At 43.8% G+C, this 144,179-nt stretch overlaps 1 protein-coding gene across 4 annotated transcripts; it reads right to left on the bottom strand.

The window, feature by feature from the left end:
* Positions 1-28,381: 28,381 nt before the first annotated feature.
* On the bottom strand, positions 28,382-105,188 carry REST (RE1 silencing transcription factor). Of its 4 annotated transcripts, none has more exons than XM_073595170.1 (4): positions 105,113-105,188; positions 84,404-85,288; positions 58,422-58,505; positions 28,382-31,320 (listed from the first exon to the last, which is right to left on the bottom strand). In XM_073595170.1, the coding sequence occupies exons 2-4, from the start codon at positions 85,278-85,280 to the stop codon at positions 29,327-29,329; spliced, it is 2,955 nt and encodes a 984-aa protein (XP_073451271.1). In that variant the 5' UTR covers positions 85,281-85,288; positions 105,113-105,188; the 3' UTR covers positions 28,382-29,326. The 4 variants fall into 4 exon arrangements, with proteins under 4 accessions (XP_073451271.1, XP_073451252.1, XP_073451256.1 ...); XM_073595151.1 differs by having other exon boundaries at positions 105,010-105,165; XM_073595155.1 differs by having other exon boundaries at positions 105,006-105,165.
* Between the last annotated feature and the right edge of the window lie 38,991 nt (positions 105,189-144,179).

A 144,179-nucleotide genomic window follows, 5' to 3' on the forward strand; every position in this document is an offset into this window, starting at 1 on the left:
TATCCTATATGTTCCATTGTCATTAGTATTTTAAGTGCCAATATGCGCTTCCCCTGCATATGTGTATATTTTGTCTGATCTACCCACTGTAAGATATATTGAACATTGTATTATGTCAATTTGTATCCTGGATTTTACCCTGTACGATTCCAGTAAAGCACCTTTGTTTTGTAACTGTGTTCCCTAGGTGTGTTCTAACTGTAGGGGGGTGGGCTGCCTGGGCCATGATAGAGATCACTGTTCCTGATGACTGGGGACAGTAGATCTCTGTCATGTCATCTGTCAGAATGGGGATCCGCTTTGTTTACAAAAGGCAGATCCCCATTCTGCCTCTGTACTAGGCGATCGCTGGTGGACATTCAAGTCCACCTGACCCACGGGCATGCTCCCGCAGTGGGTGCAAGTGTGGGCCCGCAACTGCGCGAGCTGACGTACAATGGCGGCGTTTCGCCCAGGAGAGCCAACCTGCCGCAGTACAACTGCAGCGGCTCGTCATAAAGTGGTTAAAAGGTTAGTAAAGTCTCCGCCTACTAGTATATTATGAGAGACTTGCCACAAATGGAGCCCAGCGATGGGCTGTCATGACTCTCCCTGGTCCCCGGCGCTTCTATGTTAACTCGGCCTTCCTTCTGATTCTTTGGCCGCTTGAACAACCAGACTGCGTGTCATGGACATACTACTTCCAGACCTGCAACAGGGCTCAGGCGCATCCCCACCAACAGGTTCCCAGTAACGAACAGGCGTGCGCCAATGCGCATGTGCCGATCGCAGAGATCGCACGCACAGTGATTCGGCTTTGGCGCCCAGTGGCCTTTAAGAGGGGCTTCCACAATTCAGCACTTGCTGTTTGATCTGCAGCTTCACCTGTGACCTGTTCCTGTAATCAGCATCCGATCACCTGACCTGGCTCTCTGACCACGCTGCTGTCTCTAATCCTGAACCTTGGCTTTCCCTGACTCTGATTCTGTTTACCTGCCTGTCTGATCTCCTGTTACCAGAAACCAGCCCGAACTTGACTATTCCTTGCCTGCCGAATCTGTTGAACTGATCCACTGTGTATGACCCGGCTTGTCTGACCTTGCTTCTGCCTGCTGTGTGCACCCTGCGGACCTGCATCCAGCTTACCTGCATCCAGCTCACCTGCAGCCTGCTGACCTGCATCCAGCTCACCTGCAGCCTGCTGACCTGCATCCAGCTCACCTGCAGCCTGCTGACCTGCATCCAGCTCACCTGCATCCAGCTCACCTGCAGCCTGCATCCAGCTCACCTGCAGCCTGCTGACCTGCATCCAGCTGACCTGCATCCAGCTGACCTGCACCCTGCTGACCTGCACCCTGCTGACCTGCATCCGGCTTACCTGCTGACTTGTATCCAGCTTACCTGCACCCGGCACTCCAGTCAGTTCCAGTGTCTCCCAGTGGACATCATCTCCAGTTCCAGAGAATCCACCAGGCACTCATACCCCACTGTGCTCCTACGGTCACTGTCCTCAACTCCAGTGATCTGGGAACCAGGGCTGTACGAGAGGTCTCCCTCTGCACGTCAGGCTCACATACGAGGTACGTGTCACTGCGGTGACATCACTCCCACGTGTAGGAGTCACTTCGCCAACGTGGTCTGTGCTGCGCTTGTGCAGCTCAGATCACATCACCTGCTGACAGGCAGGGGGGACATTTATGACAGAAGAGACCTCCAGGGTCTCCTCTGTTATAAAAACCCCGCCTGTCAGTGGGTTTTTGCAGAAGAGAGTTTACTACCACTTTAACCTGTCAGTGATCATAAAGTTATGACTGATCGGTGTACATTACAAGAAAAAAAAGATTTACCCAGTCTCTTTTCTCCACCATCTACAAAAAGAACTGAAGCTTAAATTTAGGCAGGGTGGGTATGTTGTCTGAAATGTATCAGAATTCTTTCTGCAGAAATATTTTTTTCATAATCTCCTTTTGGAAAACCATGAATCAAATGGGTTTAGGTCCCTCTTTCCTTAAAGCGTTAACCCCCCAATAAGAAAAAAAACAGATTCTGTTTCCTTAAAGTGGAAGTAAACCCTCCTATCGTTTGGCCATCTTGGTCTCTGTTTAATCTACAACTGCCATGATGTTGCACACGTGATCAGTTATGACACCAGGAAAGGCACGTGTCGGAAAGGTAACTGTTTTATGGATGGGTTTACTTCTGCTTTAAAGCATATTATACAGCAGAGTGCTCGTGCTGTATCATTTGGCCCACTGTATACCCTAAAAAACCTGGCTGATCCTGCCCGGCTATACCCTCCCCTCTGCAAACTGACCATGATTATCATGGCTGCCCGGCTATACCCTCCCCTCTGCAAACTGACCATGATTATCATGGCTGCTGAGCCCTGAAACGTGGTCAGTTTTCATGATTCCGTCATCCGCAGCCTGCTCTCTTGCGTCTCCTCTATCCTCACAACAGCGCCCCCCTTCCTGCTACTCTCATATCTTCTAATAAATGGTCTTATCCCCTCTGTACGATTATATCATGTGTCCCTGTATAATATAAAAAATCCACCGATCTGTACCTGTATAAACACGGCTCCCAGCGCTCAGCTGATTGTCGGCGGACTCTCTCATCTCTCTCTCTCTCCTCCCCGTCTGACATCAGCGAGAGGGCTCAGCCCCACCCACTGCAGCTGTGAGGCGGAGAGAGGAATCAGTTGAGCGCCCAGAGCGGAGCTTATATCAGTACAGATCAGAGGATTTTTTTTGCATTACACGGACACAGGGACACATGCTAAAATGTTACAGAGGGGATAAGACAATTTATTAGAAGTGGGTTAACCACTTCAGCCCCGGAAGATTTTCCCCCTTTATGACTAAGCCATTTTTTTGCAATACGGCACTGTGTAGCTTTAACTCACAATTGCGCGGTCATGTGCACTGTATCCAAAGAAAATGTACATGTTGATTTCCCCACAGAGCTTTCTTTTGGTGGTATTTGATCACCTCTGCGATTTTTAGTTTTTTCACTATAACCAAAAAAAACCCAGACAATTTCGAAAAAAAATATTTTATACTTTTAGCTATAGTAAATATCCAAAATAAAATTTCTTCACCATTTTAGGTCTATATTCTTCTACATATTTTTGGTATAAAAATGCACCAATTACTGTGTAAATGTCACTGGCAGGGTAGGGGTTAACACTAGGGGTGATCAAGGGGTTAAATGTGTTCCCTCATTGGACTGACTAGATGAGAAAACATAACGTTGTTCCTAATTACTAGGGACAGACGATCAGTCTCTCTCCTGACAGAATGGGGATTTGTGGGTTTACACATACACACCCCCGTTCTGGCTCTCGTGCCCGCGATCGCACGTGGCCGGCGCCCATTATGTGCATCATGTCCCCCACCATGCAGCGGGCGCGCACCTGCTATAGATGTTTAAAAGGACCAACGCACAGCTATGGCGATTTGCAGGAATGAGCCGTGCTGCCGCAGTATGATAGCGGCTGCTCAGCAAGTGGTTAAAGGGATTGTAAAGTCAGAAGGTTTTTTTTTTTATCTTAATGCATTAAGATAAAAAGCCTTCTGTGTGCGCAGCAGCCCCCCTAATAGTTACCAGAACCCCATCTCTGTCCAGCAATATATATATACACACACACACACACATACACACGAGTGTCTCAGCTGTCCGGGACTCTCCCTCCTGATTGGCTTCCACTGCTATCAGGAGGGGGGGGGGGCTGCAGTTCCGTGTCTGAATGGACACACAGAGCTGCAGCTCGGGTTGGTTGCCCCTGTGGAGATAAGTAGACCTCTTTTTAAAAAAAAATAAATAAAAATAACAAACAAGACTTTACAATCACTTTAAATAATAAGTCCACCTTTGGGAACATGTTCCACCCGATTTTTGGGTGGAACATGTTCCCAAGACTGCAGCTGCCGTCCGCTGCCCCCTCTTCCTGTGGCAGCAGTGCAGAGAAGTTCCCTGTACTAGCTCTAACTGTTTGAAACCAGCGAGGCAGCTCTGTGTATGACTGAAGTACAAGCCCTGACATCCTTAGCGGCTGTTCGCTTGCAGTTCTCGATAAACTACCACAGTGCTGTGGTAGTTCATTGAGTCTTCCTGTCAGAGAGTATCCACTTACCCACACAGCAAGCAGACAAGCGATCTGCTGATAACTGGTGCAATGCTTTAACTGGTGCAATGCTTTACAGGCTCCTACTACAAAAAATAAATGCAAATTTTTTACCTGCAAAAAGATATGCATTTATTATTATTTGTAGAAAGGTAAACTTATCTTTTAACTACTTTCTATCCTTATGCCATTGTAAAACATCCTCGATTTCAAGTGGTTAAAACTAGCTCATGGCTGGTAGCATTTTTTCAGTCAGTGAACTGCTCTGTAAAAGCATTGGGACTACGACAAACTAGCCTAAGAATGGGAGCAGGAGGAGATTGAGGTATATCCATTCCTCGATTGCTCCTGCAAGTAATGGTTTCAGTTCATTCTCTGAATAATGTAGACCAGTATTTAAATAGAAAAAAAAGTGAAAAATGAAATTGTAGTTAAAAAAAAAAGTAAAGTAAAAAGCACCCCTATCCCACAAATACGCAAACATGCATGTATGGCCTGCACAAGTATGTAAAGTGACTGCACCACTCCGGGTATCTCTGAAGATGTCAGAGTGAGGGTAATATTTCAAGGACCATTACCCATGGTTCATTCTAAACTGATAACCTAAAAAAAAGGCATTTAAAGTGTCACCCGTAAAAAATTTTAGGTACTAATGTTTACCGTTTCACTGGCATGCACCATTGAGTCATCACGTTTGATATCTATTGAATGATAGCTGAACCACTTGCTTACTGGGTACATTATACCCCCTTCCTGCACAGGCCAATTTTCAGCACGGTCATGCTACACTGTACCCATATGAAATTTTGATCATTCATTTTCACACAGAGCTTTCTTTTGGTGGTATTTAATCAGAACTGGGTTCTTTATTCTTTGCTAAGCCAACAAAAAAAACGAAAATTTTGAAAAAAAAAAAGTTTAGTTGTTATAACTTTTGCAAACAGGTAATTTTTCTCCTACATTGATGTGTGCTGATGAAGCAGCACTGATAGACAGCATTGAAGGGCACTGGTAGGCGGCACTGGTGGTGACTGATGTCCCTTTTACAGAAGCCAGCAATCGGCTTTTTTTTTTTTTTTTTTTTTATATCCTCAAGCGGTCAGCATGAGGGGAAAAAAAACGATTACCAGCTTCTGTTCACATCATGTGATCAGCTGTCATTGGCTGACAGTTTATCACATGGTAAACGGCCGTGATCAGCCCTTTACTCCGATCTGTGATCAGTCGAATCCCAAGGACTCGGCAATCACAGAGCTCCCTGCGTTCATGTACTCCCCCCCCCCCCCCCCCCCCAGCAATTTAAGCCTGCACTGTAGCTGTCTTTCGGCATCAAGTGATAAGTGGATTTTTAAATACAGCTTACCTGTAAAATCCTTTTCTTGAAGTACATCACGGGACACAGAGCAGCATAATAATGACTAATTGGGTTATACGCTACCTTTCGGTGATTGGACACTGGCAACCAATAGTAAGATGGTTCCTCCCATATAACCCCTCCTATACAGGAAGTACCTCAGTTTTGTAGCAAGCAATGACGATCCCAGAAAAGAGGGGAGGGACCTCTGTGTCCCGTGATGTACTTCAAGAAAAGGATTTTACAGGTAAGCTGTATTTAAAAATCCATTTTTCTTTATCGTACATCACGGGACACAGAGCAGCATAATAATGACTAATTGGGATGTCCTAAAGCAATGCACCTGGGGGGGGGGGGGGGGGACGGGACACCACCATATCCCTAAGCCCAACGGGCCAGAGACTTATAAAGCTGCCTGCAACACACTGTGGCCAAAAACAGTATCCTTCTGAGATCTAACAGCCACCTGGTAAAACCTGGTGAACGTATGAACTGAAGACCAAGCGGCCGCTTTGCAAACCTGAGCCATAGACACCTGTTGGCGTACTGCCCATGATGCACTAACCCCTCTAGTGGAGTGTGCTTTTAAATCCGAAGGTGGAACCTTGCGCTTTAATCCATACGCCTGGATAATAGTCTGGCGAATCCACCTGGATATAGTTGAACTTGTTGCTGGCTGTCCTTTTCTGGGACCTTCCGGCAGGGCAAAAATGCAGTCAGTTTTCCCAAAAGAAGCTGACATCTTTAAGTAAGCCTTGATCGCCCTCACCACATCGAGCGAGTGAAGTGACCTTTCCTCCCTAGTTTTAGGGTTTGGAAAAAAGGAAGGTAGAATGATGTCCTGATTCAAATGAAATTTGGAAACTACTTCAGGTAAAAAATCTGGACGAGGGCGCATTACCACTCTGTCCTGATGAAGAATCAAAAAAGGTTCTTTGCAAGAAAGGGCGGCCAATTCTGACACCCTCCTAGCTGAAGTTATAGCCACCAAAAAGACCAATTTCCTGGTTAATAGGACAAACGGGATATGCCCAATAGGTTCAAACGGTTGACACTGTAAAGCCGACAGGACCAAATTCAGATCCCAGGGACATAAAGGCGGCTTAACCGGCGGCCTTAGGTGCATTAATCCCTTAACAAAAAGGTATGTACCAAAGAATGGGATGCAATTGGTCTTTGGAAAAAAAACGATAAGGCCAAAATCTGTCCTTTAATTGTCCCTAAAGCCAGCTTCAAGTCTACTCCTGCTTGAAGAAAGGCCAGAACTCTTCCAATCGTATACCTAGGAGGGTTCCATTTCCTTTCTTCACACCAAGAAATGTATGACTTCCAGACTCTATAATAGATAGATCTAGAAACTGACTTTTTAGCATTTATCAGAGTAGACAAGACTGAACCCATGACACCACGGTCCTTTAATATTCTGGTCTCAATAGCCATGCCATCAAATTTAGCAACCGTAAAGAAGGATGGAATATGGGTCCCTGAGACAACAGGTCTGGACGGCACGGAAGGACCAATGGGTCCCCCACTGCCAATTTCAATCTCCGAGTACCAGGATCTCCGAGGACACGCTGGGGCAACTAGGATCACAGGCTTTCGTTCTTCCTGTATTCTGCGTAGTAAGTGCAGCAGAATTTAGATCGGAGGGAAAGCATATATCAGAGAATACTGATCCCAAGGAACTATCCCGACAGCAAGCGGATCCCTGGTTCTTGATACAAACCTGTCCAGTTTGGCATTGAATCTGGATGCCAGCAGATCCACATCTGGGGTCCCCCAGTGTTGACAGATCTATAGAAAAACTTCAGGATGCAGGGACCATTCCCCTGGCAACAATTTCTGGCGACTTAAGAAGTCCGCCTGCCAATTGTCCACCCCCGGTATAAATACTGCCGAGAGAAACGGCACATGCTTTTCTGCCCAAGTCAATATGTAGTTTACCTCTCTTTGGGCTGCCCGACTCCTGGTACCTCCCTCGTGGTTGATATATGCCACAACCGTGGAGTCGTCAGACTGGACTCTAACACGGAGACCCCGTAACCTGGACGTCCAGAAACGCAGAGCCAGATGAGCTGCCCGAATCTCCAATAGATTGATGGGTAAAGTCCTTTCTGTCTGGGACCATATTCCTTGGACAGATGCCTCCTCCAGGACTGCTCCCCAACCCAGACGACTGGCGTCTGTAGTTACTACCCTCCAGACTGCTGGTGGAAAAGATTTCCCTTTTCTTAAATTGCTGGTTTTAACCACCAAGAGAGGCTCCATTGTACCTGTGGGGATAGAATCATAGGATGATCTAAGGTTCGAGCAGACCTGTCCCAGGCTCCCAGAATGCTGTTCTGGAACACCCTGGAGTGGAACTGTGCATATGAAATTGCATTGAAGGATGACACCATTTTGCCCAGCAACCTCATGCACAGCCAAATAGAAGGTCTTGGTTCTTTTTTCACCTTCTGGACGAGTTCCACTATGGAAGCGACTTTTAAGGGGGGTAAAAACAACCTTTCTAGGGCGGTGTCCAAGACCAGACCCAGATACACCAAGGTCTGGGTTGGGCAAAGGGATGACTTGTTCACATTTAGAATCAAACCCCGGCGTTGCAAAATCTGCACTGTTTTTGACACGTTTTTGGAACAGGATGGTGCAAGAGCAATCCTGCAATAGAAAATCGTCCAGATAACCTACCACGGAGATCTTCTGGGACCTTAGGAACGCCAATACCGGGGCCAGAATCTTTGTGAAAACCCTGGGGGCCGTGGCTAGACCAAACGGCAGTGCCACAAATTGAAAATGACAGCCCTCTACTGCGAAACGCAGAAACCTTTGATGTGGACCGAATATCGGTACATGAATGTATGCGTCCTTGATGTCTATGGACGCCAAATCTTCCTTTCTCAGAGATTTTATTACTGAACGAACCGACTCCATACGGAAGGATCGGACGTTTACAAAAAGGTTGAGAGCCTTGAGATCCAAAATGGGCCTTAGTTCCCCATTTGGTTTTGGCACAGTAAAAAGGTTTGAGTAAAACCCCCTGAATCTTTCTTCGTGCGGAACCTTGACGATTACCCCCTGCATCAGCAGATGCTGCAAGGCTAGGAATAGGCATTTCTTTCTCTCTGGATCTGACGGGACCCTTGCGTACAGAAAACGGCGGAGGGAGGGATCTCCAGAACTCTATTCTGTGACCCTGTGTTATGGTGGAAATAACCAGATCTTCCCATACATCCAGAAACAGCCGAAGCCTGCCCCCCACCCGTGAGAGCGGGGGCGTCCCTTCATAAGGTTGACTTGGAGTTGGACTTGGCTGGCTTCTGGTTCCAGGGCTTCCTCTGACTTTGAGGTTTCTTAAACCCTGACGGCTGAGGCCGTCAATACCGTTTGGGAGAAGCACTAGGACCTGGAGCACTGGGAATCTTATAAGAGGGTTGCTTACCTCTCCTCTTGGTAGGGAGGAGAGCACTTTATCCTCCAGAGATCTTTTGGATATATTTATCCAGATCTTCGCCAAACAAGCGTTCTCCATGAAATGGAAAGGCTGCAAGTAGCCTCTTGCATGGCGTCTCAGCAGACCAGTTCTTTAGCCACAGAACCCTGCGCATATGTACGGACAGTAACGCAAAACGTTACATCTGTTGAACTGAGTCTTTCAATGCGTCCACTGCAAAACATAAAGGCATGAGGAAGCTCCGACAATTCCGCGGAAGGTTCCTCCTGACAAGGCAGGTTTTTTAATAACCTTTTAACACGGTCCTTTAGGGATTGACAAATCCCAATGGCTGCAACTGCTGGTTGGACTGCTGCACCAGCCACCGCAAAGGAGGCTTTAAACAAGGATTGTAACTTTTTATCGGTCGGATAATTAAATACCTGGGCATTATCCACTGGACAGGTTAAATTCTTATTCACTGAAGAAATGGCGGCGTCCACCAAAGGTGTACCCCATCTCTTCCTGAACTTTTCCTCCATAGGATATAAAATAGAAAATCTTTTTGGAGGCAAGAATATCCTGTCAGGGTGATCCCAGTCTGCGTAGATCACCTGCTCCAATAAAGGATACAAGGGAAACGCCTGGGAACCTTGCTGAGGTCGCAAAGTAGAGCAGGAAAGTCAAGACTCCTGAACCGGAGGTAACTTAAATCCAACTCATACCATCTCAGTCAGAGATTGGATAAACAATTTCTGGGAATGGGAGGCTAACATTGGTTTTTCCGAACCTGAGTCCTCAGCTGAGGATTCATCAGCCTCTCCCTCTTCCCGGTCTTTCATGGCCACCTCCTCCAAATCCTCTGCCCACTCTGGATCCAGATCACCTGGACCCATTTGGCTATAAGAGTCCTGGTGCTCTAGTGATTCTCCACTTGGCCCAGGCTCAGGAGAGCTATTACGTTTCTTTCCTCCCTGTGTTACAGCAGCAATCATGCCAGCTATCTTGCCTTCAAGGCCTGCTAATGCCGATGCCAAATCATCCTTAGTAACATAAGCCGAGGCAGGAATATTGGTGGTGGCCACGATGCCTGACAAATGCAATGGCTCAGCCAAGCCAGATGCCGCAGGTCTTTCAGGGGAGACTGAGGCTGCATCAGCATGGGGCTGGTCTCCTGTTTTCAAGGAAGGTCCGCTTACCCTGCTCCCTGTACCACGTTTTCTGGAAGACATTGCTTACATACGTGGAAAAAAGTACTCCCCACAAGCTGAGACCAGTGTGAAACCTATTGCAACTGTGTCCAAAAACCTCCAGACTCACGTGCCCAGGTATTGCTCTGCGTTGTCCCAGCACATGCCAGGAGCACCTGCTCCTTAGAAAGCCTGCACTGAACTGATCGCATAGTACGCCGCACGGCGCCTCCGCTGTGCCCAGCCGCACACCGCAACAGTGCATGCGCACTACGGCGGCATGCACGGGCGCCATACCTGGTCCTCTGTAATCTGCAGACAGGCACAAAAGTCACACCAGAAACAGAGGGAATATAACTAATAGTACACATAGAAATTCCCAAAGGGAGTACTCACCATCCCAAGCAGCAGGGCTTGTTTATCAGGTCCAATCTTCTATCACGGTGGGTAGCGCCTCTGAGGACCTTCAAGGACCGGGTCCCCCATTTTTTGTAAAGCACCCTTCTGGTTTGCCTTGGGAAAGTTATGACCAGGAATACCAATTTAACAAGGGTCCAGTGCCATATAGGACACATTACAAGCAAAACCTCGCTCTTGAAACCGAGGCTCGGGTACCATCCACTTTAGCTTTCTTATGCCATCCGAATGGATCCGATTAGAACATCCTCACTGGGACATTATTTGAAGAATTTGAAGAGCTTCAACAGCCATGACCATCACCTTCAAGACACTGGTGAAAAAAAACTGAGGTACTTCCTGTATAGGAGGGGTTATATGGGAGGAACCGTCTTACTATTGGTTGCCAGTGTCCAATCACCTAAAAGGTAGTGTATAACCCAATTAGTCATTATTATGCTGCTCTGTGTTCCGTGATGTACGATAAAGAAAGATATCTTTATGTCACACTAAAAATTTTTGTAATAGATTCTGTTCGCGTATACTAAAAGAGGAATTTTCACTTTCCTGCAAATTCTACATCTTGGAGTGCAGTACAGGAGAAAGGCAAAGTATTCATAGACGCTGGCTTATAGTCTTGTACCTTCAGGAAACTGGACCCTGGCAGGGCTTTCAAGGATGTGCCTCTCCCATTACCCTACCCCAGTCCACGGGTTTGTAGCAATATACTTGTGCGAGTAGGTAAAAGGAGCACCCGGTATCAAATTAGAATTGAAATAAAGCTGAATATGTAGTTTTTCTTATTGAAAGTAGTAAAGCATGGTAAAACCAACACATTTTGGGGGGGATGACAAAGACACCCCCTTCTTCAGGGCTATTAGAGACAAAAATAAAAATGTACAGAGCCTTGAAAAAGTATTCATGCCCCTTTAAATTTTCCACATTTTGTCATGTTACAACCAAAAACATAAAAGTATTTTATTGGGATTTTGTGTGATAGACCAACACATCATTGAGAAGTGGAAGGAAAATGATAAACAATTTTCACATTTTTTTAACAAATAAATATGTTAAAAGTGTGGCGTGCATTTCTATTCAGCCCCTTTTATTCTGATACCCCTAACATCTAGTGGAACCAGTTGCCTTCAGAAGTCACCTAATTGGTAAATGGAGTCCACCTGTGTGTAATTTAATCTCAGTATAAATACAGCTGTTCTGTGAAGCCCTCAAAAAGGTTTGTTAGAGAACCTTAGTGGACAAACAGCATCATGAAGGCCAAGGAACACACCAGACAGGTCAGAGATAAAGTTGTGGAGAAGTTTAAAAAAAATATCCCAAGCTTTGAACATCTCAAGGAGCCCTGTTCAATCCATCATCCGAATAGGGAAAGAGTATGGTACAACTGCAAACCTACCAAGACGTGGCCGTCCACTTAAAATGACAGGGCGGGCAAGGAGAGCATTAATCAGAGAAGCAGCCAAGAGGCCCATGGGAACTCTGGAGGAGCTGCAGAGATCCACAGCTTGTGTGGGAAAACAGGACAACTATTAGTCGTGCACTCCATAATTCTGGCCTCTATGGAAGAGTGGTAAGAAGAAAGCCATAAGAAGTCCCATTTGCAGTTTGCGAGAAGCCATGTGGGGGACACAGCAAACAGGTGGAAGAAGGTGCTCTGGCCAGATGAAATCAAAATTGAACTTTTTGGCCTAAAAGCAAAATGCTACGTGTGGCAGAAAACTAACATTGCACATCACCCTGAACACACCAACTCCACCGTGAGAGAATAAAACCTGTTAAGAGTCTGCAAAAGACCTGAGACTGGAGCATAGGCTCACTTTCGAGCAGGAAAACGACCCTAAACATACAGCCAGAGCTACAATGGAATGGTTTAAGATCAAAGCATATCATGTGTTAGAAGGGCACAGTAAAAGTATAGACCAGGGATATGCAATTAGCAGACCTTCAGCTGTTGCAAAACTACAAGTCCCATCATGCCTCTGCCTCTGGGTGTCATGCTTGTGGCTGTCAGAGTCTTGCTATGCCTCATGGGATTTGGAGTTCTAGAACAGCTGCAGGTCCGCTAATTGCATATCCCTGGTCTAGACCTAAACCCAATTGAGAATCTGTGGTAAGACTTGAAAATTGCTGTTCACAGACACTATCCATCCAATCTGACAGAGCTGGAGCTATTTTGCAAAGAAAAAATTTCACTCGAGCTGTGCAAAGTTTGTACAGACATCCCCAAAAAGACTTGTAGCTGTAATTGCAGTGAAAGATGGTTCTACAAAGTATAGAATACAAATGCACACCACATATAATTTGTAAAAAAATCATTGATAACCATTTATCATTTTCCTTCCACGTCATAAGTATGTGCCACTTTGTGTTGGGCTATCACATAAAATCCAGGGGCTAGACACTTCAAATTAATACATCATCTGTAGTGGAAACATACACAGCACCACCAACAGTGAAGAGGCTTACCAGATTGAATGGACCCGCCAGGGCATACGCCGAGAGGGGTCAGATAGGCTTGGGTGGTGAGTGTCTGCAGACGGCCCGAAGGAGCGATGAGGTGCCTCTCACGTTGCTGTGTCAACCAAACCGATGCCAGAACCGAGGGATGTGGAACAACCGACACGTAGATTAGGTCCCTCAGAGCGGTGTTGAAAACCAAGTGGCGACAGTGGGGTCCTACCACTGTCGCCACTTTTATCACAGCGCTGTTTTTTATGGATCTGCATGTGAGTGTATACCCATTTTAATAAAATTTTCAGTTTTATAAGGATTTACACTATTTGGCCCTTCCTTTCTTTTTCTATTTGTCATCGTCACCATTTGGTTTTCAACACCGCTCTGAGGGACCTAATCTACGTGTCGGTTGTTCCACATCCCTCGGTTCTGGCATTGGTTTGGTTGACCGATCCCACTTTCTGGCTGCTAGACAAATGCCTTTTGAAACATCAGTCCACACAGCCTCAAGTGGGCAAAAGGTAATATGGGCATTTATGAACAAGCTTTGCATTACAGGTGAAGCAGAAGCCATCACTGGTGCCTGTGGTCAGCTGAGCTCAGTTTTCTCGACTCACATGCAAGTACAGAAAGTTGAGGTTTTAGTATACACTGGGATTGTACTGTGGGAGGTTCCAGACACAAAGTTTAGGAGTACTAGCATTGATTTACTTAAACTGGAGAGTGCAAAATCTGGTGCAGCTGTGTATAGTAGCCAAATTAGCTTCTAACTTCCTTGTTCACTTAATATTTTTTTTTTTTTTGTTAAAAGGCGATTGGTTTATATGCAAGGCTGCGCCAGATTTTGCACTCTCCAGTTTTAGTAAATCAACCCCACGGCAACTAAAATTCACTATAGCATGTCAGTGAGTGAAAAATTAAACCTGGATTTAAATGCACTTTTATATACACACACAGTATCTCACGAAAGTGAACACACCCCTCACATTTTTGTAAATATTTTATTAGATCTTTTCATGTGACAACACTGAAGAAATTACAAATGTAAAACAATTACGCTGCGCTAGAGTGTGTTGGACATGCTACTAAATTATAGCATGATAGAACAACTGCGTCTAAATAAATGCATGTGGATGAGGGAAACACAATACCTCTACAAGGTAAGCGGACCTAATAGATGGATACTAATAAATGTAAATACAAACATGAAATATGACAAATATAAACGCAATACAAAAGTCCACAATGGAACCAAAACGTATAGTTCACTATGAAGTAGGGCTGGGAGATTTTCTTAAAAAAAAAAATCTTCGATTCTCTTAAAAAAAACTCGATTCGAATCGAGTTTTTTTTTCTTTTTTGGAAATCACGCCGGTCCCGAGGCGCTGCGGGCATGAGCTTTTAGGCGAGGCCGCGGCTTCGGCCTAGTCCGCGGCGTCCGGCCTCGCGGACTAGGCCGAAGCCGCGGCCTCACCTAAAAACTCCTTGCCCGCAGTTCTTCAGGCCTGGCGCGGTGTCCGCGCCGGTCCGGAGGCGCTGCGGGCATGAGTTTTTAGGCGAGGCTGCCAGTTCGGCCTAGTCCGCGTCGTCCAGCCGTAGCAGCGGACCAGGCCGAAGCCGCGGCCTCGCCTAAAAACTCATGCCCACAGCGCCTCCGGACCGGCGCGGTGAAAAAAAAAAAATCTAAAAAAATCGATTTGCTTAAATTTTGAATCGATTTGACCTCTCAACTCGATTCAAGATTTAAATCGATTTTTTTCCCAGCCCTACTATGAAGTCCTGCAAAAGATATATATTTATTCATTGCACTTTTTAGTAATGCTGCGATTCAGTTATGCTTATTGGTACTTGTGCACTTTGATGCGTTTGTCATATTTCACGTTTGAATTAGCATTTATTACTTTGATGCGTTTATATTTGTCATATTTCATATTTGTATTTACATTATTAGTATCCATCTATTATTAGGTTACCTTGTAGAGGTATTCTGTTTCCCTCATCCACATGCGTTTATTTAGACGCAGTTGTTCTATCATGCTATAATTTAGTAGCATGTCCAACACACTCTAGCGCAGCGTAATCTTTTTTACATTTGTCATTTGCACGCGTATCAGATGTGTGTTTAACGCACACAGCTGAGTAGTGTTTTACTAAAGTGGAGGGCCACCCTGAAAAAAAAAAAAAAAAATTGCACCAAAAATCCTAAAACAAAAAAAACATTTGAAAAAAATTTTTTTTTAAACTTACCTGAACCCTTGTTGCTAGGCAGTCTTCCTAATCTGCCTCTTCCTATTCCGCAAGGTGTGTCGTGTTCCTCGGTGAGTGGCCCCGTTGCCTTCTGGGAACTGTGTGTGTGTTCCCAGAAAACCACGGGGCCATTCACAGAGCGCTCACGCGTGCGTGCGCAGTAGGAAACTGGCCGTGAAGCCGCAAGGCTCCACTGCCTGTTTCCCTTACTTAGGATGGCGGTGCTGGGACCCGAGAGCCGAGTGACGGGTCGGCCTCGGGCGGCTGACATCGCGTACACCCAGGACAGGTACGTCTACTAATTTAAAGTCAGCAGCTACAGTGTTTGTAGCTGCCGACTTTAAAAAAATTTTTTCGCTGGCCGGAATCCCACTTTACTAAGTTTTGTGTGGCTCGCAGGATCTTACCCATCACTGAATTACACTTTGCTACAAAGTAGTGAGGGTACAGTTTGTATAACAGTGTAAATTTGCTGTCCCTTCAAGATAATTCACACAGCCATTAATGTCTAAACCGCTGGCAACAAAAGTGAGTACACCCCTAAGTGAAAATGTCCAAATTGGGCCCCATTTTCCCTCCCAGAGTCATGTAACATGTTAGTGTTACAAGGTCTCAGGTGTGTACAGGGAGCAGATGTGTTAAATTTGATGTTACTGCTCTCACACTGGTCACTGGAAGTTTAACATGGCACCTCATGGCAAAGAACTCTGAGGATTTAAAAAAAAAAAAAAAAGGAATTGTTGCTCTACATAAAGATGGCCTAAGCCAGTGGTCATCAACCCTGTCCTCAGAGCCCACTAACAGGCCAGGTTTTATGTATTACCTTGGGGAGCTGCAGACTAGAATACTGCAATCACTGAGCAGCAAATTATATCACCTGTGATGTATTTCAGTTATCTTGCAAACCTGGCCTGTTAGTGGGCCTTGAGGACAGGGTTGATGACCACTGGCCTAAGCTATAAGAAGAATGCCAAGACCCTGAAACTGAGCTGCAGCACGCTGTCCAAGACCATACAGCGGTTTAACAGGACAGGTTCCACTCAGAACCGGCCTTGCCATGGTTGACCAAAGAGGTTGAGTGCACATGCTCAGCGTCATATCCAGAGGTGTCTTTGGGAAAAAGACGTATGAGTGCTGCCAGCATTGCTGCACAGGTTGAAGGGATGATGATTGGGGGGGGGGGGGGGGGGTTAGCCTGTCAGTGCTCAAACCATACGCCGCACACTACATAAAATTAGTCTCTCTAGCGGTTATCCTAGAAGGAAGCAATTTCTAAAGATGACGCACAAGAAAGCCTGCAGTTTGCTGAAGACAAGCAGACTAGGGACATGGATTACTGGAACCATGTCCTGTGGTCTGAGGAGACCAAGATAAACGTATTTGGTTCAGATGGTTTCAAGCATGTGGCAGCAACCAGGTGAGGAGTACAAAGACAAGCATCTCGCCTACAGTCAAGCATGGCGGTGGGAGGGTCATGGGCTGGAGCTGCTTGAGTGCTGCCGGAACTGGGGAGCTACAGTTCATTGAGGGAACCATGAATGCCAACATATACTGTGACATACTGAAGCAGAGCATGATCCCCTCCTTTCGGAGACTGGGCCACAGGGCAATATTCCAACATGATGCTAAAGAAGCTGAGTAAAGGCGATAGACTGGTCAAGCAGGTCTCCAGACCTAAACCCTATTGAGCATCTGTGGGACATCCTCAAAACGTAAGGTGGAGGAGAGTAAGGTCTCTAACATCCACCAGCTCTATGATGTCGTCACGAAGAAGTGGAAGATGACGCCAGTGGCAACCTGTAAAGCTCTGCTGAACTCCATGCCCAAGAGGGTTAAGGCAGTGCTGAAAAATGGTGACTACACAAAATATTAACATTTTGGGCCCAATTTGGACATTTTCACTTAGGGGTGTACTGACTTTTGTTGCCAGCAGTTTAGACATTAATGGCTGTGCGTTGAGTTATTCTGAGGGGACAGCAAATTTACACTGTTATACAAGCTGTACACTCACTACTTTACATTGTAGCAAAGTGTCATTTCTTTAGTGTTGTCACATAAAAAGATATAATAAAATATTTACAAAAAATGTGAGGGTGTGCTCACTTTTGTGAAATACCGTATATACTTTTAGTTCACAAAACCTGTTTCTACAATGTAAATGGATATACCTCTAGAGAAAGTACAATAAAGTTTAGCCATCACCTTATGTAAACTGCACATATAATAACCGGTCAATAAAGACAAATAATCCTGAAATCTTTATTAAACTTTCATTATCTATATAAAATGCACACAATTTTATGTAAGCATTTGTGCTACAAGAAAAAAAAGACTCTTAAATTTGGTAATAATAATGCTTAACTGGATTACACGAAACATCATTATAGCCTGCACTAGTGTTTATCAAAAATGTAATACATACCAACATTTTCCTTTGGTTTATATGTATATATAATATCACTCAGTATAATTTACAAAGCAAAGAAAAAAACATGCACATCTACATAAATATACAAGTGAGCATTTGCATGCATAAAATAAATATACTTACAAAACAACTTGATATGCATTTGTGTACTGAACACAGCCTATAAAAAGTTAAATTTTACTACAACATATACAGTTTATTGTGATAACTAGAATATAGTTTATTTCATTATGCAGTAGGCCTCCCGCAAAGAAAGGTGATCCTTTTAAAACTAACCAATGATCATTTCTTTTCAAAAAGCAGAGGCATGCTGAACTTTTTTTTGTACAACACAATAAGGATAGGATAGGATAGAAGAAAATATATATATATATATATATATATATATATATATATATATATATATATATATATATATATTTGTGTAAGACATGATAACATCTAACTGTCTAACTGTAGTATAGAATGTGTAAAGCAAGTAATCCATAATGAAAAATCTGTTCTGCCTTCTTTTTCAACTCTTATACGAAAGGCTGGTACATACAGCTAACAGTTCTTAACACTGCTCTGTGCCTGGACATGGCAGATGTTTATAATGGTCTGTATAATGTGTCTGTGTCAGTATAGAATTTCACTGCACTTATTCCACTCAGACTGCTGTTGATTTTTTTTTCTTTTTTTTTTGTGCAAGCACACTTCTCTTTGTGAGAAATTCCCTTTAATACAATTTTCTAATTGAAAGAAAAATATGTATACGTAAACCAACACAACTGAAGCATATTTTTCAAAGCCATTTAAAGAGCATCAAGGTACAAAGTACTGCAACTTCAATATTAAAATTGACAATGGCTCTATGGAAGATTCATTTTCAATGAGTTGTTTCGAAGTGCTGCACTTTGTCGCCTTCCTTACAACAAACAAAATATCCTTTTAGACACGTGGGATTTACATTATTGTACAAATTTCAGAAAAAAAAGTGGCAGGGCATGAGACATATTTGGCATTTGACCTTCATCACCTGTGTTTCCATTTGATCCCAGCACTCTGTAGTTCTCCCAGACTCACAAAAATATACAACAAAAGTAAATCGCTACCCCTAGGAGGTCAAACCAGTGTGTAAACCAGTTTCACAGGTTGACAAACGCAAGTAAAACCTATTCCTCACCTATCCTTCACTTATAACTAATTGAGTTAACATCCTATTTAAACGGCCAAAGATGGATCAAATCTTGGCCAGTCCCTGCTGAACCAAGATTCAATCCCTCTATGGACAGGCCGATTGTACTAAAGTCGATCCATTGATTGACTTCAGTACAACCAGTTTATCAGATTTTTTTTTTTTTCATGCAATCACTGCCGGTGGATATAGCAGCCAGCAATGATATTCTCCACAGAGCAAATCAGTAATAATGGTAAATCGGAACTACAGTATTTATAATTCTTGTCCATTTAAATATACAATTCTGATACTGTTGCTTAACAGTGACCTGAAATGTTAAAAAAAAAAAATAATGAAAACACCCTAGAAGTAAATATTGCGTTAATCATCTTGTTCAGTGGAGTATTTTGTGATACTCCAGTACAACACACTGGGGTTGATTTGCTAAAGGCAAATAGACTGTACCTTTTAAGTGCAGTTGCTCTGCTGCTTGAGGGGGTAAATGAGGGGAAGCGCTATTGACATCCATCATCCAATCATGTGAAAGCAAAAATGCTGTTTTTTTTCCCTTCCATGTTACTGGTTGTTTTGCAAAGTGTAGTTTAATCTCATTTACTAAGCTCTGGAGCAAATGTACAGTCCATTTGCCTTTAGTAATCAACCCCCACCATATTCATAAAAGATGCTACAAAATAGTAAAAAAGTGCCTATAAACCATCACCTTACCCAAAAGTGCCCAACATGTTGTTTCCAGGTTCAAAGTGCTCACAAAAAAACCTTTTTATTGAAGATGCTGAATTTAATCAGCGAGTGCTGCATTTAAAAGATTGTGCACACTACCTCAAAAGAAACAACGTTTGCCCATATGGACAATATAACCTAAAACTATTGTATACCAGCCAAGACATAACACCAAGATGGCTGCGAAGGCTTACCATGATTGTCTGAGCAAATCATTTGATTAGAACAGGTGGCAAGCAATGTTTGCCTTATTTTTATCATCTCGTTCATAATTGTTCCCTACATACAGTACTCGGCTCAAAACTAGACAGTTGGCAAGGCATTTTGGTGGACAAAAACTAATGCAAGCCAAAACCATGATTTATAGGTTTTCAGCATACCACATTTCAACAGTATACTGTATGTCATGAATGGTGCTGCTGACTTGCCCAACTTCAAGGCTCATCTATAACTAAAGCAAAAATAGAACATATTGCAGCTTTCAAATTCCTAGATGTGGTGGCTGTATGTGTTACCTTTTTTCAGGCTGTGAGCATTTACAGAAAACACCTGCTGATCTTGCAAAAAATGTACGACTCCTTGTCAGTTTCTAACAGTTGAGAAGAAAGCACAAACCTCCCACTAGTAGGCTGAAATATTTTTGTTTCAGGGTTTAGATAAACTTTAAGTACATTTAAACAAAAACCCAATATGGCAACAGAATTATAAAAACATACAAAAACAAACCTGGTAATATCTAAGAGTTTAACTCCAGCTAACATTTTAAGTTTACCTTTTGGATAAACAGGGGATCATTTGTCATGTTATTACTGATGCCCTTCTTGGAGATTTCCCCTTCATCTTTTATCCCAAATCACTATACTTACTGGTATCCCTACTGAAGATATTCCCATTTGCCTTTCATTTGACCAAAAATTAGGTCACTAAGACATTATGTGAGTGTGACTCTACCCTATGGGGACAGAGGTCAAGAGTCAGTCCTTAGAAAAAGAAATACGTATTAGGACAGATGCAAGTGGGTTGAGCTGACACTAACCAAAATTCTCATTCTCCAGATATAAATTAGGATACATACACTAAGAACCCTGTAATTATTTTTTTATGAAATTGTTTGTGTTTTTCGGCCTCCTTGTAACATCCTCTGAGTTCCCAAATCACTCCTTTTTCTCCTAACTTTGGTCCGCCAGGAGAAGACCATGATTATCGTTAGCGGCTATAATAGCTGCTAGCGATAGAGATTCCAGCAGGCTGGTTGTACCCAAAATTGACCAACTTGGTACATTCAGCCTGCCCATTAACAATTTGAACCGTGTATGGCCGGCTTAAGAAGCCCATGCCCAACTTAACTCACCAGGCTCTGCCTATAAAAAAAAAAAAAAAAGACTAATTTTGGGGGAACTGTCCCTTTAAACTTCCAACTACTCCAAATTTACATACTGGTCAACATAGAATTAAACAGTGCTCAAGAAACTGGATTTTTCATACGATAATGGAGATGGAGCCATGGTGTATTTCCACATTTGCAATCAAATTTGAGAAAACCCCCATTATATATGTTCCAATTCACACAGCATGCCAGAATTTTTTTTTTATTTTTTGTTATTTCTTACCTCGTAGCTGTTTCAAAAGAGAAGACCTCAAGGCTGACAAGGTTTTCTGAATGTCAGTGTGAGCCTTAAGGACATGCAGAGTTTCCTCTCAATAAAGAGGTCCAGCCCCCCATGAAAAATTAAAAAGTCAGCACCTACAAACATTGCAGCTGCTGACTTTAAATATATGGACACTTACCTGTCCAGGGAGGCTGCAATGTCGGCACTCCAGCTGATCTTCAGATTGGCTGTCTGGTGCAGCCACCATTCCTGGTAAGGGGACACAGCAGTGAAGTTGTTCCCTACTGCACATGTGCACTACGCTAATTGGTCTGGCAGTGGGGGTCTCCCGGAAGGAGTATCATTTGTCAAAAATAGGTACCCGTCCCACCCCGCCCTCCCTGGAAGGGGGGTGCGGATAACCGGAAGTTCCACTTTTGAATGGAACACTGCTTTAACCTATGATAAAAAATGCCTGGCTTCTAAACCTTCTGTAGTTTACAACTGACAATTAAAATCTGCCTGCACAGTACAACCAGGGTTAATTTTGGCAAACACAGCGGCTCAGACCCCTTAAACAAAAAGAGGACTAGTGGGATTTTACAGTCCTGTAATGTCTAGAACAGAACACTTAATTCAAGCTGCAATTTTTAAATGTATTAAAGTTATGCTATGTGAATGAGTACATGTACCAAATATAAAGCATGCGTTATCCCAATTTGGCTGCTAAAGTGTAAACACAATTTAAAAAGTTAGTAAGGACATGCACCTTCCCCACTCACTGCTTTTATCAACAGGAAATGTTTGATGACAGTCACGCTAAAAAACGACAACAGAAAAATAAGTTACTAACTTATTAAGTTACTAATTTATCTTACCAAACGACAGTGTAAAACATTTTAGTTTTTATCTAGCCCAAATAGAGAAACATTTTCAATTAAAATATAGTTATTATTCAGGACTACTAGTGCTGCATATTAGCAAATAATGTATTGCACCCCCACAAATTTACTCTGACTAGCGATCTGGAATACTGTTTTGGTCCTGACAGTAAGCAACACTGAATTAGAGAAGAAAAAGAGAAGGACAACCATTACATGTTCTTTGAAATGCTAAACTCTGACTCACATATACCTAGAACATATCTACTTACCAAAATCAAATCTTAATTGGATACAAAAAAAAAAACAAAAAAAATATTAGCTAGTAGAGGTCGACCGATATGGGTTTTTCTCTGGCCGATGCCGATGCCAATATTTTGAAATCGCGGTGGCTGATATGTGATGCCGATTTTTTTGGGCCGATATATTAGGCCGATTTTTTTTTTTTTCCCCTTCATCTCATAAAATCTAACAGTTAGACCCCTTTCACACTGGGGCGTTTTTCAGGTGCTTTTGGGCTAAAAATAGCGCCTGTAAAACGGCTCCCCTGCAGTCTCAGTGTGATATCCCGAGTGCTTTCACACTGAAGCGATGCGCTGGCAGGATGTTAAAAAAAAAAAGTCCTGCAAGCGGCATCTTTGGAGCGGTGTATACCGCTCCTCCACCACTCCTGCCCATTGAAATGAATGCGCACCGCTGCCGAAGCGCCTGCAAAGCGTTTCGGCAGGGGCGCATTTAACCCCTTCCTCGGCTGCTAGCTGGGTTATAAGCCCCTGCTAGCAGCCGAATAGCGCCGCTAAAATGACGGTAAAGCGCCGCTAAAACTAGCAGCGTTTTACCGTCAACGCATGCCTGCTCCAGTGTGAAAGCATGATACAGAAAATTTTTTACATTTAAACATTTATTAAACAAAACAAACCTCCAATCAGTTCACTTGTATGTAGAATTTAGATTAAAAAAAAACAAATTAAAAAAAAACTATATCTTAAATATTAAATACACAAAAACAGGTAATCAAAACTTTTGGATGAAAAAAAAAATGGGCTAACTTTACTGCTTAGTTTTTAAAAAAAATTTATTAGTGTATTTTTCCAAAAAATATTGCGTTTGAAAGACCGCTGCGCAAATACCGTGTGACATAAAATATTGCAACAACCGCAATTTTATTCCCTAGGGTCCCTGCTAAAAAAAAAATATATATATAATGTTTGGGGGTTCTAAGTGATTTTCTAGCAGAAAATACAGGATTTTTACTTGTAAGCAACAAGTGTCAGAAAAGATTTAGTCTTTAAATGGTTAAACTGAGAGCTTCTACACACAGCTCAGTTCATTCATAAGTGTAAACATTGTATCCTTCAGGTTCTTTTTATCAGATTTGGCAGGCTGCCCAGAGGAGGAGAGAAGTCTCTTCACAGAAGTTTTCAGGCAACTTGTATTGACTTCTATTACAGAAGTCATTTGCAAGTCCGCTGATATCGGCCTTTTTTATCAGCAAAATCGGCTGATGCTGATTAAGTAAAAAACACCAAATATCAGCCGATATATGGGTCGACCTCTATTAGCTAGCCAATACCATATAGGTCCATCACACAACAATGATCAGATGTGATTAAAGCAGGTCTTCGCATTCGAAAATACAATTAACCAAGACCTAATGATCAAAAAAGTTTAAATCATATCACATTTAAAATGGAATGAAAAAAAAAAAAAAATATATTATATTAGTTCCATCCAATATTAAAAGTACGTTCAACTAAAAACCTACTTTGTCTATTACTAGTAAATGGAAGAATGCATTTCAATATAGACAAATGGTTACAGGGAGCTAAAAATGAATTAACTTTGGCTTTATTCTGAAACAAACGAGAGAGAACGAGCGAGAAAACGAGCGAGAGAGCACGAGAGAGCGAGCGAGAGAGCACGAGAGAGCGAGCGAGAGAGCACGAGAGAGCGAGCGAGAGAGCACGAGAGAGCGAGCGAGAGAGCACGAGCGAGAGAGCACGAGCGAGAGAGCACGAGCGAGCGAGCACGAGAGAGAGAGAGAGAGCACGAGAGAGAGAGAGCACGAGAGAGAGAGAGAGAGCACGAGAGAGAGAGAAAGCACGAGAGAGAGCACGAGAGAGAGAGAAAGCACGAGAGAGAGCACGAGAGAGAGAGAGAGCACGAGAGAGAGAGAGAGAGCACGAGAGAGAGAGCACGAGAGAGAGAGAGAGAGCACGAGAGAGAGCACGAGAGAGAGAGAGAGAGAGAGAGAGAGAGAGAGATAGAGACATTTTGATACAGAAAATGAAGGTCCCACTAATATTAAATCAAACATAAACCTGTATAATGAATAAAAGTTCAGGTTTGGTTTGACGTGAATGTTAGCGTGGTACAAATCAGAAATCCTGTGAGGTTTTTATTGACCCGCTTTGTAGATCCCCTCTTCATGTTTGCCCTAGTGGTCAGTAAAACAAATCAAAAGTTTGCTAAAACAATCAGCTCCTGGACTACCAATACTTCTACAAATTGCTCCATAGGAGCATGCTAATGTAAACAATGCTTTTGCATTGTGATTACATTGGGAGTGTCACAGCACTTTGTCAGCGAGGCTCAGGCTGAGCTATTGTAGCTCTGTCCAGCCTTTCCCTGCAGCAAACAATAGATCTGTTAGAAGTGATCTGTTGCTGAACAGCTGAATATGGGTCTAGATCTGGCCTCCGCTGACCAGAGGCAGAACCTCTACATTTTTTACTATCAATGTATTCAAACCACTTTTTTTCCCCCTGTATACATCGGCCTGTAACATTAAAAGGGAATACCGCTCACCTAAAGTAAAATTCATATGTTCAATTTGAACTTTACAATTCCACTACAACACATAAAAGTTGCACTAACTGGATATCATTTTAATCAGCAGATATTGTTGATTATATTTGTGGTATCTATACAGGCATGCACTATTAATGTAAATATTGCACTTTGGAAACAGGAAAATTACTTTTTTTTTTAAAATACTATTTATTCCCAATAAACATGAATATATGTATCCAAAGTTGCTACAATTAAAGGTTTCTCAAAACTCTCCCCAAAAAATTATGTTTAATGCATAAGGGTAGACTACAAATGCTAAAACATATAATTTGTGAAACAATGACTTGCCAAATCAAAAAGTTCCTGGGATTCAAGAGGATTTAGGGAGAAAAAGGCTTGGGGACTTAAGTTGTTAAAGTCCAAGGTGACTAGTCCATAACTGCTCAAAAAAAAAAAAAAAAAAAAAAAAAATCGTTCTTTACAACAGTGGTTCGCTGTAATCCAAAAACAGGAAAATGCAGCTGAAGTGGGCAAGGCTTTTTTTTTTTTAAATCAAAAATCAGCATTACAAAATTAACAGATGACAAATCTCTATATTACTTACACTGCCATGTATAGAGAAATGTAAAAAAAAAAAAAAACACGCCACCTTACCTTCCTTATACTACCTCCAATCAGAATAATTTTTACCAGCATGCCTTTCATATATAAATCAGCCTCCCTTAACACCCACTATGAATGCAAACCAGTTTCTGATGAGGATTCCCTCTACCTGTACCACCCTTACCAGATTCAACTAGCCTGGAAAATTAATAGTTTGCAAGATGTTGGATTTTTTTTTTTGCAGCCAGAGTTTTGCAGGTATTCATTCACATTCTTTTTAACTTACAGGTAGGTGTTTGTGTTGACCTGTATTGCTAAAGCACAGGTTCACTTTAAAAACAGAATGTACAATGTATATACACCCCAAAATTTAAATTAGGAAAATAGATAATTGATGATGTTATGGAGGGCTCTGAAAACAATGTTTAACTTGGTAGCTATAATTTTCTGTATCCTTATAGTACACAAAATGCTCATGTGCATAAAGTACAGCTTAATCATAAAGCAAAATAACCTACTACTCCAACACATACACATATATACACACACAAAACTATATATACAGTGGGGATTGAAAGTATTCAGACCCCCTTAAATTTTTCACTCTTTGTTATATTGCAGCCATTTGCTAAAATCATTTAAGTTCATTTTTTTTCCTCATTAATGTACACACAGCACCCCATATTGACAGAAAATCAGAATTGTTGACACATGGTCCTAAGTATTTAGACCCTTTGCTGTGACACTCATATTTAACTCAGTTGCTGTCCATTTCTTCTGATGATCCCTGAGATGGTTTTATGCCTACATTTGAGTCCAGCTGTGTTTGATTATACTGATTGGACTTGCTTAGGAAAGCCACACGCCTGTCTATATAAGACCATACAGCTCACAGTGCATGTCAGAGCAAATAAGAATCATGAGGTCAAAAGGAACTGCCTAAAGAGCTCACAGACAGAATTGTGGCAAGGCACAGATCTGGCCAAGGTTACAAAAAATTTCTGCTGCACTTAAGGTTCCTAAGAGCACAGTGGCCTCCATAATCCTTAAATGGAAGACATTTGGGACGATCAGAACCCTTCCTAGAGCTGGCCGTCCGGCCAAAACTAAGCTATCGGGGGAGAAGAGCCTTGGTGAGAGAGTTAAAGAAGAACCCAAAGATCACTGTGGCTGAGCTCCAGAGATGCAGTCGGAAGATGGGAGAAAGTTGTAGAAAGTCAACCATCACTGCAGCCCTCCACCAGTCGGGGCTTTATGGAAGAGTGGCCCGACGGAAGCCTCTCAGTGCAAGACACATGAAAGCCCGAAGGTGAGAAATAAGATTCTCTCTCTGGTCTGATGAAATCAAGATAGAACTTTTAGGCCTTAATTCTAAGCGGTACGTGTGGAGAAAACCAGGCACTGCTCATCACCTGTCCAATACAGTCCCAACAGGGAAGCGTGAAGCGTGGTGGTGGCAGCATCATGCTGTGGGGGTGTTTTTCAGCTGCAGGGACAGGACGACTGGTTGCAATCAAGGGAAAGATGAATGCGGCCAAGTACAGGGATATCCTGGAAGAAAACCTTCTCCAGAGTGCTCAGGACCTCAGACTGGGCCAAAGGTTTACCTTCCAACAAGGCAATGACCCTAAGCACACAGCTAAAATAATGAAGGAGTGGCTTCACAACAACTCTGACTGTTCTTGAATGGCCTAGCCAGAGCCCTGACTTAAACCCAATTGAGCATCTCTGGAGAGACCTAAAAATGGCTGTCCACCAACGTTCACCATCCAACAGAACCGGAGAGGATCTGCAAGGAGGAATGGCAGAAGATCCCCAAACCCAGGTGTGAAAAACTTGTTGCATCTTTCCCAAAAAGACTCATGGCTGTATTAGATAAAAAGGGGTGTTTCTACGAAATACTGAGCAAAGGGTCTGAATACCATATATACTCAAGTATAAGCCGAGTTTTTCAGCACTTTTTTTGTGCTGAAAGTGCCCCCCTCGGCTTATACTTGAGTCGAGCACTTTTCTGGTGCAAAAAAATGACATTTTCCAAACAGACTTTGGGGCTCCATATCTTGGGGCTACTTGGTGCTAGGAACCCCAAATTTGGTATGCAAACCCAGTGGAAATACCACTACAACATATCCTGGGGTTCCCTAGCAGCACCAAGATACAGAGCCCCAAATTCAGTTTGGAAAATGTCAAGCACTTTTCTGCAGCAGAGAACGACATTTTCTGAACCGACTTTGGGGCTCCGTATCTCAGGGCCACTTGGTGCTAGAAACCCCAGATGGATATGTTGTAGTGCTAGTTCCACTGGGTTTGCACATCAAGTTTGGGGCTCCTACCGCTAAGTGGCCCGAGATACGTGGCCCCAAAGTCGGTCAACTGTGTCCATCTGCAGCAATGTCATTTCGGGACCCTTTTGGTCCAGAGACTCCAAATTTTGGCTGCAGCTAGGGGGCATCTAGGAAGCCTACTGAGTTTGAAGTTCAGGGGACCTATGGCTGCAAATGGGCACAGTGAGGCTGCAAATAGGCATTGTTGACCCTCTTTTCCACTTACAGTAGCTGCGCATTTCTCACCCTAGACTTATACTCGAGTCAATAAGTTTTCCCAGTTTTTTGTGGTAAAATTAGGTGCCTCGGCTTATATTCGGGTTGACTTATACTCGAGTATATACGGTACTTAGGACCATGTGATATTTCAGTTTTTCTTTTTTAATAAATCTGCAAAAATGTCAACAATTCTGTGTTTTTCTATCCATATGGGGTGCTGTGTGTACATTAATGAGGAAAAAAAATTTACTTAAATGATTTTAGCAAATGGCTGCAATATAACAGAGTGAAAACTTTAAAGGGGTCTGAATACTTTGTGTGTGTGTTATATATATAAAAAAAATTAAGTTACCTGCTATCCTTTGTCAGTATGCCACTTTAAGTCACAAAAAGTGGAATGTTACAAGCTTTAAAACCTGAAATGCTCTGTTGCAATACTCACATATTGTGAAGAAACAAAAAAAAAAAAAAAAAAAATTAAGTGTCAATGTCTATCTTTTTCAGATGTAAAACTTTTGTTAGTTGAGTTTTTAAGCAAATACAAAATATACGTGAGGTCCCCACTTTCTAGGAGGTACTGACCTGGCACATTAGATATATGTTTTTTTTCCTTTCTTGGGGCCGATTGTTGGACTATACACAATGCAAAAAGCCAGGGCTAATCCAGTTATTTATCAATACAAATCATAGAACATTGTTAAAATATTTTAAATAGGTAAAATCCAGTCAGCCAAGGACATCAGCTATGTGTAAGAAAAATATTTCCGTAAATTTATAGCCCTTACATAAGCAATTTTTTTTCTGCGCGTGTTTAAAAATTAGGTAGAATTTTTATTGGTCCTTGGTTAAGGGAGGAGAACATGGAAAGGGCTTCTGCTGTCTTGTTTGTAAAGGTGCAAGTGCCAGGATTGTCCCCTTCATCCTCGCTTCACTGCTAAATAAGGCACCGATTCAAAAAAAGCATGCATACCATTAGTGCTGACTTTACTGACTGCCGCAGCGTCAACTTTCATTTCTATACTAACTGGTACTTTAGTAAAATAAAAAAAAATCCTGACTGGAATGAGCTAGAAAACCTGTTCATTAGTGAACTGAATGGCAGGAAATACTGTATTGCAAGGTATTCCGTTTTAATATAGCAGTGCATTCAGAATAATTTTTATACCATTTTCTTTACCTTAAACAGCTATTCAATAAAAATAGCAATGCTAAAGAGGCTTCAGAACAAAACAAAAAAATCTGACCTTAGAATGTTAACATTTTGAAATTAAAGAGTTGAAGTAGCAAATAGGAGTGGGGTGGTTATCAAGCCATTAAAGTATACTGCAGAGTTGTGTACCATTATAAAGAATGCATGACCAAAGTTATAACTGTGTTTATGAAACTTGCTTCAGTTTACAATCTATCTTGGGCAGCTTTCTCAAGGTAATACACATTGACTAAGTGGCGTTTCAGGTGCTTTGTATATTCCTCTGTTTTCTTGAATGTACGATCACAAAAAATGCAGACAAAACTTTCAGCAGCAAGAGTTTTAGCAACAGGAGTCAATTCACATGAAGGTTTTGGTCCTAAAGTTTCTTGAGCATATTGTAAACCATTTAAACCAGAGTCATCACTTCTTTCTGAAACATTATCACTTATATCACTACCTTCATGACTGTGGATTCCTTCATCTTCCTCAACATCCAAGGATGCACTACTAATGAGGTCACATGGATTATGCTCACTACATTCTGTACGTAGATCAGCTGATGTATTTGACAGTGACTGAGGCAATTTTAAGTCATCTGATTTGCATTGTACTGAGTGTTCCATCTGTGAATTGCTTTCTATTTCTTTTATAGGGCAACACTGAAACTCTTCAGCTACTGCTGCAGATTGATCGGCTTGGGAATCATAGTCTGAAGTTTGCACGTCTAGTAAGGATTCTGTTTCGGTGTCCTTTTTTTCGGTGTTATGGGTCACTGGCGTATTCTCTATCTGAGCAATTTCTCTTTCACTCGAACTATTGTCTCTTTCTAAGGGCAGATCACTTGAAGTCTCCATTTTTTCATCAGTTGAAGTAAGAACATTACCAAAGGAAACTGCGTCATTTACAACAGCCGCTGCGTCATTTACAACAGTCTCTGTGCCATTTACAACAAAAACAGCCTCTGCGTCATTTACAACAGCCTCCCCGCCATTTACAACAGCCTCCCCGCCATTTACAACAGCCTCCCCGCCATTTACAACAGCCTCCCCGCCATTTACAACAGCCTCCCCGCCATTTACAACAGCCTCCCCGCCATTTACAACAGCCTCCCCGCCATTTACAACAGCCTCCCCGCCATTTACAACAGCCTCCCCGCCATTTACAACAGCCTCCCCGCCATTTACAACAGCCTCCCCGCCATTTACAACAGCCTCCCCGCCATTTACAACAGCCTCTTCTTCAGTACTATTTTCTCCTTCCTGTTGACTGTTTTCTACTGGTTTTTTAGCATCGGGCTGATCAACTACAATTTCGGCAGCAGATGAAGCTCCCAATGGTAGGTCAGGTGTGCTGGCCAAGTGCTGGTTCTGCAGGATATTCGCTTCAGCATCATAATCCACAGATGTTTTCTTAGATTTGCTTTTTGCGGTATCAGTGCTTTCCAACATAGTTTTTTTTTTATTAAGAGGTTTCTGTTGGCTACTCTTATTCATAAATAGCTTCCGCTTCTGAGACTTTCCAGCTCGTTTTCCTTTTTTAAGTACTTCACGCACTGGTTGGTTATTTTGACTCAATTTACTTTTCTTCATACTGTTATTTTGTGCATCATTAGTCTTCAATGGCTTATCAATTACCGAGCTAAATTTTCTTTTTGCACGTTTGGCTTTTAAAGTATTCTTATCACCACTTGTATCCTCAGTCTTGTGTGAAGAGATCTTGCAACTACGTTTGGTAACCTGGCCAATGGAAGCAGACTTAAAGGTTTCACATTTCTCTTTATTTGGTTTTATTTTCCCATCAGTTTTCTTTTCTACTGACTCAGATCTTACTTGTGAATTTTCTTTTTCTTCTTGCTTATTTACACTAAACTCTGAAACTGGCACTTCTTTTTTTGTCCGCAGTTTCACTTTGGAAACATCCATTGTGATGTCAGTGCAACCAGAATGTCTGGACTTGATGTGATACTGCAGGTTACACTTCTTAGATGCAGCATAATCACAAACAGGACACAAGAACTGACGTGGGTTGACGTGTAACTCCACATGCTTTTTGAAATTGCTACGGTCTGCCGTCTTGTAGTTACAGTGTGGGCATGTTAAAGGTTTAGGTCCATTATGGAGCTGCCGGGCATGCCGTGTCACTTCATGTTGATTTGACGCTACATAATTACACTGCTCGCATTTGAATGGCTTTTCACCTAAACAACACAATAAAATATTAATTCAATGCAGCAGAAATTGGAAACGTAATCACCACACTACTACAAAACAGAAAAAAACATGCAGAGTTCTGTAAAAATATTAAAATTCATACCCAGCTGCTCCTGTGAAGGCATTAACAAAAAAAAAAAAAAAACACATATTGGTAAAACAAAGCGCGTTTGAGGAAAGATTAATTCACACAAAATCTTGGTAAAAAGATAAAATCTATTGTTTGTTAATATACCGGTAGTTATTTTAAAAACTGTAGTTCATACACAATACAGAAGCATATAATTTCTAAGTAGAGCTAGGAGAACCAACTCAGAGGGTATAGATCTGTCCCAGTTTGTGTACCCATATCCAGCCATTCTTTGAAGTCCCCATTTCATTTATTTTCCTCTTTGAATTGTTCTGGATTTACCAGCCAACACACAAGCATAAAACCCCCTGCTACAGGACTATACCCAGGTATGACCTTCAGATACTGGAAGGTATTTCAAAGCAGGGGAACTAAGCTGCTAGAAATCAAAATGAGATGTGCAGATGGCAGCACTTTTGAACGATCCTCCAGATTATAAATAGACCATAAAATCCAAAGTAGAGATAGAGTGTATATAGTCCATTTACAATACAGGATCGTTCAATGGTGCGGCCATCCGGACCCCTTTTGATTTCTATGCAGCATGCGAGCTGTGTGAGGACCTTGCTGGAAAGGTGCGTGTGGGGTGCTGGTAGTACGGCCCCTACCAGGAGCAACGGTTTCCTATTGTTTGTTATACCGAACTAAGCTGCTACATCCAACTCCAGGAAAAGGTTTAACCACTTCAATACCAGGCACTTTTGCCGATTCCTGCCCAGGACATTTTTCAGTGCTGTCACACTTTGAATGACAATTGTGTGGTCGTGCAACACTGTCCCATACTAAATTTTTATAATTTTCTTGCCAGAAATAGAGCTTTCTTTTGGTGGTATTTGATCACCTCTGGGGTTTTTAATTTTTTGCTAAATTAAAAAAGATCCAAACTTTTGAAAAAAAAAAAAAAGTTTTTCTTTGTTTTTGTCATAAAATTTTGTTTTCCCAATTACCGACAGGCACTGATGAGGCAGGACTGATAGGTAGAATTGATGGGCACCGATTGGTAGTCCTGAGTGGCACTGACAGGCGGCACTGATGAGGTACTGACAGGTGTTATTGCTGGGGACTGTAATGGGCACTGACTGGCACTGTGGTGGGCTCCGATTGGCAACTGAGGGGGCAGCGCAGGACCCCCCCCCCAACAGGGAGAGCCGGCGATAGTCTCTCCCTGCCAGCTCAAACCGAGGAATGCCGTTTACCGGAACTTCCTGGTTCACGCGATGATCAGCTGTGATTGGTCAAAGATGATCACGTGGTAAGAAGCCTCTGACAAAGGCTCCTTATCGCGATCGGAGATGCAAAGCGTCAGACTGACATGCCGCGATCATCTGGGGGCACATGCCGGCATGATATCCATGATATCCTGCTACCTGTCACACGAAACTCCGGTGAGGATAACAGAATCACTTCAACCTGCTATAGACTGGGCAGGAAGTGGTTAAGGACGACACAATTGTTAAAATACTAAAAAGGGTGAGAACAATTTTTATTTAACGTGGTTAAATAATCCTTGAATAGATTAATACCAGAGATTTAAATATAGAATTTAGACCTTAAATAAGAAAAAAAAAACAAAACAAAAAAAAACACAACACAAGGGCGAGAATCCGGCTGTTCTGGAATGTTTTTGGAAATAGAGCATCCAGCAAGTCTAACTTAGGTTTTCTAAAGGCGTCTTCCAGGACAGCCCATGAGATGATTAGCAGGAACTTACTAGATTAGGGAGAGTCATCAAAAGCCCAAAGACCTTAACCACCCTGTGCGTGCATACACTAGGGCTGTTGAAATTAATCGTCGAATCGATGCATCGCGATTCGACCGTCCACGATGCGGCATCGATTCTATAGCTTTAAATAATCGATTGAGGATGACGTCATCCTCGCGCCGTGCCGCCGCGCCGTGACCTGCCTCCGAGTGAAGCCGAAAGCAGCCGAAGCTTTCGCGCCGTTTTCTCCCGCTGACGTCATCCTCCTGTGTCGCGGCTTAGAAAGAGGAGACACAGACAGCGGAGCAACACGTGTCCGACCTCCTCCAGCCTCCTCCGTGTCCCGGACTACCAGTCCCCCCAGAGCTTTCCTCCCAGTGGGCTCCCGCTGTGCAGTGTGTGCACTGCAGTGAGTGAACAACACAGCAGGCTGTCACAGGGGGAGAGGGAGAAGGTCCGTCAGTGCCGTCACCGTCACCCGACTCAGGGCACGGACGGAGAGACCCAAGCTAGGCCGCACTTGGTTGTCCTCAGACTCCAGTCCTCACCAGGCTGAGTGTCCTGTCAGTGTGTCCAATGAGTGCCCTCACTCCGAGTCCACTCCGAGTCCTCACAGGCAGCAGCAGGAGAGGAGACCCGCTCCAGACCAGCAGCAGCAGTGAGTGCCAGCCAGGCCAGCCAGTCATCTTGTCAATGCCAGCCAGCCACTCTACCACTGCAGTGCTCAGCTCAGTAGTACCACTACAACCACCACCATCATCTTAATCAGGTAGGTAACTGACTGTGTGTGTGTCACATCATCATGTTAGTGTCACCATATCACACAGACACACACACACACACACACACACACAGTATGAACGAAGAATTGACACTCAGTAAACTTGTCATTCTGTCCTGTCCTCAGACTCCAATCCTCACTCACAGGCAGGCAGCAGCAGGAGAGGAGGAGAGACCTGCTCCACCAGCAGTGCCAGTGAGTGGCTGAGTGCCAGTGCCACTGCCCAGCTCAGCTGTAACACGTCACCGACTCGTCATCATCACAGGTAGGTAACTCACTGTCTGTGTCACACACAGTAGTACTAGACAAATAGTAGAGGACGGTGTTACACTTAAACTAAGATAATATATTATAAATAAAATATCATATAATCTGTATCTCTGATGCATTATGGAAGGAGTGGACTGTGTCTGTCATTGCAAAATGCAAATGCCAAATGTATTATTGTAAATAATAAATATTAATAATGATGATGGTGCTTGCCATGCCATTCTGAATTCCTATTCCTAAACATTAACCCCTTTGCGCCGAGTGGACGCATTTGCGGCCTCGGCTTAGGGGGGTTATACCAGGATGATGCCCGCAGCTGCACTGCTGCAGGCATCATCCCGCCCGGTACCGTTTTTTACAGCGGGCACCGGGGTTGTTATCCCGGAGGAGCGGACTGGACATCCCCTGCCTACCGCCGCTCTAGCCTCTCAAATTAAAGACATAAAAAAAAAAAAAAAAATTATAAAAGCGGCCCGCAGCAAAGAAAACGCATATGGAAGTTGGCTCGGCAAGTCGCACCCGGCCCACATAGTTAGTTACAGTGTTCAAATCTCATGTAAGGTATCACCGGGATCGTCAGAGCGAGAGCAATAATTATAATTCTAGCACTAGACCTCCTCTGTAACTCTAACCTGTGGTATCCGTTATTTTTTTTGTCTCCTTTGGAGATTTTTAGGTACCGTAGTTTTGTCACCATTCTACGTGTGCGCAATTGTAAAGCATGACATGTTTGGTATTTACTCGGCGTAACACATCATATTTCATATTATACCAAAAAATTTAGGCTAAATAACTTTGCTGTTTCGATTTTTTAAAATTCATGAAAGTATTTTTTTTTTCCCCAAAAAGTTGCATTTAAAAGACCGCTGCACAATAAATTAAATACAATGAGACATAAAATATTGCAACAATCGCCATTTTATTCTCTAGGTTCTCTGCTAAAAAATATATATAATGTTTGGGGGTTTTCTAAGTAATGTTCTATCAAAAAAATATGGATTTTAACTTGTAAAAAACACCAAATGTCAATAGGCTTAGTCATGAAAGGGTTAAAGTGAGTTTAAGTGACCATGCCATTGCCATTTAATTAATTACGGTTTAGGTCAATCTAACTCTATTCTCTAATCTATTGAATGTCCAATGTTTGTCTTAGTGATTGATCACAACTTCATTGATACCTTTGTATGATTTATGGTTTTGCTCATCACTGCCCCACACATGCTGCTGCGGTGAGTGCAGTGCATGTGTGGGGCAGTGATGAGCAAAACCATAATAATATCATACACAAACAAGATAACTATGAAGTTGTGATGTGAATCAATCACTAAGACATTGACAATGACTACATAAAACTATAAACTATTTGTTTAACATATCATGACATACATACAATCATACTACACTTACACTAGTAGAGGAAACTTGTTACTTTTGTTTTCTGGTGATCTCGTGGCAGGCTTTAGGTTTAAACACTTAATTTTTTTTTTTCTTTTTTTTTTTTTTTTTAATACTGACAGAGTTTGTAGACGACAACATTGTCATCATCACCCCTGTCACAATTACATGGCATGCTACACTAATAAAAATGGCAGAAGGAGACCAAAAAGAACGAGAGATAAAAAATGCACCTAGCTTTTTAAAAGCAAACATCTGGGCACATTTTGGCTTTTATGAACATGAACAAAGTGGGAAGCATGAATTGGACAAGTCATACGCTGTGTGTAAAGCCTGTCACACAAAAATTAAATATCTAGGGAATACTACTAATATGAGAAACCACGCTAGCCGTTTTCACTCAGAGATGCTAACACCTGCCACCACCACCACCAGTGCCGCCAAGTCAATAGACCCAGCTCAGCCAAAAATTGATGCAATACTCTCAACTTTGCCGCCCAACTCTGAAAAGGGGAAGAGAATAACAAAAGCTGTGGCAGCTTTCATAGCTAAGGACCTGCGCCCTTACTCTGTTGTGGAGAACACTGGGTTTCGCTACCTGTTGAAGACGATAGAGCCGCGTTACCAGATCCCATCACAAAGTCACTTTACAGAAAACGTTATACCTGCACTCTACCACGAAACCAAAGCTCAGATAATTGCGTCAATGAGCCAAGCAAGTCGAGTCGTTATAACGTGTGATTCATGGACTTCAGTCACGACGGAGTCTTATGTTACAATAACAGCACATTACGTTAGTAAGGAGTGGCAGATCTTGTCGCATGTGCTGCAAACGAGAGCCATTTATGAGTCTCACACAGGTGCTCATCTGGCAGAGCTACTGTCTCATGTTGTGGAAGAATGGCAACTGTCCGATAAATCTGTAGTGCTTGTGACCGACAACGCATCAAACATGATAGTTGCAGCTCAAGTTGGGAAATTCCCCCATGTGAAATGCTTCGCCCATACACTGAACCTTGCATCCCAGCGAGCGCTGAAAGTGGCCACACTCTCCGGGCTTCTTGGCAGAGTGCGACAGATATCCACATGTCATGCTCTGGAGGAGTTGCGCATTTAGAGGGGCAATGAGAGAAACTGTTGGATTACGCTCTTCTGACATCAGCATGGTTGCATCCTTCATTGGCTTTAATGCACTCACAGCATCCTCTGCATTTTACACATCTGTTTCGTTGAGAGTGCAGAGAGACCGATCTCTGCACTCTCAACGAAACAGATGTGTCAAATGCAGAGGATGCTGTGAGTGCATTAAAGCCAATGAAGGATGCAACCATGCTGATGTCAGAAGAGCGTAATCCAACAGTTTCTCTCATTGCCCCTCTAAATGCACAACTCCTCCAGAGCATGACAGACACCATGGGAGACACACCCATGATCCATGAGATCAAGAACGCCATCAGAACAGATACAGCAGCGAGGCAGAGAAGAAGATCCTTCATACAGCCTCTGCACTGGATCCTCGCTTTAAGGGACTGCCTTTTATCCTCACAGAGGAGGAGAGATTGGAGATATACAATGGAGTGACTGAGGAGGCTGCATCCTTGGAGGTAATTCAACTAATTTGAATTTCATCATGTTTCTTGAAATGAACTGTAACTAGTAGCTAGCTACAGCTTGCTACATAGTGTAAGCCACGCTTCTGAATCTGATGAGGTGCAGGAACTGCACCATCCGTTTCCTGTGCTTTTTCATCACCCCATCGGAATCATAGGCAATTGACAATGTGTTTTATTTATTTTTTTCTATTCTTTTTCGTTCAAACACAGATTACATCTAAGAGGACACATGAGGAGGATCAAGTGCCTAGAAGAAAAGAAACTCTGGAAGAAGAAGAAAGTTCACCCCTCGAGGATAACCATTCTCCATCTCCTCCCAAAAGAAAGGCCAGATCGCTGCTCATGAGTTTGCTGGGACAGTCTTTCACCGACACTGAAGGTACAATAGAACCCAAGACCCCCTATGCCAAGGCTGAAGAGGAAATGGAAAAATATTGTAAAGCCCCACCTCTGCCTCTCTGTGAGGACCCTTTGAACTGGTGGTGTGAGCATGAGGTCATATTTCCCCTCCTTTCTCAGCTGTCAAAGCAATACTTGTGTATCCCAGGCACAAGCGTGTCTGCAGAGCGTGTTTTCTCCACTGCAGGAGATGTGGTAACTGCAAAAAGAAGCGCACTCAAACCAGAGCATGTGGATCAACTAGTGTTCTTACAGAAAAATCTACACATTCCCAAATCTTGAGCAGCATTGCTTGCGCCTTGCAGTGACCCATTTTTTTTATCCAGGAAGTGCTGATGTAGTGTTGTCGTGTCTGCCAGTACCACTGCCCCTGCCAAGTTGCCCAGCCCGCTGTTAGTCTGCCACACGACTGACCACACCAGTGTTGTTAATTTTATATATCTTGTTTATAGCACAGCACTGTCAGTGTCTGCCACTGAGATTTTGATTTTTGAAGATTGGCAAAAAAAAGATTTAAAAAAAAGTAGGGGTTACTTTAACCTTCAGCCAAATACTAAAAGTTCCAAACAACTGATGCCAATTGCCAACCAAGCCTCATCCCCTCTCCCCCCTCAGCCCAGTCTCTGTCTCCCCTTCCGTCTCCCCCTACCCTTCCCCTTAAGGCCCTCTTTCCTTCCTCCTTTTCTCTCCCTCCCCCCCTCTCCCTCTTTCCTTCCTTCTTTTCTCTCCCTCCCCCCCCCCCCCCTCTCCCTCTTTCCTTCCTTCTTTTCTCTCCCTCCCCCCCCTCTCCTTCTTTCCTTCCTTCTTTTCTCTCCCCCCCCCCCCTCCCTCTTTCCTTCCTTCTTTTCTCTCCCTCCCCCCCCCCCTCTCCCTCTTTGCTTCCTTCTTTTCTCTCCCTCCCCCCCCCTCTCTCCTTCCTTCTTTTCTCTCCCTCCCCCTCTCCCTCTTTCCTTCCTTCTTTTCTCTCCCTCCCCCTCCCTCCCCCCTCCCTCTTTCCTTCCTTCTTTTCTCTCCCTCCCCCTCTTTCCTTCCTTCTTTTCTCTCCCTCCCCCTCTCTCCCTCCCCCGCTTTCCTTCCTTCTTTTCTCCCCATCCCCTTTCCCTCCCCTACCAAATACCAATGCCATACCCCTCTCTTCCCCCACCCACCCCCCTTCTACAACCATCCCCATCCCCAGTCCCCACCATTCCCCTTCATCTCTACATCCCACTTTCTTTTTTTTCCCTCCCGAGTCCCTCCTATCTATTGTCTATGTCATTGTCAACAAGACCTTATAACGCCAGTTATGCCACTCTAGTCTAGCGTCAACTCAACGCAGTCACAATGTTTTTGACTGACTGATGGCAGCAGGCCTGCAGGTGGCCGTGGCACTGGCAATTGCAAACAATCAATGATCATCACAGTGAATTGAACCTGGAGTATATGTATGTCATATAAATATTATATTTGTTATAACTTTTCTAGCACTGAGGAGATGGAGAATGGTTTTCTATTGTTGTGTTCAACTGTCCATTTAGAATTTTTATACTAGTGTCGTCATGTGACTGTGGCGTGTTCAATGTCACAGTGTGTCTGTCATGCTCTGTGACTGCCTGTCTGTTTCTAGGGGTTTAACCTTCAACAAAATCAATTCTGTATTTAATTCCAGACAACTGACGCCCGTCAAGCCACCAGAGGAAGGCAAATCCTTGAAAGAATAAATTGAATCTTAAAACTTGGAGTAAATCTTTATTGGATCACACAAATATACACACACAAAAGAAAAATCACACACCGACCGGCGACCTGATGAGTGGCTGACTGTGCCACTTGCCTGCGTTGTTCACACAGTGGTCTGCCCTTTCTCATGATTCACAACTGACGTGACGTAACGTGTGTGTTTTTTGTTGGTATTGTGTGTGTATATTTCTGATCCCATAACGGTTTAACTCAAGGTTTTAAGCTTCAATTGATAATTTATTCTGTCAAGGATTTTTGGGCTTCCTCTAATGGTGACTTGGCTTGGCTTCAGTTACAGGTGTATCGTGGTAGAGTGCAGGTAACGTTTTCTGTAAAGTGACTGAGTGACGACTTGAGTGACAACAAGCTTTGCTAGCACTGGGGGGAGATGGAGAATGGTTTATTTTTGAAGATTGTGTCGGACACAATCTTCAAAAATGTGTCCATTGAATTTTCACACTTGATGTTATATTGTCAAATGTCATGTTTGGGGGGGGTCAACTTAACCCTCAGCCAAATAAAATTCTAAAATTGTATTTAATTCCAGACAACTGACGCCCGCCAAGCCACCAGAGGAAGGCAAATCTTTGAAAGAATAAATTAAATCCTAAAAACTTGAAGTAAATCTTTATTGGATCACACAAATACACACACACACACACAAACAAAAATACACACGTCACCGACCTGACCTCATGTCTGACTGTGACTGTGCCTGTGTGCCATTGCCCGGCGCCTGACCTATGGCCTGCCCTTTACCATTATGATTCAGTGATGTGTGTGTGTGTGTTTTTGGTATTGTGGTGTGTAACTGTATATTTGTGAACCCATAAAGATTTGTCCAAGGTTTTTAGATTTAGTTGACAATTTATTCTGTCAAGGATTTTCAGACTTCCTCTAATGGTGGCTTGGCTTGGCTTCAGTTACAGGTGTATTGTGGTAGAGTGCAGGTAACGTTTTCTGTAAAGTGACTGGGTGACACAACTCCGAGAGCTTATAACGCCGATCTAGCCATCCATCTGTGTTGACGGGGTGGTGGTGGTATTGGCAAACAATCATCACTGTGAACCAGGAAGTTCTGCAACACACTGTGATGTTTGCCAGTCAATAACTGTAAGTGCTCTGTTATAGATGTAGGTGTTACTGGTGTTTACAAGTTATAGTTTACTTTTTAATAAAAGAAAACATTAAAATGTAAACTTCTGCACCAGGCCAGCACTGTATGTATGTATTATACACAACAGTTTGATGTCACAGTACTCTTTTAAATAAATACTGTTGCAGGGAACTTGGTGTAATTTGTTTAAATAGCAGATACAAATAAATATTTAATATTTCTTCAATTTCTGACTGCTTGAATTAATTTTTTGAGGAAAAAAGTTGAAAACCATGGGTACTTAGCTATTAATCGTGATGCATCGCGGAATCGAATCGAATCGTGGATGGGATAATCGTAATCGAATCGAATCGTGAGGCGAGTGAAGATGCGCAGCCCTAGCATACACACACACACACACACACACACACACACACACACACCTTAACCACCCTCATATCATAGATATGGTGAACCCAGTCATCTTCTCAATAGAGAGAAAAACCAAGGTAGGGGACTTAGCTGCAGGGAAAATGCTAAGCCATATCAGGAAACAAGAGCTAAAGTTACACACAGGACAGTCTTAAAAAAAATAAATATCCGTAATAGAAGAACCAGCCCTAGTGAGGCCCTGGTAAACAAAGGACAGATGAATGTCCCTTAAAACCTGCGTTGCCAAAGAGACATGTCAATTGAAGAAAACTGTAGGCGAGGACTTGACAGCAAAGTGGAAAAAGCCCCAACAGACCCTACATGGAATGACTAGGTCTAAACTTTAAACTTGTGCCTTGAAACATACAGGATCATCCAGGGACCAATATTAAAATTCCACCAACTAGGAATAACCTACTATAAAAAAAAAAAAAAACAAGTTAGTTACCAGTAACTTGTTTTCCAGAAGTCTTTCAGGACAGCACCTGACACATAGTCACTCCTCCCACCGGACCATAGGAAACACCTTCTTCCTCCAGAACTTTAAAGGGAGGCACCTCCCTACTATACCTCAGTTGTAGAAGAGAACCTCCGATCTCGGCTGGAACACAAACACATATGTTAGTCATAGTATAGTATATCAAAACACAATAGGGCGGGATGTTGCTGTCCTGAAAGACTTCTGGAAAACAAGTTACCGGTAAGTCTAACTTGTTTTTTTCCAAGGCGTCTTTCAGGACAGCACTTGAGAGGATAACAGAGACTTACCCCCTTAGGGCGGGACAACAGCTTGCAGGACCTTTCTGCCAATTGCCTGAACGCTGGCAGATGTAAGGTCCAGCCTGTAATGTTTTACGAATGTGTGAAAACTTGACCATGTTGCCGCCTTGCAAATCTGTTCAGGGGTGGCACCAGCTCTCTCTGCCCAAGTGGCCGCCAGTGCTCTGGCTGAGTGTGCACAAACTCCTGCTGGTGGAGACACACCTGCATGCAAATAAGCTTCTGAAATTGATCATTTCAGCCACCTCGCTAAAGAAAGTTTAGAAGCCTGGCATCCTTTCTTGTTGCCCGAAAAAAGTACAAATAGTGAATCTGAATGTCTAAAGAGCATTGTCCTTTCCAAGTAACACAACAAAGTCCTCCTGGCATCCAACATGTGGAAAAAAAATCTCCTTCTCCGCTGCTGGGTTAGCACACAAGGTTGGAAGTACAATGTCTTGTGCCGATTCTGTTCTGAACCTACCTTTATTAAGAATTTTGGGTCTGTCCTTAGAATAACTATCTGGAAAAATAGACAAATAAGGTTCCATAATTGAAAAAGCGTTTAGTTTACTGATCTTACGCGCAGAGACAATGGCAATCAGAAACAGTCTTAAAAGTGAGATATCTGAGAGACGCTTCTTCCAAAAGGTTCAAATGGAATCTGTTAGAGACTGCAGGACTATCGACAGATCCCACTTAGTGGAAGCCCAAAGTGGCACTGGTCTAAATCTGGTAAGAGCTTTAAAGAATCTGATTACCAGTGGATCCAAGGCCACAGATCTTTCTAAGAATACTGCTAGCGCAGCAACCTGCACTTTCAGGGTACTAACCGCTAGCCCCTTGTCTGCTCAGCTTTGTAAAAATTCCATAACAGAGACAAGGTTCCCTGGGTCCTGGACAGAAGAACTACACCACGTATTATAAACCTTCCAGACCTTAGAATAAATGTCCCTTGTCACTTTTTTCCTATTTGACATTAGAGTTGCAATCAACCGGTTGGAAAAGCCCTTGCTTTAGGAGCTGCTCCTCAGATACCAGGCTGTGAGGGCCAGACTGGCCACCTCTGGATGATTTACCGGGCCTTGTACCAGTAGATCGTGCCTGAGGGGCAGATGCAAACAAGGTTTTAATCGCCATTCTCAGAACGGTTGAAAACCAGGCCCTTTTTGGCCAAAAGGGCGCGATTAGGATGATCAGTACCATTGACTTCTGAATTTTCCTTAATATGAAGGGAATTAACTGGAATCGGGGGAAGGCGTAGCAAAGATGGAATTTCAATGGATACGCCAAAGCATCTGTCCTTAGTGAGCCATCGCGATTGCTCAGAGAAAATAATTGAGGAACCAGAGCATTCTCTTTTGAGGCGAACAGGTCCACCTCTGGTTGCCCCCATTTTTCAGCAATCAGTGAAAACCTCTGGGTTCAGTGACCATTCTGCTTCTTGAATGGGGTTCCTGCTCAGGAAATCCACCACCCTGTTCAGGGTCCCTTTTAGGTGGACTTCCGATAGAGACAGCAAGTGTCCTTCTGCCCACTGAAGAATTTCCATGGCTAGTACCTGGAGTAATTTGCTCCTTGTATCCCCCTGCCTGTTTATATAAGCCACTGCCGTGGCATTGACTGTTAGTTTCTGAACATGCCGAGAGTGAAGATCCTGAGCAAATGCCTTTAGAGATAAGGCAATCGCCTTGAAGCTCTTCAGTTTGAAGACCTTGTTGCCTCTTTCTTGGTCCAGCTCCCTTGAGTGAAACTTCTTCCTAGATGGGCCCCCCAACCCTAGACTAAACCCTTCGATAGGGTATCCAGCCTCTTCCACCACCACAGTGACCTTTTCACCTGAGATGGACTTTTGACCTCTGTTTCTAAGGATCCCAATTTGTGATCCCATGATCTCAGAAGAAAGGCCTGTAGGCACCTGAAATGTAGCCTTGCCCACTGAACGGCCGACATTGATGAAGTCAGAACACCCAAAGCTGACATGACCTGTCTTACCGTCAGTTGCTGGTTGGCCTGCAGTACCGACACCGTATCGTGAATCCTGTCCTCCTTCTCCAAGGCAAGATCTTGATTCACAGAATTGATTAGAAATCCTAGAAACCAACCATTGCGGCTTAGACTGGGGCGAGACGTGACCGGAGACGAGTTGACAAACAGCGGATAAGTAACAGACGGCGAAGACCAGAGAGCGGGGTGAAGCAAAGACGCTGAAGCAGTGAGCAGCCCGAGAGGGATTAACCAGCCTCCCTGGACAACTGTTGGTCTCCCTAGGTCCTAACTCTCCCCCTCGTTTCTTACCCAGGACCAGGATCTTGGATTAACTCTGATGCAGCGTTACAGCTGAGAGACAGTACCAGAAGAGAAGGAGGGAGCGAGTAATACGCCGAGGTAGCGGGACTAACTCCTTAAAAGCTGGCCTCCTGTGGAAGTATGAGAGGGCGGTCTCAAAAAACAACAGAACCTAAAAATCCAAGAGAGAGCCTTAATACTAGTTCTATACAAAAATATCTCACAGAGCCAAACCTAAAGAGTCCAGGACAGGATATGAAACAGCCAGGAACAAAAGAGAAGAAAAAAGAACAGCAGAAACAGAAGGGGGGACAGGGGGATAGGCATAAGGAGGATCTAAGTCTGGAGGGAGTAGTGATGAATGACACCCCGGAAGAACAAAGAAACATGGATCGCGGCTTAAACAGAATAGAAATGCTGGAAATGTTTGCTAAACTTGAAGGAGTGATAAAATCGGAAATCATGAATGTCCGTTCAGACATGGGCCAATTACTGCATAGGGTGGAAGAGGTAGAAAAGGTATCAGCGAAGCAAGCAAAAATGATTTCTGACCTCCAAGAGCAAATTGGCAAGATGCAGAGTGAAAAATCGCATGTTATCATACAAAATGGAAGAGCAGGAAAACCAGAGTAGGCGACAAAATCTGCGTATCACATCCATCCCGGAACAACTGAATGAAGATCTTGGGGATAAACTGAGGAAAATATTCAACCCCATCCTGGGTAGAAGAGAGGAGGAGGTACTTAGGATCGACCGGGCCCATAGGGTGAGGAAACCCCCTAATCTCAATCAAGATATCCCTAGGGATGTCATTGTGAAGTTCCACTCGTACGAGGACAAAGAAAAAATATGGAGGAATCTTAGGGGTGCACCCCCAATTTGCTTTGAAAATAAAAATCTACAGATCTTCGCGGACATCTCGGCTGGGACTTTAGCACGGAGAAGGCAGATGAGACCCTTGCTAGATCAACTTCGAAGGGCCAACTTGAAGTACAGCTGGGGGTTTCCAACATCCTTGATAGTCGTTAAAGAAGGGAGAACACACAGGATGAGATTCCCAGAAGAGACACAGGATTTTTGCGCAAGAGTGGGGATCACGATGCCGGATGAACTGAGATAAGAGTTTCAATGAACTCTATTCCAAGCTGTTATTGAGTGTGGGATCAACTTTGTTTTTTTTTTTTGTTTTTTGTAACAAAGACGATGTGATTTTGGTCTCTGGTCACTTAAAAATGTAAATGAAGTGGTGGCTGTGTGGGGGGCGGGGGAGGGGGGGTATTGGAAGGGGCGCAGGCCTTATGTCCTCTTAGTTCCCCTCTGCGCTGGGGGGGGGGGGGGGAATTCTTTCTTCTCTCTCTCTCTGCTCTGCTCTTTTGCCTCCTTCCCCTTGTATGGCGGAGGGGAGGCATTGGGTGCCGGCATTCGTGCACCACCCCTTGAAGCGGTGCGCGCTGTATGGGATCGAGAACATCCTCTACAAGCGGGCTTAGGGCTGGGATGCAGCCGGGTGGCGGGGGGAGGGGTTGGGGGATTCTGGGGGAGGGGGGGGTGGGGAAGTACGTTCCTGCGAGGGGGATCTTAGGAGTGCAGAGAGAAGGGGTCAGGGCCCAGAACCTAAGAAATGCCTGACCTCAAGTTTCTGTCTTACAATGTAAAAGGTCTTAACTCTCCTGCAAAAAGACATAAAATCCTGAAGGAATTACAACACTATAGTGCGGACATAGTCTTTCTCCAGGAGACTCACCTGGTGCTGGAATCTAGGATCAGGCTTTTCTCTCCGGGTCTGCCGCAATGGTATTATAGCGATTCCCCCATTAGGAGAGCAAAGGGTGTGGCAATTGGTCTATCAAAGTCATCAAATTTCTCACTGTTAGACAGACTGTCTGACCCGGATGGCCGTTACATCTTTCTGAAGGGTAGCATTGGAAATAAAATATTTACCCTGGCAAACGTATATTGCCCAAATAAGAAACCAATTGCATTTTTTGGGCAGGTGTTGACAAAGTTGATGAGATTCAGAGAGGGAGAGGTGGTGCTGGCGGGGGATCTGAACCTCTGCTTGGACCAGAGTCTCGATAGTACGTCCCGGGCACAGGGGACAAGTAAGGCCTCCACCGGCGCAATCGGGCGGAGGCTTTTCAACTGCCGCCTGGTAGACGCATGGCGGCTGCAACACGCCAAGGATAGAGATTATACCTTCTTCTCCCCTGTGCACGGGACGTATTCGAGACTAGACCATATCTTTGTGGACCACAGTCTCTTGGATCAAGTGGAGGAAACTAAAATAGAGATTATTTCACTTTCAGACCACGCGCCGGTCACTTTGAGGATGAGGCTCCCTGATAGGGCCGAAAGGACTTATGCGTGGAAACTGAATGAATCCCTGCTTAAAGACCCAAGAGTATTGGAGAGGATACAGGAAGAGGCTGACTTTTACTTTAAAGTAAATGACACTGGAGAGGTCTCCTATTCCACTTTATGGGAAGCGCACAAGGCATACATTAGGGGGGTTCTTATCTCCATGGGAGCGGGAATCAAAAAAAAGAGAAGGGAAGAAAGGGAGAGGCTGATCTCTGAAATCTTAATTTTGGAGCAGAAACACAAGGAGAGGAGGGGACTGTGTCAGGAAATTTTTCACCAACTCGTTGGTAAAAGGGAGGAGTTGAAGGACGCTATGGAACAGGAAACCAAGAGAACTCTTAATAGGTTAACAAAAGAAAATTATCTGTGGGCAAATAAGTCAAGTAAACACCTGGCCAGAATGATAAGAAAGAAAAAAGATAGGAATTTTATAGGAAAAATACAGAATAAAAAAGGTGAACTAATCGGTTCCAGTAAAGGTATTGCAGAGGAGTTTAAAAAGTTCTATGAGGCGCTTTACTCCATAGGCCAAAATAGAATGGGCAATTTATCTTATCGGGAGAGGGCCGAGGAATTCCTGAGGGGGGCAGGAGTGGCGGAGCTCACAGAGGAAGAGAGATCGGTTCTAGATAGACCGATCGGAGAGGAAGAGATTTTGGCAGCCCTGAAATCCTCCCCGAAGGGCAAGAGCCCAGGCCCTGACGGCTTCACCACACTATATCTGGACAAGTTGAAGCATATTTTAGTGCCTAGACTGAGCCAATTTTGGAACGATCTGGGTACTAATTGTGAAATGGGGAGAGAGGCGTTGTTAGCCTCAACCACTTTAATATTAAAAGAGGGAAAAAATGATAAGCTATGCTCCAGTTATAGGCCCATCTCACTGTTGAACGCAGATGTGAAGCTTTATGCAAAGGTTCTGGCAAGTAGATTGAAGGAGAAAATGGCATCCCTAGTACATGCCGATCAGGCAGGTTTTATACCCGGGAGACAGTGCAGAGATAATGGCGTTCGAGCAGCACTTCTCCTGGAATTAGGGAAACGTAAGGGACCCCCAGTTCTATTCCTGTCAGTAGACGCGGAAAAAGCGTTTGACAGGGTAGACTGGGGGTTCATGATGATAACGTTGGAAGTCATGGGGGTGGGGCCGAGGTATATTTCTTGGGTTAAGTCCCTCTACAGCCACCCTACGGCTACAGTCAGGGTCAATGGGGCTCTTTCAGAACCTTTTGTAATGAAAAATGGGACTAGGCAGGGGTGCCCTCTGTCCCCTCTTTTGTTTGTTTTGTCCCTGGAGCCTCTCCTAGCTACCATCCGCAACAGCCCAGATTGTAACGGGATAGGAGCGGGAGGGGAGGAGCACAAACTCGCGGCCTTCGCCGACGATATATTGTTTTTTATTACCAATCCTAGAATCACCCTCCCGAACCTGCTCCGAATAATCAGAGATTATGGGGAACTATCAAATTTTAAAGTCAACTTGAAGAAGTCGGAGATCCTGAATATTAGTGTGGGCAAAGAAGAGGCAGACCACCTTTCTCAGGTATTCCCATTCCCTTGGAGAGAGGAAATCAAATACCTAGGTGTAAAACTTTCCAATTCTATTAATGAAATGTATCTTAAAAATTATATACCGTTGCTGGACGAGATTAGGCAGGAAACTAGAAGGTTGGCGTCGAGACCGCTTTCGTGGCTTGGGCGCGTGAATGCGGTTAAGATGATACTGACCTCAAAAATACTGTTTAAATTTCAAATGCTGCCTATTCCACTCCCTCTGTATTATTTTGGTGCCTTAAGGAGATTGGTGGCAAGATTTGTCTGGGGTGGGAAAAAAACACGCATTTCTTACGTGGTTTTGAGCAGGGGAAAAAAAAAGGGGGGGTTTGGCCCTACCGGATTTTTATAACTATTATTTAGCAATCACATTATCACGGGTTATTGAATGGTCAAAAAAGGATACCGAAAAGAGGTGGGTTAGTCTAGAACACTATATGAGTAACACTGATCTAGGTAGGAATATATGGAATCCACCAAAATACAGAGCTCTGGGCACTAACACAGCAGTTTTGACACAAAACACTTTGAAATGTTGGGATTTGGTACACTCTCAGAACAAGTGGACATATAACTCACCTTTAATTTATATGAAAGACAATTTTTTTTTTGAGCCAGGGAGGAGGGAGGTGGGAGGGAATTGGTTAAAAGATGAGGGAATTAAACTTAAAAATTTCCTAAATAATGGGAGATTACGCACATTTTCCGAGTTGGGGGCGGATCCGGGGGTTGGGACTTTGGACGCGTGGAGGTACCTTCAGCTCTCGCACTTCATTGAAAAATTACCGAAGCCACTAAGAGGTGAAGAGGATTATAGACCATTCGAGCAGCTCTGTGTGAGGGAGCAGCCGACTGGGACTATTTCACAAATTTATAGGATTCTAGGTAGGAGGTCGGAGCTGGAGGTGCCCCCGTATGTCAAAAAGTGGGAACGGGAATTAGGATCACAATGTAGTGATGTCACTTTGGAGAAGATCTTGAAACTGGTACATTTGGCAGCATTGGATGCCAGGAGAATGGAAAGTCACTACAAATGCTTGGCAAGATGGTATGTCACCCCAGACAGATTAGCCAAAATAGACAACACTAAATCCAATCTATGCTGGAGGGGATGTATTTCTGTGGGTACTATGGCCCACATGTGGTGGGAGTGTCCCGGTATAAAAATTTTCTGGGGAAAAATCATAAGTTTGATCAAGGATATAACAGGAGAGGCTATCCCGGCAGACCCATGGGTGTGTTTATTTCACGGCACGTCAAAGACGCTAAGGAGTTACCGTTCCTCCATGGTACCTATATTGCTAGATGCAGCTAAGAAGCAGATAGCAACAAAATGGCGAGACCCTGCTAGCCCAAACATTCGGGACTGGCTCCTCTGCGTCAATGAGGTGTACAACGTTGAAATCTTGGACAGCAGGGGAACTGATCCTGGGGAGGGTGAGGCACGGGAAGGTAAATGGGAAGGCTGGCAAAAGTATAAAAAGACTTGGAGTTATGCTGAGGAATTTATAAACAGTATTTAAGGGGTCGGCGATTTGGAAATGGCTAGGTGTCCATAAATGTTCTATTGGCCTCCTTTAGATCCCTCTGCAGGAACGGGGGAGGGGTGGGTATGGGGTTCCGGGGGGGTAGGATGACGGTTAGTAACATGATGCACTCTGTGAATGAACCTGTATTTTTTTGTATTTTGAGGGGATCGGTTTTGTATGGGAAAAATATTAAATAAAGTATTTAAAAAAAGAAATCCTAGAAACCAAATCTCCTGAGATAGGTCTAGGTAAAATTTTTGGAGAATTAAAATCCATCCCAGAGACGCTAAGTGGCTGCGTGCTCTGCCTAAATTGCTCTGCAATTGCTCTGCAATCCCACAAAGCTTGCTTTTTGATGCTGTGTCACCTGGCCAGGTCTTAAGCCATAGAGCTCTTCTTGCAGCATTTGTCAACGCTGCTGATCTAGCTGACACTTTAATTACTTCAGCCGAGCATCTGCAATATAAGTAGCAGAGATCAGGGTAGGAAAAGAACACTTGTTGTGGCCATTGCTGGCTTTAAATTGCTCATGATTAATTGCCATGATCTCTTGAGCAAAAGATCCATGCGTTTGTCCATTGGATCCTTCAGAACCCCCATGTTTTCAAGAGACAGGTTTGTGGCTCTTGAGACTTGGGAGAAGGCTGCATCCAACCTGGGAACCTTATTCCACACTGCAGAAGGGTCCTCCTCAAAAGGAAAAAGTCTCTTGTGGGCCTTGGTTAAAAAAAAAAAAAAAAAAGAAGGTTTTCTCTCCGGATCCTGACATTCTTTTTTAATGGCGTCAGAAATGATCGAATGAACCTGGAATGTTTAACCCTGCATACATGCGGTCATGGAGACATTAACTTCTTTTCTTCACTTAGGCCAAGTGTAACATGTATAGCTTTAAGGAGCCCATCCACCTCTTCTAGGGATAACTTAAATTTGGAGGGGGTCACTTCAGCCTCCTCAACCTCCTCTTCTTAGTCTTTAACGGAAGGGGCAGGGGACTGCTCTTCCCTATTTGAAGGGTCTTCAGATAGAGCTTCCAACACCAGGATAGGAAGAGAACCCTGGGAAGACTGATGTGGAAGGCTGGCTAGCAGCTGGATTAACTAATGAGTCACGAAACGTTAGAATTGTGGCATATAGTTCTTTCTTTACAGAGGCAACCAGTTCATCACAATTTGAAGCGGATTCCTCCTTAACTAAAGAAGTGATAGTAGCACTGCATAGGGCTTTTTTGCAATTTTCTCCCATTTTGGCCCTGCAAGAAGGACATCTTTTTTGGGTCAGAGCTTTTAGCCTGTGAGAAAAGACAAAAGGGGAAAAAAAAACAGGGGACCTTTTAGTGAGACCCAGTCTCCGCTTTCAAAAGCCCACCACCCAGGTGCACTAAGAAGAAACCAGTCAGCCTCAAGTGACCAGACAGGCCCCTTGTCACTAGGGGGTAAAAATGAAGGGAGACCAAAACCACAGGTAAGGAGAAAAAAAGGCAGACTTTAACCACTGATTCCTACATGAGTTTTGCTGGTTCCTGTGCCTGTCACCACTGCTGCACTCTTTCATGGCAGGTGTGCAGCTCCTCACTTGTGGCTTCACATGCCGCTGCTGGACTCTCATAGTGCCTCTGCACCAGACCGGAAGCATAAATAGGCACCGGTTCCTATCCTCCCTCCTCCCCCCTACGTCAACAACGGCAATGACGTTTATGCCGAGCTAGTGACCCGCTCTGTCACTTCCGGTGCGCGCGTGCCACTGCCATGAGACCGTGCGGGCCACCGAATCGTCGGCTCTCACCGAGCACCAGGAGGGGAAGAGAAGCCCGATTGCTACCGCTGCAGATGCCTAGGTAGGACAGCGGGTTTCTTTCGGAGGAAAAAGGGAAGGAAGCCCCATCTCTGGAGCACCTGAAAGATATTTACTCCCCTGCCAAAAGATATTCCCTCCGGGCCAGAGGAAACACAAAAACTGAGGTATAGTAGGGAGGTGCCTCCCTTTAAAGTTCTGGAGGAAGAAGGCGTTTCCTTAGGTCCAGTGGGAGGAGTCACTATCTCTAAGGTGCTGTCCTGAAAGGCGCCTTGGGAAACATCAAAATTTGTCAAAATGACGACAACGATAATACCTCAAGCTACTGTGCGCCTACTGCCACTGAAAAGACTAAGCGGTAGGGTGTTGGCCTTAAACCACCAGCCTCCAAATGCACCCTCTCTGTGGAAGAAGTAAAAGGTGCATCTTATAAAGTTAGAATATCAAAAAGAGAAAAAGAAAAAAGAGAATTTATTTCAGTAATTCAATTCAAAGAGTAAAACTCATATGGATTGAACACACACACACAAACAGTGATGTATTTCAAGCATTTCTTGCTTTTAAATTTTGAGGATTGTGGCTTACAGCTAGTGAAAACCCAAAATTCAGTATCTCAGAAAATTTGAATAATTGTGAAAAAGTTTAATATTGTAGACTCATGGTGTCACATTCTAATCAGCTAATTAACTCAAAACACCTGTAAACGGTTTGCTGAGCCTTTAAAAATGGTCTCTCAGTCTGGTTCAGTAGGTTACACAGTCATGGGGAAGACTGCTGACTTGATAGTTGTCCAGAAGACAGTCATTGACACCCTCCACAAGGAGGGTAAGTCACAAAAAGTCAATGCTAAAGAAGCTGGCTGTTCAGAGTGCTGTATCTAAGCATATTAATGGAAAGTGGAGTACAAGGAAAAAGTGTGGTAGAAAAAAGGTGCACAAGCAACAGGTATAACCACAGCCTTCAGAGAATTGTGAAGCAAATGCCATTCAAGAATTTGGGGGAGATTCACAAGGAATGGACTACGGCTGGTGTCAGTGCTTTAGGAGCCACCACACACAGACTTATCCAGGACATGGGCTACAACTGTCGCATTCCTTGTGTCAAGCCACTCCTGAACCAGAGGCGTGGTTCTGAGCTAAGAAGAAAAAGGACTGGACTACTGCTCAGTGGTCCAAAGTCCTCTTTTCGGACGAAAGTAAAATTTTGCATTTTAATTGGAAATCAAGGTCCCAGAGCCTGGAGGAAGAGTGGAGAGGCACAGAATCCAAGTTGCATGAGGTCCAGTGTGAGGTTTCCACAGTCAGTAATGATTTGGGGAGTGATGTCATCTGCTGGCGTTGGTCCACTGTGTTTTATTAAAGGCGTTGTAAAGGCCGTAGGTTTATCTTAATACATTCTATGCATTAAAGTGCATGTAAACACTCACATATACCCAGTGAAGTGAACAGCCTCAGATGATACACAGAGATGAAACAAATCTCCCTACATAATTTTTACATGTATAGCTGCTGTCTTCAGCTTTATATATTCTTTAGAAAGTTCAGATTGTGTTAGAAGATTTTCTCTTCCTGTTCAACACTGCAGTTAAGCCTGAGCATACAGGCAAGACAGCTGATTGGAGGAAAGGCACACACCCAGTCTCCTCATAAGTAAAGAATTTCAGATCTGTTCGTTGAAAATAGTTCAGGGCTCTACTAATCTATTTATAGCATCCTCCCCAACACAAAATTCAAGCTGCTTTTATCTCAGTTGACAGAGAACTTGTAAGAAGTTATCAGGCTGATAACAGAAGAACCAGCAGGAAACAGCTACCCATAGTGCTTTGAAGAGAGATAAGAAAACACTACAGATATATGTGCCCAGCTCAAATTTCATGAATCGGGTTTACATCCACTGTAAGATAAAAAAACTTCTGTGCATAGTGGCCTCCCCAGCATCCCCTAATTACTTACCTGAGCCCCATCTCTCTCCAGCAAGTGCCTTAGCTATCTGGGACTCTCCTCGAATTGGCTGAGACACAGCAGTTAGCCAATCAGGGGAGAGAGGGGGCGGGCCGGGGCTCAGTGTCTGAATAGACACAGAAGCTGTGACTCTGCTCGGGTGCCCCCATAGTAAGCTGCTTGCTGTGGGGGCACTCAACAAGAGGGAGGGGCCAGGAGCATCGAAGAGGGACTAGAGAAGAGGTGGATCCAGGCTACTCTGTGCAAAACCAACTGCACAGAGGAGATAAAAATAAATTAAAAAAGAACAAATGTTATACTTTAAAACAAGACTTTACAATCACTTTAAGTCCAAAGTCAGCGCAGCCCTCTACCAGGAAATTCTAGCGCTCTTCATGCTTCCCTCTGCTGACCAGCTTTATAGAGATTCTGATTTCATTTTCCAGCAGGACTTGGCCCCTGCCCACACTGCCAAAAGTCCCAATACCTGGTTTAATGATCATATCACTGTGCTTGATTGGCCAGCAAACTCACCTGACTTAAACCCCATAGAGAATCTGTGAGGTATTGTCAAGAGGAAGATGAGACACCAGACCCAACAATGCAGATAAGCTGAAAGCCGCTATCAAAGCAACCTGTGCTTCCATAACACCCCAGCAGTGCCGCAGGCTGATCGCCTCCATGGCGCGCTGCATTGATGCAGGAATTCAAGCAAAAAAAAAAAAGGACCCCGATCAAATACCGAGTGTATAATATACTGTACATGGACATACTTTTCAGTAAGTCAACATTTGTGTATTAAAAATCCTTTTTTTAATTGGACTTATTTAATATTCAAATTTTCTGAGATACTGAAATTTTGGGTTTTCACTAGCTGTAAGCCATAATCAAAACGAAAAGAAAAAAGCTTGAAATATATCACTCTGTGTGTAATGACTCTACGGTGCCTTGAAAAATGTATTCGTACCCCTTAAAAAAGTCCACATTTTGTCATGTTGCAACCAAAAATGTAACTTTATTTTATTCAGATTTTAGGTGAAAGACCAACAAAGTGACGTGGAAGGAAAATGATAAATGGTTTTCAATTTTTTTTTTTTTACAATTAAATGTGAAAAGTGTGGAAGAAGGTGCGCTGATCGGATGAGATCAAAAATTGAACTTTTTGGCCTATAAGCAGAACGCTATGAGGGCGGAAAACTAACACCGCACATCACCCTGAACACACCGTGAAACATGGTGGTGGCAGCATCAGGTTGCAGGGATGCTTTTCTTCAGCAGGGACAGGAAAGCTGGTCAAAGTTGATGGAGCCAGATACAGGGCAATCTTAGGAAGAAAACCTGCCTGCAAAAGACTTGAGACTGGGGCAGAGGTTCACCTTCCAGCAGGACAATGACCCCAAAACATACAGCCAAAGCTACAACAGAATGGTTTAGATCAAAGCATATTCATGTGTTAGAATGGCCCAAAGTCCAGACCTAAATCCAATTGAGAATCTGTGGCAAGACTTGAAAATTGCTTACTCTCCATCTAATCTGACAGAGCTTGAGCTATTTTGCAAAAAAGAAAAGGGCAAAAAATGTACTCTAAATGTGCAACGCTGGTAGAGACATACCCAGAAAGACTTGCAGCTGTAATTGCAGCGAAAGGTGGTTCTACAAAGTATTGACTCAGGAGGGCCGAATACAAATGCAAGCCACATTTTTCAGTAATTTAATTTGTAAAATATTTTGAAAACCATTTATCATTTTCCTTCCACTGCACAATTATGTGCCACTTTGTGTTGGTCTATCACATAAAACCCCAAAAAATACATTTATATTTCAGGTTGTAACATGACAAAATTTTAAAGGGGTGTGAATACTTTTTCAAGGATGTGTGTGTATAATAATATTAGCAATAAGACTAATCCCAACCTCAAAGCAATTGTGTGTGCAATAAGCAAGCCATCACTGACTGTTTAGCCGTTTGTAGTCACCATGGAGTAAACCAACCTCAAAATTTACAGCAGAAAGTGCATTCTGTTTCCTTTCACAGTGTTTTTTTTTTTACTGCTTTCACCTCCCACCAATGCTTACCAGACCTCTAATCTCTAAACAAACAAAAAGCAGATGTAATGGAAAAGCGAGGATGGGGAACAGGACTTTAATAACTTCACTGCTTCTTTTGTTACATTTACTTAATTGCTCCACAGTGTTGGCAGCTACAGATGTTAATGAAGGTTTGTCCTTAAACTTATTACTCCTTGTTAAGAACAAGTAAATATTTGAACATCCAAAATCTGGCCACAGTTCTACTTTAAAAGGGCTGGTTCACACTGCGTGATGCGAGATCGCATGTCATTCGCACTGCAGTGCAAATCACATGCTTTGTCCGTGCGATGCAAATTCAGCCATACAGATAGTATGGCTGAATTCGCATTACATACGGACCAAACTCGCACAGGACCCTTTTTTTGGTCTGCAGCAGAATCAGATTGCATGGGTGTTCACATCCATGCAATCAGATTCCTGTCCAAGTTTACAGATCACACTGCGATATGCAAAATGATTTGGGGGGGGTCATTAACTTTTGACACTCCCAGCAGTTAGCATAAGGCAGTGTGAACTGCCGCTGAGAGTAGAGTTGCCACCTCATCCCTTTAAACCCGAACACATATGAATTACACAGGTTCTGAGGCTAATTAAATGCGGATAAAGCACCAAGTGAGTTTAATTACTAACTTAATCAGCCACAGAACCTGTGTAATCAATATGTGTTCAGGTTTAAAGGGATGAGGTGACAACTCTAGCTGAGAGACATGCGATATGGGAACTCGCAGTGAATTCGCAGGGGTCCCACATTCGCAGCAGTGTGAACCGGCCCTAAAGCAGTAGTACCGTCCGGTACATTTTTTCTTTTTAGGAGCACCTTGTAGGTATATGCCATAATGTGCTAGGATGCACAGCATATTTAGCACATTATGGCAGAATTACCTGTCAAAGAAGACCTCCAGTGCTGCGGTCTGATCGATCCATCAGGTCCCGGGTGCTTCCATCTTCACCTGGTCTTCCTTCCAGGTTCTCTGTCTTCAGACAATTGAATGGCCGGACCGTGATGACTTAACTCCTACACTGAGCTTCACATGTGCGGCTCAGTGCACATGACCGCTGACAGACAGGAGGAAGCTTTTATGACAGAAGAGACCAAAATGGTCTCTTCCATCATAAATATCCTGCATGTAAGCAAATTTTCAAAACGTGGCTTTACTACCACTTTAAGGGTCTTGAAGTACAAGATGGATCAAATAGAACCATAAACCTTTGAGAACTGTGAAGGAGTTTGAGGAGAAGCCCAAAAAGCATTACAATGGGGATGGGTAGATTTGGGGTGGGCATGAGATTGGTGGACAGTGACTAAAACTCCTTGGGCCTCTAGATCCAGCACAACCTGCATATTAGCTGCTGCAGGTTGTAGAGAAAAAGGAATATTTGTGAAAATAAAAAAAAAAAAACAGCCACAAAAACAGAGCAGCGGAGAACATTTTGTAAAAAAGGGGAAACCTTTAGGCAAAAAGGAAGGCTTCTCTAAGAACACAGAAAAAATAGTGGGCCAGGGTTATCAAGTCACAGATGTGTTCTTTGACTTGAATGTATATCACCTAGGTCATTTTTACTCGATAACAGCAAAGCTTAAAAATTTCTGAAGAAATTTGCAAGCTACTTTAAGAGTCATGGAGAACAATAAACCTTTATTCTAACATTCTCTTAATTTCCACGCAGTTAGTAATTAGATGTGTGCGGATACACAAACACACAAGTTAGATAAAAAGGTGAAATGTATTTTCAGTAGGGTTGCACCAATATTTTTTTTTTTTTTCTTCTTACAGGCGAGTACAAGTAACAATACCTTTGTGGTGCAATTTGAGCCCATACAAAATGAATAGGCTCAAATCGCACTGCAAAAGAAACGCTCCTGTGTGAGCCCAGTATAGAAAGACAGGGAAGCTAAATGCAGCAATGGGCAGAGAGTTTATTAATTTTTTTTTTATAACAAGTACATAACTCGAATGTCGTACAACTCTGCACGGTTATAGCGTTCACATCCCGCGGGACCCAACAATGATGGAAAGCCACGGCAGCTTGCCATGCTCACAGGGCTGAAGGAGACATATAGGAGGTCCGCCCCTTGGCCAATATCACTTCCGCCCTATATCCACATGTGCACTCCTAGCTGGTTTACAGGGGTTTCCACCCGACAGTGTAGATTTGGATTTGACATGTAAGATATGTACTTTTAACATGTGAGTTGTTGTTACAAAAAAATAAAAAAAGTGGTTTGCCTATTGCTGCACTTGGCTTCCCGGTCTTTTACTGTGTTCACACAGATCCAGTAAAGCGATTCAGACAGGAATTACACCGCATTCCTGTTCAAATCACATGCGATACTTTGCAGTGCAATTTGAGCAGATTCATTTTGTATCGGCTCAAATCGCACCGCAAAAGGTTTTGGTTTTAGGTATTGGAGCATTTGCTCGAGTACTTGTGCAAATACTCTATCGGCACCGATACTGGTATCGGTGCAACCCTAATCAGTAATGCCAACCTGTGCTGTGTAGATCATATGCAGGTTTCCATATATAGTAGAGCTGCACGATTCTGGTCAAAATGAGAATCACGATTTTTTTGCTTAGAATAAAAATATCACGATTCTCACAACGTAAAATATTTCACATTATGCAAAAAAAAAAAAAAAAAAGGGCTAACTTTACTGGTTAGTTTTAAAGTAATTCTTTCCAAAAAAATTGCATTTGGAAGACCGCTGCACAAATGCAGCGTGACATAAAATACTGCAACAACCACCATTTTATTCTCTAGGGGTCTACTAAAAAAATATATATAATGTTTGGGGGTTCTAAGTAATTTTCTAGCAAAATTAAAAAAATAAAAATGATTTTACCTTGAAACCAACAAAATGACAGAAAAAAGGTTTAGTGTTGAAGTGGTTAAACTTTTTTCACTTACACACAGTCTATTCCATTGACAAATTGTTACAATGTTTACACTTAAGTTCAACTGATAAAGAATGTTTTGAATCTTGGCAGACTGCCCAGTTTTTCTCTTACTTTCTTTTAAAGGCTGTGGCTTCAGAAGAGCAGAGAGAATTCTTTGCATAGACAGAATTGTGAAACACTTTAGTCAAGATCGCGATAACGATTGACGATTAATTGTGCAGCTCTCATATATAGCCTTACATTTATCTCCACACAAGAAAATGCTTCTGCCCTCTAATATGTATGCTTTTTGGCTTTCCATCAAACATACCATATATGAGCCACATAAATCACTAACCTGAGTGAGTCCGCATATGTCGAGTCAAATGGGTTTTTTGTGAGCTGGAATATGGACACATTATACACTGATAAGGTCTTTCCCCTATTAAAAAATAAATAAATAAATGGTTATAAAACTGCAAACCGTGCCATAGAACTGTCATACAGTTAAACAGGAAAAAGCATAATCAAATTAGATATCTTCAATTAGCTGATTATGCTACAATTTGACAAGCAATTGGGTACAACATTATGTGACTATACATTCTGTCCCTTTTGTCTAACTGTATAGTATGTAAAAGCCAGTGTCACGGATACCACATCTAAGGATTGTTAAGTTTCATTATAGTACATTTTTGTTTTTAGGTTAGGATACACATGTTAAGACCAACTCCAACTCATAAATATCTCTGCACAAAACCTTAACATAGGACGTTTTTCACTTTTTTTTTTTTTTTAGCCAGCCTGCACACTTACAAAACCACAAGAAAAAAAAAAAAAAAACATTTGGATTTTAAATCTACTGCAAGTTACAAACACCAGCATTTACCAGGATGAATTAGGGCTCTTTCACACGGGGCGGATCAGTGATGATCTGCCCCGTGAACACCCGCTCCGCCGATCCCCGCTGAGCAGGAAAATGACAGGTCCTTCGCTGCACAGTGGACCTGTCAGAGCGCCGCTCTCCCCTATGGGGGATCGGATGATGACGGACCGTAGAGTCCATCGTCACCTGATCCGATCACGGATGGAAATGTAGGGTTTTCCTCCGTTACACTTTTCGGATCAGAGTGGGTCGGATGTCAGTGGACATGTCACCGCTGACATCCGACGCTCCATAGGGATACATGTATGTCCGTTTTTCATTGAAATACGGAAGGATGAAAAAACGGACATACGGATCCTCCATGTGAAAGAGCCCTAAGGAAAAGTTCAAATGCTCCTCAAGCCAACCAGTCAAAATACATCCAGCCTTACAAAAAGACAACATTATATTGCCTCCTCGCACCACTGCAAAATGATTGCTGGTTAAATCATTCTGCTTTGAGCTGTATACGAAGCAGCCAATGGCAGAGAGCACTGATCGGAGTGTTCTGGCAGGGTGTGCTGTCCCCCCCCCCCGTCAGGACACAACAGCTCAGCAGAGGAGATTGCTATACTAACGTTGCATAGTTAGTACAGCGGCTCCGACAGGAGCTGAGTTTTTTTTTTTTTTGTTCAACCACAAAAAACGCATAGTGTTTACCAGGCTTTAAGAAGAATAGAATCGGCTTTTTTTTTTTTTTTTTTCAAATAGAAGTTTCCCTCGCGCCTAGTCTTTGATTTACAAAATGGGTCAAATGGCGATTGTGCCATGAATCTGGAAATCAGTGTACACCAAAGTTTGAAAAAAGTCCTACGCAAAGATCAGTGCCCAAGTGTGATATTGCATGCAAATCCTATAGTCTGACAGAGCAAAGGAATACAGCTAAGGAAAAGCCAAAATTGTTTATGTTGGATGGCCTTGCATACCCAGTGATTCTGCAGATAATTGGTCACACAGAAGATGAGCTCTGCATCTGGTAATCGTCCTGAGGCCAACCAACAGTTTACAGAAGCCTGTAAAGTGCCACAACGCACAGCCCATTGATCAGAAAGTCACAGTACAGAAGTCTCTACAATTTACCAGTGCAGTAGGTATGGATAGGGTTTCCAATTCAAAACTAAGCCATAGGCTTCATGCGAAACGCCAGTGCAAACTCTGCTGAACGTTTTTAAAAGCTGAAACCAGCGTTTAGAAATGCCCGTTTTGCCGCATTTGCATGCCGCGTTTAGCGGCATTTTACCGCGTTTGCTTCTAGAAGCGTCTGCAGAGCAGAGAATTACAATTTGCGACCCGAATTTGGGGCCCCGTATCTCAGGGCCACTTGATGCTAGGAACCCCAAATTTGGTGTGCAAACACAGTGGAACTGGCAATTCAACATATCCAATGTCGGGTCACAAAATGTCAAGCACTTTTCTGCAGCAGAGAATGACATTTTGCGACCCGACTTTGGGACCCCATATCTCGGGGCCACTTGTTGCTAGGAACCCTAAACCTATTGCAGAGCAGGAAAGGATAATGTTTGTTACTTTAGTTAAAAAAAAAAAAAAAAAAAAAAAGTTTGCCTGATTTTTTTATAGTTTGGATGACAGCACAGCTGGTGGAGTGGTAGATCAGCCATTGCGGCCTGACACTGTCACTCCTCCCTAAACTGAAAGCTTCATGTTATTACCACGCTTCTAACAAAAGCTGTACCTCCTATCCCCGCTTCTGGCCCACACTAGATACTACATAATCCCTGCTGCTACATACACTTTAGAAAAGCATCCCCCTCTGCAGACCTCTCTCTCACAAATCACCTCTACCCAAGAAACTACAGTAAAACCTTGGATTGCGAGCAGAATTAGTTCCAGAAACATGCTTGTAATCCAAAGCATTTGTATATGAAAGCAAATTTCCCCATAAGAAATAATGGAAACTCAAAAGATTCATTCCACAACCATTTATCCAAAAGTCCTTCAGTTTATAGTTCATATAAAAATTTATAGCAATGTGACCAGATTGTGTAACCATAAAATGTCCATCCCCAAATGGAAGCCTCCACAAGGGGATTAGACGCAAAATCTAGCAGGAGCTACAGGGTATAAAAGAAGAGAAGCGCCTCTAAGTGTAGCAATATGTTGCTAAATGTTGTACCTTCATTAAATATATCAAGACATTACTTGTTTACCAAGTCTATATCTATCTATCTATCTATCTATCTATATCTATATATAAAAGTTTGCTTGTCTTGCAAAACGTTCTCAGGCCAAGTTACTCTCAATCCAAGGTTTTACTATACTTTAATCCGCCATCACATTTCTCAACCAACTACAGCTCAGCAGATAAAGAAGCTCACGTGACAGGCGGAGAAAACCGTTGTCAATTGTGAGGTAAAATTCTTAACATGGTCAGCCTGAAACAAAGTGCTGTTACTAGCAGGATTTCCAGATGAAGAAGAAGAAGAAAAAAAAAAACACATGCACAACTGACAGAGAGACATGATAGAAAGTGAAAGTGTAATACCGCGCTGTCCCTTTAAACAATGAACAGCAGCTAGCACAGCAAATAGAGAGTTGCAAAGATAACAGAAATAAAAGTGCAGCGCTAGAAACATATCACCAAGTAAACTGAGACAATGTTGTGAATCTCGCAATCAATATGGAAAATTGTGTGAAACCTTCATTAACGGCTTGCTGACCACCCACTGTCATTTTACTGCGGCAGGTCGGCACGATTTTGCGAACCATCATAGCGATACGTGGGTTTGCAGGATCAGGATAGGTGCGGGTGTGCCGATGCTCGTGGCCAACGGTCGTGATGACCGCTGGCCAAGAGTGATCGCGAGCACGAGAGACAGAACAGGAAAGAGTGTGTGTAAACACACACTTCCCTGTTCTGAGAGGAGTGACAGATCGTGTGTTCCTATTAGGTAGGAACCACGATCAATCACTTCATGTAGTCAGTCCCCTCCCCCTTCAGTTAGAAACACGTAGCAGGGAACACAGTTAACCCCTTGATTGCCCCCTAGTGTTAACCCCTTCCCTGCCAGTGACATTTTTACAGTAATCAGTTCATTTTTATAGCACTGATCGCTGTATAAATGCCAATGGTCCCAAAAATGTGTCAAAAGTGTCCGATGTGTTTGCCAAAATGTCGCAGTCCCGATAAAAATTGCAGATCACCGCCATTACTAGTATAAAAAAAAAAAAAACCCCAACAACAAAAATGATATAAATGTATCCCCTATTTTGTAGACGCTATAACTTTTGCACAAACCAATCAATATACGCTTATTGCAATTTTATTTTACCAAAAATATGTAGAAGAAGAATACATATCGGCCTAAACTGAGAAAAAATTAGCTTTTTTAAAAATAAATAAATATGGCGATATTTATTATAGCAAAAAGAACAAAATATTGTTTTTTCAAAATTGGCGCTCTTTTTTTGTTTATAGCGCAAAAAATAAAAACCACAGAGGTGATCAAATACCACCAAAAGAAAACTCTATTTGTGGGGAAAAAAGGACATCAATTTTGTTTGGGTGCAGCGTAGCACGACTTCGCAATTGTCAGTTAAAGCGACGCAGTGCCAATTCACAAAAAATGCCCCAGTCATTCAGCAGCCAAATCTTCCGGGGCTGAAGCAGTTAAACATTCATAGTGATACTACATCAATAATGAAAAAAAAAAAAAAATGGACAAATAAACCTGAAATCCGTGAGTAGTAGAAACCCAATGTGTAGGGAGTCCAAAAATTTAACGGATAACAAACAAGTGTTCATAACATCCTCTTGGCGTCAAAAGTGAAAACAACGCATGAAGAAAGTTTAAAAGTAGATAATCCACCACCAATTTAGATGAAGGATTACCAGAATGTTTGAACCAAAAAGGGCGTACACCCAGTGAGTCAAACAGGCTTGTCGTGGTGTACAGCAAAGATAAAGGCTTTAAATCTGGTGACCTTTGATAAATGAATCCATATATGTAGTAGGAGAGGAGAACAAAATGCCACATAGTGCGATTCCATAAAAATTGAGTATTTATTAAAGTTTATTTAAGTTAAACTCACATTTAAGAAGATACTCAGTTTTTATGGAATCACACTATGTGGCATTTTGTTCTCCTCTCCTGCTACATATATGAACACATGGGAGAATATATCCATCTTGCTCCATGAATACCTACCTTGGAGGTCACTACCCCTGAGAGCCATTTGAAGCTCTTGTGGGATTACCGGATTCATTTATAAAAGGTCACCAAATTTAAAAGCCTTCATCTTTGGTGTACACCACCACAAGCCTGTTTGAATCACTGGGCCTACGCCCTTTAGGGTTCAAACATTCTGGTAAGCCTTCATCTAAATTGGTGGTGGATTATCTACTTGTAAACTTTCTTCACGAGTGGTTTTCACTTTTGACGCCGAAAGGATGTTATGAACACTTGGTTGTAATCCATTTAATTTTGGGTTTCTACTACTCACAGATTTCATGTTTATTTGTCCATTTGTTTTTCAATATTGATGTAGTATGAATATGTTTAATTAAGGTTTCACACAAATTTTCAATATTGATTGTGAGATTCACAACGTTGTCTCGGTTTACTTTGCAACATGTTTCTAGAGCTGCACTTTTAATTCTAAGTGAGACATGATGGCAAACATACTGAAAAACAAGATCAGGTACCAGATTTTGACAGGTACCCGTCATCACGTGACCTTAAAAAAAGCGCACCACTAACGCCGTAAAAGCACCGTAAAAACGCCTGACGTTTTATGTGCAGTTTTTGAGCGTCTCAGTGTGAAAGGGGTCTTAAAGCGGGGTTCCGCTTAAAAAAAAAAAAAAATAAAATTACAATACTACTACAAATACTGCAGCTGACGACTTTTATTAAATCGGACACTTACCTGTCCCAGGGTCCAGCAATGTGGGGGATTGAAACCCTGCTCATCTCCCCCTCCATTCGGCGGCGCCGGCATTGTAACTGTGGGAGCCCGGGCACCCACTGCGCATGCGCGGGCGGTGATTGGCCACGCAGTCCTCTGGGACCTGCGACGTGTCCCAGGTGACTGCCTAGAGGGAGGGGGGGAGAGCTGATCTCCCTTCCTGCGCCGAGGGAAGTGACGTCAAGAGCCCAGGCACTGAAGGAGGCAGACCACGAGGGACCCCCTAGCAACAGGTATTTAGAGGGGAGTAAAACAAAAACATTTTCTCCAAATTTTATTTTTTTTTAATGTACAGTAATGATTTTTTTTTTTTTTTTTTTTGGGTGGAACTCCACTTTAGGATAAATTAGTTTAAAGTGCAGTAGTGGCAATTACACAGAGGCGGTCAGTAAGCATGTTCTTAAAGAAAAAAAAAAAAAGAAAAAACCTTTTTATACTCAAATGTCCCTTTTCCTATTCCTTGGATCTTCCCTCTCTTGCAGAGCTACGGCGTTCAGCAGAATCTTCACGTCAAACAGTTCTGGGTGGTTCAGATGCCTATTTCTTGTGTGCAGACTGTGGGTCCATCTGTCAACACAGAAGTGATGTAACAAAGGAAGAACCACAGTACATGACGGGGGAACACAGGCATTTGAAACACCCCAAAGTGTCTCAGATGTATAAAAGAAAAAAAAAAAAAAAAAAGAGGCAATAGCTCGAGAGAGAATGAAGATTAGAGGAATGGCAGTGATATAAAAGTTTGCAGGATCTCTTCAAACATTTATATTCTAGTGGCCATTTAAAAACATTGCTTCATAAGCATAAGTCTACCCCCAGGGCAAGTTTTAAAATGGCTCTTGGTGCACAAAGTGTCAGAGTCCAGCAGGTGTTAGCGCAGGAACCAGGAGTGGTCAGAGACCTCCAACACTGTTATATAAGAAATCTCGTGGCTTAATCTGTGACTTCACTGGTATCTGGGTGTTTCTTGGCAGACTTGGAGTAGAAAAAACCCAACCTTACTCTGCCATCCCCTGCAGTAACAGATAATTGCAGTAAGTTTAGGATAAAGTGACAAGTTCTAATTCTTCACAACCCTTTCCAAAACAAACTTTTACATTTACATAATTTAAGACTCCTAAAACCATATGTTTTCTGAAACAATAGAAGCTATATAAAAATAGTAAAACGCTGAATCACAGATTTTTTTTTTTTTTACCAGAAATATAGGGCTTGCGTCAATGTTAAAACAGATTTTAATAGTGACTAACATACAATGAAAACACAAAACATTTTGCCTTGATATACAGTAGATCTCCTTAAACAATTTTGTTGCAATGGGTGTAAAGTTTACCTAGAAGACTACTTCCAGTTGGCCAGGGCAGCACACCTTACATCCATGGAATTCCTCCTTCTGGTATAAGCTCATGGTTGCTTTAGCAACCATGAACTTATACCAGAAGTGTTAACCAGAATAATCTGAGTAAAAGAAAAGCTGTGATCAGCACTTGACAAGCTGCTATTCAGTTATTTATGCAAAAAGTAAAATAGAGAAACAACATGTGTGAGAGTACCCAGGGCTGCACAACCCAAAAAATTATTCTGTTTAGCTTAACCAACACACGGATTCTTTCACCATTACAGGCACTCAATGTACATTTTAAAACTTTAGAATTTTCATAATTAGGTAATATAGGTTTATTATCAACACTACATCTTGTTTTTCCACACTATTTCTTCAGCGACTTGCATCATACTCCCACACCCCTCTCATCACACGTTGCGCACACCTACTTTTACACTCCGACTAAATTGGGTATCAATACCCCATTTATTGTATTCCTATTTAATTTATCCTACTTATATTAATTATAACTATAAACTTATCTAACGAATGGTTAAATTATATATAGTAAAACCAATCAACATGAATCAAATATTTGATTTAGTACAGGCCAGTCTGTAGTCACAAAACTGTACTAGATACTCACAGAATACCTAAATACTAAAGGTTTTTCAATACCCTATTGCAGGTGCCCCCCCCGTCCTCCCCTCTAGGTCCAAGCATGTGGTCCCTTGTAAGTCCGATGGACTGTCGATCCGCCTGTAGAGCACGGAGGGAGCATGCGTGGTCATTGGGATCTTTGAACTCTTAATGTTTTTGACAATCTGGTTTGTGCGATGCAGCCTCACTTCATCTACTTCATGGTAAATATATCTCCATGTATATGGAGAGACATTTTTTTTGCACAATTTGAAATGTTGCAATGCTGTTCTATATATTGACAAAAGTCTTAAATTACATTTTATATTTTTTGATACATTTCCCTAGAATCTAAAATCACCCTGAAGAAGACCAGAATGGGTCGAAATGCATTGGGGTATTCATGTGGATATTAATGTTGTAAATGCAATTGGCAAATTATGTTCTCCTGGGGGTCTCTTTGCCATGAGTGATGTTTTATTATTTTTGTTGTTTGTTAACGTGAACCAGAATTTGTATTTTATAATTAACCTATTGCATATTTAAAATCTATCCTGAATTTCTGATCTACTTCATATATTTTATTCTTATATTAACATTTAAATGTTTTGCTGCCTAAAAAACCCCCTGGGGAAACTTTCCATTTTATGCAAAAAGTGACCCAAAATTAAAATGGCTAAAATTGAAAACAAAAAAAAAAAAAAAAAAACACTCATTCACGACCCCCATGCAACCTGTGTTTAAAGGGTAGGGATGAGCCTGAAGTTCGAGTCGAACGCAAGTTCAACTTAACCATTGGGTGTTTGTGGCAAATTCGAAAAGCCGCCGGAACACCGTTAAAGTCTATGGGACACTGACATGAAAAAACAAAAGTGCTAATTTTAAAGGATTATATGCAAGTTATGGTCATAAAAAGTGTTTGGCGACCTGGGTCCTGCCCCAGGGGACATGTATCAATGCAAAAAAATGTTTTTTAAAACGGCCGTTTTTTCGGGAGGAGTGATTTTTTTAATGCTTAAAGTGAAACAATAAAAATGAAATATCCCTTTAAATATCGTGCCTTGGGGGTGTCTATAGTATGCCTGCAAAGTGGTACATTTTTCCCGTGTTTAGAACAGTACCACAGAAAAATGACATTTCTAAAGGAAAAATTGTCATTTAAAACTGATCATGGCTGTAATGAATTGTCGGGTCTCGGCAATATAGGTAAAACTCATTGAAGAAAAAAGAAAACAGAAAAAAAAAAAAATAATAAAAAAAAAAAAGGGAGTATGGGATCCTCCTCCAGTCCATTACCAGGCCCTTTGGGTCTGGTATGAATATTAAAGGGGGAACCCCGAACCAAAATTAAAAATAAATAAAAAATTGCGTGGGAGTCCCCCTAAAATCCATATCAGGCCCTTCAGGTCTGATATGGATTTTAACCACTTACCGACCGGCTCCTCGCTTTGAAGATGGATATCTCGGTAACAGTAGCAGCTGCTGCCACAACCGAGGTATCCATCTTTTCAAGAGCCGGTTGTGTTTACAATAATGGTGGTCTTTGCGGCGGTTTTGCCGTGAGATCATCGTTATTGGCGGTGGGAGAGGTGCCACCCGCTTACCGGAGCCGTCTGTAGCGGCGGAGGCGATCGGGACCTGTCATGTCTGTGGTATGGAGACGAGTGAGGGGAAGATGACCCCCACCCGTCACTATACCATAGGAGGGCGGAAGCGATGTCATAATGTCAGCTCCACCCATACGTCTTAAAAGGGCCATTTTTTTAAAATGACTTTTTTTTTTTTGCATTTAAGTCCAAATATGAGATCTGAGGACTTTTTGACCCCAGATCTCATATTTAAGGAGGACCTGTCATGCTTTTTTCTATTACAAGGGATGTTTACATTCCTTGTAAAAGGAATAAAAGTGATCAAAATTTAAAAACACACAGTGAAAAAAATAAATAAAGTAAAAGAAATTTTTTTTAAAAAGCGCCCCGTCGAGCTCACGCACAGATTAAGCGAACGCATACGTGAGTAGCGCCCACATATGAAAACGGTGGTCAAACCATATGTGTGAGGTATCGCCGTGATGGGTAGAGCGAGAGCAATAATTATCTCTAACTCAAAACATGCAACCGGTAGAATTTTTTAAACGTCGCCTATGGAGATTTTTAAGGGTAAAAGTTTGACGCCATGCCACGAGCGGGCGCAATTTTGAAGCGTGACATGTTGGTATCAATTTACTTGGCGTAGCATTAACTTTCACAATATAAAGAAAAATTGTGCTAACATTATTGATGTCTTATTTTTTTTTATTCAAAAAAGTTAATTTTTTCCAAAAAAAAGTGCACTTGTAAGACCACTGCGCAAATACGGTGCAAAAAAAAAAAAAAAAAAAAAAAAAAAAAAAAAAACGGTGTAGTGCCCCCCCCCCAAATCCATACCAGACCCTTATCCGAGCACGCAACCTGGCAGGCCGCAGGGAAAGAGGGGGAGACGAGAGGGCCCCCCCCCCCTCCTGAACCATACCAGGCCACATGCCCTCAACATGGGGCACCTAGCCCCCTTGTTGATGGGGACAAGGGCCGCATCTCCACAACCCCTGCCCGGTAGTTGTGGGAGTATGCAGGCAGGGGGCTTATCAGAATCTGGAAGCCCCCTTTAACAAGGGGACCCCCAGATCCCGGCCTCCCCACCTGTGTGAATTGGTAATGGGGTAAAAAAGACAAGAGACAGCTCGGGACAAGTCTTTTTTTTTTTTTTTTTTTTTTAATATATAAAGTCCCACGATGCAAGTTCACGCCGCCCGACAAACCGGGGAAAAAAAAAAAAAAAAAAAAAAAAAAAAAAAAGCGCTACAACCAATCCACCCAGTTGACTGAAGCGGGGGCTTCCCCGTGGCGTCAGAGGGGGGGCGGGGGTCACCTTTATACGTCACCGGGTGGCCCTGCCCTCAGTTATACAAGAACTGTCAAAGAGAAGACACGTCAGTCGGCGGGAGCCTCCCATGGAGGCGGATCGGTTGCGGCTTTTTTTTTTTTTTTTTCAGTCCGTCGAGCAGCGTGACCTTACATCATGGGACATTTTTATTTTTTAATAAAGGACTTGTCCCAAGCTGTCTTGTCTTTTTTTTTTACCATTTTTGACACTTTTTGTGAAATGGTACCCCATTACCAATTCACACGGGGGGGGGTGGGGTCAGGCCAAGATCTGGGGGTCCCCTTGTTACAGGGGGCTTCCAGATTCCTATAAGCCCCCCACCCGCATACCCCCACAACCACCGGGGAAGGGTTGTGGGGATGAGGCCCTTGTCCCCATCAACATGGAGGCAAGGTGCTTTGGGGTTAGACCCCAAAGCACCCTCCCCATGTTGACCGCATGTGACCTGGTAAGGTTCAGGAGGGGGCGCTCTCGTCCCCCCTCTTTTCCTGCGGCCTGCCAGGTTGCGTGCTAGATAAGGGTCTGGTTTGGATTTTGAGGGGGACTCTTATGCCATTTTTTTTTTAATTTGGCACAGGGTTCCCCTTAATTTCCATATCAGACCTGAATGGCCTGGTATGGATTTTAGGGGGAGCCCCACACATTTTTTTTCTTTTTTATAATTTTGGTTCGGGGTTCCCCTTAATATTCATACAAGACCCAAAGGGCCTGGTAATGGACTGGGGGGGGGGCTGGGGAGATCCCATGCTCTTTTTTTCAATGAGTTTTATGTATATTGCCGAGACCCGACAATTCATTACAGCCGTGATCAGTTTTAAATGACAATTTTTCCTTTAGAAATGTCATTTTGCTGTGGTACTGTTCTGAACACGGGAAAAATGTACCACTTTGCAGGCATACTATAGACACCCCCCAGGCACAATATTTAAAGGAATTTAATTTTTATTGTTTCACTTTAAGCATAAAAAAAACAAAAAACACAGCTCCTGAAAAAACAGGCGTTTTTAAAAAAAACATTTTGCATTGACACATGTCCCCTGGGGCAGGACCCAGGTCCCCAAACACTTTTTATGACAATAACTTGCATATAAGCCTTTAAAATTAGCACTTTTGATTATTCATGTTCCATAGACTAACGGTGTTCGTGTGTTCTGACAAATTTTTTGCATGTTCTGCTGCGAACCGGCTATTCGGCTTATCCCTATTAAAAAGAGGAATTCTGCACAATCCGGCACTGACATTTTGGATGTGGGGTGCCAACTGTGACTTCCTGGTGCTTCACAGCCAGCTTTCCACTGCACATGCGCAAGTAGCACTGTATTTCTTAATGTACCCGCAACCTCCTGGGACTTGTGATGTAGCAGAGAAGGAGGTGAAGTTCCACTTTAGAGTGATTGGAAAGGCACAGTTTTTAATTTTTAAAAAAACATGTTATATTTGCCTGCTCAGTGCAATGGTTTACACAGAGCAGCCCTGTCCCTCTTTTTCTCTGGTCCCCTGCCCGCGCGCCTGGCCCCTCCCTCTTGCCAAGTGCCCCCATAGCAAGCCGCATGCTGTGGGGGCACTGGTACGTGCTCGTTCCTGAGCCGACTCGGTGTGTCCATAAAACACACAGCACAGCTAGGCCCCGCTCCCTGATCACTGGCTATGATTGACAGCAGCAGGAGCCAATAAGGAAAGAAAGAGACCCGAGAGCCTTTGCATTTATGCATATCGCTGTATAAGATTGGGCTTAAGTATTTGAGGGGGCAAATACCGTAAATTCTGCGCTTAGAACAACTTTAAGCAGTTTTGCAAAAAGGGATAGAAAAAAAAGAAAAAATGCAGTGTCCAGATATCCAAACCCATCCATCGTCAAAGCTGTAAATATTGCTAAAAATACATCCAAATACTGACAAAAGGGGTGTGTGACTTAGCAATTACTTTTTGGCTTAAATAGTTTTGAAAAAATCCATTTCACTTTGACATAAAATGATTTGTTAACCCAGGAAAAAAAAAAAAAAAAAAAAAAAACATAATTAATTGACCTAAGCTTTATATAATGTTACATTTAAGTACATCTGTGAAACAAGTCTGATCTGTCAACGTTTTAGTTCTTTAACCACTTGCCTACTGGGCACTTAAACCCCCCTCCTGCCCAGACCAATTTTCAGCTTTCAGTACTCTCACACTTTGAATGACAATTACTCAGTCATGTAATACTGTACCCAAATGAATTTTTTGTCTTTTTCATACAAATAGAGCTTTCTTTTGGTGGTATTTGATCACCTTTGGGTTTTTTATTTTTTGCGCTATAAATGAAAAAAGACCGAAAATTTTGAAAAAAAAAAAAACGCATTTTTCTTAGATTCTGTGATAAAATTTTGCAACTTATTAATTTTTCTTCATAAATTTTGGCCACAATTTACACTGCTACATATCTTTGGTAAAAATAACCCAAATTAGTGGATATTATTTGGTCCGTGTGAAAGTTAGAGAGTCTACAAGCTATGGTGCAAATCATAAAAAATTTATCACACCTGATGCACTGGTGGCCCATCTCATTTCTTGCGACCTGAACAAGCCAGGAAAGTAAATATACCCCCCAAATGACCCCTTTTTTGAAAGTAGACAATCCAAAGTATTTAGTAAGATGCATGGTGAGGTTTTTGATGTTGTAATTTTTTCCCACAATTCTTTGCAAAATTAAGATTTTTTTATTTTTTATCCCCACAAAATTGTCATTGTAATAGGTTATTTCTCTCACATGGCATGTATATACCACAAATAACACCCCAAAATACATTCTGCTACTCCTCCTGAGTATTACGATACCACATGTGTGGGACTTTCACAGCCTGGCCACATAGAAAGGCCCAACATGCAGGGAGTACCATCAGGTGTTCAAGGAGCATAAATTACACATCTAACTTGTTGACTACCTATTACACTTTTGAAGGCCCTGGAGCACCAGGACAATGACACGTGGCACTGATGACAGATGGCACTGATACGTAGCACCGATGACACTGATGTGGCACTGACAGATGGCACTAATGACACGTGACACTAATGACACGTCACACTGATACCAGATACCACTGATGACACATGACACGTGACACTGACAGGTGGCACTGATGACAGATGGCACTGATATGTGGCAGTGGGGACAGATGGCAGTGGCAGGTACTGTGTTCACTTTTTCTTTCGTTTTTTTTTTTTTTTTTTTCCTGACACTTAGGCTGCAGCGGTTCGCTCTCCCTCCTCACACGCTGTCTGTGTGAGGAGGGAGAGCCAGTGATGAAAGATGATCTCATATGTTTACATATGAGATCATCTCTCATTGGCACCGCCGATCGCACTGTAAATGGCCGCTGTGATTGGCCGTTTACGGCGATCTGTGACTGGCTGTGTCCAAGGGACACGGCCAGCACAGAACTTCCCCGATGCGCGCTCGCAGGAGCACACATCACGGAAGTAAACAGCAGGATGTCCAGGGATGACCACCCGGCAGTTAGCGTCCGCGCTGCAGCCGTCTTTCGGCTATAGCGCAGGCGCGAAGTGGTTAAAATGCTGCAAACAGAAAATTAGCTGTCAGACAGAAATGTAGTGTGCTCCTAACTTCCTGTTTGAGCTGAGAAATATGCCACTGCTGAGCTGAAATTCAAATCAGTGTTGTAAGCCCTGTCTAGTGCAGCCCTTTTCAACAGTGGTGCCTTCAGGTTTCTTTACAGGTGCCTTGGCAAAATGCCTAAAAGTTGTCCAAAAATTGTATACAAGCCTGCAGGGTAGATTAACCACTTCAATACCAGGCACTTTCGCCCCTTCCTGCCCAGGACAATACTGAGCTTTCAGTGCTCTCGCACTTTGAATGACAATTGCGCGGTCATACAACACTGTACCCAAACTAAATTTTTATTATTTTCTTCCACAAATAGAGCTTTCTTTTGGTGGTATTTGATCACCTCTGCGGTTTTTATTTTTTGCTAAACAAACTAAAAAAGGCAGACATTTTTGATATAAAAATAAAAGTTTCTTTGTTTCGGTTTTAAAATTTTGTTTCTCTTTCACTGACGGGCACTGATGAGTCGGCACTGATATGTAGAATTGATGGACACTGATAGGCGGCACTGATATGCAGCACTGATGGGCACCGACAGGTGGCACTGATGGACACTAATAGATGGCACTGATGGGCAGCACTGATTGGGCAAGTACTGACAGGTGTTAATGCTGGGCACTGGCAGGGGGTTATGATGGGTCACTGACTGGGCACCGATTGGCAGCTTATGGGTACATTTGATGGGGTCTGTGCTGATACTCAGTGTGCCGATTATTACAGGGCTCTCCCTGTCAGCGCAAACCGAGGAATGCAGTTTACCGGCACTTGCTGGTTCTTGCGATGATCAGCTGTGATTGGTCCCAGCTGATCACGTGGCAAGAAGCCTCTGTCAGAGGCTTCTTATCACAAATCGGAAATGTGGTGCGTCAGACTGACACGCCGTACTCACGATCGCCGTGCATGTTATCCCGCTGGACGTCATATAACGCCCAGTCAGGATAACAGAACCACTTCCCGGCCATCAATCTGTTATAGGCGGGGCGGGAAGTGGTTAAGCCTGCCTTTTAGTTACACAAAGCCACATGTATAGATTGTGCACCATTACAACCTTCTAGCCCCTGGAATCCTAACAATCAATGACACCATCAGTTGATTAGGAGGACATTGGGCACTTGCGCAGAATCCTTGTTTGGCCCCCCCCCCCCCCAGCTCCTCTCTGTTAGCACTGGGTCCAGTAACAGGACAGGTTCATCTAGCACCCAGGGCAAGCGGAACTGAGCCCCTTTCCATACTGTCAATGCGTGCTGTATAAAAAGTTTACTGCTCTGTGGCCATTCTCTGCCCCTTGCTCCACTGTGCCCAGGGTAGCTGCATGAGGGAGAGAAGCTGTGGGAGAAGAAAAACATTGGAGTACTAGTCAGTACCAGTGTGCAAAGGTATACTTCCTTTGGAAGAATAAATGACCTCCAATGATGGGTGTATAGTATGTGGATGGGGCTGTGTTTTGTAAAACTTTTAGTTTTGATTTTTCACATTTTAGTATGGGGTGCCTCAAGATTGTCCATAAGTTTAATGGGTGCTTTGACTGAGAAAAAAAAAAAAAAACGAAGTTACTTACTGGTAACGTTCTTTCCCGGAGTCTTTCAGGACAGCCACCTGAGAGCTTGGCTCCTCCCTTCTGTTTGGAAACACCTGCGCCAGCTTGTATAAATTTCCTCCTCCCCTGCTGGCTCCTCAGTTCTTTAAAGAGCACCTCCAGTCCGCTGGGGAGACACAAGAATATATGATAAACACAATTCATTATATCACATTTCCTGTAAGGAAATCTCTATGTCTTGATACACAATTGGGTGGGTACCCGGCTGTCCTGAAAGACTCCGGGAAAAAACGTTACCAGTAAGTAACTTCGTTTTTCCCCTAATCGTCTTTCAGGACAGCCACCTGAGAGGATAAACGAGCACTTACCCCTAGGGCGGGACCACGGCTTGTAAGACCTTGCGTCCAAAGGTCTGATCTTTAGCCGCCCAAAGATCCACTCTATAGTGTCTTACAAAGGTGGCAAAGCTGGACCAAGTTGCCGCTTTACAAATCTGTTCCGGCGTGGCTCCCGCTCTCTCTGCTTGCGACGCAGCCATTGCCCTGGTGGAGTGTGCCCTGATACCCTCTGGGACCTGCATACCTCCTAACCTATAGGCCTGTTCAATGGCTTCTTTTAGCCATCTGGCTATGGTACGTCTTGTGGCCTTTTGCCCTTTCCTTGCTCCAGAAATCAAAATAAATAAGGAGTCCGTCTTCCTAATATCTTTGGTTGCTTCTAAGTAATGCAAAACACATCTCCTTACATCTAAACTATGGAACTTTACTTCTTGTTCCTTAGAAGGATTTGGGCAAAATGATGGCAACACAATCTCCTGGCCTCTGTGGAATTTCGAGGCCACTTTAGGGAGAAATGCCGGATCCATTCTAAAAATTATGTGATCCGGAAAAATCTGAAAAAAGGGAGGCCTGATTGATAGGGCCTCCATCTCACAAACCCTTTTAGCCGTAGTAATTGCCACCAAAAAAACTGCTTTAAACGTCAGCATCTTCAGGTTGCAATCATCCAGTGGCTCAAAGGGGTGAGCTGTCATAGTTTGCAGCACTAATGACAGATCCCACTTTGGAAAAACTGTACCCTGTATCGGTCTTTGTCTGCTCAGTGATCTAAAGAGTCTGATTACCCACGGATCAGATGCTAATCTCTTCTCCAGGTAAACAGAAAGTGCTGACACTTGACTTTTAAGCGTGCTAAGACTTAGTCCCTTGTCTATCCCGTCCTGTAGGAACTCCAGGACTGCCACTGAGCCTCGTGTATTGAATTTTTTGTCTATACACCATCTGTTGAAACACCTCCATACTTTTTGGTAGATGTTCCTTGTCTCCATCTTCCTGCTTTTCAGCATTGTGTCTATTAGACGGCCTGAGAACCCTTTCGCTTCTAGCAACTGCTCCTCAGACACCATGCAGCCAAGTTCCATCTTTCCACTTGGGGGCAGTGTACTGGGCCCTGGGAGAGTAGATCTTCCTGGATCGGTAAAAACCAGGGGGGTTCTACCGCGAGTTCTCTGAGCATAGAGAACCACGGTCTCTTGGGCCAATAGGGCGCTATGAGAATTAGCGTTGTATTCTCCGTACGTAGTTTTCTTATTACCGCTGGTAGGAGAATAGGTGGGGGAAAGGCATAGCATTTTCTGAATGCCCATGCTTGTGCCAGCGCATCTACCCCGAGCGCTCCGTCCTCTCTTTCCAGGGAGAAGAATGCTCTGACTTTCCTGTTTTCCTTTGAGGCAAACAAGTCCACCTGAGGTGTTCCCCACTTGTGAGCTATCTGCTCGAATACCTCCTGGCTTAGCGCCCAATCGCCTTCTCTCACCTTTTTCCTGCTGAAGAAATCTGCCACTTTGTTTAAATCCCCTTTCAAGTGGATTGCTGACAAAGAGAGTAGGTTTCTTTCTCCCCACTTCAAGATTTCCTCTGCTAATGTCCACAGGGCTCCGCTCCTTGTTCCTCCCTGTTTGTTTATATAGGCGATCACTGACACATTGTCGGACCTGACCTGTAAATGTTGACCCTTGAACTCTGACTGGAAGGCTTGAAGTGCATACCATACTGCTCTTAATTCCTTCCAGTTGGATGATCTCCTCCTCTCTTCTTTTCCCCAAGTCCCTTGCGCTATCTGAGCGCTTAAATGCGCTCCCCACCCTACGCCACTTGCGTCTGTGGTTAGGATTCGGGAAATGGGTAGATTCCACAGCCGTCCCTTGTTTATGTTCTCTATTGTCCTCCACCACCATAAGGTTCCTTTCACCCTTGCTGATAAAAGAACCCTGGTGTCTAAGGACTCCTGCTTGTGATCCCACATTTTTAACAGGAACACCTGCAGTGGCCGAAAATGCAGGCCTGCCCATTGGACCGCTGGAATCGCAGATGTCAACAGTCCCAGTGTTGACATTATCTGCCTTATGGCACACGGTATATTGGCTTGTAATAAGCTTACTTCCTTCTGAATTTTCCCTATCTTTTCTTTGGGCAGAAACAGTCTTTGTTGCGCTGAATCTATGACATACCCCAAGTATACTATTTGCTGACTGGGTTGTAAATTGGATTTTTCCAAATTTACCAGCCAACCCAGACTTTCTAAGTACGTCTGTGTGTGGCTGAGGTTTCCTAGTAACTTCCGGGGCGACTCTGCAAATAGGAGAAGGTCGTCCAAATAAGCTATGACAGATATGCCTTTGACCCGTAATGGTGCCAGAGCTTCGGCCAGAATCTTGGTAAAAATTCTGGGCGATGAGGAGAGGCCGAAGGGTAGAGCCTGAAATTGAAGATGCCTGATTCCTCTTCCCGTCTCTATCGCAAACCTTAGAAATTTTTGACACTCCCGCTGTATCGGGATGTGCAGGTATGCGTCCTTTAGGTCTAGGGAGACCATATAACAGTTTGGGGGCAGAAGGGCCCTTACTGAATATATGGACTCCATTCTGAACCTTTTGTAGGTTATGGATAAATTTAGAGGCTTGAGGTTGAGGATGGGTCTGGTCTTTCCTGAAGTTTTCTGAACTCCGAATATGTGGGAGTAGAAACCCTGCCCTCTCTCTCCCCTTGGTACCTTGATTATCACCTTTTGTTGCTGGAGCTCCTCTAAGGATCTCATTAACCCTCTGGCCTTCTCCTTGTTTTTTGGAGGTTTGGTGATGTATAATCTGTTTGGGGGTGCTTTTGAGAACTCCAAACGATATCCCTCCTTTATTGTTCTCAAAATGAATTTGTTGGAAGATATCTCTTCCCATTGCGGAAGGAAGGCCCCCAGTCTTCCCCCTACTGCGACTATTGTGTCATTTCTTTTGGGTTTGCTCAGGAGGACGAAAAATCGCCCCCCCTTTGCTTTTCCCTCTCTGAACCCAAGGTTTCCTCTGGGTTTCCATTTTGGGAGCTGCAAATCGGGGTCTTGTATTCCCTCTTTGCCTTCTTTTATTTTGTTGTGGCTGTTTCCAATTTGCCTTACGTTTTAGTGGAAACGCCTTCTTTTTATCTGCCGTTCGATCCAGCACCTTCTCTAAGCCTGGTCCGAATAGCAGATCCCCTGTAAAAGGAATTCCACAGAGCTTGGCCTTGGACGCGCAGTCACCCTGCCATGTCTTAAGCCATAATGCTCTTCTAGTGGAATTGGCTAGGGCGGAGGACCTGGCTGCCATTCGCACCAATTCTGCGGATGCGTCTGCGATATAAGCAAGACCTCGCAGCAGTGTGGGAAATGAGTTTAGGATTTGCTCCTTTGCAGTACCTGCCTCAATGTGAGCCTGTAATTGGTTTAACCAGAACTCTACGTTCCTAGCTACCACCGTGACCGCCATTGCTGGCTTCAGGCTACCCACGGTTGAGTCCCATGACTTTTTTAACAGGGAGTCCATCCTTTTATCCATTGGCTCAGACAAAACCCCCATGTCCTCAAAGGCCAAGTCCGTGTGCCTCGACACTTGCGAGAAGGCCGCATCTAGTTTTGGAATCTTGTTCCATACTGATGCTGGGTCCTCCGAGAAGGGAAATCGCCTTTTTAAGGCCTTAGAAAAAAATGGCTTCCTTTCAGGTTCCTGCCATTCCTTCTTAATAGCCTCTATAAGGACCTCATGAACAGGAAAATTCTTCTTTTCCTGTTCCCCCAGGCCCTCATACATCTGATCATGCAGTGACAATGTCTTTTTCTCTGTTGGTATACCTAGTGTGGTATAGATGGCCCCTAATAGATGATCTACCTCATCTAAAGAGAGTTTATATCGGGATGGCTTCCTGGAATCCCCATCCAGGGCTTCCCCCTCAGACTCTTGGGAGCCAGATGTTGCACTGTCCGGCTCCTCCTCCACCTCCTCCCTAGGGGCTACTGAAGAGCCTGCACTCGTGGAGGGTATTGCCTGTGTTTTTGGTAATGGTGTTGTCAGAGGAGCAGTCAAAAGCTGTGGCATTTGGAAACCCTCAAAGAAGGTTTTGAAGGATTCGAAGGTATTAGACAATTCCTTAACTGACGCCGCTAGCTCACCCTGCTCTGAAGAGTGTTCTTGTACTAGTTTACTAATACACTCTTTGCATAATGCCTTTTCCCAGGTATCTTTAAGGGTAACTTTACAGGAAGGACACCTCTTTTTTGAAACATGAGAGACCCTGGTTTTTTCTGTTTTCTGAAAAGACATAAGACAAAAAAAACCCCATACCATTAATACACAGTACCCTTCCCCCGCACATTTGCAGGAGTGCAACACTTCATTCGGGCTTGCCTCACCAGGGGCCCTATGAAACCACCCTCTGACACATGAGGGTCCTTTAACCTACTCCCCCCTTTCCCTTAGCCCTAAATTGATGGGGGGGGCGGGGGGGGGGGGTGGTGGTACAGGCCAGGGGAGCTCCACCCTAGGTTCCCCTTACCTTCACATGGCTGGAGCTGGTCTCTGCTGGAGCAGTGCGGTCTAGGTCCTCTGCATCCGCCATCCTCGTGTCACATCCGGAGCCTGTGCTGTCTCTACAGCTTGTTGGCTCCTCTCCAGCCCATGCCTGGCTCCTTTTCAGCGTTCTTGGCCCGGAACCGGAAGCCGCGAACCCGGAAGTGCCCGCCCCCTTTCGGCCGGATATGACGTCACCCGCCACAGGCCGTGCAATCCCAATACCCGGCATGTTTGTTTTTTCACATGCTGCTGGGGGTATGAGACTGCAGGAGCTGCGCTCCGCTTCACTGCACTCAGCGTTTGAAAAGGCCGCCCCCCCGACCTCGACCTGCACTCAGGGATGCGGGGGTGGCAATCAGAAAAACGACTTTCCTGACCACGTTAGTGTAACTGCTGCTCACAGGGCTTTGCCTCACCAGGCTGCTCTGTACACCAACCTCTCTGGTCTGTCCTAGGAGTCCCCACTCCTCTTTCAGGACATGTTTGCCTGAGCCTCCTCTGGCTCTCCTGGCTGGTTCCTATGGTGTCTCCCCACTGGAGGAAACACAAATAACTGAGGAGCCAGCAGGGGAGGAGGAAATTTATACAAGCTGGCGCAGGTGTTTCCAAACAGAAGGGAGGAGCCAAGCTCTCAGGTGGCTGTCCTGAAAGACGATTAGGGGAAAAAAGTGCAGAAACACTGTCCTAGAAAACAGACCATCTCCACTTCTCCAGAACACATAAGAAAGGTGTTCTGACGTCTAGAAAGGAAAAGTTATAAGGGCTATTAACCGGTTCCCGACCGTCGCCTGTATATGTACGTCGACAGAATGGCACGGCTGCGCAAATGGGCGTACCTGTATGTCCCTTTAAATTTGTCGCTATGCCATCGCGTGCACCCACCACGAGCTCCGTGAGTAGAATCGCAGGTCCAGTGGACATACCTGCGATCGTCTCACGGAGAGGAAGAATGGGAAAATGCTAATGTAAACAAGCATTTCCTCGTTCTGCCTAGTGACACTGTCACTGATCACAGCTCCCTGTAATCGAGAGCGGTGATCAGCGATGTGTCATACGTAGCCCCTGCCCCCCACAGAATCACTCCCTAGGACACACTTAACCCCTTCACTGCCAGTCACATTTACACAGTAATCAATGCATTTTTAATCACGCTGATCGCTGTATAAATGTGAATGGCCCCAAAATGTGTCAAAATTGTCCCATGTGTCCGCCATAATGTCGCAGTCACGGGGAAAAAAAATAAATAAATAAAAAATGCCATAAAACTATCCCCTATTTTGTAGACGCTATAACTTTTGCACAAACCAATCAATAAACACTTATTGCGATTTTTTTTACCAAAAATATGTAGAAGGATACGTACCGGCCTAAACTGAGGAAAAAAAATGTTTTTTTTTTTTATATATTTTTTGGGGATATTATAGCAAAAAGTAAAAAATAATGCAATTTTTTTCAAAATTGGCGCTATTTTTTTGTTTATAGCACAAAAAAATAAATAAAAAACCAAAAACGCAGAAGTGATCAAATACCACCAAAAGAAAGCTCTATTTGTGGGGAAAAAATAGGGACGTCAGTTTTGTTTGGGAGCCACGTCGCGCAAATTGTCAGTTAAAGCGACGCAGTGCCGAATCACAAAAAGTGCTCTGGTCTGTGGCCAGCCAAATGGTCCGGGGCTGAAGTGGTTAATGGTGCTTGGGATTGCAATGCAGCAGGGGGCGTTGTCTAAAAGATGAATTGGATCCCTCTGGATTTATGGCAGGATATACAAGTACTTGTCTGTACTTTTAAAAAGAGACAAAACATTATGTCCCTCGATGGGCCTCTGATCTCAACCTCTTATCATTAGACCACAATCTGGCAATCAACAAAATCTTCTGCCATAAACAAAACGTGGTAGAGTAAGGATCGCTAAAATAAGTACAACTTCTACCCCAAAAAGCTGTGGTTGGCTACATTAGGGTCAGCTCATTAAAGTGAGTGTAAAAGGACTTTTTGTTTTGTTTAAGTAACAAACGTCTCTATAATTATCTGCTCAAAGCAATGGAACTGCACAGAGAGGCCCCGAACCTCCTCTTCTTGGCTCCTCCTCGCTGTCCAGTGACCCCATTGAAAGCACTTGTGCATGTTCACTCCCGAACCCTGTTACTGCATCATTTGACACAGAAAACTGGACTAGGCCCCGCCCCCTCATCACTGGCTTTGATTGAGAGCAGTGGGAGCCAATGGATCCTGATGCCTCAGCAAAGCCAGCAAGACACGGAAGTGAGGGGAGAGAAGAGCTGCAGACATGCAGAGTGCTGGATCGAATGAGTGCTCAAGCATAAGGGCGGTGAGGGGCCAAAACCGATGCCTAAACATTTGCCTCTTAATGCAAGTAAAAAAAATAACACGTCATACTTACCTGCCCTGTGCAATATTTGCACAGAGCAGCCCCGATTCTCTTCCCAGGTCCCCCGCCGGCGCTCCTGGCTTCAACCCCTTGACCAGTACGTACCCCCCCACAGCAAGCCGCTTGCTATGGGAGCACTGGTGCATGCTCGCCCGCGAGCCCTGCTCTATGCATCCATGAGACACAGAGCTGTAGCTTCAACCCACCCCCCGCTCTCTCTCCTCATTGGCTCACTGGGAGAGAGAGATCTGGGACAGCCAATGCACTATGCTGGATCGAGCGCAGGCTCAACGTGAGTGTTGGGGGGGCATAACGAAAAGGAAGTGAGGGGCTGGCCCGAGTCCCGCTGTGCAAGTCTATGGAGAGCATCTCCATAGACACACAGGTCAGGAGCGGGTAGACCGCGCTTTTCCCTTAGCAAACGGCTGGCTATGGTGGATGTAAGGAGGAGGAGCCAAGATCGCCACCGGGGACCCAAAAAGAGGAGGCTTGGGGCTTCTCTGTGCAATACCCCTGCCAGAGCAGGCAAGTACAACCTTTTTTTTCTTCTTTAATTAAAAATAACAATGACTAACACTTTCAACCCAAAAGCAAAACATATTACAGCTTACCAATTTTTAGATGTGATGGCTGCATTCATTTTCTTTTTTAAGCAATATTTTTACCTGGTGATCTGGCCAGTAAGTCTGTTTTTCGAAAGAACAAGTTCTGCATCAGAATGTATCAGATACAGAGATGAGACAAACCATTTAACGCTGAGAGAGGTGAAAAAGATGAAAAGGGCCCTGTCTGGTCTAACAAGTGGAAAATGTTGTGATTAACAATCAAATAAATAATGAACCAATGATTAATTGATCAAAAAAATAAATACATAAATAAATGGAAAAACTGCCTATGTAAAAAAATTATATATAAAATAGTGCACAATAATAAATTCATAAAAAAATGATAAAAAGTTCATATTTGTTGTGATTCCTCAATCCGAAATAAATTCTCCAACACCGTGATTCTATGAACTAACAGTGCTCAGTGATCCAAATTGAAAGTGCTCCACCCAAAATGGGAAATAGATTTCACTCACCAGATCAATTCGGCCAACAAATGACCATAAGGCATGGATATTTCAAGATAACAAATTCTTCAATTCATGGGTAAAATCGCCACCATATTCAACATCTATCACCTCTCTCCTCAAAGACACGACCAGCCAGTAATCGTAAAACGTGAGTATATGGGTATACCTCTATAGTCAGTAAGTATATCCTCCACAATATTTAACTCGCGTCTCCTTTCCCCATCAGAGAATCTGCAGACTTGGCTCCACCACCAAATGAGCCACAAAAAGCAGGTTTAGCGTAATACTGCTTTATTAATTAAAATGCTGCACTTACATAAAAATGGGGTAGGTGCTCAGCACATTAGCAGCTCTAGGGTCTGTGAGAACTGATCCCGTCCGCTGTATGACTAGCGATTCCGGTGTACTGCATGGGATTCAAAGCCCCAGTGGAAGTGAGGAGCTCCAGTGTATTTGCATGTCAAGCCTCTCTTCTATGCATTTCACGTTCTGCACACCATCAGGAAGAGGTGCTTACTACAAAAGGTCATTTATTTATTTAAAACCTTTATTCAAAAAGGAAAAAAAAAAAAACTGTTGAAACTGATTATAAAGTGTGAGCTGGAGTTTGGCTTCAATTTGTTAGTGTATTTAAATCCGCTGGTACATCTAACACTACCCTCCCCCCAGACTGACAATGCTGTTGTCCAAATGTGATCCCTGTGCTCCCACATCTAGATTGGGGGCACTCTAATACAGGTGTGTTACTGGCCAGATTACCACATGAAAACAGAGGGAAGAAAGGAAAACAGATGCAGCCACCACATCTAATGACTGGTATACTGAATATATTACCATTTTGGTTTAGGGGCTTTAAAACCTTGAGCAAAACAACTGAATGCTGATAAACCAAACGTTGCAGCAGCATACTGATGCTCACTCTTCTCCGTATTTTTCCCATCAGCACATATAGTATGCATACAACAAAACCAAGTATCTCCTAGTGGGCCAAACTGAACGTTGTTGTACAGGATTTCTAAACTAGTTACGTTGAAAGATAACAGGTTTATAAGAAGAATTTTAGAGCTGCACGATTCTGGATAAAATGAGAATCACAATTTTTTTGCTTAGAATAAAAGATTACGATTCTCACAATTCTGATACATCATTTGTAACATTCTACAAAAAAATTGGGCTAACTTTACGGTTTATTTTTTTTAATTAAAAGCGTATTTTTTCCCAAAAAAATTGCATTTGAAAGACTGCCGCGCAAATACAGTGTGGCATAAAATATTGCAAAGACCGCCATTTTATTCTCTAGAGGGTTCTAAGTTAACAAGAAATACGGATTTTTCACTTGTAAGCAACAAGTGTTAGAAAAAGGTCTGATCTTATAAGTGGTTAAGCTGACCTCATTTGCAGACCGAAATTTATCGAACATCAACAAACAGAAAAATAAGTTTCTTTTTATCTCTTTCAGCGCTGAGCAATGTTGTTAATAAACATTGCCAGCTGCCTTTTATTTTTGACAACTGTGAGCCAGGAACTGCTCTGCACTTGACACATAAATTGTGGAAATGCTGGATTAAGATCGCGTTGAATCGAGATCACGATATTTTAACGATTAATCGTGCAGCTCTAATCGATGTGTTTATACTCTAGTATTCCTAGGGACAAGAAAAAGCTAGTTTAGCCTAGTACACACGAGCCAAAATATCAGATGGCATTGGCCGGTTCAATAGAATCCGGCTGACTTTCGGCCCATGTGTACTGCAGCCGGTCCAACAGAAGCCAGCCGTATGGACAGCTTCTGTTAAAGGGGCATGACCAGAAAAGGTCTGCTGACCGGCTCCAGGTCATCGCTTTCAGCCAATGGCTGAGAGCGCTGGCCGGAGTGTTCTGGCAAGGGGCCATCCCCCATCAGAACAAAAAAAAAACAGCACAGTACTAATATCGTATTGTTAGAACAGCCCACTGGGTTGAACGAAAAAAAAAAAATTGTAGCATGTACTCGCTTTATAGTCATTGTAAGAACTAATTTCACACAGAATTAACATTATAGGATATAACCTTATAATCCCCATTTAGAAGTAAACTTACTTATGAAAGTATCAAAAGATTGCATTTTTTTTCTCCCAATTTAAAGTTACCTGTATGTGTTCTTATATGCTGAATGTAGTTGTTCTTACGATCTGAAAAATAAGAACACTGTGAGCATGTATAAACGATCCTTGGAAAGTGATTCCGGAGATGTTTCTTCCAGTGATATTCGCTGACTGTTGTGTATGTACATATGGTGCACTTGTAAACTCTTTCATTTTCAGCTGCTTTGTTGTGGTGCTTCAAGTGTGCCAAATAGTGATCAATTCTATTGGTGTTATAGCCACATCGGTCACATCTGATCGGTCCTTTAGAAGTGTCCACCTCTTCAGATGAGCAAGATCCTGATTCTTTTGTGTTTTTATTTGTGTCATGATCAATGAATCTCTTAGCACTGTGGTCCTTAATATGATGAACAAACTCTTCTTCCGATTCAGCCTTATACTGGCATGGCCGACACTGAAAAGGCTTGCTCTTGGTGCTCTTGTTTTTTTCTTCAGCCACTGTAGGAGCCTCCACATCTTTTTCTTGTTCAGTTACTACGGGATTATCAATAGTAGGGATTTGATTGTCACATCTATTTTCTTCCTGAACTTGAGGGGGTTGAATTTCCATTATCTCAAAGATGGGTGATTCACTCTCAATGGCTGATTCTTCCATGTCCATTCTTTCCCCTTCACTATCAGAAAAACTGTTTTCATAAACAGTGGTCAATTCAGCCATTTGCTTGTCCTCTTCCAAAGCATAATCAGAGCAGCCATTGTTAACTTCTCCAGTAAGAGCTACATTTGCTAGCATTATTAATCGAGGAGCTGCTATTTCTGCTTTAGAAAGATCATGTAAGCCATACATGTCACCAATGCCAAAGCTGCTGCTGTTGCAGAATAAGCTGCTACTGCTGGCTTGGCTCACCATTTGAGTAGCCATTGTGAGAGCTAGAGAGAAAAAAAAAAAAAAAAATGTCAAAAGAAACACACAACACCAACAATTCAGAAGCATATGGTAATAAGGTACATTTATAGCAGGAAAGCACTAAAGCACCATTTGATTAGTAAATTTAAACGTTAAAGCAACCAGATAAAAGTTAAAATAGTAAATTCTCTACAAACATTCAAGTTGGGAAATGTTCAAAGATGTGAAAGTGCGTACGCATGTCCAATCACACACGTTAGTTCACGTGTCTGGCATACAATTTCACCCTGTATGTCGGCTGTTGTAATGTACTTTTCAGGGCACTGTACTGTAATGCCGCGTACACACGATCGCACATTCCGACAACAAAATCCATGTTTTTTTTTTTCCCCACGGATGTTGGCTCAAACTTGTCTTGCATACACATGGTCACACAAATTTGGTCGGAAATTCTGAACGTCAAGAACGCGGTGACGTACAACACGTACGACGAGCTGAGAAAAATGAAGTTCAATAGCCAGTGCTGCTCTTCTGCTTGATTCCGAGCATGCGTGGCACTTGTGCGTCGGAATTGCGTACACACTGATTTTGTTGTCGGAAAATTCGAGGTCCAGATCTCAAATTTTGTGCAACGGAAATTCCGATGGAAAATGTCTGATGGAGCCTACACACGGTCGGAATTTCTGACAGAAAGCTCCCATCGAACATTTTACGTGGCATAAGATTACTTTTTTGTTTTTTTTGTTTTTTATATATAGTTTGTGTGAAAGGTATTATAAACCTGTTACAGTGCAATACTACAAAGCTGACTGTGTTAGTTGGGTACCTAGGCTAACTTTGTTGGACTTACGAAAGCTCTCTCTGACCAGAACTTGTTCTTAACTAGGAGTCTTTTTGTGCTCTGAAATGATTTCTCAAATACTGCATTAGTTACCAGACAAGTAACTGATCACATTTTACAACACCACAAGGTCCAGTGGACTGCATTTTTCATTTCCATACTGTATCTACTCTTGGAACCTTGGACTCTTAATACATTTTAAGTATAGCAATCCCTATTTAGAATTGACTCTTGCAACCATGGTAAAACCAGTGAATTAACCAGTTGCGGACCGCCCACAGTACAGGGCGCCTGCTCTACGCCAGATCACGTACCTAGTACATGATCCGCACTCCTGGGTAGGGAGCGAGATAGGATTTTGTAAGATAGGTAATTTTAGACAGTCCTGGCTGGCCTGTTTTGTTTTGAACCTGGGCTGGGAGTGGCTCAGGGTAGCAGCTGGTGATACAAAGGCAGCATCACCGAGAACTCCCTCTTCTTTCTAGGGTTTGCTGGAAAGAGAGGAAAGGTGAAGCTGCCTGGGGTGTTTTAGGGAGCCCCGACCAATCCCCAACCTGGATTGACAGGGAGCAGGCCTTCTTAACCACTTGCCGCCTGCCATATAGCAGAATGACGGCGGCAAAGTGGTTTCAAAATCCTGACTGGACGTCATATGACGTCCGCAGGATATTGAGCCGCTGCGCGCCCCCGGGGGTGCGCATCTCGGCGATCGTTGTTGCGGGGTGTCAGTCTGACACCCCGCAGCACCAATCTAGGTAAAGAGTCTCTGACGGAGACTTTACCACGTGATCAGCCGTGTCCAATCACGGCTGATCACGATGTAAATAGGAAGAGCCGGTGATTGGCTTTTCCTCACTCGCGTCTGACAGACGCGAGTAGAGGAGAGCCGATCGGCTGCTCTCCTGACAGGGGGGGTCTGTGCTGATTGTTTATCAGCACAGCCCCCCCTCGGATCCTAACCAGGACCGCCAGGGAAGCCGCCCAGGACCACCAGGGAAGCCGCCCAGGACCACCAGGGAAGCCAGTCACACTGGACCACCAGGTATGCCCCCTAGATCCCCAGGGACATACTAATCAGTGCAAAGGCAGCTGCCAATCAATGCCCAGGCAGCTGCCAATCAGTGCCCACTCCAATGCCTACCACCAGGGATGCCCATCAGTGCCGCCCATCAGTGCCCGCTCATTGGTGCCACCTCATCGCTGCCGCCTTATCAGTGCCACCTTATCAGTGCCCATCAATGAAAGAGAAAACTTACTTATTTACAAAATTTTTTAAACAGAAACAAAAGCAAAACTTTTCGGTCTTTTTTTATTTGTTTCGCAAAAAATAAAAACCGCAGAGGTGATCAAATACCACCAAAAGAAAGCTCTATTTGTGGGAACAAAATGATAAAAATTTAGTTTGGGTACTGCGTAGCAATTGTCATTCAAACTGCGACAACACTGAAAGCTGAAAATTGGTCTGGGCAGGAAGGTGTCTAAGTGCCCTGTTATGAAGTGGTTAAATACCCTGCAATGTGCAGGAGGAGAAGTGGAGTGTATATACAGGACTGTATATAGTTGTCCCAAGCACGTTCTACCAATCCTACTGGGCATTCTAAACTTCCGTTACCCCATCCAAGTTCAATTCCCTCAATAAAAGAAACAACACAAAAAAAAAAAACAAAAAACAAAGGATGGACGGTTCTACGTGTCTGAGAGGTGAAGGCCGGGCTGGGCAGGGTGACAGACAGACCACAGTACTTAGCAGCCCCTACGGGGTCCCGCTACAAATGTCATGGGTGATGCCAGATAGCGTCATTCCCAGACAGCCCAAGCATGACAGATGAGAGCGATGGGGAGTCCTCACTGTCAGAATCATGCTCAGTATACAAACCTGTAGAGAGCATGATTCCCGTATGCAGCAAAAAAAAAAAAAAAACACCTGCAAGACAATTGCATGATGTGCTAGTATGCATCGCATACTAGCACATTATGTAATACCTTAGAACGAGGCTTCCCCAGCTTGCCCGATCACCGTCGAGGGGGCTAACATGTTCCCTCGGCATTTCTTCCGGGTTCCCTCTGCATTTCTTCCGGGTTTGCGCAGGATCCGGCGCTGCAACTGGCCGGAGCAGCAATGACAATGAGCGGGAGTCCTTTGTTCCGGCAAGAGCCGCCGGACCATCAGCATGAAAGGGGAATATCTCCTAAACCATGTAGGATTAGGAGATATTCATTTAACCTACAGGTAAGCCTTATTATAAGGCTTACCTGTAGGTAAGGAGGGAAGGGATTTAAGCGCCAAACCGGGCATAGTGTAGCACAATTTATTGAGTAAAATACAATATAGAACAAATGGCACTCACTAGCAGGAGAGGAGGAGGGGGGAGGGTAAGAGTGGATGACAGGTCACAATGGATGTGTAGTCCAGTGGTGAGCTGGGAGCCATGTAATTATCCGTGGTGGAGAAGAAAGGCCGGCCGTTGTAGGGAGCAGGATGAGCCTGGAATCTGTGCAGGGAGACTGGCGTCGGGCTACCCTATGCGGCCGGGATGGTGTATTCGGGGTTTGGATGTCTGCCCAGAGACAATTTATTCAGAAGGAGAAGTATGAGGAGCTGTCAATCCATCTGCTGTGTGAGCCAATGGGAACAGGTTTCGAAAGCTAGCCACGCCACCATCAGCCTCTTACCGGTAGGTAAAAACGACCAAGCGGACAATACAACTGCTTCAAGTCTGTAGTCCTCAGGGTGACCCTGAATATGACACAAAGTTCGGCCCCTCGTAAATAATTTTAACCAAAAATTTGCAGACTTGTATACGCTGCAACAAGTTGTCTGTGTAGATGAGTCCCTCAGTTTTTCATGCTGCCTTGCTTTCAAACAGTTTTTCCCCAGCAAGCGTGCCAGATACAGGGTCAAAATGTATAAACTCTGTGAGAGGGCAACAGGGAATACATGGAGCTTCCCGATTTACGAGGGCTTGTAAATACCCAAATTAGAGTGTGGGGGGAGAAAGCCTGCTTGAGAAATCATAAATGGCTTGCAATGAAGTGGAATGAGAAATGGGATGCTTTCGTCCACACACACTAGTGGAGTATTAGTATAGGGTACAGCATGCATCACGCACACAGACCGTACAGATGCAGCATGTCTAGGGCACACATTCACACAGGGTTAGATAGACCGGAAACTGGCCACCGCATTTTTAGAGACCCAAGCCTTGAACGTTTACAGTTTTTTTAGTTACAAAAATCAAAAATAAAAAATCCAAAAATAGTTGTCGTTTTCTGACAGCAACAGGGTGTCCTATCAGAATACACACCTCGATTGGAGCACTGTAGGAGGCGATTTCTCCACCGCAGTAAAAACAATAAAAAAAAAAACAAACAAACAAACAAAAAGGCATGTATATGCCAAAGCATGGGGGCTGGGGTGGTCAGATCGCCCCTATGTTTAGGCATATATTTTTTCTGTTTTCTTGGCAGAGATTTCTTCATCCACATCGATCGATCGATGAGACTGGAGCAATCTGTTAGGTTCTCCTCCCCCCCCCCATTCAGCCCACAGGCTGCATGGAAAAACAAAAAAATTACAATATATGCCCAACAAGGACCAGCAACAAACTGAACGGTTATACTGGCATTATGTCTGCAGGTGCAGGCATAATCCTGGTATCGTTTTTTTTTTTCAGCCGGCGGTCAGCTTTAATGTAAAAGCAGTCCTAGCAGCCGCCAGATTGCTTTTACAAGCATTGGGACGTCTCTTTGCCCCTCCCCCCCCCCAGTTTTCTCAGGCTTTCCTGTCCCACTGGGGAACCTGAGAATGCAGTCGGCTATTCCACCAGCTAACCATAGAGCAGATGCGGGACCAGGAAGGCTCCAATCATCTCTATGGTCTAAGAAACCGGAAGCGACAACCATTTCATCACTTTGGCTTTGCTGGCTATAAATCAGCGCCATTATTATTATTATTATTGCCTCATTACACTTCCCGACTATCGCAGTTTCAGAGGCCCCAAAATGCCAAGATAGCACAACCCCTCCAAATGACCGCTTTTCGGAAAAGTAGACACCCCAAGCTATTTGCTTAGAGGCATGAAAACCTTCAGGCTTTCCAAGGGTGTAAATTGCTAATTTCACTTCCTCTCTACCGATCAGTTTCGGAGGCCCTGAAATGCCAAGACAGAACAAACCCTCTCTCAAATGACCCCCTTTTGGGAAAGTATTTTGCAGATGGGATTTGTTGCCACGATTATTTGGAAAAGGAAGAAAATGAAAAATAAATTTTATTTTAGCTTTTTTTTTTTTTTTCAATTTTCAAAACCTTGAGACAAAAAATGAGATCAGCAAAATACTCACCGTGTCTCGGCATTTCAAGGCCTTCAAAACTGTGACAGGCAGTGAGGAACTGAAATGAGCAATTTACACAGTTTGAAATCCTGAAGGCAGTCATTGGTTTTCAGCACCCGTGCGCGGCTAGGCTCCCAAAGTTCCCAAAGTAATTTTTTTTTGGAGGGGGGGGGGTACTCCCCTGGCATTTTAGCCCCTCAAAAAAAAATGCAAGTCAGAATGCAGTCAGAAAGTAAAAGCTGCGTAAATTCCAGTATATATACACACCATAGTTTGTAGACGCTTAAACTTTTGCGCAGACCAATCAATATTACGCTTATTAGACTTTTTTTTTTTCTTACTAAAAAGACAGCTGAATACATTTTGGCCTAAACATAGGAAAAAATTTTGAATTCGATATTTTTTATAACAGTTTTTTTTTCAAAATTCATTTAGATCACATAAAACAAAAATCCCAGTGGTGATCAAATGTGACCAAAAGGAAAATATTTGTGGGGGGAAAAAAAAAAAAATAAGAACATACAATTTATTTGGGTACAGCATTGCATGACCGAGCAATTACCAGTTAAAGTAGCACAGTGCCAAAGAGCAAACAATTCTCTGGTCAGGAAGACCGGAGATCAAGTGGTTAAGAGCATATACACAAAAATCTAGGTTCTGCATTTATTTCAAAGAATGCTCAGTTTACGTACTTTAAATTTTAAGATTTAAATCTTAAGACTAGAATCAGAATGGCAGTAAAATAAAGCCCTGGACAGGTGGTTCTGACCCCTGCCAAACACCTCTTGAACAGCGGGACAGCTGTTGTGAACTCAGTGCTGCACAGCTGGCTAAACCTTATTTGCAAGGTCTGTGTCATATACACTTTGCTGGGGGGGTTGTTGGCACATGGTGGGGGATGTAGTCCTAATGCAGGGCTCAAAATATTTGCTTTAATTCTAGGAGCCAGCTAAAAAGGTTAGGAGCCAGTTTGTTTTTTTACGAACAAAGCTTATTGGTAGAACATGTTACATGTTCCCGAAGGTGAACAGTGCTGTTTTTGCATTTTTTGCGCATTTAAAAAAATAAATAATTTTAGGCTTGAAGATTACATGAAATCCCCAAAAATTCAAGTTAGACTTACTGGTAACTTGTTTTCCAGGACAGCACCTGGGAGAGTGGCTCCTCCCACTTGCCAAGAGGAAACACATCTTCCACCAAACTTTAAAAGGAAGCTCCTTCCCACGTGGTAGTGGTAGTAGTAGTGGTAGTGAACCTCCAGCCCCAAGCTGGAACACATAATCACAATAAGGTTAGTCACAGCAAACAAAAAACAATAGGGCGGGTTGTTGCTGTCCTGTAAGACAAGTTACTGGTAAGTCTAACTTGAATTTTCCATTAACGTCTTTCAGCACAGCACCTGAGAGGATAAAAGAGACTTTCCCCCTAGGGAGGGACCACAGCCTGCAGGATCTTTCTGCCAAAAGCCTTATCACCCCCTGACAGAAGATCCAGTCTGTAATGACGGACAAACGTTAAGCAGCTTGACCACGTAGCCGCCTTACAATATTTGATCTGGGGTGGCACCAGCTTTTTCTGCCCATGTATTGGCTTGAGCCCTTGCAGAGAGTGAGCTCTAGTTCCCAGCGAGGGAGATAGGCCCATCTGAGCGTAAGCTACCAAAATAGCAGATTTAAGCCATCTAGCAATTGACCTCTTTGATGCTTGGTGGCCTTTTTTGTTTCCAGAAAAAATGAACAAATAGAGTCCAAGGACCTGAAATCTTTTGTTACTTCCAAGTAATGTAATAGGGTTCATCTCACATCCAGGTTGAGAAACTGACCTTCCTTTTCTCCTGAAGGGTTTGAGCAAAAGGTTGGCAGGATAATCTCCTGCGACCGGTTCTGAAACGTCGCTACTTTTGGCAAAAAGCCTGGATCTGTCTTAAGTACAATCCTATCTGGATAAATGGACAAAAAAGGTTCTTTAAGTGATGGCACGTGCAGTTCACCGATTCTTCTTGCAGATGTGATTGCAACTAGAAATACAGTTTTGAAAGTCAAATTCTTTAGAGAGACTGCTTCTTGTGGTTCAAACAGTTCCTTTGTGGGGGCTTGCAGAACCACTGAGAGATCCCATATGGGAAAATGCTTAGCCGGAGCTGGTCTGTGCCTTGAAAAATTTTGTGACCAAGGTTTCTGAAGAAATTTATCTCTCAAGAAAAACCCCCAATGCAGCCACTTGCACTTTAACAACTTAAGCCCCGGACCTTTTGGCTGCCCAAAGACCAGAGCACTTTTTGTGATTCGGCACTGCGTTGCTTTAACTGACAATTGCACGGTCGAGCTCCCAAAATTAACGTCCTTTTTTCCCCACAAATAGAGCTTTCTTTTGGTGGTATTTGATCATGTCTGCATTTATTTTTTGCGCTATAAACAAAAAAAATAGCGACAATTTTGAAAAAAAAAAAAAAAAAAAAAACGGATTATTTTTTACTTTTTGCTAGAATAAATATCCCCCAAAAAAATACGTATTCTTCTACATATTTTTGGTAAAAAAAAAAAAAAAAAAAAAAATTGCAATAAGCGTATATTGATTGGTTTGCGCAAAAGTTATAGCGTCTACAAATGAGGGGATAGTTTTATAACATTTTTATTAATTTTTTTTTTTTACTAGTAGATTTTTATCATGACTGCGACATTATGGCAGACAGATCGGACGCTTTTGGCGTGATTTTGGGAGCATTCACATTTATACAGCGATCAGTGCAATTAAAAATGCATTGATTACTGTGTAAATGTGACTCGCAGTGAAGGGGTTAACCACTAGGGGGCAGTGAAGGGGTTAAGGTTGTCCTAGGGAGTGATTTTAACTGTGGGGGGGGAGGGTGGGGCGTGGCTATGCGTGACACGACACTGATCACCGCTCCCGATTACAGGGAGCGGTGATCAGTGTGCTGTCACTAGGCAGAATGGGGGAGATGATCTCTGGTATACCCGCAGACATCAAGTCCGCAGGACCCGTGATCACACTCATGGAGGGCGCGGCAGGTGTGCGCACCTGCAAACCGCTTCTAAAAGGGCAACGTACAGGTACGTTAATCTGCCTGTACGTACCCTTCTGCCGACGTATATCGTCGTGAGCCGGTTGGCAAGCGGTTAAGATTGCTGACTGCAAGACCCTTGTCTGCACCCTTTTGTAAGAACTCCAATATTGAGACAATGTCTTTTCACAGCTCTAGCTCAAAGAAACATAGACTTTCCACATCTTGGCATAAATAGCACTAGTTGGTTACTTTCTTCCTACTGGAAAGTAACATGGTTATTAAAGGTTCTAACAAACCTTTGTTCCTTAGCATCTGCTCCTCAGATACCAGGCAGTGAGGCTTAACCTGGCTACATCTACCGATGCACTGGGCCTTGTAGAAGTAAATCCTGTCTGAGAGGAAGCTGCCAAAATGGTTTGACTGCCATTTGCAGAATGGTGGAAAACCAAGCTCTCTTTGGCTAGAATGGAGTAGCTCACTCCAGAATTTCCTCTGACAGCAACTGAAGAGTTTTGCTTCTCGTGCCTACCTGCCTTTTCAGGTATGCTACGGTAGTGGCTTTGTCCGATAGAATTCCATTTCCGGATTCTAAGAGGTTTGGAGAGAAGGCAGCCAATGCTAAGGCGATTGCTTTTAGCTCCCTCCCATTTGAGGATTTTTCTGCTTCGTTCTATGATCATGTCCCCTGTGCCAAATCCTGACCCATGTGGTCCCCCCCATCCCCACATACTGGCGTCAGTTTTCACAATTTTTTCGATCGGGAAGGACCAGAGTAGACCTTTCTGCAACGCTGACTGATTTTTCTACCACCAAAGTGATATTGGCGCTGCTTATAATAAATAAGTAAAATATATATATATATATATATATATATATCTCTATGTCTATCTCTCTCTCAACCACGATAATGGTAAATATACGATAATATGTGTGAATCTGTAAGGGAGAAAAAATGTGAATCTTTAGACACTATAATGGGTTCCTATTTTTAAGCAGATGTGTTGTCCATTTAGGACAAATAATGATAAAAGTGTGAATCCCTAAGCAGTATGATCAAATCCTGTTTACAAGTAACCTATATACCAATAATAACAACACTTTTTATTTGTGGTGCAACGGATCGTCACCGATCTGTGATCCGAACGGTTCAACCTATTCGGATCGGCACACCACGCGATCCGCGGAGCGCTACGCTTCCTCGGCCTTAGGAAAGGCCGCAGCTTCGGCCTAGCTACGGAGCGGCAGCCATCTTGGTACAGAGAGAAAAATATCACCGCTCTGAAAGAGGTCTGTGAGGAACAAACATGTTCTCCATGCTGGAAGTAACAGGTGCAGGCAATGCTGGTAATGGAGAGGTAAATGAGAAATCCTGGACAGCCACACTCAAAAGTAATCTTCGATCTTTATAGCTATGATTAAGCACTGACTAAAGTGTGAAACGCTTGAGCTTTCCTGCTTTGTGATGCTGTGGCATGTATTTTTATGATCATATTTAAAGATCGAAGATTACTTTTGAGTGCGACTGTCCATCTTGGTACATCTGGCGGTGAGCTGCACGCCGACGTCATCACCCCTCTGGCCGGTGTACGACATATTCGGCGACCCATCGCAGTTTGCTACGGAGGTGACGTCCCGTCACCATCTTGCTACACCCCACACTCGTCCACAGTAAGGATACACTACACGTATTTATAACAGTAAAGTCAGTTTATACAGTGAAATACAGGACTTACAACTCCGTCTGACTACTTGAATTTTAAAAGCAGCGTCAGCCCTGCTCATCTCACAGGTTTGCTAATCTGACAGAAGTTCGCTGCTTTTAAAATTCAACATCTAAGCAGACGGAATTCTAAGTCCTGTATTTCACTATATAAACTGACTTTACGGTTATAAATACGTGTAGTGTATCCTTACTGTGGACGAGTGTGGGGTGTAGCAAGATGGCGACGGGACGTCACCTCCGTAGCAAACTGCGATGGGTCGCCGAATATGTCATACGCCGGCCAGAGGGGTGATGACGTCAGCGCGCAGCTCACCGCCACCGCCAGATGTACCTGACTGATGACTGACTGTTATAAATACGCGTAAAATGCAAAACTCCGGTGAGTGTAACAACATGTCCGCTTTCCCCCTTCTTAGTGTATCCTTAATATGGACGAGTGTGGGGTATAGCAAGATGGTGGCGACGGAACGTCACTTCTGTAACAAACTACGATGTGTCGCCAAATATGTCGTTACACCGGCTTCTATTCTGGTAAGGTAAGACTAAACTCTAGTCTTCCTATACAGTGGGGATATTTCTGTGGATATTAGAGTGGGGGAGATGTCCATTACAGCGGGGGAGATTGTGGATATTACAGTGGGGAGATTTTTTTTTTGCCGATTCGAAAACTGATCTGATCCGTGACTCGGATCCGAGAACGAACCGTGAGTTTTTTGATCCATTGCACCCCTACTCTTTATCCACATCAAGAATGGTGCATGATCACAAAGTGGATAGTGGATGATAACCTAGTGTTGATAATAAGTGAACTCCTAATTTGCAAGTGAATCAAGTGACAAAAATATTATATAGAAAAAATGTATAGCATCAAAAAATATGCAATCATTAACCAAAAACTGTTGGGCAAATAGATTGCTTATTACCAAGTGAATCAAACTGAAAAAAAAAAAATGTTATATATCAAATGCACAGAAATGATGAATATAAAGTCCATTAAACCCAATATATAAAAAAAGTCTTTCAATATTCAGTGTTCCTATTTCCGTAAAAAGTGACTTGTGCTGGTTTCCAGGTGATGCTACTTTATATCAACTTCTATGCATCAAATAAAGTCACTTCTGGTGCTCCCCCTTAGATATTTGCACTCTCCAAAAGCCCCCACCCCTGCAGGGGTAAAGAACATGTAGTAAACTGGGTCTCCAATCCGGTTATCACCAGAGCAAGATATCTGCAAAGCGGTATCCACATGCAAACAAAAATGGGCATCCATAGTGTAAATCCGATAAAAAAAACAAATAAATAAAAAAAATAAATAAATAAAAATAAATATATATATCACAAATAGAAATAGTAAAAAAGGACTTTCGTTTAGGCAAAAAGGGGCTAACAATTGCCCTGATTACATGAATGGCTTACAGGAAACAGTTCCTGGGTCTGGACAGCATACGTTCCACAGACCAACACAAAAAACAAAAAAACAAAAAAAAAAAAACGGAAGTTTCTGGAAATGACGTTGACGTGTACCAAGTCCCGTCTTACACGTTTCGTCGCTGGACGTTGCCTGAGGCGTCACGCCTAGGCTAGGCAAATATGCACCAGCCCCGTTCCTCCCTTTCCTCCCCTGCGCCTTCCTGTGGAAATTATGCTGCGCACCTACTCTGTGGACGCCAACCCCTTCAGGATACCTCACTTCCGATGGATGCAATCACTGACTGCCATTCCCAAGATGGCAGCGGCGTTAGAGAAGACAGGCGGTGAAAAAGGAAAAACTATATCCGCCTCACTCTCGCCCAGGAGTGGCGTCCGCAGCAGTACCGGCTCTCCCCGAGCACTTTGAAGAGGGAGAAGGAGCCCATCCAGCAGCGCTCTATGGAACAGGAGGAACAAGCTCTCTGAGAAAAAGAAAAAAAAACAAAAAACGGTGGAGCAGGAAGCCTGGACTCTCAGGACAGTGTTGCTTGTCGGAGGAAACACAAAAACTGGCAACATGTGGGAAGGTGCCTCCTTTTAAAGTTCAGTGGAAGATGTGTTTCCTGTTGGCATGTGGGAGGAGCCACTCTCTCAGGTGCTGCCCTGAAAGACGTTTATGGAAACATTACATATTTTCTGAAAGCAGACACCCTAGAGAATAAAATAGTGGTAGTTCTAACTTTTTATGTCACATGTTATTATGTATTAAGGTTGAGGAAACACATTAACGTTAATTTTAGGGGGACACAAAAATGCAATAAAGTACCCAATTTTTTGGTAAAATATAAAAGCCAAGGTTGCGCCGAGTAGATATCCAACATGCCAAATCTTAAATTTGCGTATGGCTGTGAAATTATGACAGACTTAGTACCCTATTATTTCCATAGGTGACACTTTAAAAGCCCCCTATAGGTCATCAGTTTAGTGTTACCAAGGTGGTCTGGTGCTAGACCTCTCATTCCGTTGTGCGTGGAGATAAGAAACACGAGTATGTCAAATAATGTTTTCAGGCATATGTACCCCGACGCATGTTTATGTGGCTCAATTTTATTGGGGGGGGGGGGGGTAATTTATTTGCTTGGGTGTAACAATTATTTTTACAGTTAAAACTTTTTTTTTTTTTTTTTTTATCACATAGGGGACTTTTGTCTGATTATTTTTTTGGCATCAGGTCCAGGACAGGTAAGCAGAACTCTGCTTTACTGAGACCTCCACTGAATGTAATGCAATGTGCATTGCACTGCATTACATTCTTTCCCAGCCTTGATGGCCGGGGAAACTGTCAACCGGGACCCAAAAGTGACGTCATACAACAAGGGGACACGTCCGCTCTCCTCCCTCCCCTCTACCATGTGGCACCCGCTATGCTAATCCCGGGCCCACAGATGGGAGAGTAGAGCCCAGGATACATTGTGGGGTATGCGCGTGGAGCGTGGGATTTGGGCGGCAGCCCAGGTGCTAGGATGCAATTCTTGTCACCCATGGTGACCTGGCTTCTAGGATTTGTCAAGCCTTGTCCTAGTGTACGCAGCAATTGTCTCAATCTATTCTAATTTGTACAGCTAGAAGGTCTAGGTTTTTAAACTGAGTAGGTATTACCATCTTATTATTTTTGCCGGATCAGACCTTTAACAAAATCTGAGTGTATTGCCAACATTTTAACGTGTAATCTCTCTTTATTCAAGTTTTTGAAAAGATAAAAGGGGATACAAGAAAATAAAAAACGGAGATACAAGATGCATCATATGCATATGAAAAGGCCAATCCATAGAAATCAAGGATTAGAGCCCTTTCACACCGACAGCATCGGTGGTAAAGCGGTGCTAAAACTAGCGGCGCTTTACGGCCGCTAGTGGGGCGCTTTTAACCACCGCTAGCGGCTGAATAAAGGGTTAAAAGTGCCACTGCTAATGGGCAGGGGCGCTTTAGGATCGGTATATTATAATATATACACACACAAAGAAGCTGCTTGCAGGACTTTTTTTTTTACATCTTGCCAGCGCAGCGCCCCAGTGTGAAAGCTCTAGGGGTTTCACACTGGGATTGCAGATGAGGCATTTTTCAGCCGCATTAGTCACTAATTTTTAGCGCTAATGCGCCTGAAAAACGCCTCCAGTGTGAAAGGGCTCCCAGTGTAATCTCCATACTCGAATGTCAATGCAAACAACCCCAACTAGTTATCATGAATACATACTGTCAAAACAGATAAACATATGGTTACGTTTCCGTAATAACTACAACCGATTGTAAATAATCTCCATAGCAACTTAAAGTATAAGAATTAATAAGCGACAATCGGTATAGGTTTCTCCTTACTCCTGTAGGTAACCCACAGATCAGGAAAATGAGATGGTTCCTCATTTAAATACAGGTAGAAAGGCGCAGAAATCCTTTGTTTACACCTGCGGATGAATGACTAGGTAAAGCTGCCTGCCCTATTCACTATAATGATAGGTCGCCGGTGGCCACAGCTATTGGCAGCTCTCCGAAGAGCAAGCAAATCACTTGCGGTGATCACTGCTGGACGCACTGTGCTGTGGCTGCCGGTTACCTGTCAGTGAACTGAGCCATCAGCTGTTCTCATCCACAGCTGTGAACAAAAAAGATATCTGCCCCTACAATGAGCACCCGCCTTAGGCTAGATTCATACCTATGCGTTTCGCAGTGCCGTTTCAGTTTTGCACTACAGTCTATTTAACAGGATTTCCTATGGGTCACATACGCATCTGAAATTTTTCAACCAGTGCGTTTTTTGGAAAAGGGACAGTGAGTTTGCATTCTTGGTTTCATAGACTTCAACTGAACAGCAGGAGAAACTCATCAAAATCGCGTTTTTGATGCGTTTTCCTTGCATGACAAGATACCTCCCAAAAATGCAAAACGCATCAAAAAGGCGTGTCAAAAAAAAAAAAAAAAAAAAAACACACCGGGAAAATGCATCAACCACAACGCGCATCCGTGTGAACCTAGCATTAAACCCCAGGATTAACGTAGCCTAATGCTTTGTTCACACCTATGCAGTTTGCGTTTGATCCGTTTCTTCAGTGCTTTTTACACATGATTTTGTATTTAAACGCAAAAAAAAAAAAAAAAAAAAAAAATCAAAAAATGCGCTACATGCGTTTCCACAGCGTCTCCATTTAGGCTGCATTCACACCCTAACAGAGTAGCTTTCAGGCATTTTTATGTGAGGGTTTTTGAACGCTTTTAGAAGTGTTTTACAGCTTCAGATGTTTTTTTTTTTTTTAAGCACTAGGGGAGGAAATTAGGGGTGGAGAGCTGCTGTTTGAGCAGAAAACGGGCAAAAACTGCTCATGACGCACATTTTTAGGTGTTTCCATTGAAGACTATGGGGCTCAATCTGACCCCAATCTACCAAAAGAAGCTCATGTTCTTTTAGCAACAGGCATGTTGCTTCAGGTGACGGAACGCTCAGGTGTGAACAGGGGCCATTGAAATTATTAGGATTTGGCTTGTTGAGAGCGTTAGAGCTATAGTCCTTGTTCACACTGATGTGATGCAGGAAACGCACAAGATTTCCTGCATTTACCTGCATTGCACTGCTTAGAGGTAGCACCACGTCCATGCAATCTGCTAGATTACCAATAATCCCCCCGAAAACAGATTGCATAATTCAGTGTGATTGCCAGAAATGCATCACATGGGTGTGCACTAGAGGTCGACCAATATATCGGCCGATATTTGGCGCTTTTTACTTAATCGGCATTGGCCGATTGTGCTGATAAAAAAGGCCGATGCGCGACTTGCAAATGACTTCTGTAATAGAAGTCAATACAAGTTGCCTGTATTCTAATGTGAAGTGACTTCTTCCCTCCCTGGGTAGCCTGCCAAATCTGATAAAAAGAACCTGAAGGATACAATGTTTACACTTATGAATGAACTGAGCTCTGCGTGTAGAAGCTCTTAGTTTAACCATTTAAAGACTAAATCTTTTCTGACATTTGTTGCTTACAAGTAAAAATCCTGTATTTTCTGCTAGAAAATCACTTAGAATCCCCAAACATTATATATATATTTTTTTTTAGCAGAGACCCTAGGAAATAAAATAGCGGTTGTTGCAATATTTTATGTCACACGGTATTTGCGCAGCGGTCCTTCAAACGCATTTAAAAAAAAAAAAAAAATACACTAATATATTAAAAAAAAAAAAAAAACTAAGCAGTAAAGTTAGCCCATTTTTTTTTTGTCCAAAAGTTTTGATTACCCGTTTTTGTGTATTTATTTTCAAGATATAGTTTTTTTTATTTATTTTTTTTAATCTAAATTCTACATACAAGTAAACTGCTTGGAGGCTTGTTTTGTTTATTAAATGTTTAAATGTAAAAAATTTTCGGTATCACTTAAGGTTGCTTTCACACTGCAGCGGGCATGCGTTGACGGTAAAACGCTGCTAGTTTTAGCGGCGCTTTACCGTCATTTTAGCGGCGCTATTCGGCTGCTAGCGGGGCGCTTATAACCCAGCTAGCAGCCGAGGAAGGGGTTAAATACGCCCCTGAAGCGTCGCTGCCGAAACGCTTTGCAGGCGCTTTGGCAGTGGTGCGCATTCATTTCAATGGGCAGGAGTGGTGGTATACACCGCTCCAAAGATGCTGCTTGCAGGACTTTTTTTTCAACATCCTGCCAGCGCATCGCCTCAGTGTGAAAGCACTCGGGATATCACACCGAGACTGCAGGGGAGCCGTTTTACAGGCACTTTACAAGTGCTATTTTTAGCCCAAAAGCGCCTGAAAAACTCCCCAGTGTGAAAGGGGTCTAACTTTTAAATTTTATGAGATGAAGGGAAAAAAAAAAAAAAAAAAAAAAAAATCGGCCTAATATATCAGCCCAAAAAAATCGGCATCACATATCGGCCATCGGCCACCGCGATTTCTAAATATCGGCATCGGCCAGAGGAAAACCCATATCGGTCGACCTCTAGTGTGCACACCCATGTGATGCAATTCAGTTGTGGGAAAAAAAAAATTTTGTTGCAGATGCGATTTTAGACATACAAAATGTATAACTGAAATCACAGACATTGCATGCGATGTGCACAGGAATTTGGTGCGATTCCTGTGCAAATCACATGCTTTGTTCCGCACGCAGCAATGTGAACCTAGGCTAAAAATCGCTCAGGCGTGAACAGGTCCTGAAGTCTATTGAACCAAAAATGAAAAAAAATAAAAATAAAAAGTCCCTGACCCCAAAGGCCGTTTACTTGTGCGATGCCAGACATCGCATTGCTGTGTAGATCACATGCGATGTCTCTGCAATGCGAATTCAGCCAAACTGTATGGCTGAATTTGCATCACATTTGGACCAAACTCGCGCAGGACCCTTTTTTTGTATGCACCAGAATCAGTTGCATGGGTGTTCACACCCATGAGATCCGATTCTTGTCCAAATTCACAGTTCACACTGCGAACCGATCAGGGGGTGTCATTAACTTTGTATCGACACCAGCAGTAGTTCACAGAGGGCAGTGTGAACCGCTGGCAATTCAGGTGCAATGCAGGAACCCGCACCAGATCCACAGGGTTTCCTGCATCTCACCAGTGGGAACTGAGCCTTAGTTCACACTAGCCTACACTGTGCACCCTGATTGAGCGTATTGATTTTGGCACCCGCTTTGCGCTGTTCATGCAATGCATACTAGCACATTATGCTATTGTCTTGCAGGTTTGGTTTTTTTTGCGGTTTAATACCACTTTAAATGGACTGTAGTGCTTTTCTCCAAAATGCACTAAAATCTGCATAGGTGTGAACTAGGCCTAAGTGCCAGTCCACACTGCAGCAATGTCCAACATTGGATGTGATTTGCACCGCACTACAAATCAAATGCGATCTCTGCTAAACAGATAGTATATGGCTGAATTCCTATCGCATTCGGACTAAACTTGCACAGGACCCTTTTTTTGGTCCACAGCAGAATTGGATCGTATGAATGTTCACACCCATGCAATCCGATTCCTGTCCGAATTTGCAGATCGTACTGCGGTATGTGAACTGATTTGGGGGGGGGTGTCATTAACTTTTAATTGACACTTCCAGCAGTTCGCATAGGGCAGTGTGAACTGCTGCCGGATGAAAAATACCGCTTTCTAAGCGATCGTTTGATAATTGGATCGCTAGTACAGAGCTTTTGAGATCCGATCATGACGCTTCATCCGATATCTGATCAAACATGAACATTTCTCTCAGATAACACCAGATCGGACGATTTTCGTTTAGTCAATACAGTTGTCGGCCGGAAAAAAAACAATAGAAATACATTACAACACATATATACAAAAAAACTCAAGCGCTGACATGGTTGCAAGTTAACACTACGAAAAATGTTTAATATGAGATGACCAAATAATATAGCTGCAACCAAATGAGTGATAAAATCAATGAATAGTAAAATGGTCAGTTGCGCTCACATTATCCTCATATTCCCATACAAGTGGTAAAAAGTGAAAATATACTTCTCAAAATATTACCAAATATTCTTAATTTAAAACGAAATATAAATCAGTCTAATCCCACCATTATACATAAATGTGCTCATAAAAAATGTATAGTGATAAAACTTACTAAAATATGCTGTTTAAAAGCACATGCACAAAACTGCTTATAATAAATAAATCCAGAGAAATCTAATTAAATATAAAGTGCTTCATGAAATTTCCAAAAAAAAAAAAAAAAAAAAAATTATATATATGCAAAAGTATACAAAAAAAATCTTCCTTTTCCTAAAAAAATCCTTCATGTGAAGTGTAGATAATCCATCAAGTGTTATGTAATCAAACTAATCAGTGTCAATTAACTTGTGGCAATACTGAAATAAAATTTATAAACATAGTGTCGAAAATAAAAATGTTACTTGTACTTCTTCTTTAGTGTTAATCACTCCTCCATTCAGATTCCGGTCATGTAAAAAGAAAATTATATATCCATTGCGCAGAGATTTAAACATTCATTGGATACTATAAATCAGATACAGTTGTTACACTCACATACTCTTCTGGCTAGGATCGCTTTTTGTATTGATCAGGCTGCAAACAAGAGCTCAGCGGCAAGGCGCTACCTACACTGCTGCTACCTCACACACTGCAGATGCTGGGGAAGTCACAGGCTCCAACATGTTACGTCACTGCCACGTGACTTTTTCAAGGATCATTGAAAAAGTCACGTGCGAGAATGGTGGGATTAGACTGATTTATATTTAGTTTTAAATTAAGAATATTTGGTAATATTTTGAGAAGTATATTTTCACTTTTTACCACTTGTATGGGAATATGAGGATAATGTGAGCGCAACTGACCATTTTACTATACATTACAACACATGACATCACTTCCGATTTTATATTCTGTTGTACGAGAATTTTCAGAACCTCTCCATTTTTGATATGCGACTAGCATGCAAAAGAAGAAAAAAAAAAAAAAAAAAAAACACACACAACACGTTCTGTTGTCCAGTTTTTGGATCATACACATGGGCCATAAGACCTGATTCACACCTATGCATTTTTAGTGCTTTTTGCACTACAGAACGTGTTCCATAGGAAACCATGTTGAATGGACTGTGCAAATATAGTAATAGCGTATCATTATATTAAAATGTAGTAATATAAAAATAGCGTAAACCTGCAAAATGCACTAATAATGCATATGTGTGAATCAGGCCTAAGAGAGAATAACAAGAACACAGGGCCTGCCTCTGTCACATATGTGTCTACCGATTAGGATTGGCCCCGTGTCTGTGCACTATCCCATAGAATGACACAGAAGCCGGCCATAGCACAGCAGCTACGATCATCGCACGCCGTTTCCGCTCCTCTTGTTAAACTTTCTACACGCCCGTGAACGGGGGGGGGGGGGGAGGAGAAACACACATCCTATTCCACTACCGGAGTCCCACACAGGAACCTAACAAACGAGAACACACCGCCAGGAAGGGGGCAGTGAGAGAGACGAGGAGCCCCTCTCCATGTAAAACAAACTTTTGCTGCGGCCTGGGAGCGGACACCGCCGCTAGCCCCCCCTGCTGTCAGACCCCGGCCAAGCTCCTTCCATGTTTACACGACGGGCTGAGTGGAGAGAAGGAGAGGACGGGCTCGCCCAGCCGTGAAGAAGTTTGAAGTGTCCGCCGAATCCCCGGCCAGCTCCTCCGCCGCTCACCTCCACCTTCCCGCTCCGCTCACAACTTCTTTCACACGCTTTCCTCTTCTACAATCCCACTACTAACGCCGAACAACAACTTCTTACAGTCTCGGCCTAACCACCACCCCGCGCCCCCTCCAAACTCCGTCCAACTCTGAGCCCGCTCCGTACGGCGGCCCGAAACAATGTGCGCTGCGCTCACCTACCGCTCCGTGATCAAAACTTCCACGGGAAACCGATCGCACCTTCTAGCCGATGGCTGCCCGGATCACATTCCTACACACGCCGCGCATTCCTGGCCAGGCTCACCCTCTCCAATGTGCAACGATTGCAGGGAGCGCGCACGCTTCTTGCCCTCAGCTCCGCGCTCGTGCCCGCTCTAGTTCTTCCTCAGTCATGTTCACCTGGAAGCCAGTGACCGGCCGGGGGGGATCAGAGAAGCTTACAACAAGAGCTTTATGTAGATATTTGGTGTCCTGAGGGTTTCACACAGCCGGACCACCAGGAACATGCTTGTAGTGCGTGAAGGAACTCTGGATAATACGCTGCGAAAAAAAGTGCCAGTCTTGGGCTTCTAGTATCCAAGTTAACAGAAACGTATGGCCCAAAACGATATAAGCTGCTTCTCTGCTGGCCCACAAGAGGTACACGCAGGCCTTCTTCATACAGGCTTTACGTTGGTTGGAAAGGCTAAAGCCTTGTACACGCGATCAGATTTTCGGACGACCGTTCGTCAATTTTTTTGTTGCATGTTAGTCTCAAATATAAAGAGGTTGCTCACCATAGGAAAATTCTCATACAACAGAATTTAACATCAGAAGTGACGTAATTAAGGATCAGCTTAGGCATTTTCGCAAACCACACGTCCAGGAAGTTGGCACTGCGGAGCGCTAATCTGGGGTTGCCACCTCACCTCTTTAAAACTGAACACATATGAAATCCACAGGTTCTGCGGCTGATTAAGGTGGTAATTAAACTCACTTGGTGCTTTATCTGCATTAAATTAGCCTCAGAACCTGCGTGATTCAGATGTGTTCAGGTTTAAAGGGATGAGATGGCAACTCTAAGCTAATCACAAGCAGTGAGACATTTCCCTATCTCTGCAGCTGTGCATCAGGACAATGTCTCACTGCTTGTGATTAGCGCTCCGCAGTGCCGACTTCCTGGCGGGCTCTGAACGTGCAGTTTGTGAACACGCCTGAGCTCATTCTTCGGCGTAATGTGATGAATAGTTTTGTATGTGTTCTTTCATTTCTGAGCATGCATAGTCTTGCTCACACAATTTTTTTTCTGATGAAAACCCATACTAACCAAACGAAAATTGGACGTTGTGTGCACATCCAGCTTTTGTACTAAAAATCGGAATCGACTGTCGAAAGCACCGTACTAACGATCTGAAAATCGGCAGATCATTTGTCAGACGAAATTTTTTTTCGATTTTCGTATCGTGTGTATGGGCCTTAAGTGCCAGTTCACACCATAGAAACGCATGTGCCCCAGATGCTTTTCTGCATGCGTCTTTTTGATGCAGTCCAGTGAATTTTTCACCTCTTTTTTTCTTAACCTTAAAGGGGTTGTAAAAGTTTGTGTTTTTTCACTTAATGCATCCTATGCATCAAGGTGAAAAAACACCTGTAAGTGACCAGCCCCCCCGTTTTTACTTACCTGAACCCCGAACTTGTCCCACGGGGACACGCTCTCTCTGCGGGGGGTTCTTGGCTCTTGATTGGATAGATTGATAGCAGCGCAGCCATTGGCTCCCGCTGCTGTCAATCAAATCCAATGACTCGGGGGCGGGGCCGAGTCCTGCATTCGGCCTCTATGGACGCCGAATGCTCAACTCGGGAGCGCCCCCGCAAGGTAACCCCCCGGGAGAGCGCTTCTCCTAGGGGGTTATCTAATGCGGGGAGGAGCCGAGAGAGCTCAGAAGGGGAGGATCAGGGCCACTCTGTGCAAAACAAGCTGCACAGTGGAGGTAAGTATGACATGTTTGTTATTTAAAAAAAGAAAAAACAAACCTTAACCCCCATTCACACCTATGCGAATTAGATGCAGCTTACACCGCATCCAAATCACAGGACATTTTAAAATACATTCATATGAATGCATCTGGTTCACATATGTGCGTTGCATTCACACTGCGCATTGCACAAAAAACGTGTGCGCTTTCTGGGCATTGCGGTGCGAATTACAAGCCCATTATATTCTATGGGAACTTCCCAGTGAAACCCAAGCTTCAGTTCGCAGCGCACATGTGTGAACCCAGGCTTAGTGTCACTTTAAATAAGGACATGTGTGTTCCAGTGCATTTTTGGTGTATTTTTGATGCGTTTTACAGCATTCCAGTGCAGGAAAAATGCGGCATGTTTAACTTTTTTTTCTGGAACTGGAACTGCAAGCACTGGTGTGAACTATACATATAACCTACTTTCTGTGCATTTTTGATGCAGAAAAAAATGCACTGGACTTCATGTGGTGTGAACTGGCTCTAAGCCTAGGTTCACATTGGATCGATTTGTCATACAATTTGAGAGATCAAATCGCATGACAAGTCGCAGCCTATTGGAGGCAATGGCACTGTTCCAATCTGTGCGACACCGATTTTGCAGAGCCGCACCGATTTGCAAAAGTAGTTCCTGCACTATTTTTGCCGATTTCAGCTGCGACTTCAATAGACATCTGTGCATGAAGCCACACATGTCTATGGACCTCAACTCGCATCAAAGTCAGACCAATGTAGTACAGGGACTACTTTGAAGTCGCATAGATATGAATGGTTATCATTGGAAATCATGGGATATGACTTGTCATGTGACTCTGATGTCACATGACCCTAGCCTGTGTCTGGACTTTGCTTCTTGCCTCTTGCTTATGTGCCTGAACTCACGTTGCCAACCTCTGCCTGGACCGTCTGTTACCAACCCAGCTCGTATGACCACGCATCCTGTGTCTCTTCTGCTTTGCATGTACCTGCCTGGCTTCTTCTGCCTGCTACCACCAGCCCAGAGTCTGCTGACCTGCCAACGCCTGCTGTTTCACTTTCTGTGCCACCCTGGTGACGCACCCGCTGCACGGAAGACGGTTCAAGCACCCTTACACCACCACACTCTCACGGCCACTGTTACAACATCGGTGGTATCAGAGCCGGGGTTGTACGAGAGGCCTTCCCTTTACACGTCAGGCTCGGCTGTCAGCTATGTGACAGTCAGTCAGGAGGACTGGGAAGAGAAAGCAGCCAGGTGGGCTAGCATTTCTGCAAGCAGTAGATCTGGAATCAGTGTCTACAGGGAAGCAGAAGGTGGTGAGAGATGCTGTTCATTCCACATGTGCTACTTTACCAAGGGACTGAGAGTTCCTAGCCTGTAATGGGCTGTTGCTGAGCTAACGATAGACTGTTAGTTCCTCCAGGACTGATCCAGCAGTAGCTGTACAAATAGGAACCAAGTTTGTACAGGAGGAAGTAAGAAGAAGAATTTGCAAATAGGCAAATAGGAAGGATGTTGTCCCTGGTTTTCTTGGTTTTCTTGGTTGGACATTTCAAGTTGGGCATCTTATAATCCCTTACCCCATCCAAAGGGCTTTTAACCCAACAGGGCTAATTTCTGTGTCTGGATGCAAGAAGAATATGCTGTGCAACTGGCTTTGTAGCAGTGAAGAACCCTGACATCAGCAACTCCTATGGGGGTGGTGCTACACATGAAAAACATGAAATACCCAGAAATAGCAAAGATCTAATTAACAGAGCCTAACTATTTCACATATGACCTTAGAGGGCATTTTTTGGTGAAAAAAATATACAAATAACAAATTTGTACTGCATCACACATATTGGTATTGCCATGGAACCTCTCCTGGTGGAGATATAAAGCATAGTTGCCAACATTGTAAAATAATTTTAGGGACACTTTTTTTGGCTGTAGGCGGAGTCGCATTATAATTAGGGTGTGTGGTTAGAGTCTGAGATGAATGAGGGATGGAGAGGGAAAGGGGGAGAGAGGGATGGAGGGACAGCAGCCCCAGATCCTACACCACAATAGAAATATGTGTATTCCAGAGTTTAACAATCAGCAGATAAAGATACTCCAAACACCTGGTGTTAGCGCTTCAATCATCCTGGCACCATGGTTGTTATGGTGTCAGGATGATTGAAGCGCATTATTTCTATTATTACATTGTAATATAAAATTAAATCATTCAACCACACCATAATGCAGAATCAGTGGGACCCCTGAGCGTGTCACCTGCCACGTCGCCTCCCCCCAGCAGAGTCTGTCCTTGCATCAGGTGCCCCCAGCAGAGTCTGTCCTTGCATCAGGTGCCCCCAGCAGAGTCTGTCCTTGCATCAGGTGCCCCCAGCAGAGTCTGTCCTTGCATCAGGTGCCCCCAGCAGAGTCTGTCCTTGCATCAGGTGCCCCCAGCAGAGTCTGTCCTTGCATCAGGTGCCCCCAGCAGAGTCTGTCCTTGCATCAGGTGCCCCCAGCAGAGTCCGTCCTTGCATCAGGTGCCTCCAGCAGAGTCCGTCCTTGCATCAGGTGCCCAGGATGTACAGGAGAGGAGTGCAGAATCTATGGCGGTGGGTAATATGTACAGAAGAGGAGTGCAAAGTGTATGAAGGTGGGCAATATGTACAGGAGAGGAGTGTGGATTGTATGGAGGTGGGTAATATGTACAGGAGAGGAGTGCGGAGTGTATGGAAGTGGTTAATATGTACAGGAGAGGAGTGCGAAATGTATGGCGGTGGGTAGTATGTACAGGTAAGGAGTTCGGAGTGTGTGGAGGTGGGTAATATGTACAGGAGAGGAGTGCGGAGTGTATGGAGGTGGGTAATATGTACAGGAGAGGAGTGCGGAGTGTATGGAGGTGGGTAATATGTACAGGAGAGGAGTGTGGAGTATTTTGATAGCAGAGAAAAAACACTCCTGCGCACAAATGGATACCCAGACAATCATGCAATGACAAAGGGCCTTGCTGCCCTCAAGGATGGGGAATCCTATTAGTCAAAGATAAAAAAGAAACAAGAGGGCGCACCAGCCTAGTGCATTATCTTTGGATAAAAATTTAATAAGAAGATAAAAGAAGCTACTTACAAGACATAAATATAGTGGTCGCAGTATAGATCATCGTGTAACAGCATTCAGTAGCACATGAAAGTGCTCCAGAGGTCACGGAGGAAAACACAGATGCACTGCTAGCTGACGCGTTTCGAGGGGTAAGTCCCTTCTTCCTCGGAGCACAAGCAGTGAACCCTACTTCAGCAGTCCTCATATATATATATATATATATATATATATATATATATATATATATATATATACACAAATTGTCAAAAGCCACACCCCCTCCCCTCCGCCCAGTGGGCGGGGGAGGGGAAGGAAAGGGAGGGGTACCCAGCTCATCATGTGAATATCCCATGCAGCATAAGTAGTGCATAGCAATAAAAAGGGGGGGGGGGATTGAATTAAGTAAGCCCAGCTCACCAGCTCATCTATAAGGAACCCATACAGCACATAAAATGAATGGCAACATTAACAATCAAAGTGACGGATGAAAGTGAAAATAAATATATATATAAAAAATGGGCTATACTGCTGGGCTGTTCAGCACTGTGTGTCCGTGATTATGTCCGAAAGTGTCCCCGTTCCGCTCAAACGCTTCTATTGGTTGCCCGGAACGCACAGCATCGTGTTTGCGTTCCAGGCAAGAGGAAAGGCCGTCCACGGCGTCATTTCCCCTGCGTCATCCGTCTCCCTTGGATGACGAAAGCGGTGATAATAGACCGCCGCCATTTTTGAGGAGGCGAAGCCATAGAGGCTAATCGAGGACTTAGCAGTTCTGAATACTGGGACCACTCAGCTACATTAACACAGGGGGAGCTCGTCTCCAGCCCGGCACACAAAAGACTACCCGGTCTGAAACATGGGCAACAGGGCAGACAACCCAGCCGACCCCCACAGGGCCCACAGGAGCACAGAGGGAAGAAAATCTTGTCTATCCAGAACCAACTTCCCAGCAAAAACGAAAAATTAAACCACCCAATATCTGATGGCTGAGTGTATAACAAATTAAAAACTAAAAATTAGAAATTATTATAGGTAAATTTATTCGTAATAGTAGTAAAAAGGCCACTGGCTGCATATTGACTGTCACATATACACACATAGACAGACAGGTGTATTAGTGGTCCATGGAACCCACTAGTAGATGACTCCGCTGACAACCTCCAGGGGTGATATCTCCAGGGGTATGTCCATATAGTCTAGGCAGGAGGACAATGCAGAAAAGGGTGGCCACACGCCGCACAGGGCCAAACCAGGTGATGCACGAAAGACACATATACTGCAGGGATCAAGAGAACACAAGTGTAACGACCTCATACGTATACATATACATACGTACATCAACCCTGATCGGTCCGTGCAGCATAAATCTATGAATCTGACAATAGTGTCAGTAACTAAAATGGCATGAATAAAAATGTTCGAATTGAAAACACAGGTGGCATCACAATAACAATAAGGTGAAAAAATACAAATACATACAGAATAAGTGACATCATAGAGACATCACAAAAAACACAATATACAGTGCATAAAACAATATTCCCAGACTAAACACACATGATGTCTACATAGCCATATAGATACTGGTAGGGGGCATGCCATACAGTATAGAGTAGGGGAGGGGGATAAATAAGAAATAACAGAAGAAGATGTAACCAGCAAAACCTAGGTGATCTTATGAATCTCGGGGTCTTCATTGAGTCCCCCGGGGGTGAAGCTCCCGATGGTGAAGATCCAGAAGGCTTCACGTTTGCAGAGTTTCTGGTATCTCCTGCCCCTGTCGAGATCTCTTCCAATGGACTCAATCCCAAAAACCCTCATGCCTGATGGATCTCCATGATGGGCTTCATGGAAATGCATTTCAGCATTGTCCTCCTGCCTAGACTATATGGACATACCCCTGGAGATATCACCCCTGGAGGTTGTCAGCGGAGTCATCTACTAGTGGGTTCCATGGACCACTAATACACCTGTCTGTCTATGTGTATGTAAATATATATATATATATATATATATGTGACAGTCAATATGCATCCAGTGGCCTTTTTACTACTATTACTAAATTTACCTATAATAATTTCTAATTTTTAGTTTTTAATTTGTTATACACTCAGCCATCAGATATTGGGTGGTTTAGTTTTTCGTTTTTGCTGGGAAGTTGGTTCTGGATAGACAAGATTTTCTTCTCTCTGTGCTCCTGTGGGCCCTATGGGGGTCGGCTGGGTTGTCTGCCCTGTTGTCCATGTTTCAGTCCGGATAGTCTTTTGTGTGCTGTGCTGGAGACGAGCTCCCCCTGTGTTAATGTAGCTGAGTGGTCCCAGTATTCAGAACTGCTAAGTCCTCGATTAGCCTCTATGGCTTCGCCTCCTCAAAAATGGCGGCGGTCTATTATCACCGCTTTCGTCATCCAGGGGAGACGGATGACGCAGGGGAAATGACGCCGTGGACGGCCTTTCCTCTTGCCTGGAACGCAAACACGATGCTGTGTGTTCCGGGCAACCAATAGAAGCGTTTGAGCGGAACGGGGACACTTTCGGACGTAATCACGGACTCAGTGCTGAACGGCCCAGCGGTATAGCCCATTTTTTATATATATATTTATTTTCACTTTCATCCATCACTTTGATTGTTAACGTTGCCATTCATTTTATGTTCTGTATGGGTTCCTTATAGGATGAGCTGGGCTCACTTAATTCAATTCCCCCCCTTTTTTTATTGCTATGCACTACTTATGCTGCATGGGATGTTCACATGATGAGCTGGGTACCCCTCCCTTTCCTTCCCCTCCCCCGCCCACTGGGCGGAGGGGAGGGGGTGTGGCTTTTGACAATTTGTGCATATATGTGTGTATATATATATATATATATATATATATATATATATATATATATATATATATGAGGACTGCTGAAGTAGGGTTCACTGCTTGTGCTCTGAGGAAGAGGGGACTTACCCATCGAAACACGTCAGCTAGCAGTGCATCTGTGTTTTCCTCCGTGACCTCTGGAGCACTTTCATGTTCTACTAAATGCTGTTACACGATGATCTATACTGCGACCACTATATTTATGTCTTGTAAGTAGCTTCTTTTATCTTCTTATTAAATCTTTATCCAAAGTTAATGCACTAGGCTGGTGCACCCTCTTTTTTCTTTTTTATCTTTGACTAAGAGGAGTGCGGAGTGTCTGGAGGTGGGTAATATGTACAGGAGAGGAGTGTATGGAGGTGGGTAATATGTACAGAAGGGGAGTGGGGAATGTATGGCGGTGGGTAATATATACAGGAGAGGAGTGCGGAATGTATGGTGGTGGGTAGTATGTACAGGAGAGGAGTGCGGAGTGTATGAAGGTGGGTAATATGTACAGGAGAGGAGTGCGGAGTGTATGGCTGTGGGTAATATGTACAGGAGAGGAGTGCGGAGTATATGGCGGTGAGTAGTATGTACAGGAGAGGAGTGCGGAGTGTATGGAGGTGGGTAATATGTACAGGAGAGGAGTGCTGAGTGTATGGAGGTGGGTAATATGTACAGGAGAGGAGTGCGGAGTGTATGGAGGTGGGTTATATGTACAGGAGAGGAGAGCAGAGTGTATGGCGGTGGGTAATATGTTCAGGAGAGGAGTGCAGAGTGTATAGAGGTGAGTAATATGTACAGGAGAGGAGTGCAGAGTGTATGGAGGTGGGTAATATGTACAGGAGAGGAGTGCGAAATGTATGGCGGTGGGTAATATGTACAGGAGAGGAGTGCGGAGTGTATATGGAGGTTGGTAATATGTACAGGAGAGGAGTGCAATACCACCTCCTGATAGTCTGTCAGCCACTGCTATACCACCTTGGTGGTGGGCACTCCGAAGGATGTAAGGGGGCACTCTGGAAGAAGTAAAGGGGCACTAAGGGGGCACCCTGGAGGTTGTAAGGGGGCACTCTGGCGGTACTAACTTAGAGCCCTCTTACATCCTCCGGAGTGCCCCCTTACATCCTCCTCCAGAGTGCCCCCTTACATCTTCCTCCAGAGTGCCCCCTTAGTAGTACTGTGCTAAGGGGCACTCTGGAGAAAGTAAAGGGGCGCTCTGGAGAAAGTAAAGGGAGAATGTAAGGGGGCAATCTGGAGGAAGTAAAGGGGCACTCTGGAGAAAGTAAGGGGAAAATGTAAGGGGGCACTCTGGAGGAAGTAATAGGGCATTCTGGAGAAGGTAAGGGGAGAATGTAAGGGGGCACTCTGGAGGAAGTAAGGGGGCACTCTGGAGGCACACAGATAGTACCTCCAGAGTTCCCCCAGCAGAGAGTCCTGAGGAGTGATGGCCATTAATCCATGCCATGTCAATGTTAGGAAAAGCAGAGCACACCACCCACTTCATGGCTGCCCTATTCCAGTCCTGCTTGCTCTCTCCCTGCCACAGCCCTGACATAAGCCCGGTCCAGCCTGTGGTGTATGTCCCCATGTTATCTGTACCTGAATTACTGCAGTTCCTTGTAGGTGTCACTCACTTCCTGCAGCACATCATGTCCTCGGTCTCGGTGAAGTGCAGGGAGGAGGTGGGAGGAGAAGATCCGGGACTGGAGTCTGGAGTCTGGACACTGCATGCTGCGATGCTCCTCTTCAGTCAGCCTGACAGACTCTGCCACTGGAGAGTGAAGATCACACCAGACCAGTCCCTGATAAATGCGAGCGGCGCTGTGTGTTCAGTGGAGAGGGGAGGGGCCGATCCATGCAGCTAACCCCGGCTTCAGAATTGTGGAGAGAAGCCAATTCATTGGCTGCACTGATCAAGCCCCCTCCCCTCTCCACTGAACACAAGGGGAACGATCTAGCGGCGGCACTGGCGGCCATTTTGTTGAAGCCAGCTGCTGCAGAGCCAAACATTCTCGATTTTCCTGGACAAATAAGGCAAAATCCCAAATCGGGACGGCCTCCGATCAGGACGAGGGTCCCAAAATCGGGATTGTACTGGGAAAATCGGGAATGTTGACAACTATGATATAGTAGTTGTCAAATTTGTCCCACATGGCTATGTAAGCACTCCTTGCTCTCACTCTGCTATACTCTACAGAGGGCGGGTGGAAATGTTTCCTCTTCCTCAAGGTTTATGCCTTCCTTATCCCAAACAATATTATGCAGAATGCAACAGGCCTGAATTATTAGCTAAGTGCGATACGCACATTAGGAATACAAGTGAGAGGGCGCTGAGAACGCCAGACTGTCATTTTTTACTATTTTGCCTGTTTTATCTGTCACAATGTAAGAGTCCTACCTAGACACTTAATAAATATTCCCCTTTTTAAAAAAACATTCTGTTATTACTCCCGAGTACGGCGATACCACATGTGTGAGACTTTTACACAGCATGGCCACATACAGAGGCCCAACATGCACGGAGCACCTTCAGGCGTTCTGGAGCACCCAGGCCAATTCTGACATTTCTCTCCTACATGTAAAAATCATCATTTATTTGCTAGAAAATTACATAGAACCCCAAAACATTATATATGTTTTTTTTTTTTAACAAAGACCCTAGAGAATATAATGGCGGTCATTGCAACTTTTTATCTTGCACGGTATTTGCACAGCAATTTTTCGAACGCGTTTTTTTTTTTTTTGAAAAAAAACAGTTTTGTGCTTTAAAAAAAAACAAAAAACAGTAAAGTTAGCCCAATGTTTTTGCATAATGTGAAAGATGAAGTTACGCCGAGTAAATAGATACCCAACATGTCACCTTTCAAAATTGCACACGCTTGTGGAATGGCGCCAAACTTCTCTACTTAAAAATCCCCATAGGTGATGCTTTAAAATTTTTTACTGGTTACATGTTTTGAGTTACAGAGGAGGTCTAGGGCTAAAATTATTGCTCTCGCTCTACCGATCGCAGCGATACCTCACTTGTGTGGTTTGAACACCGTTTTCATATATGGGCTGGACTTGCGTATGCGTTCACTTCTGCAAGCGAGCACACGGGGACAGGGGCGCTTTACAATTTTTTATTTTTTTTTATTGTTCATTTTACTTTATTTATTTTAGTTTGATGCTTTTTTCCCCCATAAAAATTTTTTGATCACTTTTATTCCTATTACAAGGAATGTAAACATCCCTTGTAATAGGAATATGGCATGACAGGTCCTCTTTACAGTGAGATATGGGGTCAATAAGACCCCACATCTCACCTCTAGGCTGGGAAGCCTGAAATTAAAAAAAAAAAAACGATCCTGGCTTCGATCGTAGCAGTGAGTTGGTAGAAGCACCGGAGGGCGGCGGGAGGGGGGGACGTCCCCTCTCGCCTCCCATAAGAATGATCAAGCAGTGGAACAGCCGTTATGATCATTCCTATGGTGTAGGGAATCGCCGGCTGAAAAAGCTGATATCTGAATGATGCCTGTAGCTGCAGGCATCATTCAGATATCCCCGTACAAAGTCAAGGACTCGTATGACGGCGGGGGGGCAGGGGGGGGGGGAGTGGTTACAACGCATTTTTTTTTTATCACAGTTGTCCATTTATACAATATTTCTAACACATAGCATGTACATACCAAAAATGACACCCCGAAATAGATTCTCCTACTCCTCCTGAGTACGGCGATACCACATGTGTGAGACTTCCACAACCTGACCACATACAGAGGCCGAGTATGGCCGAGTATGGCTGAGCTTGGCGGAGTATGGCCGAGCATGGCCGGGTATGGCAGAGTATGGCTGGGTATCACCGAGTATTGCAGAGTATGGCAGGGTATGGCAGAGAATTGCGGGGTATGGCAGAGTATTGCGGGGTATTGCAGAGTATGGCAAGGTATGGCAGGGTATCGCTGAGTATGGCTGAGCATGGTTGGGTATCACCGAGTAATTGCAGGGTATTGCAGAGTATGGCTGGGTATGGCAGAGTATTGCAGGGTATTGCAGAGTATTGCGGGGTATTGCAGAGTATTATGGGGTATTGCAGGTTGTTGCGGGGTATTGCAGAGTATTGCGGGGTATTGCAGAGTATTGCACAGTGTTGCGGGGTATTGCAGAGTATTTCACAGTATTGCGGGGTATTGCAGAGTATTGCACAGTATTGCGGGGTATTGCAGAGTATTGCACAGTGTTGCGGGGTATTGCAGAGTATTGCACAGTATTGCGGGGTATTGCAGAGTATTGCGGGGTATTGCACGGTGTTGCGGGGTATTGCAGACTATTGCACAGTATTGCAGAGTATTGCGGGGTATTGCAGAATATTGCACAGTGTTGCAGGGTATTGCAGAGTATTGGACAGTGTTGCGGGGTATTGCAGAGTATTGCGGGGTATTGCAGAGTATTGCACAGTATTGCGGGGCATTGCAGAGTATTGCGGGGTATTGCAGAGTATTGCACAGTGTTGCGGGTTATTGCAGAATATTGCACAGTATTGAGGGTATTGCAGAGTATTGCACAGTATTGCGGGGTATTGCAGAGTATTGCGGGGTATTGCAGAGTATTGCGGGGCAATTGCAGAGTATTGCACAGTGTTGCGGGGTATTGCAGAGCATTAAAATAGCAAAGAACTAGTGCGCAAAACCACACTCTCAAAGACCATGGACAATGGTACCAAATAGAACAGCTGCCAACATAAGAGGTGTCCTCACCCACCCTGATGAATACGTAATAATGGTAAAAAGGTATGTGGCGCTAATCTATCTAAGTGTACCACTCACAATAATGGAAAGAAAATCTCAAAGTAGCATGAATCTAAATCCTTCCTTAATTCACAATGCACGTAATGCCTATAGTTGGTGTAGCAACCAATAAGCATCTACAAATAATAACCATAGACCAGTGTGTATGTTTTTCCAATATTAACACTGCACTTCAGTATTAGCTACTACCTTCTCCTGTTAAGAAGCAGCCAAACTATAATAAAGTGCTAAGTGCTGGTTGCCATTCCTAGTAAAAATATATGAATAAATCATCCAGTGTGCATATTGTTCCTAAAACCACACCGTGTGAAAATATGACCAAAAATTAAGATATTAATAGTGAATAAAAAATATTTTTAGATAAATAAATTGCAATTCCTCAAACTATATAAATAAATCATACAATGTGCATAATATTCCTAAACCCAACATGTGAAAATATAGCCAAAAAATGAAAGGAAATAAATATTACTGGTGAATAAATGAAATCCAGTTCCTCCTAATATAAGTATAAAAAACTACAATGCAATACTTAATTAAAGGATGCGACTCTGCACCCCACATCTATACATAAGTGATCAAGTGCAAAACAAAGTGACAATTGTGCAAATTCATGCATATATGAATGCGACTCTGAAAATGGCTCAAAAATCAACACCCCTCCCACCTGCAAAAAAAAAAAAAAAATATATAAAAAATATATATAAAATATATATAATATAAAAAATATATATAAAAAACTGTGACAAATAATGTGATCAAGTCCAAATAAATATTGCTTCATGCAATGTGACTCTTAATGTCCATAAAAAAGTCAATAGTAACGTGCCAGTAAAGGTGACTTAGTGTTGAATTTATTCACATATGAACTGGTGCGGCACACAGGTGTTTCCCCCAGCCTCTCACCTCAATTGGCGGCCCCCAATGGGCCAAGTCCAGCAGATGGTTAATGCTTCTATGCAAAGGATGAAGGTCCAGAAGCTATCCCCCTCCTCCGGAGGGTGTGCGTGGGTCAGGCTTTCTATAGTAGTCACCACCGCTCACACAGACCCCAGAATGATAATAAGGAAGAAGAAGATGCTCATCCCTTTGATAAAGTCACGTGGTGTGACGCAACGCGTCAGGATGGGAGGAGCCAGGTGCCGACGCTTCCCGGGGACGGCCGAACCTGGAAGCCTTACTGTTTCTGCTGCTACTTTCGTTTTTAAATGTAAGTTACTACTTATGTCACATTAAACTTTAATTGAATTACTACACTATGGGAGCATCTTCTTCTTCCTTATTATCATTCTGGGGTCTGTGTGAGCGGTGGTGACTACTATAGAAAGCCTGACCCACGCACACCCTCCGGAGGAGGGGGATAGCTTCTGGACCTTCATCCTTTGCATAGAAGCATTAACCATCTGCTGGACTTGGCCCATTGGGGGCCGCCAATTGAGGTGAGAGGCTGGGGGAAACACCTGTGTGCCGCACCAGTTCTTAAGTGAATGAATTCAACACTAAGTCACCTTTACTGGCACGTTACTATTGACTTTTTTATGGACATTAAGAGTCACATTGCATGAAGCAATATTTATTTGGACTTGATCACATTATTTGTCACAGTTTTTTATATATATTTTTTATATTATATATATTTTTTATTTATTTTATTTTTTTTGCAGGTGGGAGGGGTGTTGATTTTTGAGCCATTTTCAGAGTCGCATTCATATATGCATGAATTTGCACAATTGTCACTTTGTTTTGCACTTGATCACTTATGTATAGATGTGGAGTGCAGAGTCGCATCCTTTAATTAAGTATTGCATTGTAGTTTTTTATGCTTATATTAGGAGGAACTGGATTTCATTTATTCACCAGTAATATTTATTTCCTTTCATTTTTTGGCTATATTTTCACATGTTGGGTTTAGGAATATTATGCACATTGTATGATTTATTTATATAGTTTGAGGAATTGCAATTTATTTATCTAAAAATATTTTTTATTCACTATTAATATCTTAATTTTTGGTCATATTTTCACACGGTGTGGTTTTAGGAACAATATGCACACTGGATGATTTATTCATATATTTTTACTAGGAATGGCAACCAGCACTTAGCACTTTATTATAATTTGGCTGCTTCTTAACAGGAGAAGGTAGTAGCTAATACTGAAGTGCAGTGTTCATATTGGAAAAACATACACACTGGTCTATGGTTATTATTTGTAGATGCTTATTGGTTGCTACACCAACTATAGGCATTACGTGCATTGTGAATTAAGGCAGGATTTAGATTCATGCTACTTTGAGATTTTCTTTCCATTATTGTGAGTGGTACACTTAGATTAGCGCCACATACCTTTTTACCATTATTGCAGAGTATTGCACAGTGTTGCGGGGTATTGCAGAGTATTGCAGAGTATTGCACAGTATTGCGGGGTATTGCAGAGTATTGCGGGGTATTGCGGGGTATTGCAGAATATTTCACAGTGTTGCGGGGTATTGCAGAGTATTGCACAGTGTTGCAGGGTATTGCAGAGTATTGCGGGGTATTGCAGAGTATTGCACAGTGTTACGGGGTATTGCACAGTATTGCGGGGTATTGCAGAGTATTTCACAGCATTGCAGGGCATTGAGGGATGGCTGAGCATGGATGGATGGATGGATGGCTGGATGTCACTGAGCAGCGCTGTGGGCACTACAGATGCAGCCCACAGCGCTGCTGCCATCCGATCCCTCCCCCTGTCCGCTCACACTGTACCGATCTGTACAGAGAGGGGAGGAGAGGAACTGGCGTCATGAGATGATGCCGGTTTGTTTACATGTGATCGCTCCATCCACGATCAGCAGCCATTTACCGGGATCCGTGATGTTCCGGGTCCCCTGGACCCGGCGGTCACGGATATTCTCGGGTGTGCCCCCCAGGGGGCGCACAAGAGCGGAATTCTGGGAGGACGTCAATGTACACCCTCCCAGAGTTAAAAAACCACCCTGTAGCCATCATTTGGCTATGGGCCGGTTATTAAGTGGTTAAAGATCCTCTTCTTATCGTCCAGATTACATTTCACATAAGGCCAAAGCAGGTATATATAAAGTGCGAAGGCCTCGTCTGCAACAAGGCAGTTCGGGTCCTTCTGTTCCCGGCAGAGGCTGATCAAACTATATGTTGAATCGCCCTTCTTGCAGTCTTCTACCCATTACAGACTCCCGGAACACTCTGGAATCAGAACTGCTGCCGTATGCCCCAATGTCCACAGCTATAAATTTAATATTGCTATCACAGATAGCCATGAGATATATTTATTGAAATTATAAAATCTTGATCCGGAACCAGGAGGCATTTGTATACTGATATGCTTCCCATCCAGGGCTTAGATGTAGTTTGCAAAGGTTCCCCGATTCCAAAAACCACCAGTTATTCTTCATCACGTTTCTATCTGGTAATGGCACCACTGATGGACGCAGTTCTTCCCTTATGGCTAAGCAGGTATCATGTACTATCTCTGAAATAGTTGAAATACCCAGTAAAAAATAATGGTTTAAGACAGCGGCGTCACTAGGGTTGGTGTCACCCGGTGCGGAAAAAATTGGTGTCACCCCCACCACCAACTAATGCCCCCCCCCTTAGTACAGACACCCCTCCAGTAACTATAGACCCCCCCACTAAATACAGATCCCCCTCCTGCAGTATAGATCCCCCTCCCTCAGTACAGACCCCCCTCAATAAGTACAGACCCTCCTTCCTCAGTATAGACTCCCCACAAAGTACAGACCCCCCTCCCTCAGTACTGACCCCATCCCTCAGTATAGACCTCCCCCCTCAGTACAGGCCCCCTTTCCTCAGTATAGACCCCCCCACTAAGTACTGACCCCCTCCATCAGTATAGACCCCCCATCAGTATAAACACCCCCTTCAGTACAGACCCCCTTCCCTCAGTGCAGAAACCTTCTCAGTGCAGACCCCCCTCCATCAGTATAGACACCCCCTATCAGTAGAGCTGCACGATTAATCGCGGAGAATCGTTATCCCGATTCTCCGCCCACCACAATCTCAATCCCGGATTTGAAAGATTCTTATAGAGTTAAAATAACAAATTGTCAGCTTACATTTGAGGAGGTAAAAAGCGTGCAGCGATCAATGGTGTTCCCGGGATGCTGGCATCAGTATTGTGGCATGATGAGGAGATTGCCTGTATCGAAGTGGAGGGGAAACAGTCGGCCGCGATGGAGCCAGCATAGAACACAAATGGAGATACCGAAACTGACACCAGCAAAGAATGTGATGTTGATGCTGGGGATGGGATTGGGCAGTATCGCATTTCTTCTTCTCACAGAGGTCCCGGTGACAGCGCATCCTTGCTCCCACAAGTGTGTACATGAGGGGTGCTGGCTGACTGGGGGCCCTGGTGTTGTTACCGGATAGTGGAGGCTGCTCTGAAAATCGTAAGCTTAGGAGACACAGCTATACGCATACCCTTGGGTAATTATGTTTAAAAATCTTTATTATATATAACTGTGCTCAGCTGATATAATTATACACAACCATATTGGTATTATATTTTTTTATGTATACAAAATTCTCCTACAGCGCATGCATTTTCTCTGAAGAAGACCCAATGGGGTCGAAACGCGTCAAACTATCCAAGCGCTTTTGTAGTACATGATTTATGTATAGCTTTGTGTATGCTTTTGTGCTTTTTTTATAACTTTATGTACACAGTTCATGTTTTTACTCCGATGTCCGATGTATAATAAAGCTACCTTTTAAACCACACAACATCTGTACTGTTGTTTGCTGCTTTGAAAGCCCCTTTACTCTTGGGGGTAAATTCCCATTTTTAAATCAATAAATCTGCAATACCTATGTATTTTGTCACTAAAGGGGGTGAGATGGGTGAAGAAAGAAAGCTCTTCCCACCACCCCATATATAGATTCACCAGGGAAGGAGAGAACCTAGCCCCCAGAGCACTGTATATGTACCGTCAAACATAAAAAAAATGATCTGTTAACAAAAACTGTATATACTGCAAAAAGTATTGCCGAAGCTCACTAGAATAGGAGCTATATCTTTCTAAATGGTGTTTGACTGCCTGAATAGCAAGGCCATGGGGTATTGAGGAGTACAGGGCTCGAACATCAAAAGTCATCCAAGATAGATCCGAGGTCCAGCTTAAATCGTGGATCTGAGCCAATACAGTACTGGTGTACCTTATATAGCCAGGAAGTCACAGAATCAGCAGCTACAAATGCATATCAATCAGGGGCGTATCATGAAATCAGTGGGCCCGTGTGTGAGATAAAAAGTGGGCCCTAGGCATTGTTAAAAAAAAGAAAATGTGGCATGCTACTCGTGCCACAGTGAAATGTGGGTGTGGTTTATATTGGGCTAAATATTGGGCGTGCCTTAAGGGGGGTGTGGTTTAATAGTCTGAGATGACTTACATAGTGCAGAATGTGGTAATGTTAAATAGGGAATGTACAGTGCGGAGTGGACGGCTGTGGGTAGTATGTGCAGGAGAGGGGTACAGAGTGTATGGTGGTGGGTATTATGTTTAGGAGAGGAGTGCGGAGTGTATGGCAGTGGGTAGTATGTGCAGGTGAGGAGTGCAGAGTGTATGGCAGTGGGTAGTATGTGCAGGAGAGGAGTGCAGAGTGTATGGCAGTGGGTAGCATGTGCAGCAGAGGAGTATGGAGTGTATGGCAGTGGGTAGTATGTGCAGGAGAGGAGTATGGAGTGTATGGCGATGGGTAGTATGTGTAGATGAGGAGTGCAGAGTGTACAGCGGTGGATAGTATGTGTAGAAGAGGAGTATGGAGTGTATGGTGGCATGTAGTGTGTGCAGGAGAGGAGTGTATGGAGATGTGTAGTATGTGCAGAAAAGGAGTGCAGAGTGTACAGCAGTGGGTAGTATGTGCAGGATGGTGGACGGTGTCAGTAGTTCTTTATTTTTATTATTTTATTTTTTTCATTTTTTTTTACAATGTAATTTTTTAGGGTTGAAATTTAAGAACAACATTCCAATTATGTAAGCACAACATCAAATTGTGAAAAAGGGGACAGCGAGGCAGCCCAGTGGCTTTTGCCTATAGCTGACCTTGAGTCAATGAACATTAAGAGAGTAAGCATTTTGACAGGTGTCATAATAATTCAGCAGTGTAGGGGAAAAAGTTGTTGCATATTACATAGGAAAAACAAAAATAAAAATAGAAATAAAAATAACAATGAAATAAAGGAAAACAAAAGAACATTATATTAAAAGGGGCGGAGGCAAAGAAGAAGTAGAAGACAATATTAGTAAGAATAGTGGAGAAAAAAGAAAAGAGAGAGGGAGGGAACTGTTGGAGAGTCATGTGGAGGGAGAAGTAACAATGGACCCAAAGTGAAAAATCATCTCTAGAAGCCCTGAGTCAAGGCTAAGGTGGGGACGGTCCTCCAAGGGTTGAGAGCATATTAGTAAGGGACTACTAAGGGTGTCAGAAGAAGAGAAGCAGAGACAAATAAACCATAAAGCCTTATATTGATCAAAGGTATCATTATCTAGTGCTAGCATTTCCTCCATTCTCATAATATCGTCCTTTGTGGAAACCCACAATGACAGATGTGGGGTAGTGGTAGTTTTCCAATATAGTGGGATGAGTTGCTGTGCTGCAGAAAGAAAGAAAAGGAGAAGGTTTCTTTTTTGTGAACCCATAGAGCCGGGAAGGATAGAGAGAAGCGCAAACGCCGTAGATGGCGTCAGGGGTTTGTTATATACATTACTATTTACTTGAACTACCTGATTCCAAGGGACGTATCCTCTCACATTTCCACCAGACATGGAGGTATGTACCAGAAGCTGAACCACAACGCCAGCAGGAGGTGGATGGGAAGATTCTGTGTAACGTGGCTGGTTCCCTGTATCATCAGTATAAAATCTTATAATTCTTTTCTTGTGAGTAGCAGGAAATGGTTGATTTGTGCGTAAAGTGAAATTAAGTCTGCCAATCTGCTCTCGAGATGTCCCTTCTCAAATCTGCAGTCCACATCCTACTGGGTAAGTCGTTTGTGTAAGGGCTTGATTCAAACCGTAGAGGGAGGAAAGTAGATGTCCAGGCAAGTCTTGCAGAGAGCACAGCCTTTCAAACTCAGTAAGTGGATGGTGTATTTGGGATGAAAGGAACAGTTGTTTTGTAAAGGAAGTAAAGTGGAGGGAGGTGAGCCAGTGGCGTGTGCCCGCAGGGACAGCAGGGGTTCCCAATCGGGGTCTAATAAATATGCGGGCCTGAGACCAAGCAGAACGATGAAATTAGCCTAACGTAGGAACCACCACACCCTGAGGGAAGGCTGGATTGTCAGACAGGGATGTTAGAGAGGAAGGGTCCAAGGATAGAACTGTGCATAACCCTCTTTTGTACCATAATTTAAGAGCTGCTACTGTTAGTGGTGAAGCAGAGGGTAAGCGTATTAGGTCTCTGTGGTAACCCCAGAGGAGGTTTCAGGGACCTGCTGCCCGCATTAGAAGACGTGTGCCAACGCGCATGCATGAATCACGGACATCGCGCACAAATGTGCGCATGTTAGAAAGGCTTTGGTGCCTACTGGCTTATAAAGATGCTCCAGGCGCACTAGGTCCTTGTGGTTTGAGCTACAGCTGTCCCCTGAAACCTGACTCTGTGCTTGTATCCTGTTCCAGTGTTTGACACAGCTTCCTGACCACGCTACTAGCTCCAGTCCTGACCTTTGGCTTGTTTGACCCTGCTTTCTCCTGTCTGCCGGCCTGATTCCCTGTTGCCAAAACCCAGCCTGGACTCTGACTACTCTCTGCCTGCTGTTTGTGCTGATTGCTCCTCTGTGTATGACCTGGCTTGTCTGACACTGCTCCAGCCTACTGTCCTGCATCCGCTGCTCTGCATCCATAGCATACCTTAGGCTCACACCTAAGGTACAGGACAGTATTAAACTGCCATATCTGAGCCTGCAAGAGGGACTTCGCCTATGGATGACATCTGCCAGCACCTCGCAGCCCACACCCAGGCCGTAAAGTCTCTTCAGGACGACTACGTCCAATCGGAAAAACAAATGCAAACCCTGGCCACCGATGCAAACCCTTCTTCGGTCTCAACCCTTTCCACTGGCGGGGCACCAGTCGCAACTACTACCGCACCCACTGTGATAATGCTACCTCCTGAACCAAGGGTCTCCATTCCAGAGAGGTTTTCTGAGGATCGAAGCAAATTTTGGGCATATAGCAATGCGTGTGAAATATACTTCTCATTACAAGCTCTGACTTTTTCATTAGAGGTCACCAAAGTAGGGTTCATCATCTCTCTGCTGCAGGGTGAACCTTAGACCTGGGCCCGTCATCTGCTTGAAGAACACCATGTAGTTCTGGACTCTTTGTTATCTTTCTTCAATGCGATGGCCCAACTTTACGATGACCCCCAACAGACTTTCACCGCAGAGGCTGCCATCCACGCACTCCAGCAAGGCCGCAGAGTGGTTGAGGACTATGTGACTGACTTCAGACGCTGGAGCGCGGATACTCAGTGGAACGATGCAGCCCTGTTGCACCAGTTCTGCCTTTGTCTATCTGAAGGGTTAAAGGATGAGCTAGCCCAGGTCGGTGTTCCTAATACCCTAGAGACTTTAGTTACCTTGTCTATCCAGATAGACTGAGGACTTCGGGAGTGCAGAACAGAAAGAGCTACCCAGCAGGCCTGTCCAGCTTGGATGTTACCCCGGGTACCAGCTCCTGTTTACACTGCCGCTGCCAGTCCAGTTCCAGCTAATCCCATACCTGTTAATCAGATGTCTGATACCTCCGAACCAATGCAACTAGGATTGATGAGACATTCTCTGTCAGCTAAAGAATGACTTCGCTGGTGACAGAAAAATGTATGCCTGTATTGTGGGGAAGCCGGCTACTATGTTTGCTCATGTCCTGCAAAGTTACGTGAGGTCCTGTCTATTTCTTCTTCCAATTACCCATCTTCTTCTGCCAACGTGACTCATCTGGCCTTACCCGTCTCGTTCCAACTTCTAGCAAGAACAATACCAGTTACCGCAATAATTGACTCTGGGGCATATAGTTGTTTCATTGATCTGAACTTAGCAGCTCAACACATCCCACTCCAGCCAAAGACTCAAGGACTTTCTATCTTTTTGGCAGATCGGTCTTGTATCAAATCTGGAGTAGTGACCCAGGAAACCCCTCCTCTGCTTGTAACTACCTCCACAGATCATAAGGAACTCTTAAGCTTGGATGCTATTGCGTCCCCTCTGTTTCCAGTCATCCTGGGCCTACCCTGGTTACAGGCCCACAATCCGCAGATTGATTGGGGGTCCGGGGATATTAAGTTCCAGTCATCTTACTGCCAGCATCACTGCCTGCCTTCACGTCCCAGCACCACTGGTCCTCTATTATGCTTGGAATCTGAATCAGAGATACGTGCAACCGTGCCTGTAGCGGCAGTTATCTCCCAACGCCAGGGTCTCAAGGACTTAATGCACCCAGTAGCCTTCTCTCATAAGCTATCGCTGGCCGAGAAGAATTATGATGTGGGGGACCGAGAGCCCCTGGCCATCAAGGCTGCACTTGAGGAATGGAGGTATCTGTTGGAAGGAGCTGCGCATCCCATACTCATTTATACAGACCACAAAAATCTGGAGTTCCTGAGAGCTGCCAAGAGTCTGAGACCACGCCAGGCACGGTGGGCATTGTTTTTTTCCAGATTCTCATTTCACATTACCTACCGGCCGGGCTCGAAGAACATCAAACCAGACACCCTTTCTCGCATGTTTGATTATCCAAGAGAAGTGTCAGCTCCAGATACCATCCTATCAGAACGCAACTTCCTACTCTTACAGACAAACCTGATGTCTGGCTTGAAGCAAGCTTCATCAAGTATGCCTGGTCCTCCTGGAATTACCCTGTTACCCAAAGGTGGGCTACTATGGAAGGATAATAAGTTCTTTGTGCCGGAAGACATCCGAGTAACAATGTTAAAGTGATACTAAAGGTTAATTTTTATTTTTTTTAAATAACAAACATATCATACTTACCTCCACTGTGCAGCTCGTTTTGCACAGAGTGGCCCCGAACCTGCTCTCCTGGGGTCCCTCAGCGGCTCTCTCGGCTCCTCCCCGCATCAGATAGCCCCCTGGGAGAAGCGCTCTCGCGGGGGGTTACCTTGCGGGCGCGCTCCCGAGTCCAGCATTCGGCGTCCATAGACGCTGAATGCAGGACTTAGCCCTGCCCCCCAGCGGCAGCGTCATTGGATTTGATTGACAGCAGCGGGAGCCAATGGCTGTGCTGCTATCAATCTATCCAGTCAACAGCCCAGAACCCCCTAGCAGAGAGAAGGCGCGTCCCTGTGGGACAAGTTTGAGGGTTCAGGTAAGTAAAACAGGGGGGCTGGGGGCCGGTCACTGATAGGTGTTTTTTCACCCTAATGCATAGGATGCATTAAGGTGAAAAAACACAAATCTTTACAACCCCCTTAAGTCTGTGCCATGACCATCCCCTGGCTGGCCATTTTGGAATACATAAGACCCTGGAATTAATACAGCTCAGGTTTTGGTGGCCGGAAATTGAAAAGAACTCCAAGGAATATGTGAATTCATGTGCCACCTGTACCCGAAGTAAGACTGCTAGAAGCAAAGCCTGGGGTCTGCTCAGACCCGTACTGGTTCCTGACAGACCCTGGAAAATGATTGCCATGGATTTTATAGTGAAACTTCCCCCATCAGAAGGTTGCTCGGCTATTTTTGTAGTGGTTGACCGCCTGTCTAAAATGGCTCACTTTGTTCCACTAAAAAATACGCCCTCTGCCACGGAAACTGCCCAGATCTTCATAAAAGAGATTGTAAGGCTACATGGGGTCCCAACAACCATTGTTTCGGATAGAGGGCTGTAGTTTACCTCTCGCTTCTGGAAAGCATCGTGCAAGGTCCTAAAGATCAAACTGTCTATGTCCTCTGCCTATCACCCTCAGACTAATGGACAAATTGAGAGGAAGAACCAAACGCTTGAGCAATATCTCCGGTGCTTCACCACATTTGTCTGTCCAGAATGACTGGGTAGCATTACTGCCCTTGGCGGAGTTCACCTTCAACAATGCCAGTCGCTCAGCTACAGGTCAGTCTCCATTCTTTTCCAACTATGGATTCCACCCAACCTTCCTACCTGATCTCATTCCCGATTCTACGGTCTTTGCAGTTCAGAACACCGTCGATTTCCTGAACCATAATAACAAATTATTACAGGAAGCCATAATCAAGGCACAGGTAACCAATAAAAGGATGTTTGACAGGAAGAGGAGAGGGGAATTGTGTCTTCAACAGGGCGATCAAGTATGGCTAAGTATATATATATATATATATAAATAACCACCCTTAGGATATAAAATAGGTCTGCTGCCTCCCCTAATAGGGCTCCCTTAGGGGAACTCTAAATAATGAAAAAAACAAACAGAAAGATGGGGTAAGTGGCGCTACCTACTGGTAATCAGTGACAAGTGGTCAGCAGTAGTGGTAGTGATCAGTGGTAATCAGTGGCGCCAAGCACGCTATGTCACTTCCAGGTTTTCGAGTTGGCGGAACGCAGCGGACCGCTGCTGTCCCCACCTCGTGTCTATCTCTCAGAGTTTGTTTTGCGGCTTGACCACTGCTGCATAGGAGTCTGCCGTATACATATATATTATATATATATGTCATCTGGAATGTCTTTTTGAAAGTTTTTTGGATTTTTTTTACTGTTTTTAATAAATGAACGTAATTTTACTACACCATGGGAGTCTATATTTTTTACTTCCATGAGGGACTCATTAAGGATCACTCTTAATCTACCTGAAGACAGAGGCATACCTTTGGAACAACAATAACAGTTACGGTGGTGGATTGGTCGCATTAACTACACACGAATTGCCCCGCTGGGGTGATTGGATCTGGTGAGTGGGGACCCTTGAGGGGGAGCACAAAAGTCACCTGAGGATACTGCGAGCACTCAAGTCACCATTTGGACCCTGTTATATACCTGAGGAACATCAGACATACACTATATGAACTGTCATTCGCTCATCTACATGTGAACTTTATTCCCATCTTATACGGATTTATATATGCCTGCATAGTGCGATCCTATTTCTGGCACTCTGGCATATTTCTATACCAGGATATTGTACATGGGATATCCTTGATTGTGGTTGATTTTCACTGGGTTATTGGTTTATTATTTTTATTTTTCATTCACTGTAACATTGTGGAAGCTGGAGCAATTACCACCAGGAAATCACCAGGAATTCACTATATGTTGTATTGTGTAATTATGTCCCATACTTCTTTGGCCATATAGCTATTGGGACGTACATGCCATTTTTTCACATTTTTGTCCACACACCCATAGGTCGTTCTCTGTGGCTATCACAGGGGATATCCTGCACGGTAGCTCAGGTACATACTCTATAGGGTGCATATGTTGTTTAGTTTATTACCCACTTATACTTTACAGACACATTATTACTTGAAGCACTGACACTTTATCTGAGGTTGGGATCACATGCACTGAGCATTGTTGGGGTACATATATCTTTGGTGCAGTCTTCTGTCCCCCCCCCCTCCACTTACGTCTTGTCACTGATTACCAGTAGGTAGCGCCACTTACCCCATCTTTCTGTTTGATCAAGTATGGCTGTCTACCGCTAACCTCAGAATGACTTGACCTGCAAAGAAACTGGCACCCAAATTAATTGTTCCCTTCCCGGTGAGAAGCTAATTAAATGAAGTTTCATATGAACTTTCCTTACCTGATTCACTGAAAATCCAGCCAGTATTTCGTGTGTCACTACTAAAGCCTGCAGTGCCAGATCCCTTCCCAAATGGGATCGGGACAACCTGAACCAGTAATTATCAATGGGGATGAGGAGTTTGAGGTGGAGGCTGTCTTGGATTGTAGAAGAAGAGGAAACCAGCTTCAATACCTGATCAAGTGGAAGGGGTATGGTCCAGAAGAGAACTCCTGGGAACCCAAGCAGAATGCCCATGCCCAAGAGTTAATCCAGGCCTTCTTTCACAGCCATCCTCAAAAGAGAGTTCTCCTGGGCACCTGGAGGCTTCCCTTAGGGGGGGGTAATGTCAGGGACGTGCTGCCCGCATTAAAAGACGCATGCCAATGCGCATTCACAAATCACGGACATTGCGCACAAATGTGCGAATGCACATGCATTAGACCCACTTTGGTGCCTAGTGGCCTATAAAGATGCTGCAGGCGCACTAGGTCCTTGCAGTTTGATCTGCAGTTGTCTCCTGAAACCTGACTCTGTGCTTGTATCCTGTTCCAGTGTTTGACCCGGCTTCCTGACCACACTACTATCTTCAGTCCTGACCTTTGGCTTGTTTGAACCTGCTTTCTCCTGTCTGCCAGCCTGATGACCTGTTGCCAAAACCCAGCCTGGACTCTGACTACTCTTTGCCTGCTGTTTATGCTGATTGCTCCTCTGTGTGTGACCTGGCTTGTCTGACCCCGCTCCAGCCTACTGTCCTGCACCCACTGCTCTGCATCCGCAGCATACCTGCATCTGCTGACCTGCATCTGCTGCTCTGCATCCGCAGCATACCTGCACCTGCTGACCTGCATCTGCTGCCCTGCAACCGCAGCATACCTGCACCTGCTGACCTGCATCCTCTGCCCTGCATCCGCAGCACGCCTGCACCAGCTGTTCCGGCTTCTCGTCTGGCACCACCACTTCCAGCTAAGAGAACCCTGCAGGCACTCTTACCCCACTGTGCTCTTACCACCACTGTCTCAACTCCAGTGGTCTCTGAGCCGGGGTTGCACAAGAGGTCTCCCTCTGCACGTCAGGCTCACATCTAAGGTACATGACAGGAGGGCTCGCAAGTCTACAAGGGCCAGGTCTTGTTCAACAATTGCTGATACCTTTTGGAACGGACGGGGGAACCATTCAAGAGTACGAGTCATTAGAGCAGCTTTGTAGTAAGTCTCATAATCCGGTCACCCCCGTGCCTCCCTGATCATCGGGAGAGTCATCAGATTATATTTAACTCTGGAGAGGCCGCGATTCCATATGAATCTAATGGAGAGGGAGCAGGGATGGACTGGCTATCGGGACTACCGGGAGTTTCCCGGTGGGCCGATGGCTCAGTGGGCTGGTTTCAGCGGCCGCCTATTGCATCGGAGGTCCGGCGATCTGCCCGTCAATCGCTGACAGCTGGCGCCTGACGGGTAGACTGAGATTTAGCCAGCATGCAGAGTAGCGCAGGAAGCGTGTGATAGGTTCTCTCTCATGTCACGCAGCGCTGCTCCCTGGCGGCCTCTACTCCCTTTTCATCCATCCCCATTTGCTTGTGACATCATCTGGGATGGACGAGAAGAGAGGAGGGGCCGCCGGGGAGCAGCGTGAAATGAGAGAGAACTTATTACAGACGCTTCCTGCGCTATTCTGCATGTTGGCTAGTAAACAATGTGCCCCATAATGTGCCATGTGCCCTAATGTATCCCATGACGTGCTATATGCCATGTGCCCTGATGTGCTATGTGCCCCATGCCCTGATGTGCCCTGATGTCCTGTGCCCTGATATCCTGTGCCCTGATGTACCCTGATGTGTTGTGCCCTGTACGCTGATGTGCTGGGCTCTGTACCCTGATGTGCTGTACCCTGATGTGTTGTGCCCTGATGTACCTTGTGCCCTGATGTGCTGGGCTCTGTACTCTGGTGTCAAGTATGGGAACTAATGAAATTGGACTTTGAGGGCACACGAGTAGTTAGACTATAAAAAGTAAAAATAGTTTTATTTTATTAAATTTAAATTACAAAATAGGAATTAATATTGTAGCTAGTACAGTGTACATATAAAAGTATTGTATATAAAATAGATCCTACCCTGCATGCACTTTAAACCTAACTAATTGTATATATATTCCAACATTCAAATAGTAAAAAATGGAGAACAACTTCCCAAATATAGGTTGCAATTATGAATGTAGGAGAAAAACGTTGTGGGTTGAGTTGCAGGTCAGGTAGGTTTTCTCTTTATTAGCTCGACATGTTGCACGTTTATATAACGCTTCTTCAGGAGCTGGAGATAGTTCTGCTGAATACATGTGAAGAATATAAAACAGTAAATACATATACACTATAGACAAAAAAATGTTTTTAGAATAGATTCATACAAAATAAAAGATAAGAAGTAAAATAAATTCCAACCAATTATAGTGATCACATGGAAAAAAACCCATAAAGGTGAATGGTCAACCGGGGGCCGATGGTACAACCCAGTAACTGGGGAGGCTATTACTCAGTATACATGTACATATGTAAAAAATGTCATTACAGGCAGTCTACTGTGCATTAGAGATAGACTAGCGGTGCCTCTCAATCTCCTATAAAGAGTATTAAGAGTGACCAAATGCTCTAGAGGAGTTGGTGAGGCTCCATTCATTAGAGCAGATATAAAATATTTTAGGAGGAGGCATAGCGAGTCCACTACTGAATACAGACAGTTCAAGAGAGCTCAATATTGGCCAAAAAGGAGATATGAATATGTAGGTATACAAAAGTATATATGTACATAGACACAGCTTACCCCATATGGTCAGGCAAAGTAGAAAGGATGCAGGTATGGTATTGCTATTAGTAGAACAAGCAATCGCTGGATTGCGTTAAAAAGCTGGTAATATATACCGAACGTTGGGGAAGCACCAAGATGACCCCAGTTTCCAACGTGAGGATAGGCGCCAGTAGGAAGCCTTTTGAGTAGCAATGGCTAGTAGAGACCAGTATTTCTATTGTAAAACAAACATGAAGGTATAATGTAGTACTATGCATATTAATATGCTTGTATTGGTTTCAGCGTATAAAAAAGTGCAGTCTGTATTCGGCTGTATAAAGGTTTACCTAGAGTTCAGTGGGGAACCTGAAGGGTATGGTATGGCTTCCCTTAATGGAGCAGTGTCCGCTGACCATATGGGGCAGCTGTGCGTCCTTAAATAGTATCCCCCACCGGAAGCGCCAACACCCTGAATGGGCTTGGCGCTTCCCGGTCCGACTACTGGCTGCTGCGCATGCGCCGAGGATGCCGTCAGCACAGCAACGGCCGTCCAATGTGAGCGCAGTAGAGCGGGGATGGGAGAACCCATCGGCTACCGCGCACGCGCCAGGCGGACGCACTGATGCGGCGTCGCTCGGCCAGTGCCACAGCAGCAGAGGTGGGGACTAGGCGGGGGGCCCAAAGGGTCCCCGTGTCCCCGTCAATCGCCGCACATCCGGTCGGAGAAGAGGACCAGATGTGCGGCGCTGTATGGTTGAGTACCTGGGCAAAATCCATGAAACCAACCAGGTGATCATAACCAGGAGGATGTGCCATGGGATCACAAAAAGGGAGGAAAACATTGTATATAATAGAGCAATTTACAAATGACATAATATACAAAATTGTAATATAAACATATTTAAAAAAAACCCATCGGCTCCTGCGCACACGCCAGGCGGACGCACTGGTGCCGCGACGCTTGGCCAATGCCACAGCAGCAGAGGCGGGGACTAGGCGGGGGGTCTTAACATCTTATCTAACCATCATTGGTATCGACAAATCCATATATATCATGCACTTCCTCCTTTAGGGATCAATTCCTTTACATCATCAATGACACCTACTCCAGGGGTTTAATCAACAAAGATATCTACGATTACCTGAATGCTCGGTCTCCCTCCTGGACCCTTTGGGCCCCCCGCCTAGTACCCACCTTTGCTGCTGTGGCATTGGCCGAGCGGCGCCGCACCAGTGCGTCCGCCTGGCACGTGCGCGGTAGCTGATGGGTTCTCCCATCCCCGCTGCGCTCGCATTGGACGCCCGTTGCTGTGCTGACGGCATCCTCGGGTCCGGGAGGGAGACCAATTGCTTGTTCTACTAATTGCAATACCATACCTGCATCCTTTCTACTTTGCCTGACCATATGGGGTAAGCTGTGTCTATGTACATATATACTTTTGTATACCTACATATTCATATCTCCTTTTTGGCCAATATTGAGCTCTCTTGAACTGTCTGTGTTCAGTAGTGGACTCGCTATGCCTCCTCCTAAAATATTTTATATCTGCTCTAATGAATGGAGCCTCACCAACTCCTCTAGAGCATTTGGTCACTCTTAATACTCTTTATAGGAGATTGAGAGGCACCGCTAGTCTATCTCTAATGCACAGTAGACTGCCTGTAATAACATTTTTTACTTATGTATATATATGCACTATGTATACTGAATAATAGCCTCCCCAGTTACCGGGTTGTACCATCGCCCCCCCGGTTGACCATTCTCCTTTATGGGGTTTTTTCCATGTGATCACTATAATTGGTTGGAATTTATTTTACTTCTTATCTTTTATTTTGTATGAATCTATTCTAAAAACATTTTTTGTCTATAATGTATATGTATTTATTGTTATATATTCTTCACATGTATTCAGCAGAACTATCTCCAGCTCCTGAAGAAGCGTTATATAAACGCGCAACATGTCGAGCGAATAAAGAGAAAACCTACCTGACCTGCAACTCAACCCACAAAGTTTTTCTCCTACATTCATAATTGCAACCTATATTTGGGAAGTCCCGACCCGGGACAAAACCAACCTGATCCCCATGAATAATCCCAAGCAGAAGAGGGGATAGGCGGTTGGCGAGGGCCTTTGCAAAAAGTTTAAGATCTATGTTCAATAGGGAAATCGGGCGGTAACTGCTGCATTGGGAGGGATCTTTCCAAGGTTTCAAGAGAATCGAGACATTGACTGAAAGAAGTCCCTTGGAAGGGAGAGTGGAGCTATCTATGGAATTGAAAACCCGAGTTAGAAGTGGTGTCAGAAATGGTGTAAAAGTTTTATAAAACCGGGGTGTGTATCCGTCAGGACCTGGAAACTTGCCTAATTTCAAACCCTTGATGCAGTTCCACACAAGTGGGTGCACGCTTGCGGGTGTCTATGCGCATAAGAGACGTGAAGGGGCGTAAGAGAGGCCTCCCTCTGCATATCGGGCTCATCCACCAGGTACGTGACAGGCGCCCTGAAATTCAGGTTCCATCAAAGGTTTATCTAGGTCCGCGGAATCCTGGGGGTCAATTTTGGGTAAGGCTGTTTCATTAATATAAACCCGCATGTCATCTACGGGGGTGGGGTTAGAATCACATGATTTACCGGGTGAAAAGTTATAAAGCTGAGAATAATATCATCTAAATGAAATGGAGATGCCTTGAGTATTAAAGGTCTTGTCTTGATTGGGTTGGGTGATGAAAGGGATAGAATGACGGGGAGGCCTGGGGTGTAGGAGCCTCACCAAATGTTGGCCGCATTTGTTGGCCAAAGAGTAGTTGTAGTTACGGGCCCTGTCACGGGCGATCAGTGAGTGACAGTCTAATAGTATGAGCAAGTCACGACGGACATTGGATAGCTCGACGAAGGCGGATGGATCTAAATCTTGTTTACGGAGCGGTTCAAGTTCTGCAATACGGGACGACAGGCAACGAATGTCATCTGTTACGCGTTTTAAGGCTTCCCATTGTATGAGAGGGGAGGTAGTGTCTGAGGAATGGTCTGGCATGAAGCTCCGAATTGTCCTAGTGACCTGAGCTACGCACACCAAATCTCGCAGTAGATTATCATTGAGTCGCCAGGATGCGCATTTGCGGGCCTTTGGAGGGCAGGCGAGAGCTAAGTAAACCCGGGGCATGGTCAGAGCAGAGGATGTGACCCATAAAGGATTCGAGGGGAGTATCTAATAAGGATTGGGAGATTAAAAAGTAGTCGGGCCTGCTGTAAGAGTTGTCTACAACTGAGTAGTGACTGTAGTCCCGCTCTGCAGAATGTTGTATGTGCCAGACATCTACCAGGTTTGCGGAGTGCAGCAGGGACTTGATGTGTGTGAGTGTGGATGTGGGTATAGATGACTTACCAGAGGAAGTGTTTGCAGATGGGGAGAGGGAGACGTTGAAATCACCGCCAACAATGATGCACGGGCCACTGAAGTAACACAGTCTGGTGAGAATGGAAGAGAGGAAGCGAGCTTGGTCCAGGTTGGGAGCATAAATATTGGCCACTGTAAAGAAAAAATCATTAATTTTCAGCTTAAGAAATATGAAACAACCAGCCTCATCAATAAAGGTATCAAGAACTTCAGGGTTGAAAGACTTGTGAAAGGCAATGGAAATACATTTGGATTTAGAGTGCGGGTTGGAGCTGTGAAACCACGTGTGACAATAGCGGGTGCATAGGGCAGGGATGGAGACTGTATGAAAATGTGTCTCCTGAAGTAGTAATATCCTAGAGCGCATCTTATGAAAATGGTAGAGAATTTGGCTCCGCTTCTCTGGTTTATTAAAACCTCTACAATTGAAAGTTGCTAGATTAACAGGACAATTAGTCGCCATGGTACAACGCGTTATATACACTGCGCATGCGTGAAACTCCGCCCACCCCTGACGTTCTTTCTAGTCTATTCCCCGCCCCTTCTCGTTCGGTGCAGTGGGGAAGAGCACATGGTGAAGAGACAACAGGTGCATGATAATTGCAGCAACGAGGAGGAGGAGGAAAGCCCGGAAACGTCATGATCTCGGAGGAGATTTAAGGCATCAAATATGTCCTTTGTTGAGATGGTGGAGATGGTGGACATCTTGAAAAGGGCTGACTATGAAGGGAAGTATGGACCGTACCCAAACCCAAATGTCAGAAAGGCCAAGATCATGACTAAAGTTGTGAAGAGTCTGCACCGGAATTTTGGGGTACGGCGATTCAAGGATCAACTGAGGAAGCGGTGGTCGGACCTCAAAATCAGGGAGCATAGAAGGATCAGGAGAGTGCTGCAAAAAAGTAAGTAGTTGTGCTGTGTTCCTATTCTACAGTTTAAAATGGCAACTTTCATGTTCATGGACACATTATTCGTTCGTAGGAAACATTGTTCGTTCGGCCAATAAAACACCATGTTTTGTCCAGATGCAGTTCAAATCTTGAAATCATTTTTTCTGGCCTACTTCTCTTAAAATAAGTTTGTTGTCTAGATGGGTTTGTAAGTAGAATGAAATGCAAAATAGATTCTTTGTAAGGAGAGGACACTCAGCAGCTGTTGACACATCTGGACGCTGGAGCACTAGTGTGGGACACAAGAACACCCTTTTTATTCGGGGGCCCACACAGGTGCTCCAGTGTATACTATAGGGGTGTCTCCATCTGTGAAGCTTGTACAAAACAGGCAAGTATTCAAGCTTGACAAAGGACAAAAATATTTCTTCATCTTGGAACTCTGCCAAAACATACAATTGTACCCCACTTCCAAGCAATGTTTCATATTCCTATTTCTGTCATTAAATATCTGTGTGCTAAGTATACCTATTTTTGTTCACATAGGGGAGAAAAGCCTTGGAGGACACCACTCATCAGAGGAGACCACGGACCCCCCACCTCAGGAAGAAGGGGAAATTCCCCAAACCCAACCAGAGGAGGAGGAGGGAGACGTTATAGAAATTGTCACCACAACAGTTGAGTGTCTACGACCACAGCCTCAGGTAAGAGATGGATGCCTGCATATTTATAATACATGGTGTTTTTGTTTTTGTTTTTTTTAGGTTATCGTGATTTCGTGGAAGAGGAATGTCATTTCACCAGTGAAAGTGCCCAAATCCTCATCTGGGAGATAATTAGGTGTAATAGGGATTTAGAAAACATCAAGCAAAACATCAATGATGTTCAAAACAAATTGAAGAACATCATTGATGTTTTAGGGAGAATTTAAAACCCCCCTAACTTATTACAGCTTTAATGTTATTTTTATGAAGCAACATATAAAATGTCCAGCGCTCAGGCTATTGTTGGAAAACAAAATACAACAAGTATAAAAGGTATAAAAGTTTATGGTTTTTAATGAACCAATAATGAGCCAGTGGTTAGCAATAGTCCAAAGTAACAATATTTACTGCAAAAGAACCAGGTTCAGAGGCTCTGTTTAAAAACAAAAAAGCACACGATAAAAACTATTCAAAAATTACAGACTCTTGGTGATGTTGTAAGTGATCAAATAGACATCAAAAAGGTGACAGAGGCATCAAACAGCAGGAGGTTACCACCGGAGATCCATCTAATGAAAGTATACGGAGACTGCTGTGTAAAGTGCGAAAGCAAACATATGGGCTCAAAGCAGGTGAATGGAGGCAAGGTGGTGGAGATATGTCAAAGTACTCACAGGCAGGTAAGAGGGCTCAGAGCTGCCTCATATGGTGAAGACCTTGGCGCCATGAGGAATAACCGGGCTGAAATAGAAGTGAAGTGGCCGCCGTGTGGAGATGTGTATGACAAAGCGCTCATGTGCGAAACGCGTCGTCAAGGCAACCTCTCTCCCCCACCCCCTACATGGCAGAGGCCCCAGCTTGAGTTCTTCACTGCGATTTTTCATCCATTCACATTTTTTTTTTTGTTTTTTTTTTTTTTTTTGTTTGTGAAGCCGCTTTTTTCACCAGCAAGCATTTCCTGCAAATCCACCATTTTCACCACCCCATCTTTTTTTTACCCATTGCAATATCCATTTTTTCATATGACTGTTGGCCATCTCCCCAGGCAGGTCAGGCTGATGTGAGCTCCATCAGCCTGCCGCCACCAATTCCCCCGTCAGAGGGCCTCTCAGTGTCAGTTCCGACCTCAGCGCAGTGTCACCAGGTCTCACTGATGAGACTTCACCTCTGTGGAGACACGTCCCAGCCTAGCAGCGGTTCCGTTTTACTTCTCAGACGCTACAGCGGCTCCCCTGTGCTGACGTCATCCTCCATCGACACACAGCTCCGGCCAGGCTGTTCTCCGCATGGCGGAGCTACACATCTCCACACGGCGGCCACTTCACTTCTATTTCAGCCCGGTTATTCCTCATGGCGCCAAGGTCTTCCCCATATGAGGCAGCTCTGAGCCCTCTTACCTGCCTGTGAGTACTTTGACATATCTCCACCACCTTGCCTCCATTCACCTGCTTTGAGCCCATATGTTTGCTTTCACACTTTACACAGCAGTCTCCGTATACTTTCATTAGATGGATCTCCGGTGGTAACCTCCTGCTGTTTGATGCCTCTGTCACCTTTTTGATGTCTATTTGATCACTTACAACATCACCAAGAGTCTGTAATTTTTGAATAGTTTTTATCGTGTGCTTTTTTGTTTTTAAACAGAGCCTCTGAACCTGGTTCTTTTGCAGTAAATATTGTTACTTTGGACTATTGCTAACCACTGGCTCATTATTGGTTCCTTAAAAACCATAAACTTTTATACCTTTTATACTTGTTGTATTTTGTTTTCCAACAATAGCCTGAGCGCTGGACATTTTATATGTTGCTTCCTGGTATGATCTGTTTTCACCAATTACAGTTTGTCTAGCAGCACGGGATATTACTATTATGTTTATTGTAGTTTCTAGTTTCCTGTTTCATCCCTGTATATGCATTAATAATTTTTGAATGGATGGTACAGGCTATACATCTATTTTATATGTTTGTTACATTCTCTGGGTGACCTACCACTGGCGCTAGGTTACTCTTCTCTGTGTTTTTCCATGTTATTTTTATGATTAATTAATGACATGTTATAGAAAAGCCAAATTTTGAAGATGCACACAGTGTGTCAACATGTGCTATCTGCCATCATGAGAGATCAATGTACGCATTTTGTAGGTGCAACCCCTTCCTCAATAATGAAGTAGCTGAGAGGAAGGGGTTGCACCCACAAAACACGTCCCTTGATCCCCCATGATGGCAGCTAGCACATGTTGACATTAGGCAATTTGAGTACAACTTCAAAATTTAGCTTTTCCAGGGGTGACTTCACCCCATCTGCTGAACGCACTATCAAACACAGTTTATAAATACTCATGTCTGATATTGCCTTCACTTTCTTGAAAAGTTGAACTTTGTAAGTTTCAGAATTGTGTATTTTTTATGGTTTTAACCCCTTCCCGCCGACCGTACATAGATGTGCTTATTCGGCTTTCGGGGGTTATACCGGGATGTTGCCCGCAGCTGCAGGCATCATCCCGGTACCGTTGTTAAGAGCCGGCAATTGGCTATCCGTGTATAACAACCGATGCGGCTAAAAGCTGCTCGGCTGTTATACCGGAGCAGCGGGAGGGGACGTCCCCCCCTCCCGCCGCCTCCCGCCGTTCTTACCGGGCCTCCCGGTCGATCGGGAGGCTCGGTGACCAATCCGATGCCTCCGGCGGCTGGGGGCGGGCTGGAACGAAGCTGTGGGTGGCTTCGTTCCAGTCTTCAAATTGTAAACGCAGAAGCGACGTCATGTCACTTCCTGTTTATTCGGCTGCCAATTTATGAATTTAAAAATAAATAAATTAAATAAGAAAAAAAAATTTTTAAAGCGCCCTCGTCCCCGCGAGCTCGCGCAGCAAAGAAACCGCATACGGAAGTCGCATATGTAAACGGTGTTCAAATCACACATGTGAGGTATCGCCGTGATCCTCAGAGTGAGAGCAATAATTATAGCACTAGACCTCTTCTGTAACTCTAACCTGGTAACCGTAAAAAAAATTTAAAGCGTCGCATATGGAAATTCTTAGATACCGTAGTTTGTCGCCATTCCACAAGTGCGTGCAATTATAAAGCGTGACATGTTTGGTATCTATTTACTCGGCGTAACATCATCTTTCACATTATACAAAAAAATTGGGGTAACTTTACTGTTTGGATTTTTTAAAATTAATGAAAGTGTCCCTTTTCCAAAAATTTGCGTTTAAAACACCGCTGCACAAATACCGTGTGTTATAAAGTATTGCAACAATCGCCATTTTATTCTCTAGATTCTCTGCTAAAAAAATATACATAATGTTTGGGGGTTCTAAGTAATTTTCTAGCAAAAAATACGGATTTTAACTTGTAAACACCAAATTTCAAAAATAGGCTTAGTCATGAAAGGGTTAAACATGACTGTTTTACCTTAAAAGGCAATTTCTACTTATTTTAATGTGACCCAAAAAATTGTTATATAACAAACATGTTGGTTCGTTAAAAAACCTTTTAGAAATGCACATGTGATTGTGCTTTGATTAAAAAGATTGATAATCAACAATGTGTGGCTTCTTCTTTCAATGCTCAAAAGCATTTTTTGGAGTAAAGTTGGTGTTTTCAGTGGCAATGGGGGTTATTTACTGAAGGCAAATCCACTTTGCACTACAAGTGCAGTTTCAGTGCAGTCTCAAGTGCACTTGTAGTGCAAAGTGTATTTTCCTTTAGTAAATAACACACAACAATGCTTTATAATTTTACACAATCACGCCATTTTCAGGACTCCACAAATTTAGGGCATGGTGTTGAAAATTATTATTATTTTTGTCAGTAATGCACTACCTACATTCACAAAAAAAACAAGGTGTGTGTGTAGTAGACCCACAACATAATAATAATAGTTAGCCGAAGAAGAGATTGTCACCTCATGTGTCAACGAAGTTTTGTTTGCACTGTTGAAGAAAAAGGCCAAAAAATTAGACAATTAATAAAAGATAACTGAGGAGACAGCTAAAAGAAAGCCAAGCAGGAAATCAAAGCAAATATTTGTTCAGTTTAAAATATTTTTTTATTTAAAAAATGTCTCAGACATTGTCTGGCATATCGATGGCCCCCCTACCCGCAAAGTATCCCATGTATCTTATACTGACCTCGCGGGCACTCTGGGGGGGCGAGCCAGGACGGGCAGCTTCAAGCGCCGTCAGGATTCATTAATATTAATTCCGGCCTCAGGACCAACTGTGGAAGCATAGTTCCAAGAATTTCTCCTTAAAAAGTTGTGGAGAACACAGCAACACAGGATGATGTGATTCCGTTTATATTCCGCCATGTGTATGGGTGTAAGAAATAGGGGGAACCGGCTGGCCATTATTCCAAACATGTTCTCCTTCACTCTTCTGGCTCTGGCCAGCCGGTAATTAAAAACCCTCTGGTCCAGGGTGAGGGTCCTCATAGGGAATGGCCGCATAAGTTGGCCCCCAGCGCAAATGCTCCATCCGCTGCGAAGATGAATGGGAGTCCTTCCGCATTGTCTTCTGGAGGTGGCAAGCCCAAGCTGCCATTCTGGAGACGCCTGTAGAACTCCGTCTGGGCGATGACTCCACCATCTGACATCGGGCCATTCTTCCCCACGTCCACATACAGAAACTCGTAAGTAGCCGACACCATCGCCAACATCACAATACTATTGAACCCCTTGTAGTTGTAATAGTATGACCCCGAGTTGGGTGGTGGATGTGGACATGTTTCCCATCAATTGCTCCGACGCAGTTAAGAAAGTCCCACCGCTGGGCAAAATGGGAGGCCACATTCTGCCATTCCTGTGGGTTGGAAGGAAACTGTGGAGTCAAACAAGAACCAAAAAATAATCATTTTGCACATAAACATTGAAAGCAGATTAGACACAAACATTCTTGGCCAACATCAGTATAACATTTATTTTAGGGAGTATTTAAAGACAAAAGTATAAGGTCCACCTATCAGATTCCTACCCCCCTATCATGGGCGATTTAAAAAATTTTAGGGGGGGGAGATGTTTTGGACAGGTAACCCTCTCCACTTCATTGAAAGATGAATGCCTAATTAATGTGTATTACTTTGGCCAGCCCCTCTTTACTTACACTATTGGCAGCCCACTGGACAGGTAAGAAGTGTCATAATACAAAGATATAAATACACACTGTACACATTTTAGCACATTTTTACATTCTGCTATTACCTATCAAGATAATAGGATACAAAAACTTTAAACAGTACCATTTGAAAGTATACAGGCAGGCCCTTACACTACATGCTTTAGGGAATTCATCCATAAATCTGACCACAAAAGAGGTAGGTATAGTGTGTATGGGTTTGGCAAAGTCAGCAGATAGAGGATTGGTATCAGCTGACTTAGCGGTTGGGGGGAGGGAGGGTTCCAAATGATTTTGGGACCCAAATAAAAAGCCTCTGGCACTCTGCCAGAATTTAAAGCACAAAAAACTTTTTTACACATTTTAGGGGGTGTTTAGGGTAAAGCACTACTATGGAGCTGACTAAATATGTTGTTAAGTGACTAGACGAGGTGGATATGGGCCCAGGAGAGCATGCTGGGGAGGTTAGTGAAGGCAAATATGCATGAAGGAAAAAAAAAAAAGTAAAATAAAACCAGCATGCATGAGAACAAAGGGGACATTCACAGCATATTACAATCATGGTAATTAGGGAATAAGGAAAGAAATACATTACATTAGCAATTATTAAATACAATAAAATGTGATGTTAAAGGATAAAAATCTTACCTTAATATGGTCCTTCTGCAGGACCTGAATGATGGCAGAACAGGTCTCCGGGATAATGATCCCCAGAGCCTGGGGGGAGATGCCTGTCGAGAACTTAAGGTCCTGCAGGCTTTTCCCCGTCGCCAAGAACTGCAACGTGGCGACTAGCCTCTGCTCCGGAGTGATGGCTTGCCTCATGCAGGTATCCTGTCTGCTGATATAAGGGGTCAGCAAAGCCAACAAACGGTGAAAAACGGGGTCTGTCATCCGGAGAAAGTTCCTGAAATCGTCAGGATTATTCTCACGGATCTCACGGAACAAAGGCATGTGAGAGAATTGGTCACGCTGGAGCAACCAATTCTTTTTCCATGAACTCCTCCTCGTCCTGTTCATGGACTGGGCTTGTGTCAAAG

This window comes from Aquarana catesbeiana, linkage group LG01 (genome assembly GCF_042186555.1).
Source record: "Aquarana catesbeiana isolate 2022-GZ linkage group LG01, ASM4218655v1, whole genome shotgun sequence".
NCBI lineage: Eukaryota > Metazoa > Chordata > Amphibia > Anura > Ranidae > Aquarana > Aquarana catesbeiana.

What these genes read in the sequence shown, in the direction of transcription:
- REST (XM_073595170.1), bottom strand. Translation starts at nt 85,280, where the DNA reads ATGGCTACTCAAATGGTGAGCCAAGCCAGCAGTAGCAGCTTATTCTGC. An exon ending in GCATATAAGAACACATACAG is followed by an intron (nt 58,506 to 84,403) that starts GTAACTTTAAAT and finishes ATTTTTTAATAG; the next exon opens with GGGAAAGACCTTATCAGTGT. An exon ending in ACATATGCGGACTCACTCAG is followed by an intron (nt 31,321 to 58,421) that starts GTTAGTGATTTA and finishes TGTGTTGTTTAG; the next exon opens with GTGAAAAGCCATTCAAATGC.